Source organism: Falco peregrinus, chromosome 5 (assembly GCF_023634155.1).
Source record: "Falco peregrinus isolate bFalPer1 chromosome 5, bFalPer1.pri, whole genome shotgun sequence".
NCBI classification, from domain to species: Eukaryota; Metazoa; Chordata; class Aves; order Falconiformes; family Falconidae; genus Falco; species Falco peregrinus.
Window position 1 is genome coordinate 11,380,946 of NC_073725.1, and position 144,179 is coordinate 11,525,124.

Here is a 144,179-nt window from a genome sequence, read left to right on the forward strand (position 1 = left end):
CAGCAACATAAGGGTGTGAATGTTTAAACTGGGTCACTTCGTTACCATCACCTTCAAAAAATCAAAGACATGGGAAGGCAATGCTTCCAATTCCAACTCAGTAGGTGGGGCAGGCAGCAGATATCTTCATCATACTGGGCTGTAAAATGAGAATGCCCCTTAGGTAAAATCTTGCCTTCAGACTGGAAAGGTTTTCCTTCTTTTTTTTTGAATTTAGAAGTAATTCTTGCCAATTTGAGAAACAAATCAGCACACTCCCAAAATTGCACGCTGCATTAATTCAGCATGTATATTAAAAAAAATTCCTTTTACAGAGGGCTGGAAAGTTAGGAACGGAATCCTGTAAGGGAAAGGCTGTGTGCCATTGCTTGCTCTGCTTAAAATAAGGCTGACTGCTCAGTATCAAAACACTGGGAAGGACGGGTGAATAGCAGTCCCTGTCATCAGAGGGAAGCAGATTGACTGATCTGTTGGCTCTTTTGCATCTCCTGCTTCTTGAAATCCATAAGGAAAACCTCATGGTGTAATGTTAATATATTTTGCTTCTAACATCCTGACTACAATTGCCATAATCCTGAAGGCCCTTATCCAGTTTAGTTACTCTGGAGAAGGCTTCTGATTTCAGATGGTGATGAGTCCCCTGGTACAAAAGGCCAGTGCTGCTAACACCTTTGTAGTTATGATCTGGCCATGCATGAGTTTATGTTTTTACCTCTGGTCTGCTGGTCATCTACTGCCGGCATTTAGTATCAACACTGCAGTTACAGTCTACTTTCCCAGAGCCCAGCTTTATTAGATTCCCAGCCAAAGGAACTCAGGCCCTTTCTGATCTCTGTACTCTGCTTTTCTCACCTCCTGTGTGGATGTCCTTCCTTCACCTTCACCACAGAGATCTGCAGATAAAAACAGTGGTATTCCAGCCACCTTGGACCTTCAGTCATTTTGGTGTATGGGTGCCAATGCTTAGTGGAGTCTTGCTGCAGTTTTAGAAAATCTTCCTGTTCCTTTTGAATTTCTTGATGGTTTACCTGAACTTACATAACTAGGGGAGAGTTTGACCTATGACACAATCTTTAAATAGAAACTTACCTGTAGCATATTATTTTGGTTTATTAAATGCAAGAAAAAAATATTTTCTGGCAATTCCCAAGCAGTGAAGAATTTGCAGGATGAGACCAAAATTAATTACTATAAGTAATGCAGCCACTGTACACAGTGGTTTTACAAAAACAAGAAATCATCATCAGATTAAGACACTGAGCTCATCCAGAGTTACTGCAGAGAATTCAACAGGGACATTTCTCATGCAGCACAACCATACCCTTTCTGAAAATATAAATCATAACAAATGAACCAGAAAAGGCACAGCACTGACACACAATTACAGAACAGAAGGAATCCCTCTTGTTTTTACTTGTTTGATTAAAAAACCTGAAAGGCAAAGATTTGTTTATCTCATTGTATAGGGACACAGCAAGAGTCATCTGTCAGGTCTTTATGCTCAGGGCTGTTTCATGTGCATGTTTCATGTGCAATGTTTCATGGCACACTAACATTTCACGCACGTTAGCATTTCTAGCAAATACTTATTAGGGACCTCTGTTGTACTCAGGTAAGATTGACACACAATGAACTCAGCAGTGATTAACTTGAAAGGTAAATACCTGGTAGGGAAACCTCAAAAGTCTGTTCCCATCAGCAGCTGACTCAGAGGCTTGCAGGGGGATATTGTAGCTTCTGCAGAAGTCTTGCAGTGTAAGTTTTAAAGCTTTGCTTGGTTCAGGTGACAGTGGTTAGTAGTTCAAAACATGGCTCAAGGCAGCAATTTCATTTCTCTGGATTTCAGCAGGAGAAAAATGTAATAGTTCACATAGTTGTATTTGGCTTGCAATGAAAAAGGACCTCATGTGCTATAAATATATTTCAAATGCCAAGACAAATCAGATGTGTTCTTATAAACAGTCTTGTAAAGGTAGGTAATCTATTCTCAGTTATGCATTACACCCTCCTGGCCTCATAACTCATGAGGTATACTTAGTAGTTTAAAATGTGAACATCCAGAGCTTATGCAGCAGGTATTTACAGGTTGGAACATCTAATTTTTTTATTATATTACATGTTCATTTCTTTGATCTGTTAATATAAAAATACAGCTTGCTCTTTCTTCTCTCTTAATCTAAGAGCCAGATTTTAAAGTAATTCCAGGCGGAAGGGAAACAGTAAAACCTGAAGACCATTAGGCATCTAATGTTGCATGGAGGTGCTCAATGGGATTTCCAAAACACCATGTCTGTTTGATGTCTAATATCCATTACCTCTCAAAGGGAATTAGCCCCAGATCCTGCATAGGCTTTTTTTGCAAATCCTATTTGATGCCTACCTGCATCTTTAAGTATCTAAATGCCTTTGCATAATTTAAACTCTTACATACTATCTCAGAACTTAGTAAAAATGTTAAGGAGAGTTTTGCCTAAGAAAGCATTTCGGTATTCAACCTTAGAATTAATAAGGTGCAAACTGGGAAAGGCTAAGTTCTAGATAATCCTTCAAAAAATTGCTATCTAAACATAGCCTGTGAGTGCTTAGTCCCATATGGCCTAATACAACAAGGCAAGGATATACTATTCATCTTTCAAGAATCTCAGTTGGTTTTTCCTTAAATAAAGGGCAGTAGATGAAAGTCAAAGTGAACTGAGAATCTAGTGTCAGAATTTGTTTAATTGGATCAAAGTTCCTGGCAAGATCTAAATATAAACATACTTAAAAGAGAAATCTTTTTATATTACATTTTTGTTCTGATACTTGAGTCTAAGTTTAATATAGAAATCTTGTACTGCCATCCAATTTGCGAGAAAGTCCTTTGGAAAGATATTTACTTTTTAGGTTTTTTTCTTTGCTTTAAGAAACACTTGAAAACCAACACATCTCAAATGCAAATGAATAGAGATGTAATCTCAGTTGTTTAAATGAGAAAAAAGATCAGCATTCTTCCTGTTTATCTTGCTTCCCCCATAGCATCTACTTTTCTAGTTGATATCAGAAAGAAAATCAACAAAAATACATCCTAGAGTTAAATGAAGAGTGTGAAAGGAATACTGCAATTTGTTAAGACAATAACAACCCCAGACCTCCTTGTCTTTCCAAATGCTTTATTTTCAAAACTACATAGATTAAAAAAGGAAGGTGCCATATGCACACACACACATGCCTTTATGACCTCTTGTTGATTTCTACAGAAACAAATAAAGGTTAGAATGTTCTTTTAATTTATAAGTTATGGAAGAAGTTCCAGACAGATAGTCTGTATATAATATCTACATGTTTAATGACAGAGATATCTAACATTAGCCATCTTGCTCTTCCCTTCAGAGCCCCACATACTTTCTTCCTGTCTGTGACACTTACTCTAGTGTGTAGTCTAAGCTCTTTCAAGGTCGCTAACAAATACCAGGACCCCATGAACAGAAACAGAGAACAAATGAACAGGTCTAAAAATGCTTGTGGTAGTGATAACCTCTAAGTAAAAGTGATTAATAACCCCATTTTACCAACCCCTAAAGGACCCAGGGACAAAAATGAGTATCATCTAAGAAGGCAGGATCCTACCTGTGCTTGGTTAAGTTTTCATGATCACAGTAGGCAACAGGTAGTCACAATGCTGCATGAGTTATTTTCATACACCTTCTTATTTTGTAGCAAACTAACTTGTGAAACAATGGATTTAACTTTCGACTATGAATCTAGCTAAGGAATATTTCAATAGCACAGTTAGTGTTTTAACTGTGTGCAACTGAAATGTCATGTATGTAGCTGGTTGCGCTTATTAAGTCCATTATAGACCAATCCTTCTTACAGATGTAAATCTATATATTTTATCTCACAAATAACATTGACAGTCAGCCAAGACCATGTAATCATACATGTCTACAAGCTAGCTCCTTGCAAGAATGGCTCTCCCCATCACACCAAAAAAATCAAATTAAAGTCTAGGAAGAACAACAGACCCTTGCTAAGAAAATCCAAATCATCACCAATTCAGTTGCACTGGATATGCTAAACTCACACGAAGGAAAGAGTACAGACTTCTGCGGAAAGATGTGCTTTCAATATCTCATCAGTCACTGCAGGAAAGAGTTCTAATGCTTAGCTTCCCTTTGCATGGCATTGCTCTTGCAGAAAGTACTTGTACTCCAGTAGGAGCTCCCTGAAATACAACCACACAATGGCATTTCATAGGAAATAAAAAATTCAGTAGGTTAAATAAAAAACTTTTCTATTTACTGGAACAAAGCCAGAGGCATTTACAGTGTGTAGGATTAAATCAGAGCAGCCTGGAGACTGATCTGTGAGAAATTTGAGAAAGAAACTAAAAATGCGAGTTGATTGGCAGCTGCTTGTCATGATGGGAAGAAAATTTTGGCCATTGTGACGTTTAATCAAAACTAGAGAGGTATTTATAGCAATGATACAACGTGAAAGTGGTTGTTACTTAACTGGTTGTCTGCTAGTATCATGAAAGATAGTTTTCCCTTCCATTGTGGGTACACACCTCTCTTGCTTGGGTTTGTTTTTTCCCCTTCAGGATCTCATAAGACTTACTACTCAATTTTTTAAATCTAAAAAATCTTGTTTGTTTCAGTAGGTATTAATGATCTCATTTTTGATCTTGTTTGCTAACAGACTAGAACTTCCTGCATGTGCCACAACAGAGACAATCTTTTTTCTTCTTCGTGAAACGAGCAACATTAATTCTGATCATTTTCTGAATTAGCAGAGCTTTTCACAGGAGCATTATTTTTAAGTGCTGTTACCAGAATTACTCAGGAGAGCTTAGTTTAAATTAGTGATGTTTAAATTAATTAAAGAGAATGGCCTATGAATTTTCCCATTTGAGTTAAGATTCAAGATCTTATTTGTGTGTAGGGGTTTGCGTGTATGTTACCAGCAACAGCAAATTTGAAGAAAATCTTATTTAAATGTTGTCTGCTGCATAGGCGATTACGTTAACACGTCAATTAAAAATTACAATGCAGACAATTGCTCATTTATTCTGAGGTTCCATGTATCTTAGTCGTGGGTAAATCAACACAGCCCAGCTGCAGTCAGTGACACTGCAGTAACTTGTATGGCCAAGATCCTAGGCCAGATACATTAGGTAGTGAGAAAAGGGCATGGGAAGTTTGGATACCTGCCGCCTTTTCTGAGTACTGCCCTAACTGTGGTGTGCCTTCTTGGGATAGAGCAGTAGGAAATGCACTTCATGGAGCAAATGCGTGAGTGATGACTCATTTTAAAGTGCATGAGCTAATTCAGCTTCCACTGACTTCAGCTTGGATGGACAAAATGCAAGAATGTAAAGTAGTGCATCTATTTTGAAACATTAATTTATTTATTTAGATAAGTTGCCTGCTGTGTCTGGGTACAATAGAGATCATTGTTGTTTCAGTTTCTAACTGGTAAAGGACTTCTAGCTTGGTAGTGAGCAAAGGCTCAGAGTCCCCCCTGCAATGTTGTCCCTGGGTAACAAACACAGTACTGCTTCTTGTCCTTTTTTTATGTTAAGAGAAAATTCTGGTTCCAACAAGAATGGCTACGTAGTCCTCACAGAGGCCAGGATTTGAGAGCAGGCATAATCCCACCAAGCCGTTACCCCTGCTCTTTCTCTCCTTCCTTGATGCTGGTTGTAGCCCAGCCTTGGCTCGGAGCAGCCATGCTCTGCTTAACTCAGGGTATTTACTGGCAGAGTGGGCTCCAGCACGCTCTGCCAGCTTGGACGGTGCTGGCCTGGTTGCAAGGTACACACAGGCTCTCCTCCGAGGAGCGCTGGAGTTAGGGCTGAGCCATGTGAGAGGGAGTTTAAGCTGGGGATGCTGCACAAGAGGAGTTTTCAGCTCAGACACAGGCTCCTCTGGACCAGAACCAGGCTTGTCCAAATCCCCACCTAGAGACCACGGCAGACTACTAGCAAGCTGTTGGAAAGACCAAGTCGTAAGCTGAAAACACATCTCAGAGAAATTGTCTTCCAAAAGCAGTAACTCAAGGGCTTAGAGCGAGCGCCATGCCATGCCCTTTCATAGTAGCGTTTATGTTGCTGGAGAGGCATAAGATCAAATCAGGAGCAGCTGAGGAGGGATATGACTACAGATGAACTATGGATGCTAAGGGAAAGCATACAAAATTTTATGTAAGTATTTCCAAACATGAGCTCATTAAATTAGGTTCTGAAATTTGCAAAATAGCCTTCTGAAAAGAATCATTCCCATGGTGTAGGTCAGGTAAGATGGAGCTAACATTTATTTAAACAGCATGAGTTTCTATCCCTTCTCCCTCCTCCCCCCCCCACCCCTCCCCACCCCCAAATCCATTTGAGAGCAATATTTTGAGGGTTTAAAAAGTTTACCTTAGGGAAACTGTTGGATTGACAAAACTTACCCACTAAAAATAATTTAACAGAGGTTCCAAAGGCTTTTCTGAATGAAACCAATTACAAGCTCTTCCTGAGGAAAGGTGTTAGACCTCTGGCATGGATGTATATGTGTTAAACATTTCAATTTGTAAGAAACCATTCCTCCTGAAGACATTGTTTTTTGCTTGCTGACTGCAACTTAATGATCTTTATTGATATAGGGGGTGCAAACACCTAGAAAGTAATACAGGAATGTTGAAGATGTTTGGATAGGATGATGAACTAGAAATGGAGTGATACTTTTTTACGCAACCCCACTGCTCTTCTGCAAGGCAATTAGATTTCTGATTCCAACCATTTTAATGCTAAGTTTCATTTTTCAAGTTCAGGGGTTTTATGCCCTCTCTCTCTCTCTCAGATAAAAAAACCAGGTGAAGAGGACTTGCTTTACGTAAAATATTATCTGTAGAAGAAAAACAGAAAACCAACCGTTAGAGATGTGCTTATTCCTTTTAAATTTCTGTCAGGGGCTTAGCACCTCCGATGAATAAGAAAGGCAATTTTAACATATATCTCCACCTTTATTTCCTCAGTGCATTCATTTGAGCAGCAATCATTACAATGGGGTTGACGTGTCTGCAAACCTGGGGGGTGTTGTCAGAATCCAGAGGAATGAGCATGCAAGATGAAGTCAGAGCATTTGTTCCTTGACAGCTCAGGCGCCGTGGCAGCCAGATAGTGCTGCAAAAAAAGAGAAGGCACTACAGTTCCTCCTCACTGATCTGAAGCCTGCAAACAGATATCATTTCAGACATAAATACTCTGAGCAGCATGGTTTCCTGGGAGGTTGTTTTAAGAGTGAAGCATACCGATGCCTTCTCTGAAGGTTTGTGTTTCATGTACCTATTCCGATGACTGATTGTTTCTAACAGTCACCCGCTGCAAAGACTCTCACTCAGAGAACCCATTTATATTATGAATGAGAGGGTTTGGGGGGCTTCAAAATGAAATTTATCTCCCTGTTCTTACATCTTGCAAAAAATAAAGTCTAATTCCTGAACTGCTGCTGAATTTTTACATTTTGCGTATATCAAGCAAGATAAAACTCATTTATTATGCTTACTTTTATCAGGTTATTAACATATTTTACTTCATCTCTGTAGGTTTTTTTTACTATCTCTGAAAATATGCCCAATGTTTTACAAAACTTGTACAGGCTTAGCATCACCCATAAATTCTCACAATTCTGAGAGGATGAATATTGGAGGATTTTCCCCGTCAGTTATTATTTCTATAACAGGTGTACGGAAAAAGAAAAAGCACATGATAATTAGGGCAGCCCTGAAAAAACAAATCCCCCAGTCATGTACAGTTAAGATTCAACATTGAATTTTAATTATGAGTGTTGAGTATATATTATGAAATATATTCCACATTTGAGTATATATTATAAAATATACTGTTTAAACATTTTATTGTCCTCAACCTGCTTCTTTTAAAAATAAATGTTTTATGCAATAATTTACTGAACATACAGAACAGAACTGGCAGCCACCAATATTAGGGATGAATATACCTCTCTTCCGTACAGCTTAGTCAAGAATACTGTCAGGCAACTTGCCTTATAGCGGTGTTAAAAAACTCACAATAACATCACCATTGGAAAATAGTGATCTTGAAAGCTTCAGGAAGCCCCACAACTTTTTCCCTCATCCCCTAACCCCCCCCCCTTTTTTTTTTTTTCTAGAAATGCAAGATCAGTGATATTGTGAATATGCAAGCTGTAACATGTTTATGCTTTTTTATACAGCTATTATACCGATATGCACTGAGAGGCATCCATCCTCAGCTGTCTTCTCAGCATTTCCAAGGAAGGCTTGTGCTACAATATGCTACGATTAGTCTGTGGAAAGCAGAGATCCCAATATTCAGTGACAAAAAAATTTCAAAACCTTCTTCCTTCTCTGCTATAAACTTAAAATGGTTGTTCAAGACTGCTCCTTATGTAGTTGGTACCCCAGTATCTGTTCTACTTATGGTGCTATTTGTAAGTAGTAATAGTGTCTTACAGAACCCTACCTTGTTACTGTAACAAGTTACTGTAACAAGTTACTTGTTACTGTAACAAGTAACGCAAGTTACTGTGGAGAAAAGAGTGAGAGAAGGTGCAGATATGATCCCAGGCCACCTGCATCTGCCTAGTTCAGCCAGAACATGTCTTTGCCTATGAAGAGACATATCAAATGGGATAGCGGCCCAGCCAAAAATGGGCAGTTGTGCCTCTGTCATGACTACATGTTATAACGTTGGCTAAGGTGGTTTATTGCTAAACCACAGGCTTCCATCAGTTCAGATTTTGGGAGCAAGTCTGTTCTTTCCACCCCTGGTGGGTCGAGGCCAGTTTGTGGATGCAGTTGGTAGCAAGGAGGCATCAACTGCCTGGAAGCCAGGCACCTTGCCATACAGCTGTCTACGGGCCAGCACAGCTCTCCACAGCATAGATCTCCTGTCAAGTGATTCAGTTTGGACCACTGAGGATAGAGACAAGGAGTCTACTAAATAGCAGCTGTTTTGTTTGGTTTTTTTTTTTCTTCTGCAATCCTCGTTCTTTCTCTTAATCATGCATGGTTATTATTTAGATTCACAGTTTCAAAATACATCTGTACATGTCCAGTTTCAAAAATAGGTCAAAGCACCCATCCCAGTGTCAGTAATAAAAATTCACAGGGTAAGCACAGAAGAAAGCCACCCATAAATGCACAACCTGCAGACCACCCTGCCTTAACTGTGAGGGCAAAAGTGAGTGCAGAGCAGGGTACCTCAGACATTAACAAAGTTCATGGCTGAAAGCAAGATCTAAGCCTACTACAGAGGATTTCAGCCAGCACCTCCCTTTATGAAGAGGGTACACTGAATCTCTGCTGGTCTCCCCAGGGGCACTGGGACATGGAAGTGAAGGGTGTTTCTCAAATTCCAAACTGTTTAGCACACACTAGGTTAAAGCTGACCCCTTTAGTCCCATCATGAAGCTTATCAGAAACCAACACTAGTTTTGGAGCACTATAGTATAATGTATTTTCAATTGCTGCTATATGTAAGATAGGAGCTAAGCACTGCTTCAACTACACTGGCAACCTCTGGCCCTGCTGGTGATGGGTGGCACTAATGACTAATAATAAATGGCTGTTCCAATTGCCATAAGATTAAGAGAAATAATCTTTTTGAACAAGAATTCTATACCCCAGTCTGCTTCTTAATAGCTACTCTTACAATTGGAAGATTACTAGCTAGTATTCCCAGGCATTATATTTAACATTCATTTACTCCCAGACTGGTATAATAACATAATCATAATAAAAATAGATTTATTGGTTTGTTTCTCCTTCTAGCTCAATTAGGTAAAGCTCAGAATTTTATAGGTTATTGAGGACACTGAAGCAGACGCTGAATAATAACAGCTAATCTCTGTTCATTGTGATATATCCCAGAACAGCTGCAAATGATGGCCAAGCTCTGTTATCATCCTGGATAGCATGAAAAATAAGGATTTCTTCCAAGTACTTCCAAGTCTGCATTACAGGCCCATTTTCATTTCCTGTTTAGTCCTCTTCTCTCCTTTGATTGAAATCCCATGAATTTCCACATATGCAAAACAGCTCTTCCTTGTTCTGTGTTCACTTAGAGGGGAAGACTATTGGACTATCCCAACCTATATTTTAACTGGGCCAAAAAGAGTCTTAGGTTGCCACGGGTAGTTCCAAGTGTTCCTTCACTTGTGCTGGTTATACTGGAATGTTGGTTTTGAAAATATTGTATGACAAAAACTATTAATGATCAGCCTACAAGCATTTTTGGCAGTATCTAAAAAAACATGTTTATAATTGCCAACAAGTCCACAGAAAGCACAATAAATTGTGTGTTAAATATGGAGAGTCTCCATCCCTATAGATGAAATAGTCAAAATGCAATAACCCTTGTTAAACTGTGGTACAGTGTCACATTCTTTCAGTGGCTGTTTTGGGCTTCATGTCGTGTAAGACATTATAGTGCAAGGTATTGCTTCCCAGGTCATACAGTTGTCCCTGGGGAGTGTATCACAGAGCTAAAGTTTCTCAAATATTCCATCTTCTGTCCAACAGTGTGTTTTCTTGTCCCACCATTTCCTGGTTTCCCATTCCCAAGAAACTGAACTAAATATAGTTTGAGAAACTAAATTTCACTAGAATCAGTGCCTGGAAAAATCTCATGCATGACACCACCCATCTTACAAGCAGTGAAGTAGTAAGACATGGCAACTCAAGTGCTGTTTTTTAAAGAAAGTGACACATGGTAGTCCTGGTTTTTTGCATTCCTTGCTGCTTTTTGAAGTGTGTTAGACAGCTCTAAAAATAGGTGTGAGTGTAATTGCCATGCATTTGTAAAGGAGCCTGTTTGTGAATGCCAAAGAGGTTTGAATGTAGATACATTTTGAAAAAGTTGAGCTGGAGTAGTTCCTTTTCCTTCATCCCACACTGTTTCAGGGGATGCAAGAGTAGAGCATGTGTCCATGCAAGGTGCAGAAGAGCCCTGCCAGCAATCTGCAGCAAAAGGGACTGTGAGGTATGCAGCCAGTGGAAATCGTGCTGTTTCGTAAAATATATGCCGCCTTTTTTAATACAGAATTTTCCTCTTAAATATAAATGCAGTGGTTTTGTGCATATGTTTCAATGCTTATGAAAGCTAACAGTTGCAGATACTGGTATAGACTCCAATAGCTTTCCTGAAGTCAGTGGAACTAAGTTTTACAGTTCTCTATTTATTCCAGCGAGCAAGAAAATATGTAGCCTTGCCACCTTCTTTTGCTCCAACACGATCCTAATCTTGACAAGTCACCATCATGTTCCAGAAAGACAACTGAAATGCGTCCCTTGTCTCTCTGTGCCTCCTGTCCCTACAGACGAGCAGCCCCTGTGACTTAGGGGCAGCAAGCAACATAAGCATGCTACATACCCGGGTATTAGGGCATAGGGCTGTTCATGGTGGCTGTAGCTCATGTAGACAGAGCCGTTTTAGCTTTAAAGTAGCTAGCTTGGGCACTGATGATGGCATGGGAGCCATGGGAGCTTTGTAGTGCAAAGTCTGCCCAGGAATACTTAGGTAGTTAACACATGTATACTTTGTAGTAGCCACAGATGAAGTACTTTGACAGGTTGCATAAACAAGCAATAGGTCAGCATGGCTTATGAGCAGGTTAACTGGTGTTTTTCACTACCCTGCTTTTGTCGAGACTGGGAAAATGCTTGTGCAACAGGCCCAAGCTGTGATGGCTCACGTGCAATGTGGGGAAGTGGCTACTTGGAGCCCAGGCTGGTGATTGCCCCACAAGGCCTGGCTGGTCACGTGGGGCCCAGGTTGGCGCTGAACAAGCAGTTCACCACCATCGTGGTTAAGGAGTTTATAGCCTATTACCAGTTTTCTGAGTCATCCGATCATTTAATTCAAAGCCTCTAAATTAAAGTTTTCAGTCGCAAGGCTTTTAGCATTACAGCTCCCAATATACTTCATTCGCAGTTCTGAAAATGTAGTGAATAACTACCACCAAAAAAAAAGAAAAAGAAAATGCATTTCCAGTCAAGTGTATGTGGTATATGATGTTTCTTACATATATATTGCAGCAGCTTTCAAACTCCTCTTCCTTGAAATAATTTTAGGCTTAATTAGTACTTTAGAAGATTTGTTTTTTGAAGATCTGCAATGACCAAAAAATGTTTAGTTTGTTACTGAATCATATCTTTCTTAATCAATAACAATTACATGTACTTCAGTGTGAAGCATGAGTTCCCTGACACTTCTCAAAACACCTTACAAGGGAGCACAGCGTGCAGTTCATCGTTATACCCTGCCATGTCAAATGAATCACATTGTTATTGAATCATCAACAGATATTTAAAACCAAATTCCATGGAATTTCAACTGTTTACTGTGCCGTCTCTGAACATTATTTTTATCCAGTGTATGTCAGCCAATATTGTAATATATTTTTCATCTAATTTGGCAAGGCAATTACCTCAAATTGAGAACTCTTACCTTTTTGTGTAGTTAGCTTTTAAAGGCAAAGATGCCTTGTGTGATCTGAATATGGTTTGTAAAATCTGAAAACCTCCACATGCATTTTTGCTTGTCTTTGAGCCTGGCAACAGTTGAGGTACAGAATTTTATTAAACTGTCCAAATAAACCATTACTCTTGTACTGGTGGTGTTGTGTGCCAAATAGTAGCCTGAAGCAGAGCTGCTTGGCTCTGTTAAAACTCTGAACTAATAGGTTCATAATGAAAGCAACAATTCAAACTGAGCTGTAAGAAGCATGGAAGGGCCTATGCATCTCATAAAAACAAATATGTTGTTTCATCACTGTTCTGTGGTAACAGGGGTCATTTTTTGACTCAGCCTTGAAAGTGCACACAATATATGTGCACACAGCCTCTCCACGAGGAGATTCCTCAGCACATTTCGGAAGTGCTGCCCAACCCCTTCTTGTATGTGAATCCAAGGGACAGGAAAAAAGGAATAGGATGAAAGTCACTCTTTGACTTTAGGGTGAAGAAAAGATCAAGTTCTCACTTCAGTTCTATCTTGAAGGCTTAAATGGAAGAAAATTGTATGGGCCTGTGCCAGCCCTCTGCATCAGGGTGGATGCTATTCCAAAATGTAGCGCAGTTTTGCATGCCCAACTGGGAACAGTGGTACGCTGCTTAAAAAATCTGCTTCTTTGCAGGTCACGTACAGATACATGTCTTAGACTAATAAGAACTTCAAATTTAAGGTGGGTTTTTTTTTTTTAGTATATCGTTCCAGATGAATTAAAAGATTTCTTTCCACCCCGTTTTTTATTGAGTCATATTATTCCTGAGATCATGATCCTCTGAATTCATATATGCACAGAGACCTTACCATCCAAATGTTTTCAACCACTCATCTCTCTCAAATTCATTTCTACACTTATTTTCATAATGCTTCTGCATGATCTAGAGAATGATAACTGTCCTAAAATGGAAATTTGAATTACAGCTGACTCTTCCCTTACCTGTTCTCCTTGGCTTTAGAAACTGATCTGTCCTTGGTTTTAGATAAATAATGCTATTTCAGAAATGTCTCATTAGTATAAACAATGATGTAGTTGATGTTTTTCTCCTGACATTGTAGCTAGCATCCGTATACAAGATCCATTGTTATTGTGTTCATGCTGCATTTCTGTAAGCACAAGCAATGCATCATCACGGGACAATAATTTTGCCAGATCAAGGCTGAAACTCTGCCCTCAGAGGGCTGTCTGTAAGCAGATAATACTGTTGAACTAGACAGAAGGATTTACAATGAACCTCTTTTTAATTATCCTGCATAACTCTAGGGAGCTTTTCAAAATGGTCCCTCTTTGAGTAATTTTAATATGTTTCTAAAAGATTTAAAGCGATATAGGTCCAGAGGCAGAATAATATGTATGGCTATTTTAAAATGCTAGTGTAAAACCCCAGCTGCACAGCTTTGTCTGTATTCATATTTTATTAATCAGTCCATTTTAATGTCCTCACTTTTCTCTCTTTCTCATTCTCTTCCTCTAAGTCCCTGCCCAGCTGCTTCCCAGAGACCATTTTAAAATTAATTCTAATGATTTTAGGCACTTCTAATGTGACTATCATCACAAGGTTGTCCTCTTAGTTTACCAGGTTGTTAGCTGGCAGTGGTACTATTTGGGGACCTTGTCTCATTGTTTCCCCCAAGCTGACAAGAGAACAGCCAAATCCTTGGTCTAATCGTGTTTATTTATTTACAATTTAAATTAATTTAAATGAATATGCCATGGGATATTGGCTTCCCTATAATATAATAGCAATGTAAAGAGGTCTAAGCTCCAGCTTTTTTTCAGAGAGGGAGCCAACTGAGACAAACCCTGTGACCAGGCTCATTCCCTGCAACCAGAAAAACCCTGCACCCATGGTGAATTTTCTCTGGCCTGTTGGGCATCTGGGGCAATTACTCCCCTCTGATTAATGATCAGTTTTGACTAGGAGTTTTGGATATTCCGCTGAGCCTGAAGGAATTCTTGGAAGACCACTGATTTTAAGTGGGGTCTAATGTTTATTCGGGTTAAACATTGTCTGGATGACAGCCTTTAGTGCCTTTCAGCACAACAGTTAGCAAGACCTCTAGTCAGAAGTTTTGCACTTAAATAGTTAAACGGGAGCAAAAAAGTCTGATTTTATTGACAGCCAGAAAAGAAGCAGGGAATTATGCTTCAAATGTTTCTTCTTGATCTTGTTCTTTCTTTTTTTACCGTTCTTGTGGATCACTATGTATCTATAAAGAGTCAATAACTTCAGCTTTGGCAGTTTGTCCAAAATCAGTGCCTTGCAACAAGAAATCTCTTTGTGGACTTCTTTGCAGAAAGATTTACTTGTCCCACTTCCTAAAAAACAGAGAGACAGTGTTCATGCTTATTTTCCCAGGACCTCTGGTTCTTTTATGATGCTTCTCCATTCAGGTTGCACTGGCAAAACTTAATTCAATGTGGGGGTTCACACTGGGCTGTCTTCTGTGGAATTCTCCTGAAAAGGACATTGTTGAAGAGTAATTACAACAATCACAGACTACGTTAAATCTCTGTCAGCTTCTCTTCAGAGTTTAACTTGAGGGGGAAAAAAAGTACATCTTCTTAGGGTTTCAATCTTGGTCCTCCCTGATGTCCGGCACCAAACAACAGTAATAACAAAGGGTATCTGATATATGTGAAGAAAAGAAAATCTTCACATGTAGAAGATATATATAAATATATGTTACTACAGGTCATGTAATTTCCCCTGTAATATCTGTTATTACACCACAACTTATTTGTCCATAACATAACATACCTGTTATTACACCATAACATAATTGTCTTGCAAGACAATTTCATGGATGATTAAAGTACTTTTATTCAACAAATTGGCTGCAGGAAAAAAATAAAATAGCAATCTCATAGTAATAACAGGTTTTATACAGCACTTTCCATCTTGTGAGCAAGATTTCCCTTGAAAGTAAATTGCACATACCTTCTCATTTTGTCTAGGTGGAAATTAAAGTGCCTAAGCATGAGGGATCATTTAACCTATATATTTTGTTCTCCCAATGTGTCCATAGGTATTGTTGGAAGTGTCACTCAGCAAAAGACTTAGGCACACAGTTAACTTTAAAGACTTTAAAAGGCTCAGTTGGTCAGTGGCAGTACCCTTGGTGCATAACACTGAGCAGATGTATAAATACCTGCAGGATCAGGACCTTAGGTTGGCAGTTTTTTTGGTGCACATTATACTTCTCATTCTATTAATGTAAAATACCATGTAAATATTTCGCAAAATATGTATGTTCAGTAAACACACACAAAATCCCAGTGAATTTGGCTAACAGTTTCTACATAACAATAACAGACATAATTTTAAAAATCAAACTAGTCAATCAAGTTGATTATTTTGAAAGGCTCAAAATAAAAGAACCTGGGTACCATGTGATTTCTTCCAGGGCAATCAAGTTCTTGTAAGTCCTTGTGATACTGTACATAAAGTAAGAAATATCTTCAATATCATCTGAACAGTGTCTCAGATGTCCAGGTCTCAGACGGCTGGAATGTTATGTTATTGTTAGTTGTTGCTAGATTACTTTTTTACAATCTTTTTCTTCTGTTTCACAAAGATAATAAATCCCCCAAAGTTTCTCATTTTCTGTCCAGACACCCTGCAAACTGCTTCTGAGATAGAGCCGGTTGCTTCTTGTATGTCCCATCAAAAACAATGATTCTTTATGAAAACTATTTATTTTTGCATTTAGCTATGAAAAATGACAGCAAGAATTACGCAATAGAGGATTTCTTTGGAAAACCTCCTTTGCAGTCTATACATACACTCAATGAGACAATCCCATTTCTTAAATAAAACTGGGGTGTAAAAGAAATCTGTGATAAATCTAAACCGAGAAGAGTATCTGGGTGAGCTGAGGCTATAATGTGTCCTTTCCTCCCACCCTGCAGCAACAAAAAGTATCCCAAATTCTGGATGAAAAGCATTATATGAAGCTGTACCTACTATGTTCGTGTAGGCTGCCAGGTGCAAACATTTTGGGGATCTGTAATACCATGGTTTATTCATTTTATTTATGAATAATCTGCAATGTCACACTATTCATTACACTTATATATGATTAACACAACACTCGTTTTAAAATTATATTATTCAGAGGCAATAAGTCATGGAGATGTGCATCTGTGCTGGTATGATACATGTACGTGCTTTCTGTCTTGTTTCATCAGTCTGATGACTCTCTGGGTAAGAGGTTAAAAACAAATTATCACTAGTCATGTTAGTCTACAAAGAGGAACTTATGTTTATTCAGTAATGACTTTCCAGATGGAGCCACTTGGAGCTTGCAACCACACCAAAACATCATGGTGCCTGCCTTTGTGAATGTTTTGCCAGAGAGGGTGTTAAATATCTGAGTTCTCATGCAGGGATGCTGAGCACCCTCACCTGTCACAAGGATGAAACGCCTCATAGCTAAGAGCTGGAAGTCTTCAGAAACCTGCTTTGAACAGGGCTTCTCCATGTCCAAGCTGTCTGGTTGTCCTGCAGTCCTGTCCCATCAGTGTAGGCCGAAAGGGACTACTGATGGTGGATACTGTGAGGCCACCTCTCTTGCTAAAGGTAGACACCTCTGAGAAGTTTTTGAATTCTCCATGAGTTTGTCTCTCTCTGACCAGTGGTACTGGAGATTGTTTGGTGCCTGTGACTCATGTTGTAACCACCTGCATTCCTGGGAGGCCCTGGAAAAGTAGGGGCTGATATTAGGTTGGGACAAGCTTTACATTCCTCACAAGTTAAGGTCAAAAGAGATCATTAGATTGTCTAGTCTGATATCCTGAGGATTGGTGGCTACTAAATGTTGTACGTGTACCTCATAGCTGAGATAGCTATTTCATTAGCCGTGTTTTAGTCCTTGAGAAACCAAACTTATGTGCCCAAAGCAGTACCTGAGATCCTTGCAGTACCTGAGAACTGATTAGGCATGACATGTCCAGACAATCACAGAAACAATACATGCAAAAAAATCAACCTCTTTGCCAATCTGAGCTAGAAAAATCTCTGCTGCTCCTGGACTTGGCTGAATTCAGACCCAAGAATCAGATGTCTAAGATTATTTTCTTCATTGGTTTACTCTCCTCCTGGCTACAGCAAAATAAATAATACATGCTCCGAGGGAAGGCAAAAATCTACTGCAGAATATATGAGGCCAAATATCTTCTGGGAGGAGTGGAGAAGGGAATCCTCCTCCCCGCTGTAGGCAGCCAGCCGGAGCTCTCAAGTGCGGGATTTGATTATACTCATTACCTCAGAGCCAACCTGCAAACGTCTGAGAGGGCAGGGTACAATTCAAAGCACCTTGCTTCAGCCATAATATAAGAAGTCGCACAGATGCATCATTCTAATGGATGCAAGACTAGAGGGATCACCAAGGGATCTAGCCTGACGTGACCCTCCTTCCCTCCCTGTTTGAGGCTGCTCAGTCCATTAGAGGTTCTCCCAGAAGCTGAAGTAAAGCCCATATTTAAGAAAGACAGCCAGTTTTTAGGACAAGATCACACAACGGTGAGTGCACCACCTCCCTTTGTAAGCTTTTACAGAGTTTAATTACCTTTACTGCTAGGAAATTGCATCTGATTTCAAGGTTGATTGCATCTCACCTTAAACTTCCAGTCACTGGATTTAGTTGTGCTTTTGTCAGCAAGAGTGAAAAAGCTCACCACTATCTGTTATCTTTTCCCTGTATCTTCTCATCCTTTTCTTGAGCAAGTGAAATATGTCCAGCTTTTTAGGCCTCCTGTCTCCAAGACTTGTGCTTGATTCTCAAAGTATTTGCATTTTCTCCAGTATTTTCTCCTCTTCTTTAAAGTGCAGGCACCAGAACTGTGCCTGATGATTTTGAAACATGCAAGGACTGTGCAGAGTCCTTTCCACAGCATTGCACTGAGATCTCGTGTTAAGGGTGATTATCTAGAGTAATCACTTTTTATCATTCCCTGAGTCTTTGCTCTCTGAGCTAGTGTCCGTTCCTACAAGCTTTTGGCTCCCAGAGGTATTAATTTGCATTTGACTGTAGTAAAATGAATTTGGTGTGCTGCTTGTTGGACAGTGATCATTTAGCCAAATCAAATCACTGCAGAAGTAATGTGTCTTCTTTATTTACTGTGCTAAAATACATTGCGTCATGTGCAAGCCTTTAAAGCAAAGATTCTATCTCAAGGCCTGGATTGCTGAAACCAATATAAAATAAAGTTAGGTGAAGACTGTTTCCGATTCTGCTTGGGAAAGCTCCCCACATTGAATGAAACCTCCCCATTAAAAGACTACATTTTGAAATTTGTCAGTGAGACACTTCTTAATCCTTGTAATGGGTGACATGTTAGTTCCATGTAATGCAAGACTTGAAATTATGTTATGTAGTATTAAGTCGACTGCCTTCCAGAAATCCAAGTATGTCCTATCAATACAGCTGCTATTCTCATGCAGTCCTGTAATCTTTTATATAAATCTTCTAAATAGCCAAAAATTCCACAAGTGTGTCTGACAAGACCTAACTTCCACTAGCCTGTTTTGACTAGCATTATATATATTTATTCTCCAGTTCTTTTTCTAATATTGAAGTATACCAGAAATGCATGCTGTTTTGTCACAAGCCCCAAACACTAATTTCAAGTAATGGATGGCGCATAGCAGAAAAATATACTTCCCTACTTATATTTTTCTCTAAATCAGAGCTAGGTGGAGTATGAGCTGAACTAGTTGAGCTTATTTACAACCACTGTTTCTCTTTCAGAGATGAATTATTGACTGTCAAAGGATTTTCTGTTATTTAAAACAGAAACTCTCTTCTATAATACCGTGCAACTCTTCACTATGAAGAAAAGGGACTATGTGCAAAACTAGAAAGGTCTTTCAAAATGACAGAACCTGCCAAATACAGGAAAACAGAAGCTACTGGTACTTTTTGAAGAAAGTGGTTAAACCCCAGTCCTCAAACCCTTGTGAGAGTAGCAGTGCTTAGAAATCAAGATGGTTGGCACATTGCTAGCACAGGGCTTAAGCAAGACTAAGAGACACAAAGGATTTGTACTGGCCCTCTGCAAAGATGGCTCTTCTCCATTATTAACCTCCTTGGGGCAAAACCTCATCACCTACACATACAGTGGCAGTACCTATGGGCTGAGAGGACCATGAAGACTCTTGGCACCATCAAGCACAGAGGAACAGCAGAAGCAGGTGTCCAATTTAGGAATACGGCTACAGTGTGAACACTGTAGTTTGTGTGGGGTTTAGTATTTCCAGGATGCAAAAATTCATACTTTTTGCTGCTCTTGTGGCTCAATGCAAACTGCTGCTTCAGGCCCTGTGTGTGTCCTCCCTTTGATCATGGAGTAATCCCAAGGAGGATGACATGTGTTTGCACTGTCTTTACAAAAAAAGTCACGCTCTGGCCCATGAACAGAAGAAATATTCCCTCTAAACTCCTAAGCACATGCTGCTAGAGTAAGACCGTTGCAAGATTTAGTTCTTTAATGTTGGCTCTGAAAATAATTGATCCTCTAGTAAGGTCACTCAATTTATCTCAGCACTGACTTTTATACAAAGTTATTAATATCTGGGAAGCTTAAAGGAATAGATGGTACCAGATGATTCTTTAATTTAGCCATTGAAGTATTTTGTTGATGTTTATAAATTTTTAAGGATCCAATCCTGTAAAGCCTTATTTGTATGAATGACCCTTACTCATAGTCTGTCTGAATTATGTAGGGGGTTTTGCATTAGAAAAAATAATTTGTGTAAAGGTTGTTAGTACTGGGGCCTTTAATATTTATGAACACTTATTAAAATTATTTTATGAGGTAAACTTAAGAACCATCTGGTATCACCTATTTATGCTCCCTAATTTGCAGAACTATGTGTAAAAGTCAGCAAGTATTAGCAGTTGCTTTCTTATTTGAGGGCAGCCAAATGACCTTCTCCTTTAAACTTACACTCCTTCCTAACAAAGGACTAATCCTTTCACTTCTGCTTCTGCAAAATGGACATGTGATGCCAATAAGCTAATAAGCAAATCTGCTAGTGGGTTTGTTCATGGAGCTAAGAAGGTTTTTTTACCTAGAATATATTTTCTACTGCACACACAGCCAGCTGGGGATGGGGGGGGGGGGCATAACATCAGCAGTATTTCAGTTCTTAAAAATCTGTGACATTTTTAACAGCAAGTAGCTATGCATCCCTTCACAGTAATTTTCCCCAGAAAAAACACACCTTTCTTCTCCTTTTCAAAGATACACTAAACACCCATTAATTTCAGCTGAAGTTATAGATGCTTAGCCGCTCTCAGGAGTGAGTCTTTGAATACAAACCTCCAAACCAGCTACTCATGTGCAGCTGGCCAAAAAGTTTTTGGAAGCTGCAATTTCAACAGGAAAAATAAGTATTTCTATCTTTTGTGAGGTTCTTTTTGCCTTAACACAGGCAATCACGCTTAAATCAATAGGATGAGTAACATCACGGCTAATGCGGTAAACTAAGTTATGCAAGCTAAGACCAGCCTTCCCTTATATTGTTATGATATTTAACTATGCAAATGGTTCATTCCACAAAGTAGAACTGGAGGTTCAGTTTTAAAGGGAAATTACCGCTGGAAGCCATCCATTTTTATCTAATCAAATAAACTTTCTTTTTTTCTGTACTGTTGAACCAAATGGAAAGCAGATCTGCTAATCTTCTTTTTCATTAAGAAAATATTTAACAGCAGCAAGTCACTCCAAGGAGGTTTGTGATGCTTGTCTTATTGTGTATTGTGGGTATGAGCAACAAAATGCATCCATCCTGAGTGCTATACCCAGTTGTCAGATGCCTATCTGCTGAACAGTGAAAATACAAACACAAGCTGAATTTGAAGAAATGGTTCCTGCACATTAGATTTTGGGTTCTCAGCAATGATTAATATTTTTCTACTGCCTGAAAATGAATCTGAGTCAGTTTCAGTTAAAGGAATAAAACTCACAAAGCCTGAAAATCATTTCCCACTGCAAATAGTACAGGGCTGGCAGTCCAGTCGTGGCTTCTTCTGGTCACTGACTTGTAACACAACACACTGTCAACAGGAATGCATGCTCATATACTAAATTTTTATTTTTTAACTGATTATGTCTTCAAAGCTGGGTTGAGTCAGTCAGCGTAAGGAATGTGTAAGGAACCGTCAAAAGTGATTTTTATCAAGTTTCTCCATATTTTCTATTTCCTCTTATACTAATAAGAATAGAAAATGATAGGCATACATAAAAGTGTTTGTGAGCCAGTTTGCAAATATTCTTAGGAGGAAAAAAGCAGGTTTTGATGGAATACAAAGACCTGGTCCTACATTATCTTGCCGATGTGACTCAGACATTACTCAGGGACGTTAAGTATTTTCTTGGGTAGAGACTCCCAGGACTGAGGTTTAATGATAGAGAATGGCATTTAGCAGTGTATGTTGCATGTTTTTCCTTCTCCCTGCCTCTCCCCGCTCCCTCAAAAAAAAAAAAAAAAAAAAGACCAGCACACAGCTGGTCTTTCTGACCCAGCAGTTTCTTTTTAACTATGGCCTGTATGGAGACAAAACAGTTTTGTATCGTTAGAGGCCAAAAAAACACCAAGGCAATCCCAGCCAATTCATTTTCTGTTCCACGTAGCACCTTCAGTGGCTTTCACTTTTAATGCAAACCAGCTACCAAGCAAAGGCGAATCTTTCTGAAGCCCATCTACCCAGGTGCTCTCAGCCGGAGACAGGCAACGGAACCCTTGGCTGCACGAGGTAAACAGAGCATTAACTTCACAGAGCCCGAGTAGAAAAGTGCACCAGGGAGCGTATGTTTCATTGGGAGAGCCAACTGACCGCCTGGTGATGTTCCTTCAAGCCTGGCTTCGGCTTTGGCAGTCCGTGCCACTGCTGCAACGTGGCACGTTTCACAGAAGCACTTCTCAGAGCAGAAAGCCACCCCAGCCAGAATCACGGTAGACCCAGAGCAGGGTCTGAGCAACTGGTTCTACGCAACACCAGTGCAAGGGGCTGGTGGGGCTGGGCGCAGGGTGAGCTCCCCTACTGCAGCAAAACCCCTGCAGCAGCAAGTTCGCCAAATCAAGTACTGCGGGCGGCCGGGCGGGCGGGGAGCGCCTCTCATCCCGATCGGCGAAGCCATCGCCCCGCTCCGTGCGCCGCGGGGGCAGCCGGCAGCCGCCGGGCAGCGCCGCGCCGCGGGCAGGGACGGGGCTCCCCGCGGGCACTGACGGGCGCTGCGCGGCACCAGCCGCGGCCGGGGCGGCCCCGACTCTGCCCCGGGGCTGGGGGCGCGGAGCCGACACCGCTCCCGGGGAGGCACGGGCGGCATCGCCGCTCGCGGGGGGCGCCTCCCCGCCGTGCCGCGGGAGCGGGAGGGAAGTCTCCTCCTCCCCTGCTCCCCGCCCCGCTCCCTCCTCCCCGCCCGCCCGCAGCCGCAGCGCAGGGGCAGGAGGCAGCGCGGCGCGGCAGGCACAGCCGCCCGGCCCGCGCCCGGCGCAGGCAGCAGCGCTGGCGGGCGGTGGCTGCGCCCGGGCCCCGCCGCCGGCAGGCTCCGCCCGGCGCTCCCATGGCGCGGCGGCCCCGCGCCAGGTGAGGCTGCGCCGCCTGTTGCGCCGCTGGGGCGCGGGCCGAGCCGAGCCGAGCCGCGCCGAGCCCCAGCGGCGACACGCCGCGAAGTTTTGCGGGAAAGCGCCGCTCCGCGATGTGAGTTGGGGGGCCGGGAGCGCCGGGAGGAAACTCGACGGGGACGGAGGGAGGGAGGGAGGGAGGGAGGTGGGCAGCGCTGCCGCTACCGCCGTGCCGTGCCGTGCCGTGCCGTGCCGTGCCACCTGGCCCAGCACTGATGGGCGAGGGCCAGCCGGGGTACCCCCTCCCCTCCCCCGCGCCGTGCTCCGAAGCCGCCGGCGCCCCGTGAGTGCTGGGGGGTGACGGGGTCGGGGCTGCGCCGAGGCAGCGGCGGGGTGGGGAGGGAATCAAGAGGCAGAGGCTACGGGGGGGGGGGGGCTGCCACCCCCTCGCTTGGGAGCAAACGAGGGATTTGGGACTCGCGCCCCTGATCCCGTACCGGGGCGGCATCAGAAAACGAGGGGGGAAGGAAAGCGCACCCCCATCCGCCCCTGTCTGCCCGGCGGCGGCGCCCCCGGCCGTGTGCGGGGCGGGCTGCCGGGGGTCGCGCTGATGGTGCGGGCGGCGGCCGGGGCGCGGAGGCGGCAGCGGTGGGAAGGCGCCGCGTGCGTTGCGGTGGGATTTTTCCACGTTGACACCTACCAGGGACCAGCTGCTGCGGAGCGGGCGGCGGTGGCTGCCATGGGGAGGAGAGGGCAGCTCGCTCCGAACGCGAGCAACAAATGGCAGCGGCGGCGCCCGCTGCGCCCAGGTGAGCTGCACCGCCTCGGGCCGCCCCGCTGCCCGGTCCGGAGCCGGGCGGGACCGTGGGGGCGGCGCTGGCGCTCGGCGGGGACCGGCGGGGCCCCGGGCAGAGCACGGCCGCCACCGTAGCGCCCGCGGGGGGATGCGGCGGTCGCTCGCAGTGCGCGGGTACCGGGTGCTCTGTGTGCGCAGAAACCGCAGGCTCTTCTCTCGCCTTCCCGGCCATCTGCACCTCCAGAATTTCCCTCTCCAAAAATTTGGGAAATGTCTCTGATGTGCCAGCGGGATTTTGTTTTTTTCTCCTTCTTGGCTTCTGCCTTCAAAATTCAGGAGATTTCAGAGTATCTCTTAGGAAATCGCAAAGTGATTCAGGCGGCAGCTTATCACCCAGTCTCTCGGAATGTCCCTGGACAGCAGAAACGGTGTGAATACAGAATAAAACCAACCAAATAACTTGAAAAACATGAATAAACAAACTACTTAAAGAGTCAGAATGAAAGCCAGGCAAACGGCATTTAGTACTCCTTTCAAAGGCGTCAGCCCGGAGATATTTACATATATGTATATCTCTGAAAATGACAAAACAAGCTAATGCTTTTGAGATTATTGTAATTATTTTTAAAAATAAGGTTTTTGGCAAGGAAAGGAAGATGAGTACTTTTCAAGGCAAAAACTGGATAGCCTTACCTGAATGCTGAAAAATAACTGGCAACAATTTCTTCTTGTGTCAATCTGTCTAATAATTTGTACATTTAAATTGCGAGGTGTGCATCACGCCCTGCTGAAAGCAGTAGCTTGAAGGCTTGGATACAGACCACCACAGTGTTTGTATGACTTACCCGTTGATATTATTCTTAGTAATTTAATTAAAAAGGACAGGCACGCAATGGGCTTCTATTTTGATTTAGAGAGGAAGAAAGTATTTAAGCTGTAGAATGAACTGATTTGTCAGACCTTCACTATGTTCAGAGTCAGATTTTCTAGTTTTGAAATGGTAAAATTGTTTGGAATTTGTCATAAGTGTGATTGCTTAGCTGATTCTGCAGCACTTACTGGTGCGAGTTGCCATGGGTTTCTGTGGGATTACTCCTGCAGGTAACGTTCTGACGACTCAAGATAGCAGGATTGGGCCCGTTGTGAGATAATTCCACTGTACGGCACTATGTGGGGATGTGCCCATTGGCGGTACTGAGAGGTTTTTGATGTCAGTAGGAGAAGAACTTGGGTTTAAGTCCAGATCTCTTCCAGTTTTTCAGCTATTGCTGACAGGAGCTCTGAGCCCTGATCTTGCCTTCCCGGAGGTCTGCTGTAAAATTTGCGCTGAGTTAGTTCAGTCCAGCTAAGATGAACTGCTGTGGGCAACTGTAGTTTTCCATTGCCTTAGGATGAGTTGAAGGAGATCAGGGCCTCAGTAAATGAGAAGGAGGGTTATACCTGCAACTGTCAAGAATCAGCGTGGTTTGCCTCAAATGAGAGATTAATTGAAAAAGAAATATAATTTAATAAGCATATAAGTTCACGCTCTGGATCCGGTCCTGTGCTAATAAAGTTGATGAGAGCTTTGCCACAGATACACTTACAGCAAGGCTTAATTTAAAGACATTTGTGATTTGTCTCTTCCATGTGCTTTACGGGGTCCGTATTTCGAATCTTTTGGGAGTTAGGAAGCTCCTCCTGCTCACACTGAAGCTGCATTAGAGTAACTTCAGAGCAAACGCATACATCAGCTCAAGAAATAACCTCCAAGCAGTAGAACTGAAATTTATAAAATTCAGCCTTACTCAGAAGTGCTAATTTGGGTGTCTAAACCCAGAGAAAATCTATTGCTTCATTGCAAACACACCTTTAGATATTCAGTTAAATAATACGGTACTTCTGAATCTTGCTTTTAAGGATATTTCCTGTCTCTTCGCTAGGAATATTTATGAGGGTAACGCAAGGGATACATGGTTCACTGGCAGGAAGATTTTAAACTTTTTTAATGACATGAATAATTTAAGCAAGCAGGAATAGGTATAGAAATACTTGTTACCGTTTCAGTTAATAAGAAGATGGACTAAGGACGGTACTTTTTCTTGGAGTAGAATATTGCGTTTGTGATGACTTAGAGGATTTATATGTAGCTACTGTCCTTGTCATCTGCATGCGTGGTCTTTGGATCAGGCCTCATGTAAGAATGCAGCTTAAATTAGTGTTCTGTGGCTAGTAAAATAATCTTTACAATTCTACTTCATGCAGTAAAAATTGTTTGTAAATTTAGAGAAAATTCTTATGGAGCTATGAAATTTAGAAACTTGTAATAATGCTAAACAGAACCTTATTTCAAAATTATATTATTGTGAGCCAAGGATAAATTATTTGAGTTCATGGAATATGTAGCATTTACCTTGGCTTGTTTGGCTAAGCTGTTTTAAATATTATTTTATTTACTAAAAGTAACTTCCAGAAAGTGCAGCTTTGGTAGAGCACTTCAGTGCCGGTATGAATCAAACGTCAGTATGTCTACAGAAACTACAAGCAATAAGGATTCAGAAACTTCTCAGCGTATTCAATAAGTATTTTTAAATAGATGTGCCTTCTACTCTTAAATCCAATGTGCAGTGGGTGAAGTAGCATCAAATTTAGAGTTGTTCTGGTGAATGTAAATCTGTGCTTCTAGTTTTAATTCAGCTCTTATAATAAAGAAGTTTCTGTGCTTCCATCGTTCTGGTGCAGTTTGTTAGTCTGGATGTGCAACGGACTTGTGGGTGCATCCCAGAGAAAAAGCAGTGTGATGTGGTATTGATTTTACTCACTGCTTCGTCTGAGCTCACGTTTTAGATAAACAGTTGCCAAACCCACTGTGGAGGAGGATCTCTGTATTTCACAATGGTTAAAGATGTGTGCTCCTGCTTCATGAAGATTTCTGTGGGTAATTGGTGTCTGTGTCCGTACTTGCCATTGATGGCTTGCATTGCTTACCCCTGTAGGCTAAGCGGCATTTGTGGCCGGCGCTGGCTGGTTTTACATTGAGACCTAGTTTGAAGAACAAACACAATGCTTACTGCTACCGAACAAGCAAGTAACTTTTATTCCTCTCCCCCTGGATATTTAAATGATCTATTGAGTTCCTTCAGCAAGCAGGTTTTTATTTTTGTCTAATTAGCTTCTTTCTGCACTGATTTCACCAGTGGATGCGGGAAAAGCCTTTTACCATAAGGATCAGCGTACCTCCAGAGTTCTGCTTTCCATCAGCAAGGAAAAGGTGATGGGAGCTGAATTAAAATGAGGTGTCTCTCTGGAGAAGGTATGAACTTTTATAGGGGTGAAAAAAAGAGAAAGAGGGAAATGGGAACAGATGAGGAAGGACAGATGCCTTCGGAGTAGGGGAAAAGTGAAGGACAGCAAGGAGCAAGATAGTGGCTGAACTGGGTACTTTGACTTCCCAAAGGATGAAGGGGTCGGTGGGGTTGCACCGTAGCCCTCTGGCTCGGCTCCCTGCTGTGCCCCGGGACTTGAGAGAAGATGTTTTTGTTGATTTGAGTGGGACTAGAAGCGTTGCTGAGGGATTGAACTTGGCTTTTTGTATCTCCACTCCACTGACAGAAAGGAGGTAACAAAGTAAACAGGGCTGGTAGAAGCCTTTTCAGAGATACATAGAACTGGGTAATGGGATTTTTTACATAAACAGAGATGAAAATTGCCACTACAGATCTTGATGTATTTGATTAAGGTTTACCTCTACTTTTCAGGGTCAGTTCAGCTATCTAGTGTGTGTTTTGTCCTACATTACTAGCAGTTTCATAAAGCTGCCGACTTACCCTTTGAGAAGAGGAAAAAAGTTGATCTCTGCCTGCCAGATAGTACTATAAAGATACGGCAACAGGAGAAAGTGAAAGGTGGTAGAAGTGACTGATAGCACATAAATAGGATGCTACTCTGGCTTGTAAGCAGGAAAGCAAATGGAGACTGTTTAATTATTTAAGGAACAACAAATGAGAAGTCTGGTTATAAAGTGACAGTAAAAGGAGAGACAAACAATAAAAAAAAAGTTAGGGAAGGGAAACAATGCATAAAGAAAGTAGAAGGTGAACAGGGAGGGATCAGAGGGGCAGGGGATGGATTTAAAATTTCCATGGAGTTTTCAATTGGAAAATATTATCAGTATAAATCCATATATTGCAGTGTTTACATAACAACCTGTATTCTACTCAAATTGTGGAAGCCTGATGCAGGGTGTTTTCCTGAGGGGTCGTTACATGTTCCTGCTTCATCCTTTGGGTGCACAACCTCATTTAATAGGGCATGTGTTTTTAAAGGTGGCATGCCTTAGTGGTAAGCCGTCTTAAGAGATATACTTTGCGGATGGTGTTAGTTTTAATGGCATTATCATTTTCCCTTCTGTCAAAGTTGCAGTGAAAGTTAACTTTTCCTCCAACAAATAATACCATTGATTTTAAAAGGAGTATTTTTTTGCAGTTTATCAAAACTGGTTTTCATACTTTTGCGACTGTAGTAACTAAAGGTATTTTGTATGTAAAATTCGTAAGTATTCAGCATTTCATTAGAGTGCTAGAACAACTTGAGTATTTACTGCGCTTGTACTGGGAGTTAGAGGGACAGGTGAAAAGCATGTGGGGGTTGTTTACCCTCACCTAGATTACAGATGTGTATTGCTTTGGCAGAATTTGCTTCATGCAAAGTATTTTTGTAATACTTACAAAGCATACATACTTATGTGCATGTGAATAATTTGCAGCCAAAGGGTGAAGCCTTTGGTGAACATTCAGATGAATCTATGCTGTTTGCTATTGAAAAGGCATTATAATTAAAAAGAAATAAAAGCACTGGGTGTACAGTGTTGTGTTCCTGCAAGTACTCCTCCTCCTTTAAAAACAAAGTCAAGTACTTCTTCCACTTAGAAGACGAGCTACAACAAAAACATGTGAAGTTGCTTGCTAGGTCATATGTGGTTAAGCAAGCAACGGTGGTTATTTATCTTACTGATGAAACTTCAGCTTATGAACTATAAAACCAAAATAAGTTTTAATTCTTGACTTTTTTACCCATTCTTATTTCTGTTGGGTAATGAAAATTCACACTATCTATTTAGACTTCCATTTAAATTATTTTTAATTCTTCATGTGGCAGGATTTGTGTATTGTTTTCAACGCACTCTTACCTTAAAAAAAACCCAAATAAACACCAAAAACCTTCTCATGTATTTCTAAAAACAGATTCTGTAATGGTTTGTTTAATCTGAAGTTTTATTTTGAAATGGTGATTTCTGTTATACTTTCCTCCATCTAGGCAAAACTGGTATTTGCCCAGAACTAAAGTAATGAATCAATATGTGCAAATGTAGGAGTTCCGGAAGAATGGAAATACTCAAAGGCAGAAGAGCGTTCACAAGGCTGGGAATCAGGAAATCCAGGGGTCAGTCTTTACAGCAGTCTGGCTTTTGGGTTTGGGTTGGGTTTTTTCCCCTGGATGTACTGTAAATGATCTTTAAAATGTATGTTGATTCCTATTTATTATTAAACATAATTTATTGTTATTATTGTTGAAAGAGAGAATTACCCTTGGTTCTTTTCTCCTGAAATGAAGTTAATAGTACAACTGCCACTGCATCCTTTAAGTAGTCTGACAGTATTTCTGAACATCCTTTCTGCCCTTCTTTTCAGCTTTATTGACACCAAGCCATTGAGATGAGAATTGGTGACTTTTGAACAGTCTATTTTTAACAAAATTTGTAATAGAGTATTACTGCTCGTGAATATGTGTCGGTCCCAGTCTTCACAGGCACTAAAAGGGAAGGCGCATATCAGATGGGAACTGCTTTCAAGTACTCATTTTTGGATTTTGTGGTTCCGTGGGTGTGCCTGGACATGTTCTGTAGATAAGAGTATCGATCTTCACTCTGTTGCTGCAAGGATATCTCCTCTTTTTTTAAAGTGGAGAGATTCCAAACTGTTTCAAATAAAATGGTCTACATCACATTATAGAGTGGGATAGGAATGGGAAATTGTTGTTTTCTAGGATCTTCAAACATAGAGCGAAGCAACTCCGAAAACATGGGATCACAGTATTTCTTAGAACTTCACTTGTCACTTCTCGCACGCAGCAAATAACTGAAGCACACCCATTCAAATAGAGTAAGAACATATCAGCTTCAACTTAAAAGCAGCACATGGGTGACAGCATGCAGTAAATGGGTAATCCTTTCCCTGTAAGCGCGTATTGAGGCTGGAAATCTGAGATGTCATGTCCCTACAGACCAGATTTCTGATCCCATTCTTGGGTTTAGGCAGACTGTTGTCATTGAAGGGTTAATAGTTTTTGTTAAGAAAATGTATTGGTCATTCTGTTTCCAGAAGCTGTCACGGTTTTTGCCCTTTGACAGAAGACACTGTATATGTATTCTGCTCATCATTTTCATCAATTACATGGTATGCTTATTGGCAGTTCTCATGCATAGTTATTTTGTTGGAGTAGGAGATGACAGGATTTAGACATGTAAGAAACCTAAATCTCTGGCTCAGATAAAATTCCTGATGGATACAAATGGTATTTCAATAACTTTCGATCCAAAAACTTTTCTTGCAAAGCGACATGACTGTTCTTCTTGCCAGTCACGGCAGGTGCTCCATCTGTACAAATACCGCCTAATTTGAACCAGTCAAGCCTAACATTTTTTTTTTCCCGCTATCTGCCACATTTTCAACAAATTTTCTCAGTTCTTTAAACAAGTGTGAGGCAGCAGTGTGGAACAAAATGGACAGAGGCCAAGCAATTCCTTAATTATAACAGATTTTTTTTTAACACATTGAAGATCAACAGTCAACTGTGCAGTGTCAGTAGCATTGCAACTTCCCTTGGTTTGAGGAAAAAAAAGAATAATTTGCATGAATCTGTTAAAAATTGACTGCATGCTGTTGTATTGTCTAATATCATCTCAGCCCTTCTCATTTTCATGCTGCATGAACAACTATGAACGTATCAGCTGTGTGCTGTTCTTTTGATCTGCTTTGTGCAGCAATAATTGATGTACCCTCTCGCATTCAGTCTTTGTTGTCTGAGGATGGCTGTTTCTTACAAGCTCGCCATAGGGATGTTTGCTATTACACCTTTGCCACTGATTTTGGCTCACAGATGCGTGTTTATATTTTACATTACAAAAAGCTGTTGTGCTGGGGATCTGTCTTGATATGAAATCAGACCGCAGGTCGGATCCAATAAAATATATTTTGCATTAATGTCAAGATTAGTTTATATAAAAATACCATTCTAATCTGGACTTTCTGTGCAGCTGTATCACCGCACCACAAACGTACTTTACAGGCTCTGTCCCTTCACCACAGAAGAACCTGGCCTTCCCTGAGAGAAGCTCTCTCCATGCAGCGTCGGCTTCATGCACTGACATCTTGGTTTTTTTCACTGTGGCATGCACAACTCGGCAAGCAATGCTTTGGTGATGAGTAAATTGCTTTAAAAAGTTTATGGATGTTGGAGTTAGCTGGGAGATCATTAGAAAAACATGAGGTGAATGAGGATGCTGCAGGTTGCACAGGTCCTTTATTTTTTTCCTTTTGCTGTGGAGTTGCAGAGCAGGTAAGCTCTGGTTTTCTGTGGGCTCCCCAAAAGTAGTCTTGTTGACTGGAGTTACTGTGCCTTGGTGGTTGTTTTAGTTTAATGAAGCAATTTTAATCGTGGGCTAAAACTGCTCGTTTTAGATTCTGGTTCTAGAAGCTGTGGAGTGCAGCTTTTGAATCCCGAGTAGTTGCTTGGGCTTCTACAAAGGGAGGCCACAGTGCTGTCAGGGCTGCAGAACGGAGCTGCATCGATGCAAAGCAGGGCGGAGCCGGGGGCTGACTCTGACCACGTGTGTTCTTCCATTCACTTGGCTACTCCAAGTAGCTTTCTCCATTTCCCATGCATCCATAATTACCTCAATTTATTTTTTTAAAAATAATATTATTATTACCTTTCTTCTAAAAATAGTTAAGGCAAGGGGTTAAGAAGACTGTTTAATAAATATACCTTATTATATATATAAATATGTATATAAAAAAATATGTTTTAAAAGTGATCACATTTTTGTGACTGCACATGTGATCAGGAGCTAATGGAGCTCTGAAAACATTTGGTCTCAGCCCTTCTGATGTCACTGTTTCTTCATTTTGAATCAGTCAGTTGCAGGTAAAGGTCACTGTCAGGGTACCTCTTTGGTGACTTAAATACCACAGCTGACAGAGAAAGGTTTAATTTCCAAGGATCAGCTATCAGGGCAGTGCAGTTCACCATTGCCATCTAGAAAAAAAAAAAAAAAAAAAAGCATGTTTGCTTTTGATTACAGATACCGAGCTGCCTGTGGTCACTTGATGTGAGTAGAGGTAGGCTAGCTATAGAGGTGGGGAGTGTGGTAGTGAAAATGGAAGATTGGTGAGCGGTGGACTGCTGGCCAGCATTGACACTGTACTCAGGTTCGCTGTTCTCGCCCATACACCTGACTGTTCTTGGAGTTACCTGGCAGCACCTTGGATAGGAGGGTTGCTCCTGGGAACAGTTCCCTTACGGTCTAAGAAATTAGCTATAAACTTTGTCCTTTCTCCAGTATAACTTAGACTAGATGATTTTATTTGACAGCTTAATAATTGTACCTAAGCTGCCTCTGAAAATATTTTGCACTTGAATTTTATTAGTCTTGAATATATTACTTTTCCAAAAGAATTTTTATAGTTCTTAGTAAATGAAGAATGAACCTGGAAAAAGGAAATTAAAAGCAAGTGCTCTTGTGTCTTCACTTCCAAAACAAATTCAGTATATAAATAAGTGTAATTATATTATCTTTTCTTCATTTTCACACCAGAATGGGGCGGGGGGAAGCCCATCTATGTAAATCTTTTGAAACCTGCTTCCTGTGCCATAGCCTGTGCTTTTCCAGACGAGGGAGGAACGCTGCGTTCCTCAGGTGTGGGAAGGAGAGCATTGCTCTGCAGTGACTGCCTTGAGGAGCAGAGCAAGGCCGGGGCTGGCGGTCAGGTCCCTGCTGCCCGGTGGCAGCGGCGGTGCTGGCGCCTCGATGGCAGTGCTCGGAGGGGAACGGGGGTCTGCAGGCTGCCCGGGAGCCTCGTGCCGCACGGTGCACCTGCGCCCCGCCAGCGCATGGCTCTAGGGCACACCTCTTTACTTCAGGGGCTCTGTGGGACATTGCGGAGTTCACCTGGCATCCCTATGCTGCGTTGCAGTTCCCCTTGTTGGTGAAAGCCTTTGGCTTTTCATTGGGAGGTTTGACCCTGGGTTGATTTGAAGGGGGAAATTGATTTCCTCACCCACCCAGAAAAAAAAAATCCACCCCAAAAGAACCAAACAAGCGCACCAGCCTCTGTAAATTCACCAGGTGTGACAGGTTGGTGTTCCTCAGTTCGGGCTTGCATTCGTTGGGCTCGGGGGCAGCATGGGAGGGAAGTGCTGTCTGTAGGGAACTGGCAGGGAGGTACCAGATAAAACACTTGTGGAAGAAGGCTCATCCGCAGAGATGAGGGGCGGAAAGACCAGGACATGCTGAAACATTTGCTGTAACATTTGTACCTCTGGTGAGCGGTAAAAGATAAAACATCCTGCTTATGCTACAGCGTACCCTCGCTAAATTACTTGGCAGCCCTGGTGGGGGCATTTTGCAGAGAAAACGGGCATTTTGCATGTGCACAGGGCACAGGGATTTGTCAGGGCTGAGACACAGACACTGGTATGAAGGCAAATTCTTGGTGCTCCTTCCTAATCCATCCAGGGAAGCATCTCAGACGGGAGCTCTGTCTTTGGGTGTCTGTGTGAAGGGCTCACAGCTGTCAGTGGTAATGGGCTTCCCTCAGAAGTCATCATCTTAAAAGGCTGTTCAAGAGCTGAGCCCCTCTGCGAAAGAGTTCCTTTGTAGGATGTGTGGCTGGTCCAAGGTGTAAGAGGAATGATGATATGTTTTCAGTACCTGCTGCTGCCAAACTTAGTTACGCTTACTGTGCACAAAAATACCACCATTTGAGTTTTTAACATGAATATTGTCAGTGTGACCCGAGGTTGTTTGTAATTGCCATGGTTTGCAGGAGACCTTCAAGGTTGTGGTTCAGGGCTTCAGGAGGTTTTGTCCAAAACCTTACCGGGAAGAAGTGCTCAGTTCTTTTGCGTTAGTGAGTGACATCGTTTAGGAGAGGGTGGGTAGGTGAGGTTTCAATCTTCTCAGCCGTGGGGGAGTCTCATGTGACATTTTGCAATGTGCATTTAAAATCTCTAACTTCCCAGCCATTTCCTTTTTTTTTTCCCCCCTTCCCCAGAACTCTTAAAACCTTGTTCTAATTTTTATCTGAAGCGAAGTGATGTTTAAAGAACAAAGTCCATTAGAGATGTTGGCACAACAAAGAAAAAGAGTTTCAGAAGATGTGAGTCAGCTTAGGAGGTCTGAAATGGGAAGTGGATAGGTTTTTCCTTTCTCAGGGGAAAATGGTCATTCTAGATAAGAAGGTAAGGTGTTCTCAGGTGACAGACCAGAAAAGTCTTCAAGAGGCTTAAACAAGTACAGCACATCTTCATTTCCCAATCAAAGATGGAGAAATGTTTCACTATAGCATAGCAGCGTAGCAAGTTAATAAAAAGTAAACTGTGTAATTTTCCTGGCAAATATCTGGATAGTAATTAGAATGTTTACAGTTCCTAAACTTTTTACTGTTTTCTTTTTATCTTGCTTTCTTCCCTTTTCATTGCTGCTGCTTTTTGAAACATGTTTTCCCCCTCTCTTAGAGGTGTCGGCTACAGAGGACTCTACCCACATACCAGCTGAACACTTTGCGTGGGCTGAGGGTTACACGGAGCAGGACAGCGAAAGACTTTCAGTGCAGGTGCCTGAAGCTGACAGATGGGTCTTCTGGGGATGGAGCTGGATTCTTAGGAGGAGAAGGAGCCACAGGAATGTGTGTAGGTTCAGACCTGAGACCAGAGTTGTACAGAGGTGTCTCCATTAGCGATTAGGTTGCTGTTTGTTTTGGGAACACCAGTATTGTGGATCTGGTGGGGGTTTTTGGTTTTTGTTTTTTACTTGAGATTCACTCACATATAAAGACTTGAGGTAAACCTGCATAAATCTGAGCTCACTGGAGGTGCTTTGATTAAGGTGTGTATAAGCCACAGTAGATTTACGTCCATAATGCACATACTGTCTCAGTTTATGATAGACTTATGCAAAATCATAATGAAAACACCTTAAAAATGGATGTTATTCATACTGATTTGAACACTGTGTATGTCCAAATGGGAAGTGAAGCATTGTTCCTAACTTGCATTATAGAAATACTTGAAATAACTATTTCTGGGACTTCAGTATTATCTATTGAATTAATATCTACCCTTGTCATCTGACAGGCTACTAAAACAAGATTCTGCTTAAAATGATAGAAGTGACAGTCATACAATGCATTTCATTCCTGCTGAGCTCTGTTACATAGTTAGTTCAGGGAGATTGGGATCTTGCTTCAGTCCTTCAAGGACAGTCATTTGGAAAGGATTTGCAGAATTTATAATTGTACCTATAAATCCCCCGCTCCCTCTTGCAAGTATGGTAAAATTTGTGTTGCAGCCCTACTGTGCTGTGCTGGGGAAAGGGCATTTCTATCTTACTTCTTGCTTGTTCCCTCTTTTTCAAGGGAAACCTTGAAACCAGCGGTTGTGTTGTGCTTGCAGTGAATTCCCTCTGCCACTGCCACAGACCGTGCTTTCCTTCCTCTGCGACGTTGTTATGTAGAATTGCTCCTGTGCTCTGTCAGCGTTTGACCCCTTGCAGCTGGCAGTGAATAGAAGAAATCATATATACAGAGCGCACAACTCTGCCCTTAGCTGCACTTGTGAAAACCTGTGGCATTATACAATTGGCTTGGAAAGACTTAAGGAATCCCGTGAGATCTGCTCTGCTGAAAGTCACTCTGTAAATGTTAGACAGGGCTGTTGTTTTTGCGCTAGTACGTTTTCTTTTCCAGCCATACCTGAACCGCAGTTGATGATACTGTTTCATAACGTTGAAATAGAGGGACAGATTTGGAGTACAAAATGTGCTGTGCTGTCGGTGGAGTCTGCTGTTAAAACTGTCTTAACTAGTCACCGCAGCAGTGTCTGTGCTGCAAGCACAGACGTGCTCTGTGGGCTCCTAGTTCCTGGCAGCGTTCAAACCTCTGGTCACGATGTGACCGTCCTCCTCTGTGGCCTGATCTCTTTTGGGAAGGAACCAGGCCCATCTGCTGGCAGGGCTGGGCAGCAGGAGGTGCCCAGAGTCCGTTGGTGGGCACTGGCCATGTGGCACAGCGAGCCCCAGGCAGCAGAGGACATTGTCCTTTCCAGGTGAAGAAAACTGTGTTTAGGTCTAACACGTTCCTGGCACTATCCAATATGGAGCAGGCACGGGGCTGAGGAATGTATGGGGAAGGTGCTGGCATCCCCTCAGTCTCCAGGCAGTGGGGTGAAGCTCTGGGATCTGGTCCATGGAGGTGTAGCTGACTGCCCTGCCATTTCTGGCTGCAAAACATAGTGCACGTGGAGATGTATGTCACTGTATGGAAAGGCCCGTATGACCTTTTTGTTTCACATTCAGTGCCAACCATAGGAAATAATGTTTAGCCTATCGGCAGATACTGTACTGACTGCAGCATCATTGACTCATACCAATCTATGAGTGTGGAGGATACTTCATACAGCTGGTCCACAAATAACTGAAGAGCTTAAGTAGCAGTATTCTTCTTTAAACAAGTGTTGCAGCAGATCGGAGATTGAGGCAAACTGTCCTGCTCTGAGCCCGTTACTTTTCTTCCTGGTTTCTGCACATTGTGATCCTGCTGAGACAAGAGAGCAAATAATGAGAAGTGAGGAAGTGAAGCAGAAGATACGATGAGTTGTATTATATGCACCTCCAGTACTGTCGTTGGTCGCTTTTACTTACTTCTATTTTGTGGAAAATTTTCAAAAGGAAAAGTTTTGGTTATTTTTTTCAAGACCGAATTGGAAATTTTGCCATTGCTTTGTGTAGAAAGGGAGTCGGAAATACCAAAATTACATGTTAATTAGTTATGTGCTCAGTTTGCTGTTGTGAATGGAGGAGCAAAGATTTTAAAACCTGATAATTACTATGGATTTTATTGTACTGACTATGGTTGTAGCTGCAGGCTGCGTAAGCTCTGGAGGGTAACCTAATGCCCTGCAGTCTACGTGCACGCTTCTGGGAGGGAGGAGGGAATGTGCCAAAATGCTTACTGCTGAGCCGTGAGGTTACATCTGGATGTTTTGTTGTGTTACCAGAGAGGCATGGTGTTTTTCCTTCAAGGCCTGAAGATGAACAGCTTTATTTATGTTTCTTGTGGTGTGTCCAGAACAGAAAAAAGAACAGAACTAAAGTTACCATGCTGTAGTACAGCGTCTTTGCATTTTTTATTCTGTGCTTCCTTATATTCAAGGGATTTCCTAGCAAGAATAGAAGCATCTGCAATAACAACTTCTATTTATGTTAATCTTTTGCAATCAGCATGCAGTCTGAAATAATTACAATGAATGCACCCTCTGCTCCAAACACTCACAACTTGCATTTATTTCAGGCTTTTTTGCCTCGTAAGTCTAAGAACATAATCCCTCATTCTGCAGTGCTTCATCTCCTTTGCATGAATTTATCCAATAGAGCCTTTTGTGAGCTTCATTAACAATGGCCGTGCCATAATAAATTACATAAATCAACAATTAAGAAGTTTTTAATTAAATAAGTTAACAAAAAAATATCAAAGCACAATAAATTTAATTAGGTAACATTTTTTTCTGTAATAAATTTGCACGTGAGGTGCATAATGAAGTAGGCTGGGGTAAAATCTATAATCCCAAGTTTTTTAGCCTTCATAGGTGCAAAAAGATTTATCTTTCTTTTAAAAAAAAAAAAAAAATTTAAATTATATGTCAAACATACCTTGTTGTGCAAAGGATTATGCAAATTTAGCAGAAAAACAGGAGCTACTGACAAAAGAATATGCCTGACCCTATGAAGATGCATCTTATGGTCTTTCCTCCTCTGTTTCTTTTTGAGCTACTGGCCCAAGTCAGGGTTATTTTCTCCAGTTTGGCAGTGGCCCTTCAGCACCATGCAATTTTGGTGCTGGGCAGAATTGGGGGGTATTTTTGGTAGAGTTGGACAATGTATATGGTATAAAGGGCACATTCAGAGCCGAGTCTCCATTCTAGTGCTGTGTGCATTTAGCTGGGCTGCTTGCCCAGGCATGTGGGAAGGAAAAGATCAGCCTTGGCCCATGTGTGCAGTGCCATGGAGCAGCTCAGGTGCTCTGCAGCTACCAGCACTTGCCTTGGCTTTCTCCTTCCTGAACTTACAACCAGAAATATTAAGATTGCAATGTGATTCCCTGCCTCCTAACCTCTTAAATGGCTCAGCCAGGTTGCTTTCACTTGGGCAATGTTCCCATCCAAGGGATTTGGTCCAAAAAGGAGAGCTTTCATATCCCTTTATGTCCAGGATGTGCAGCTTCATGACAGTGAATGGTGCTCTGGTTTTTGATGGTGAGACCATGAGGAGATTGAACAAAAACCAGTGGGAGAGGACACAGAAAGGTAATCTTTACAATTATGAATATTGGTTTGTGTTTTTCTTGACATCTCTGCAGAATCACAGAGATCAAGTGCAAAGGGAGTGTGCTGGTACATTGCATTTGCTGTTTTGTTTTGGTGGTGCAGAGTTGGAATAATGTTTTGTAATTGTCTTTCACAAGTGCAAATGGCTGTGTATTGAAGGCTATGAAAAATACCTTTTTATTTTCCTTCTCTGCAAAGCATCTTTTCCTTCTGGTATTTTAATTTAGGACTGATCTAGAGAGGCAAGATTGATGTCAGCAGCATCAGTTTACTGTTTGGGGTGAATTTCTTGTTTTTGGGGTCTGCTGCCGTTATTCTATGTACCATCAATTTCGGAAACCAGGGAATAAGACATTTGGACATTCTGTGAAAAAACATAGCACCAGGTCATCTGATTTGTGTGTACATACAATTGGAGTTGAAGGGTGAGAAAAAGATGTATGATGAGGGAGATAAGGGAAAGACAGACATGCTGGGTCAGATTGTGACAATGCTGCCTGTGGTGGCATTGACAGTGCTGTGTCTCCATCCCCTCCTAGTCAGCTGTCCCCTCATCTTAGGTCACTGCAGAGGTGGCTCAGTATTATGGGAAACAGTAAAAAAACGTCTGTTGCATTTTAATACTGGCTCTGCCAATAATTCTTCTGCATTCTGCAAGGTGTAAGTAATATTTAACCAGGTGATGCCTGTTGTGAGGGTGAAATGGCAGTTTATCTGAGATGCTGTATAACTCCTAAAATACACCAGAAATGTCAGAAACCTGTGAGCGGGTGGATCTCTTAACAGTTCTCCAACTCACAGACTGCCGTTAATTGTCCACCAGATGACATTATAAAACATTTCAGTATATCCAGATACCTTATCTCTCTCTGTGCCTGCCTTTTTACATCGAAAGAGAAGCAGCTATAATTCTAGAGAAGGTAGGAGCACATAAAGTTTATATAGCAGAAGCACATCGATTTTACAGAAAATGCCCCACTTAAGTTTTAGGGTTCTACCTGAACAAGCGCCAGACAGCACTCCTAGACTTGTAGAGTGTTGCACAGAAATCATTGCTGTAGTCCGCAAAATTTGAGAGAACTTGTAGCATACACGGTAGTCTGGTGGTGAGGAAGAAGAGGGACTCGCAGGTCCAGAGAGCAAAACCAAGGTGAAAGGAAAGAGTGAATGGGAACACAAGAGTTGGGAGAAAAAACTGATGCACAGGAAAACAGGGAGGAAATTGTTCAAGAAAACATAGGAACTAAAATACAAAGCTTTGGCTGAAAAAAGCAGCTCCCTAGTAGCCACTTGCTAGGATGAGAACATGGTACATTGAAGAAAACACTCAAGCAGACCTTCCCCTGGAGGTTTGGGAATTTCCCATGCGAAGGACCTTGGGGTGAGTGGAAAGAAACTCTCCCTCTTAAAATGATACAAATTAGATGACTGAGGCAGAGAAATTTTTAAATTGTATCTGGAAAAGAAGATATTAGAAATTAAGGTCCTGACGACAGGAGTGTGTCAAATTAATGCATTATGTATTTTTGGAATTATACAATGTGTCATAAGCCAATTTCATTCCAGGGAAAATGTGACATCTTCTCCCTTGTGAGTGAGGTTTCCAAAGGGCTGAAAGGCAAGGAAAACGTAAAGCAAAAAGAGAAGTTGTCAAATGGAGAAGAAAGGCATTGACTGTGCTATTTAAACTGTATAAATCAGCAGTGATGTGTCCTACCTCTCAACCCCTTCTTAATAGCTCTGTGTGTTTAGGCTGCGAGATCTGTTTTCCATTTTCAGTCTGTTTCAGTGTGATAGATTTTACCTTGACCTGTAAAGCCAGTCATATCCTTTTACATAGCACTGACTTCCCAGACAGCAGAACCATAAATTTCCACTGTTGCCATGAGGTACATGCTGTGCCTCACAGCAGATCTGGTTTTTAACTGGCAAGAATGTGTGCAAGAGGATTTTGCTGGGCTGCTGAAAATATTTGAGCTGCAGTTTTACATACTGAATTCTTGTTTCTTCTGCTTCCAGAATCTGAATAGTTTCGAAGGGGAATGTAGAGTTAACATCTGCTGTCTGAAATGATCTTCCTTTTCAGACAAATATTGGGTTTGGCATTCCTGTTCAGCAAAAAGAGCTATCCTTTCCAAGACATTCGGTATAGGTATGAAAATGTTCAAAGACCTGGCAATTAATAATTATTATTAACAACTGCTGCTTCTTTGCTTCTAGTACAGTGAACATGTTTTCGGAGTAGAATTAAATCCAAGTCTCTCCAGGGGCTATTGGTATTTAGCTAATGCTAAATTAAGGCATGCCATGTGCGGCGCGCTAGGGGCGGTCAGTAGTGGCTTGACAGAATTTAATTGTGTGTGTGTGGCAGGGGTGCTCTGGGTCACTGCCTGGTAGGCGCGATACAGCTGCGATCTGGTGGGAAAGCAATCTTTCAGAGCCTCTCGTGTTTTCGTGACCAGGAAGGAGACATCCCCAAGCTGCTTTCCATCCTGCCTGTGGGTGAGGTGGTCCAGCTCCTGGAGGGGGTATCCTGCACAGCCAGTTTTTGTTCCTTCTGCTCATCACCTACCCTTTTGCTTTTTCTGCTCCCAAGCTGTAAATACTTAAAATGAAAAATGAATTAATTACAAGCCATGAAACAGAGATGGAAGCTGAGCTACCTTAAAAAAAATCAGTAAGTGAAGAAGCAGGTTCAGGATGGAGAAGAAGGGAAGTTGAAGTAATCTTTATAGCCTTCAAAAGTACCTTCCTGTGAAGCTGTTGAAGCATAGGTTTGGAGGTATCAGTACAAAAATTTAGTAGTATTCCCTCTTTGGGACAGGCAGGTATATGTCAGAAGTCCTTAAATGTCCTATCATCCTCTACCACCCCATTCTGAGAACTTGTCCTCTTAATATGTCTGTGGTGTTACTTTTCTTGGTGAGGTCCTCACCTTTCTGAGCCATACACTTGTGAGCGTGTTCACCCTGCCGGGACTGGCGCAGCCAACGCACAGTGTGGTGCAGCATGTCTGGGCTAAAATAAAGTGTTAGTAGGAGGAGACCCACCAAAATTAAACCTGTGAGTCTCGCATCTGAGCCAGCAGAGTCACTGGGTGGGGAAGTTCCCTGCAGAGCCGAGCTGAAGGCCCTATGTCCAGGCTATCCTTCTTCCCACTCTCTTTTCCATTTCTCACGGAGGGGGCTAAGCCAGCTCGGGCAACCGTGCACTGGCTGTGGATGGGGCTCCCAGGAGAGTGGCAGACGTGGTCTCTGTAGCATGCGGCAGCTAAAGGGGTAATTGGTGGGATGCAATGCTCAGTGAGCTGTAGGTGCAGGTAAAGGTTTGGGTGAAAAGTACCCCGATGTGTACTGTACCCACAGCGGTCCTCAGCGAAGGGCGTGCTGCCTCGGGGCAGGGATGGAGCAGGAGCTGCGGTCATAACTCGGTGCAGGTGCTGTGGCTGGTTAGGTGGTGGTGACAGGGCTGGGTGGGTGGTGGTGACAGGGCAGAAAGTTCAGGAGGAGAGGGAAGCATCTGAAAATACATTGGGCTAGCATTTTGTTAATTTATATAGTAATTTGTGATGGCAGTAGCTGAATATTGAACAGCTTAAATCTAAGCAGCTGGCATTTCATGCTTTGGTGAAAAGAGAGTGGGTGAGTGAAATAGTAGGGGTAAATTGTGAATAGGAGTGAAACCAGTATGTGCAGCTTTCTCTGAACCTGCCCACCTCTTTCTTTGTGTCATATTGAGCAGCTGGGGCTGTGCAATCTCAGCTTATCATCACTAATCAGTCTGTGGATCTCTGGGGACATGTTTTGCTTTCAGTTGCTTTGGTAGAAATCTAAACTTATTACCTAGATTATTTGCATTTAGACCAGCAAAACTGCACACAGAATTTGAGCCTTTTTTGTCAGTGTGGTTGGTGGGAAGTGTTCTCATTTTATGAGAGACTCCTGCCTTTGTGTAGTCAAAGTAGAAACCACTTGAATATAAAATGAGAGAGCATTTGCACTACTGTCTTTTTTTTTTTTTCTTCTGTGAGGAAAATTGTACTCATCTTAGTAGGAGTAAAACTTAACAGAGTTCACTGTAAATTAATTGAATTACTTAGTTTATTTAAGTGACATTTTCCTAATCCATAATATTTATGCCAACCTGTAAGAAGACAGGACACAAGACTTAACCGAGTTAGTTACAGAGGTGTACGCTAGTGTAACTGAATTCCTTCAGCTGTTCCAAACTTTTTTCAGGGAGATTTTCCCTCACTTGATTTCCATGGAGTTTTACTCTTAAGTGGAACACTGGATTTCATGTATGCTTTTTAATGCTAGGCTAAGTAAGTATGTTCATGAATTGCCATCCGAGACTGCTTTGTCCAGAGGTGTAATTTAGATACTGGCGTTTCGTTCATTATTGAGTTTACCTTGGTCTTAATCTATGATTCCATCTGTTGTTCAGCTTGCGACTGATGACTCATTCCTGTGCTTCACTGGATAGCTGCACATGATCTTACCCCATTCTTAGATGCGCTTTGGGAGCAAGCTAACAAGAAATGTTTACAGCATTCGGTGTGGTAAATAGCAATTCCACAGAAAAATCTATTAAAAAAAAAAAAAAAAGAGAGAGAGAGGAAAAAGAACAAAGGTTTGCTGTAACTAAACAATTTTTTAAAAAATCGTTTATCTGTTTTATTACACCTCTGGGCCTCACAGTATATGCAAAGGATGTAGGAAGATGCCCTCTGCCCCTTTCTAGCATGCATGAGAAAAGTCAGGGTGTGCAGAAGCGGAGTGCTGCTTCCATGCAGGAACAAGGTGTAGCAAAATCACCAGAGACATCCATCTCATATCCTGTAGGAATCCATGTAAAGAAAGAAGTCCTAGTGGGATGTCCACTGTATTTGCAGGAGTTTTCTGTACAAGAGCAGCTTCCTGCGTGCCATGTCCCCGCATGACTTAGCAGCATCCCGTAGGTGTGAATGCCTGCCTCTGCAGGGCAGGATATGGAGAACATGAAAAGGTGGGTGGTGGAGGGAGACTGTTCCTGGAGGCGTACCCGCAGCATGGAGGACAGCATTAAGTGCGTCCCGGACAGGCTCCTCACAGTGTGTCATTACTGGGGGATTAAGCTATTTTCTCCATGGATCCTGTACTTGGCAGAAAGCTCCGCAGGAGGGGTTAGTGTGCCTCCTGATTTAAACATATGCAGAAATCAGCACTTGCATAATAGGCTAATTCTTTATTACCCACCAGTTTTTTCTGTTCTGTGACACGGGTTTCAGATACTGCACATGTTGATTTTTCTTCTTGTGCCATGTGGTCCTAACACATGGTGAAGGAAGGACATTCAAACTTGAATTATTTCATCTCCCAGAATCTGTCAGTTTTCCAGTGCTACTTTTTTTTTTTTTTTCCCCTGCTATCTCTTTGGATATTTTTATTTAATTTTTAAGAAAATAGAGCATTGAGTTTAGATTGTTACCTTAATACTAGTTGTTCCTGTTCACTACTAAAAAATATATTCGTGAAATGCAACTAAAAGAATTATCAGGGTGTAATTTTGCCTTTTTGGGGGGTCAGGGTTGGGGTGAATTTGCTGACATTGATCTTTCTGCTTTGCTGGGTCTGTGAAGACCACAAGGTTTAATTTCTCTAGGTAATTCTAACTTGTTGATTTTCCGAGTTTTTATCTGCTAGCTTTGAATGGTAACAGGCAATCGCAGGGAAGACTTTTAATGGGATTTGAAGAGTACCTTTATACTCAGGGTAAATATATAATTGCTTTCTTTATGTAGGTAAAGGTTTAAGCCAGCACTCTTGCTGCTGGTGTCCTTTTGAGCAAACCTGGATTATTGTATTGTGCAGAGTGCAACAACCAAGTGATACCAGGCAATATTTTTGTTGTTACCTGCTTATAAGTGATGCCCTCAGGGTAGTTAAAGGCAGCATAAAGAGTTTACACTGGGCATGCTCAACCTGTCTTGCAAATGCTGTGTTCATACCCCCGCCCTGCTAGCCACGTGGGACCTTTTTTTCACCTCATAAACACTTCTTGTGGCCATTTGGAGGGTCTGCATGACCATAGTCCACAACACCTTTCTTCAGCCTGGCCACCGAGCCATGTTTGCACAGGTTAGAAGCTGGATGGTGAGGCTGAGAACTGAGATTTCTCTAAGGTCAGTTTATTAGGTTCCTTCAGAGCACAGGAAAAACAGCCTTCCATCCAACTGTGTGGTTGAGAATCACTTACAAACAGTGCCCTTCTCTGGTTTATTTAGTGGTCTGGCTGCTGTTGAGCTTTTGCAACTGTGAAGTCAGCTGGATTCTTGTGTACCAGGTTCTGTGGAAAGAATTTTGGCCAGTGGTGACTGATAGGAAAGAGGAGTGTGGACTAATTCTGTTTAACAGCTTGTGCAAAATATATGTAGGAGTGTAAGGAAGAAACTGTCACTACTGAATCTCAGAAGAAGTAAATGTAAGAAAAATGTTCGGCGTTTAGGGAGGAAGGAGAAAATGGTGTGCATGGGTTGAATGTGAAGCATGAAGTCCCTGTTCAAAAAGGGAAGCTATCCAAATGCTGTTTGGGAAATTTGGGTAGTTTTCAGAAAGCATGTTCTGTTGTATCTTGCTACTGATTAACAATTCTGTAAGTGTTTGGTGGGTATCATAGTTTTGCCACATGCCATTACAGCTTGCTGACTAAATCTGGTGAAATTTGTTTCTACTGAGGATGAGTATCCTCATAGGATGTGCACAGAGAAGTGAACTGATTATATTCTTCACCTTTTGAGAGAGCAACAATGTTCATTACAAACAACTTGTAAAAAAGCAAAGAGCATTTCATTGATAGTGTTATTGAACACAAACTTCTTGTGTCATCTTATATGAACCAGACCAAAAAAAACCACGGTAGTTTACAGGCAACAGCTAAAGCAAGGCTTTGAAAAAAACATGGGTTTGGCTTCTATCAGTATAGCAAAATATTTACTTAAATGAGCCCGACTTCCATTTGGTGGTGTAAGGGAAAATATTTTTACATTTCATTTCTTTTCTTTACCATAATGTTGAATCTTGCTTACTTTATGTAGTTGTGCATGGATAAGTAGTATTTTTATGAGTTATCTGGACATTTGAATTTCTTATGCATGGACCTATGAATTAAAGAATGGAACTTGAAAAAATGTTTTCAGATGAGATAAAAAGATCACAGTAACTCAGTATTGCCTCCTTTACATATGTACTCTAACTTTATTTTTTTCCTTAACATACATACGTATATTCCATCTGTTCTTGTAGCTTTCTGATATTAATTCCTCTGGGATTCTTTTCAGCATTAATTTTTGTGTAGACCATTTTTTTCACATATCAAATTAAATTAAAAGATGCCACAAGTGAAATAAACAGAGAAGTAAGTTAACATGTAGAAACACAGAAAACTTGTATAGAAAATAGCTTTTTAAGTGGATTTAATCCAAATGGTCAAATTAATAAGGCTAACAAGAAAAGAATGGATGTTTTTATGCAGAAGGGTGAAAGACATTTTAAGAGAAAGCTGCGAAACCCCAGGGGGAAATACGGGAATGGTGACTTTTGAAACAGTCTAGCCTTACGACCAGAAAGAACTAAACCAAAGTAATTAAAAGAATTAATTGCTTTCTTACCGTCAGCCCTTTCCCACCATGAGAAGCGCCATAACTGGTGGTTACCAGTGCTCAGAAGTAATGACTGTGGGCAAGTATGTGGTGGGCTGCCTTTTGTAGGCATGGTGCCTACAGGAGCTTCTCTTCAGCATAAAACAGAAGTAGAAATTAAACTTGCCTGGAAATGTGAACCCAAGTTGTTTAGGGTATTAAAAGAAAATTGTCTGCTGTAAGTGCTATCGTTCCTTGAATTTTGAAGGTATTTTTGTTACTGTGAACTTGACAATTGAGGTGGTGCTTTTCTTCTGAGGTACAAACTACATGATGCCATGATTTAGCACCTTTGCTTATGTGTGGAGGTTATTTCTACACTTCACTCCCTGTGTGGCTTTGGAAAAAAGCTGGTCAGCAGTAGCACTCCCCTTCTCTCCTGCAGATTATTTGGACCTGTAGAAGTATGGAGCAGAAGTGGTATGCCTTGCTTCTCCAATGACTTGCAGCACTTGAACTTGCCTTCAGAGTCTGGCCTCCTGGGAGCCCCTGGGGTTGCAAGATTAAGCAAATAGCTTGATAGGAAGTTTGGTACCAGGAGATGAAAACAGTTGTGCCGGCTCTGCTGGAAGGTAGTAAGAGAAAGCCACAGAGAATCCCAGAGTGAATGTGAGCAGACCTGGGGGCTCTTGGTTTGGCAAGCTGGAGGCTAGCAGGATAATAGCCTTTTTTCCTTTAAGGCTGCAAAACCCAACAGGAAGCTTCAGGGAACACCTCCATGGCTTGTTCCCCTGGAGTTCTTCTTTTCCGTTGGCATGCATCACGTCCCTGTAAAGGGATGTGAATTGGCCTCAGATCTTCTAAGGCAAGACTGTAAATATAGGATGGGAAGTTGTATTTCTTGTTACAATCCATTTGACTGACTTCTCAAAATTAATAACAAAAGGTGGAGATTTAGAAAGCTTGTACTGCCATGGCTCATTTCAGCTCCCCCTGAAATCATTGGGACAGACTACAAGATGCTTAAGTAGGGACAGTTCAGTGGGTTTGTTTGCTTTGTTTTGATTTTAACTCTTCTAGCTACACTTCACAGGATTTTGTTCTGCAGTTTGGGTGCAGAAAACAGAATGGAAATTTGCCCCTGTTTTCTGGCCCGCTTGAGTGTCATTTTGGTGACTGAAAACACTTTAAAAAGGCTTAAACTTTTTTTTCTCTCTTTCTCTTTTTTTTTTTTTTTTTTTAAAGGCAGCATTCTTAAAACAGCTTGTATGAAAGTAGGCACCCAAGTTAGTGTTTGATGCATTGAAATCAGTTAATCGCTTAATTGGTTCATTTGGTGTACTTATTAATATAATTAGCAAAAGTTTGGCCATGTGTGACTTGCTGTCATTTAAAAATCTTCTCCTTTTAAGAGCTTCCAAATAAGTTTATGCATATTTATTGGGGGTTTTGTCATGGCGTCAATTCAGTAATTCAATTTGCTGACTTCAGTTACGTAAATAATAAGTATTTGCAGGTTTTGTTCTTTGCTTTTAGAAGCTGGTATGAGTTATAAAAGATGAGCACTATTTTGATTTAGAGCATGATGTCACAGAGCAATACAATAATTGTGCATCTTCAATGTTTGTTTGTTAGTATAGCCATTTCTCAGGAAGCACTGTTGTTGTGGAAACCAGCATAATTTTAATTAATGCTTTACACTATGTGCCTTACAATTAATATTTTAAAAATAGAACATCTGTAATTAGACTTTTTTACCCACCCTAGTTGTAGTGGAAACTGTAGTCGGTGGTAAGATGTCTCATAAGCACTAAGTGATAGAAAACATCTACAACTGAATTCTGGTTTGTGTTTGTAAATCCTTGTTGCAATTGAAGCACCCCATGAAGTGCATCTCTTCTTTACGGATAACACAGATTGTACAGCCATGTGTAACACAAACAGGAAATAAAAATGTGCTTCAGTAGGATGCGAATGTTGTGCTGCAAGGCCTGCAGTTACCTCTGTCTTGAGTTACGTTGCTCTCAAGTATTTTTTCTGGAATTACAGTTCTTTCAGGTGTTTTGTTTAACCTGCTTGGAAGTAACCACAGAATGGCTGAGGCTGGAAGGCATCTCTGGAGGCTGCCTAGTCCAACCTTCTGCTCAAAGGAGGCTCACCTGGAGCAGGTTGTCCAGCAGGCTTTTGAGTATCTTCAAGGATGGAGACACAGCCTCTCTGGGTAACCTGTTCCATGTTTGACCACCCTCACAGTAGGTTTATTTTCTTACTTTCAGATGGAATTCTCTCTGTTTCAGATTGTGCCCATTGCCTCTTGTCCTTTTGCTGGGCACCAACTGAGAAGAGTCTGGCTCTGTCTTTGTTATTCCTGTCCATCAGTTATTTATACACATTGACAAGACCTTCCTGAGCCTTCTCCAGGCTCAACAGTCCCATCTCTCTCAGCCTGTCCTCATACATACGGATCGTCCAGTTCCTTAATCATCTTTGTGGCCCTATGCTGGACTTGTTTCAGTCCTTGTTTCTCATGTACCAGGAAGCCCAGAACTAGCCCCCGCTCTGCAGATGTGTCTCACCAGTGCTAAGTAGAGGGGGAGCATCACCTCCCTTAACCTCCCTTTAACCTCCCTTAACCTGCGGGCGACGCTCTTTCTAACGTGGCCCATGATGCTGCTATCTACCCTTGCTGCAAGGGCACATTTCTGGCTTATATTCCATTTGGTGTCTGCCAGGACCCTTAGGTTCTTCTCTGCAAGGCTGCTTTTCAGTCGGTCAGCCTCCAGCATGTAGTGGTGCATGGAGTTATCCATCCCTGGGTACAAGACTTGGAATTCCCCTTTGCTGAGCTCCATGAGGTTCCTGTCAGCCCTCCAGCCTGTCCAGGCCCCTCTGGATGGCAGCACACCCAGCTGGTCTGTCAGCTGCTTCTCCTGGTTTTGTGTCATAAGCCAACTTGCTGTGGACTCTATCCCATCGTATAGGTCATTCATGAAAATGTTAAATGATACTGGCCCCAGAACTGACCCCTGGGATACTGCACTCGTGACTGGCCTCCAGCTGGACTTTGTGCTGCTCTCCACAGCCTTTTGAGCTAAGCAGTTCAGCCAGTTTTCTATCCGCCTCACCATTTACTTATGTAGTCTGTACTTCATCAGCCTGTCAAGGAGGATGTTATGGGAGACAGTGTCAAAACCTTTGCTGAAGTCAACATAAGTAACATCCACTTGTCTCTCATCTCAGTGAGGTGAGCCGGGCATCTCATTACAGAAAGCTATCAGGTTGGTCACATGTGATTTCTGCTTTCTTAAATCCATGCTGACTACTCCCAACCACCTTATTTTACTTCACATGTTAAGAAAATTGTTCCCAGATTTATTTACTCATCACATTCCCAGGGTTGGAGGTGAAGCTGAGCTACATGTGGTTTACTGGATCCTCCTTGAAAATAGGACTTTTGCTTCCTGGCAGTCCTCAGATGCGAGTAGTATCCCATTCACATCAGCCAGCTCCCTCAGCATCCGTGGATACATCACCTCAGGAGCAATGGGCTTGTCTATGTGCAGTTTGTTTAAATGTCCCTTAACTGGATCCTCCTCTGCTGACAGCAAGTCTTCATTGCTCCACACTTTCTCACTGGTTGCAGGGGGCTGCGATTTCTTAGAACAGAAAATTGAAGGAAGAAATAATTGACTGCCTTTTTCCTGGTGGTAGTCTGTCCCTCTGGCTATCAAAGATAACACTTAGCGTGCTTTAAATGCAAACCAGTTCTGGCAGAATGTGTGTATTAAATTTAAAGTCTGTTGATAGACCTTGTTTAAAGATAAACTGTTAATATCTTTCCATGATTGCACTGAAAAAGAATTCTTGTGCACAAAAAAGTATTAATCTACAAAAACTGTGGGAGTTTTTCCTGTGTGCTTCGCTCTTGTGTTGGCCTGGCTGAGGGCCGGCAGTGAAGAGATGTGTAACAGGAATGACTACAGGCAGTGCAGGGATTTCAGAGATGGTTTTCACGTGTCAGAACAACAAGGTGGATTAGTCTGCAGTCGCGTTCACGTTGCCATCGAGAGCTGTCGACTGTGCCTGAGCCATTTTGTTTTAAGCTTGCATGGGTGTAACAGTCCCAATCTACAAGTGTTTCTGTGCAGTCATCAAATAGGGACAAGGAGTGAAGAATAAAAAATGAAGATGCCGTTTCCAACTCAGCAGGAACCTGATGGCCCCTGAGCTCAACAGGACCAGAGCTTTGGGAGCCACTGCCTCCCCAGGGTACAGGTGCAACCATTGGTGCGAGGTAGGATGCTGGTTCTTGGCTTCCGAGCTCCAAGCCCAGGAGCAGCTAGGGAATCCCACCACTTACGGGGCTCGAAAGCACAGAACGTCCCTTTCCTGCTGAGCATGTGCCACCAGCGAGGAGCACAAGTTACATCAGCCCTCCAGATTTCTCCAAAAAGAAATTGGGTATCTGCATTGAATGGAGTCAGAGCTGAGGAGCTGTCCATCTTTGGCAGTGTTCATCTACTCTTCCAGCATGGCTCCAGCAGCTTAAGTTAATAATAACTTTAAAAGGCTTTCAGTTTCTTAAGGTTCCTAAAACAGCCAGCAGTTCTGAGGGGGTTGCACAGTGGTGAGGACTCATCCTAGCACCACGGGGAGGTCTGCCAGGTTCGCTCCTCATCCTGCACACAAGCAAGAATGACTGTCTGGGGACTGTGGCACTGCCTCAAAACTGATGGGCTGCCGCAGGTGCTGCAGTAATTATTCCCAAGAGTAGCTGTGCCATCTTTTGGGCTGCTTTCTGCTGGCACTGTTACACAAAAAGGTCATTTATTTTCCTCAGCGTATCTTCTGTTGTTAATGCATCTTGTTAAGTCAGGGTTGCAATGCATTGTTGAATCTTGTTCATGGTAGACCATTCCTAACATACCCTGTGTTAGGTGTCTTGTTTTACAAACAGGTTGTATGATCTCCAACCACCTGAGCTTCTGCTTCAGGTCATTGCTAAGATCCTGAGTGGAAGCCCAGCCAAGCAGCAAACAGTGGGGCCACTTTGTTCACCTGTTTGTAAGGGGCTGTAACCATTAGTGCAGTGGAGAGGCACCTTCTCCTCATTTTGAAGAGAGCCAGCTGAAAGCTCCGGGTGGAAGAACTGCTGAAGAAAAAAATACCATCTTTTTAGTAAGATGGGAAAATGCCAGTTATTTAAATTTTGTAATTGGATTGAAATTTTTCTGTCATATGATGTTTCATAAAATTGTTTTCTCTTGGGGATTTAAAAGGTTTTTTAAAAGTTTTTAAAAATTAATATTTTATTAAAATGGCTTTCATAAAATTCAGTAAGAAAACATGTATGTTCCAGTAACATTAAAAAAATCCATCAAAGTGTCAATAACACCTTTGACACAAACACTATGAAAAATGCAGCAGAAATAAGAAATTACTTAACTGAAAGAATGCCACCGTAAAGGGAATGATGTGAAATTATTTTTTTCTCTTTTTCTCTTCATCCACCATCAAGCTTTGAGCCATGCCCAATTTTAATGAGTAAAGGTAGGAGGTAGAATTTTGCCTGGGCAATACTTCAATAACTTTAAATAAAATAATTATTGACAGGTTATAGAGTATTTTTTTCTCTCATCTTACTGCTGACATTGATTCTAAGAGAAGGCTAGTATTTCTTTTGTTATAAATAAGCGATTGCCATATTAAAGCAGCTGTTAAAATAATACAAGAATTAAAATCAGTCATTATTGATGAAGTTGTTTGTGCAACCATATAAGTAACTTCATAATACAAAGTGAAGTTCTGATGGGTGAATATTGTAGATAAAGTTTTAAGACACCTGCAGGGCTGGTGGTTGACTTGCCCAGTTCTCCCTGGTTGCAGAGGTGTTTGCATCTGCCAAAGACATTTTAGCGTTTCAGCTTTGGAGAATTTTGGAGCAGTTATTTGCAAGATGGTATTTTTTTGGTGGGAACAGAAAGGAGAAGTATATCCTAATGAAAAGGACAGCAGGTGAAGTGACCCATCATAGTAGCTGTTTAGGGCTTGTTGAGGCTCGTGGCTTGAGTAACCACGTGCTTGCTGTCTCACGGTCTCCTGGCTTGCCATAGCGCAGTCGTGCTGTGGCTGCTGGCACATGCTCCCCATCTCCTCTGTGGTGGCTGGGAAAGCCAGGAGACTACCTTGATTTATCTCTTCGCACTCAGGGTGGTGCGTGTCACTCGCTCTAGCCTTCCTTTCACAAGGTGCCTTGGACACTCTTTCTGACCATCATGGGAAGAAGTAATTTTAACCTCAAAGAGTCTGTTACTGAGGAGTGTTCCTGCTAGAGCTGGGACTGTACACTTGTGTGCCGAAGAGCCTCATCCTTGTGCTTGTTCTTCTCAAAGATAATACCTGCTGCTGTTTGCCAAGGTAGTTTCTTTTTCCTGTCTACAGACAGTGTCTTCAGGTGGTTTGGAAGCAGCAACGTGGCTGGTAGTGAGAAGCTGAGGATTAAACAGGACAGTGCAGACATGGTGCTGAGGTCTGCTGCTGCCCTGCTGATGAGGGCATGTGTCCACAGTGGTGGTGAAGGTATGGGGAGACCATTGAAGCCATGGCTGTGAGTGTCTCCCTTCTGTGCTCTGGGGAGACGCTTCTGAGCACAGAGCACCATGAAAGCCCTGGTGGTGCAGTAACACATGGTTATTGCCACGTAACACTGGCTACTTTCAAATTCTGCTCATCTGGCATGGATCAGCTTGAAAATCGGTTGACAGCACCGGGCTGGCTGAGGTTTAATGCTGGGCTGTTTCTCAGGCTAGCAAAGTTTTCAAGGTTCGAAATGCAGTTTGCAAGGATGGGCTTCTCCTTGCAGCTGGAAGAGATAGAAAATCTGACGTTTTCAGGAAGCATCCTTTTGGGATGCAAGCAAACTTTCCCTGGACCAGAATGAGTGGCACTGAAAGAGTGTATGGCACCACTGTGTTGCAGAAGTTTAGTCTGTTTTATTGTGTGCGAGCTAGTCTGTTATCCTCACTGTTTGGTAAGGAAGGGCAGGGTAGAACTGGGGGGGACCTTTGTCTGACTAAAAGCAAGAAGGGTAGGAGTCGGGAGTGCAGGAGGTTCTCAGGTGTGCCCCAGCTTATGAAGACAGGACCCGCATTACTGCAGCACTGTGGCACTCCGTCTATGGCAACAAAGGGAAAGAGAATGAGTAACAGTTTCCTGCAGTGGGAAGCGTGAGGAAAAACTGAAATGAAAATGCTGCTTTCAAGTGGTGTGGTTCATTTTACTCTTTGTATTGCCATTTTTCATAGTATGTAGACTGGGACTTGCTAATGTTGTTGCACAGACCATTTGAACTTCTTTGGGTGTCCTGGACTGTTGACTTGTATTCAGATGTGGGATTTGAAGGCATAAAAGAAGTAGAGATGCCTTAGAAATTAATTGATTGTTAAAAAGAGAGAAAGGAGAGGGACATTTAGCAGGGTGCATTTCATCGCTCTGTTGCGGTGAAGATGTGTAAATACAGGGTAAGACTACACCACTGTATAGGTTGTTGACCATGTCAGTGCATCTCTCTGTGCATTATTAGTCAGTGGAAAGCTGATGCTGCTGATGGTGGGCCACTTCATGGTTTTTCATGTAGCTCCCAGAAAGATGGTATAATTTGTAGAACTTAATGCCTGGCAATTTCATTGGGCCTCAGCTTGTAAGAAGTTCACAAGCCAATGAGGTCTTCCACATGAAACTCCCATGTCTGGCTTCTCCCTCCATGGTGACAGCACTGACATGGCAGCAGTTTCTGGTTCTCTTTTTAAATCGCTCTTCCTGCAATTCCACAGGCTTTGCTAACAGCCTTGAACATTCCTGTAGGTTTCACCACTCTTCTAGCCTCTGTCTTTATTTCCTTGAGTTAGTAGTCCGGCCAGTGAGATGAAGACTTTGTAGCTGGGCCATCTCTAATAAAGAGCCCCTAAATCCTCATGTTTGTTTCTGACAGATGGGGAAAAAGTGAGTGGCTTTGAATTCATATGCTTTTATTTAGGACAAACAACTCCCAAAAACCAACAACAAAAGATGCAAGTGGGGGAACAAAAAAAACAAAAAACAAAAACCAAAAAAACAGTTTAAAATAAGTCTTGATTTCAAAGAAATGTCTGTAATTTATTTTCTCTGCCATTACATTTCGTTGCTTCTCCATTACTTTTTTTTTTGAAGGAATCATTTCAGGGGAAGAAATAGTAGTCTCACTTTACCTGTCACCACCCAGACTGTTTTAGGGAAGTGTATGGACGCAAGTGACACATACTGGCCATCATAGTTATGCTCAGCACACCTCACCAAGAGTAGCTGTTGTTTCAGGAACCGGAGGATTCCTGAAGAGGATCAAGAAGGGGAGGGAGTGTATGTGTGCCACGCAGCAGGGACAGATTCCCTTTGCTCCGATGTGACTTCTATACATCTTGTTAGAAGCGAGTGGGTTAGTGACAGGGCAGGGATCGCAGGTGACAGAGCGGGGCTTGGCATAGCAAAGACTTGAGGCCACTTGGGCTCTTGTACTGGGTGAAAAAATTCAGCTTTACGGCTCTCCTGGAATCAGACTGAAACAAGACTGGTAGTAAACAACTTCTGTGCTGATAGCAGGGTGCCTGAGCATGCAGGTGGTTTGGAGCAGCAGTGAGCGCCTGTAAGCATTGTTTTATGGCGGTGTGCATTTCAGACTGAAAAATGGCCACAGGCTTTATTACTTTCATATTAACGTTTTTTCATTACTCTCTCCCTCCCCTCTCCTGCAAACTGCTGCATTCATCCACTGTAAAGTGGCTCTTTCTGTTCTCCCCTCGCCTGCCATTTCTCACAGCATGAGGAGGGGGAGGCAGGTGGGTGGCAGGAGGGACAGCTGAGGACATAATGGCACCGCATTCTGTTGCCAAACGAAGCCAAAACCCAGGCTGCCGCCAGATAACCTGTTGAAGTAACTCTCAAAGCCCTCGACGACAAAAGCATCCCTCCTGTCATGGCTGCAGCTTTCTAGTGACCTACGAGGGGAATGCAGCTTTTATGAGAGCTTCTCCCATTAGGGTTTTTTATTTTACCTCTTGCTCCTTGATGGCAAGGGCTTTGCAGCACAGGTGGTGGTATCCATCCCTTCCCAATGCTTGCAGTCGGGTATTTCCACTATGCTTGCCACTGAGGGCTGTGTGCCAGGATGTTTGAAAATTGTGAAACAAGTAGTAGTGATTCACAGGATCGAATTTGCCCTGCTCCCCCCTGCAATTTGGAGGAATGGCCTAAAATAATTTTTTTTCAAAACACTATTCTTACATTCTCTTTCCTTTTCCAAATATATCATGTTTATCTTGGTGCCAGTACCGGCTATAGCCAGAGTTAAATTAGCCCTCCTGTTAGCTCTGCCTGGTTTTCAACAAGCCTTAGTAAAATAAATCATGTCCCACTTGTCTTTAAATTTCATTATCATGACCTAACTTAATTTGCTATAAATTATTTCTACCTGAGCTTCTTCGGCTGTGAACTTTCAGCCTCCAGTGTCTTGCTCGTTGGATCATTGCCCAGCTAATCAAGATTATTTTTTTTTTCCCTTCACAACTCCTGCTTTTTGTATCAGCTAACCCCTCCAAAGTCAACTTGGCTGTGTAACCTCCGTGGGGACACATGAAGAGCTGATGTATTCTTGTCTTTAAAATAAGGATTTTATTGAACTGAGTTTCGGTCTCTTCCTGTCGTGCTCTAGTGCTGCTAATAAAGACCTCTTTTCCCTTAGAATGAATGTGACCTCAACAGTTTGTTCTCATCTTGGAGGCAGCCATTGCAACACTTTCTTTTGGCTCTTCCTTTCTTTTCTACTTGGGAAGAATGACTGACTGGAAAATCTCTGCTCACTCAGTATTGAGCAGCTGTGCCTTGTTTTTGTTTTTTAGCACAGCTAGATTTCATGTCTGATAAAGACTGGTGTTTATTTCCACTGAAAAATGTTGATGTTTCTTTTTTTTTTTTTTTTTTTTTTATCCTTTAGAGCTGTTCCTTTTATTTAGCAATTGTTGATAAACAACTTTTATTTCAGCCCCCTGAACACTGAAGGCTCGCCTCTCACCAAGCTGCTGAGTTGCAACCGGGCTAAATATTTTTGCTGAGTAAGGGTCAGAGAACCCTTAAAGGATTTCAGCCTCCTACATCGAGTTGTAATAACAACTTGCTATGATCATATGTCCTCAGAAGAGAAACTTAAACAGCAAGCTTTTTATGACTTTGGAAAAATACTGCATGGTTTGAAAAGAAAAAAAAAAAAAAAAAGGATTTTACCTGATTTCCTTGGGGATGCTCCAGAGCAGTCATTTCAAAATGAAAACACGCTGATTGTTGCTTAGGTGGAACACATGTAATTTGCAGAGGCCTTTAACGGCATCTGAGGGCCTGATGTAACTCTCCAGCACATTAAAAAATAGCCAGTTTTTCTAATTCTCATTTGGAGACGAGTGGTAACATGCAGCTGTTCGTGATGAGGAGTCTAACATTGTCTTTCAATATAGCCTTTCTTTTGAAAATAGACACTCCTGCTTGGGGTCTTAGATGCTGGTGGAACAGGTATGTCTTCTAGAGTAGTTTAACGGTTGGACTTGATAATGTCAAAGGTTTTTTCCAACCTAAATGATTCTATGATTCTAACTGCTACAGTGGACGTTGATGGAATTGCACTTTCTGGGTGCATTCAGAGGCCGCTGAAGGCATCCTGTTACCTCCTGGTACTGGATGGTGCAGGAACAGCGGGGGCAAAAGGTACTGCCCTGGGCACACAGCAGCGTCCTCGGTTCTGACATGCTTCAGTCTGACCTGAATTACTGGGCTTGAGATGAGGTTTACTGGTAAAATGACACGTCATGTGATAGGCAGGGGGTCAGATTAGATGATCTAATGGCTCCATCTGGCCTTAAACTCTTAATTAGGGAAATGCTGCCAGCACAAGATGGCATTGTAGCTGTCGGCTGCTAGATTTCGCTTGCTTGGGAGATCCTCAGCTGAAGCAGAGCTGCAGAGATTGTACTTGGGCTAGTCTTTTCCTTGGCCTCTGGTACCAGTGGTAGCCAGCAGAGCTCAAAGTGAGTCCTGATGGGAACCTGCTAATCTTGCTTTCATGGAAGTACAAAAGCCCTGTGTCTAACTATTCCAGACTGTCACACGTTCAGCTTTTACAGCTATAATGATATCTAAATACAGAAATAAAATCTGTTATTAGCCCGGTAGTATGGCATTCATTGAAAGAAAAAAGATAAGTAACTGGCATGGTGATGCAAAAGAAATTACAGTTATTTGAAACTGCTCATGGATTAAAATATTAGAAAGTGGGGATGTGGTTTTATTAGTGGGTGGTTTGATACAGTAGAGGTTTATGATACCTTTGCTTGAAACCTTGGGTGCAGAAATGGGAAGTGTAGGTGTGTGCGTTGTTGTCGATGTGTACTTTGCTGTCTCAGCTATGCAAGTGGCAGTGTGCAGGTTTAATAACCATTGACACTGCAAAACCAGCATCACTAATCAACTGGTTTCTTTGGCAGGCCCGAATGTCTTGTAGTTAACTCAGTGTGTCGCTTGGTTCCAGAAGGTCACTTGAACTCCTTCTTAAAGTTGCTTAATTTCTTACTGATCTCATAATTACTCCAGACTTGTTGTCTCTTTTGCTTTTTTCTGAAATGCATTGATACGTCACAATTTTAATTTCTTCAATAGAAGATTGTGGTTTTGTGGTGTTGGGCATTCACTTTTAAGTTCAGAGCTTTTAACTGGGAATTGCAGACTTCATTGGTTTCTTTTATATACAAATGTAACATATTTTATTTTTCTTGCATTTTTCTAAATCATATACTCTACTTTGGTGTGCCATTGAAAGGTCCTGTTATTATACAACTAGCATATTTCAAAGTACAGGGAGCTGAATTAATAACTGCTGAGCTACTCTGTTCTGAAGTGCTGGCCCCTACTGCAGTTTAGCTTGTGGTTCCCCCCGTCCCCTTTCAGATATTTTCATACAGAGTAATTGCTCTGGAAGTATATTCTTTCTCTTTGTGGTCTCATTTTGTGGATATTTATGAGATTGTTTCATTTCGGTAGTAGCTTCTACTGCCCTGGCTTCTTTCCTTGCAAATTCCTTGTGCCATAGGCTCTGTGTTTATGTCAGTGAGCAGTTGTGCGTGGAGAGAAACAGCCATGGTTTCCTGTGGTTTAACACAGCAGAGTAATCTAGATCCCAATTAAAAGCAAGAATATGTGAAACTGGGTGTTAAACTGCCACTGCAGCACTGCCTCTGCTCGCTTCTGTATTTCTGAGGTGTCTAACCCAAGGGATGGTCTCCTCTGCGGTACCCATCATGGCTTCTGGGAACCTGCTCTGTGGCAGAGGTTCAGCTGGAAGAAGCAGCTTTCAGCTGTGCTCTGCCTCATTCTCCTCGTCCCTTCCCTGACTGACTTTGGAGTCTGTAACACATCTTATTTCTTCTAGGACTCCCTAGTGCCCAGGTATGTGCTGCCAGCAGCTGTCTTGCTGGCTGCTTCGTGCAACTGTTGTCAACTTTACAAAGCTGCTAGCGTGTTCCTTGCTGAATGGTCCCTTCAGGTTTGCATGCTTATTTCTGCCTTGCTGACTTTATTATCAGCACAGCTTCCTCAGACTAATTACAACTTCTCTCTTCCCACTGCCTACTAAGTTGTGGGAATATTTGGATGAACCTCAAATGAGCCTGAAGATGGATAGCAGTATGCAGAACCAACTAAGTGCCCTTTAAAGGTGGAAGAAAGGTCTCTAGATGGTCTGAAGCTTGCTTATCTTCCAAAGCAGTACCTTAAAGGCCTATTAGTTTCTGGTAACACAGTTTTTGTTACTGGGGGTTTTACTTACACTTTGCAAAACAAGAATGAGATTTTTCAGTTGGACAAAGACACCATCTGCAGTCACCAGATGTGGTTATCAAGATTAAATTACTAGACTTGTCACTGATTGTGCTGGTAATCATTGAGGTGATCAGTGTAATTATCTTGAGATCAAGACGACATTTTCTCTGATATGGTACTGCAGAATTAAGTTGAAGAAGCATTTATCATTAGCTACTGCGTAGAGTCAGGGTATGGTTCCAACTAAGCACTTGTCTTTTTCACATTGATCACATTGTCGTAAGAGAAAAATAGATCAGCAAATATTGTGAAATTGACCTTTTGTGTTGAAAACATCTTCCACTGAGTTCTGTCAGATTTATTGAAAACCTACTGCGTTGCCTAATCATGAAAGGCTCCTAGGCATTCAGTTCATAAACCATAACTTTAAACTTTAGTCTGGATCTCTTTACCCAAGGAAGACAAAGTATTTCCACTTCAGTCTATTTTAAGCTTTCAGAGTATTTTTTTTTCTGGTATAGATCATATGGAGGATTGACTCAGCTGCTGCTGGAAAGGGTTTTCTTGCCAAACAGAGTGGTTGTTGATGTTGTCTCAGAAAATGTGACTAAGACTCAGTAGAATGTAATGTATGAATATATATATATATAAATAGAATATATATATGACTAAAAATGTTTTTGATTCTAATGCACACTAATAATTAATCTATAAACAAATGCTATAGCTTTGGAGAACTCTTCACAGACAGTCATTTGTTTGTGTTGGAGCATTTCCCTTTAGCGTATGTAACGTGGTTCTTCATGTTCTTATGTAGTGGTAAAAAATACATTTTGCAGATATGTTTGCTGAGCAGTAACTGACGTATCTTGAGCCTTTGTTCATTCTTCAATAGATTGTCAAGCTAATTTCTTGCAAGTACCGTGATAAACGATGTTGAAGAGATGATGGTATTTATCTTACATCTTATGCCTTCATTTTTAACTTACTTCATGATGCCACTATATATGCACTGTAAGTGCATGTAATGTTTTGTTTCCTTTTTCAGATGCCATAGATATGCATACAAAATGTTGTTTATGTTTCCCAACAGGCTATATTGCTCAGGAGAGGGATGGGAGCCTTTTGTAGTCTTAAGGCATACAAAGAGGATGCAGGAGATAACTGGGAAAAGTAGGCGGCACGGAACATCTTCTAAAAATCAAGTGATTCAGTCTTAGGGCTTGAAAGAAAGAGGTCTAAGAGCACCCCCGACAGCTGTTTCTTTAATTTCCATCGAGCATATCAAATTTCATTCCAAGAAATGTATTGCCACAGAACACTTCCAAGAGCAAAGCATCATAGGAAAGCTAGGAGATAATTGGTGATGTTGTTTTCTGTCAGTGGTTTGTTATTATTATCTGCTAAGCTTCACACAATTATATGTCAGCTGAGAGTTATAAAATAATTCCTGACTTGACATGAAAAGGGAGAAAAGTCAAATACATTTTTTAACATGAACCCAACCCATCAGTCTTAAAGTGCTGATTCATTTGCCCACACAGTATAATTAAGATGTTAATCTGTAATAAGGAGTGATACATTCAGTGATCTCACAATCAGAAAGTAATTATAGCTTTAAATGTTCATTTGGCTCTCCTCAACCATTTTATTACTCCGTGACTGTTAAGAGAGGGTATTTGTACCTTAGGATCTGTAAACATCTGCACCCACAGTTTGCTTCTGCAACTGGACGTGGTTTGCCATGAGCAGTTGTTGGAGGGATGTCTATACTGGAAGGTTTATGGGAACAAAATGTCAACTGGCATTCGGAGTCCTGTCTTAGGGGAGAATATTATAGTTTGAGTACATTTGGCATTTCATTAGATAATGAATCCATTATGTAATTAGCGTTCAGGCTCACACCGATAAATCATGACATTTCAATTATTCATTGAATCAATGATCTTTTGCGCCCCTTTTTTTCCCCACCTCATTTGCTGTTGGCTTCTGTTAATTTCTCTTCATACTGCTTTAGGGTTTCATCTTGCCATGTTCTGAAATCCTAAAAATCTTCCATTGCCAGAGACTTGCATCTGGGAATTTAAATCACCTGGCACCTTGCAGGCAATTCTTGGCATCTCTCTGGTTTGGTGCTTCATAGCATTTTAACTGCCTGCCTTCAAGGTGAAGCTGTGAAGCAGCCAGGCAGCTGCCCCGCATCTGAGGAGTGCCAGGGAGAGAGGCGTGAAAGACAGAGGTTGTCCCGAGACTGGAGACCAGATTCTTTTTTTCATCTGCTAGGCTGAATTTCATGACAGTGTCCTGGAGCTACAGAGAGGGTTGAGTTGCCCAACTCAGTCTGCCTGTGCAGCTGGTGAGATTGCCCTTAGCTGTGGCATGCCACGGTGCCTTCCCCGCTGACAGTACACAGGCAGTGTTGTTTTAAAGAATTGTGTTGTTTGTCTGGAGGAATTCACTTGGTACCCATGAAATCCGTTGTTCCGTAGTGCGCAGACAGCACAGAGACCAGAAGTGGCTGCTGTGTGCTCCTTCAGGCCCTGCTGCTCCCGCTCAGCTCCAGCACGCAGGTATCATCATTTTCCAGCTCAGTACCCACTCAGTCACATTGTCATGGTGTAGTTTTATCATATGTCCATAGGGAAGTAAGCAAAAATCCCTTTTTCTTCTTTTTTTCCTTTTTTTTTTTTGTGTTTGTTTTTTTTTTTATAATTACGGTTGTTTTGATACTGTACTTTTGAACCATCGTCTGAATCCTGGGACAGATGTAGAATAAGATGTAGAAGAAGGACGCTCACCATTTCTTCATCAGTCTTCTTGCATTTTTAAACAGTTGTGGTCAGCTTCAGCCCATGTGTTTGAGGAGCCAGGCAGGATTTCATGGAGATTTTTGCCCCGCTGTGCACAGACTGTGTTGGCCCCAGAGGCTCAGCTGCTCTCAAACACGGCAGGCAGATGCACAGGGCAACCCCATGGGTGGCTTAGTGCAAAGTCTGTACTAGCTGGTAGTATAAGACTGAGGATAGGATGTATAGAAAACAGTCTTTCCTTTGATATCTTCTCTGATTTGATTCTTCATAAATATGCCGTCTGGACTGTGGGAGTAGTGGGGACAAATCTCTTTCTTTGGTTCAGGTAAAATTGTCCTGTCCTCAGTCCTTCAGGAAACAGGACTTTTTGGTTGGGCTAATGGCCTGTGAATTTTCTCCCTTAGCCAACTTACAGCTGTCTTGTCAATACTAATTACAAGGTCGTATTTTTAGAGATAAACTAGTATATGGCATTTTATGACCAAAAAAAAAGGGGGGGTACAAAGACATAAAATATAGCTCTTTATGGATGTAGAGAGTAAGGCAGGCCTGTGTGTGTGCTGTAACAAACAGACTGGCATTACAGGAAGAAGAGTGCAAGGAAAACAGTCCATTAGAGAGAGAGAGAGGAGTATTTTTGGTTTCAGTGGGTAATTTGCTAAACCTGATTTAAAATAGAAGTATTCAATATGGCAAATTTAAGATCTATTTTAGTAGAGAATAGGAGACTAGATTTATCAACGTGCATGTTTTCTATATACCAACATAATCAATATCTTAAGGAGGGGGGAAAAAGAAGTTATAATAACATCAGGTCTTTCAAATCTATAAAACAACTTACTGATTATCTGGAAGTCAGATAAAACAATAATCTTTTTACAGTGTTCCTTTTTAATGGATTTTTAGTCATAAAAGTTTAATATTTATTCAAAGTGAAAGTTTGCTTTAAAGGATGTCTATAAAAAGAGCCCTGTAGGAGTCTATTTCCTCGGCTTTTCTAATTCTGTATCAAACTTCCAATGCTGGCACCCAAGAAGGTTGTTACTCTGAAGGGTAGGAGTTTACTTATCTAGGCTTGAAAAACCGAGCTGTTTTTTTTAGGGATCTCTTGAAGACTTATGGGGAGCTGAGGGTTTCATTTGAAGGTGGTAGGGCTGCACACATACACATACACAGAGCGGTTTACAGGTTCCTCTGTGAGTCGTATGGGCTGTACATGAGGAGAACGGGAGGCACCTTGACAAGTGCCGTGCATCTCTGATGTGGAGGGCAAGCAGCTGCTCACAGGGACGCCTTTGGTATTAACTGAAAAACACAGTGACGTTTGTGGTGGTCACTGTGATCCCAAGGAGTGTGGAGCTCTGTTGTGCCATTTGGGATCTGTTTTCAGTGAGGGCTTCTCCAGGTACTGTGCCTAAAGTTAGTAGCAAGGTCATCCAAGTTTTCCACCTGTACATCATCAGAAGTGTGGTATGGCTGGGCAGGTGAATTGTGCACTAGACCCTACGAGCCACACTCTTGGGAAGCTGGGTTGTACCTAAATTCTTCCATTTTTTCTGGTGGTCAAAAAGTGACAGACCAGACAGATTGAGTGCAATCATGACATGGCCCACAGGTCACCCCCTGTGGCTGGTCTTCTGGCTTCTCCCATTCTCGCTCATTTGGGTGCATAAGCCACAGTAGCAAGAAATTCCTGTCTGATCATGGCACCTTCAGTAATCACGAATACAAACTGTGTGTGCAGATGCCAAGCATCTCTAGTTAGCTGTGACCCCTGTGACATTGCTGGAGTAACAGATGCAATCTTTTTCATCAAGGGGTCCAGCTTTGAAGACAAGAAGAGACATTATTTCAGTACCTTACATTACTGGTAGGGAAAATGGAGTTGCTATCACTGATTTCTTCACAGTGAGACATGTGTGCCATGCAGCTCTCTTTGCACATGGCAAGAGGCTAGTGTAGTTGCTCAAATTCCAGTGAAGGCATATCTTACGGCATCTGCACAGATGATCATGCATGAGATGGAAATACCACTTTGCATAAGAGAAATGAAATGAAAACATTTTGTAGCCAGACTTGACCCTAGAAGCCACATAAAAATCTGTAGGTGGCTAACAGCTATGCTCTTACTTCCATGCTGTGCCCCCAGACTTGACTTCACAAGCATGCCTTCCTGCTGTGCCCTTGCTGCTTCTCCCAGCATCCCAGTGCTCCTGCAGCTGCCTTTACCATCGTTCATGCTTTTGGAACACTGCTACAGTCCCCCTTTACCTGCTGGGCACCTTGAATACCTCTGCCTTTGTTTTTTTGCAACTCGTTTTGTGCCATGGCTTTACAGTCCCATGCAATCTCTGAACCTAGAGGGATAAAAATTTCTTGTACTGCTGGGACTGTACCCATTGACAGTGCTGTGCTCTCCAGTTCTCGGGGTTGGGCTTTGAGCGGTCATACGCAGCTGACTGACCTGATCAGATGCTGAAGGGAAGAGAGAGGGAACACTGCGTAGTTAAGTAGGGGCAGGAACTTGATAGGAAGAAGCATGCCTCTTGATGGACCCTGGGCTCAAAAGATGATGCTTCAGCTGCAGCTTGATGCCATACCACCTGCAGTCTTTTTTTCTCTGCATGCCATGACATCAGATTCAAAAGAAAGAGCATCTTCCAAAATACCTGTTTTATCCAATATTTATCCAATTGTTACTGCTAGAAAAGTGCATTCTGCACAGTGTCTGTGCTGGTTGGCTTAGGGAACTAGAATGGTTTTTTAGGATCATATCTTTCTCCATTTTGCCACTTCTGCTTGTTTGTAAATAATAACAACAACAATAAAAATTAAAAGTCCTCCTCTGTCTCTTGTCAGTGATGACTCCTTACAATTTGCGATCCAGTGAAGAAATATGTGGTATTGACTGCAGAGAGCTGCTGCTGATTCTTCTCATTAGTGTTTGACCACAAGCAAGAGGAGTAATTCTGTGTGTGAGTCCGGGGGTCTTACACTGGCATGGGCCTATGTGATCCTGTTTACAGACTTCATTTTCGGCCCTCATTTCTGTAATTTAGGACAGGAATCATGTAAAAAAGACATTTATATTAAATACATTGGATCATGATTTTGTCTTTATTATGCGAGATCTTGCTTGATGAATAATCATCAGGAAGAGGGTGGTGGTCTTGATCTCTCCTCAACAGAAATGTTTGGGAACTCACCTGAAAATGTATGAGAATTCAGGTGAAATTCCAAGTAGAAGCATTGTGATACTGGAGCAACTCGAGCAAAGATTATTGGCTGTCACAGGTAATTTTTGTAGTGCTAGAAAGTAATTTTTGAAGCATCCTACTGAAGTCTAGATGCACAATGTAGGAAGAAGGCATCTCCTGAACAAGCCGAGAGTAAATATCAGCCTCTCCCATTTGAAAGATACAAATTTCCAGGAACAGTTTCATCAACAAGTGGATCTGCTGACTTCACCTTGGTGGAGATGCAAGATCCTGATGGTTGAGGGGAAGGGTGCATGTGCATTTAAAACACTATGGGCAGAATACTTCTTAAGGCTGATTTTAGTCTCTAATTTTGAGTCTTTTGAGAGCAGTGGCTGGCCTTCAAGTACAAGGAACTGGCAGCTGCTCCACACTCACTTTTTATAGGGGCAGAGGCTGTGTAAAGGACCAGTATGGAGCTACTCACACGTGTGTGAGCGCATGGGTAATGAAGAGCTGCCATGTGGACTCTGAAAGTCTCTACATCACAGTAGAAACCACTTGTACTTCCCTTTGCCCTTCCCTTTCTCTTCTGTGAAGTCAGACATCTTTAACTATATATATGATTTTTTTTTATATATGTTGCTTTGGTTTTTTAGCATTGTCCTAAACAGTAAGAGGTCTCAGACTGTCATTTTTATACTGTGCCATGTGATGGTTATAGGATTTGCTATCCTTCTATATCTTGCTCTGAAGACGCAAAAGTATAATATTGCACGTAGTCTTGTCATGCATTTCTGTGACTTGGCTAAGCCTGCAGGCCTTTTTTTCCAGGTTGGTCCAGGTGGGTAGTTGGAGGCACTAATGCTTCTTTACATCACTGATTTCTTGTGGGGAGGAGTAATCAATCAAATACCTAATGCCGTAGTATTGCGTTCAGGTGCTAAGACACAGTCTCTGCACCTTGCTTGCTGGAAGGGCAAGCATCTGCAAGTGCCTGACACCTGAAGCTCGGTGGAAATATCAATGTGTATTAAAAGCAAATATGCTTTCCTTGAGGGTTTCAGGATTTGTACGTTTTTCCTATGCTGTCGGATGTTTGTACTGAGTGAATGGTCTTAGGGGAGCATGAGAAAAGGAAAGATTGAAAACCAGTTTAAATTGCAAGATGGTAAAGAATTCTTTTGTGCGATCTTCACTGTCTTTTATTGCCTTGCAATATTTGACTTGTATGTTAGTTTTTCTATGTTTGTACTTGAATTTTAGAAATGTACACAAAAGGTCTTTTTGTACATGATGCCGTTACCGGTGTTTGTAGTATTGCTGTCATTTCCCTGTGCCTTTATTTACTTTTTAATTTATTTTTCTTTTTTTCTTTATTTGGAGATTTCTAATTAATTCATATACTTATTTTTATTCTATTTCTGCCATCCTTTTTTTAGTGTTTCTGACTGGTTTATCTCTTGTCTTTATTCCAGCTTTGTTACCTTCTTTATTTATTGTGTTCCAAGCAGAGAAAAATTAGATGGAGTTGAAAATCTTCCTTCTGGCATTACAAATGTGCAGATGCTAGTTCTCTTTTCTCTTGTTGCCGTCACTAGCTTGCCTGTGAGTCAAGCAAGTCCTTGCTGTAAGTTTGTTGGTGAAACCCAAACCTCAGATCAGATATCCCTTGGATCAGATATTCTGATTATGGAAGTAAACAAAGCTCCGTTTCCCCTGACTGATGCTCAGTCCTGATGAGTTGCTTCCAGTTAATTTACTGAGAATTTGTTGAACTTTACTCCTGCTCAGCTAAGCTTTGTTGACTTGTATTGATAATTATGGGTTTAAACTTGTGTTTGCTCTTTCTAAGGACTTAAAGCACTGGGAGTTTTCCATTTACTTAGTTATCTCTTTTGAAGAGGAATTTCCTGCTTAGTCTGTAAAGATCCTACTGCTTCCACTCAAAACACATCAATACACTATAAAGAAAAAGAGCTTCATTTTTCTTCAGTGGGATGAAAATGTTCCACATTGTCTTTGGTGCCTGGGGCCTTTTTGATACATGATCTTTGGTGGCGTAGGTGTGCTGTGGAGGACTCAGCAGGGTCCATAGTGTGATTCCAGGTTGGCAGGTTTTTTTTAGTCTGTAGTGAAGCAAATATGATATTTAATTGTCTCATCTCTGCTAAGAACAGTGTGGGGTTTATGCTTCCCTCAGAATTAAGCATCCGAAACTACTTTAGGCCTTTGCTCTTCCACCCCAGTCCATTCCTGCAGTAGGACTCCAGTATCGTCGGTGGGAAGTCACTGTATACAAGCAGTAGGTGATGAGGTGATGCTCATTCTGTGGTGATGAACTGGACCACTCATCTCCTCTTTTGGTGCAGCCAGTAGTGAGACACATCAACATGAAGGGAAAGGAAAATAGGCGGCTGTTTTTCCAGGGGATGGGCCTTTTTGCCACAGCACCCAGGGCTGCTGGAGGGAGGAGCAGGTTGCCACCTCAGAGCTGCTGGGGCGGGGGGAGCAGCTGCCAGCTCCAGCTTGGCCTCCGAATGGGATGCACATTTTAGCAAGTACTTAGCACTTTTGGGCAGGCTGGGAAAGAACAACTTCTGGAGCTTGTCTGCTTCTGTAGCAGATTTCTATCTGACCTGAAGACCAGGCACTGCAGTGACCAAAGAGCAGCAGGGAGAAATGGCAGGGATGCTCCCTGTGCAATGGGCTTTTTTCACGTAAAACCTGTTTCTTCCACGGAGGTCCTGCAGGACTCCATGGTGGAGGTGCTACCTCACCTTGCTGTCCTCAAAGGGAGCTTTTCATGCTCTGCTTACTTCCCTTCTTAATGGTTTCACATTTCCAGGGTTGACTTGACAATTTTTCATTGCTAACAGTTTCCCTTCTTTTTAATTTTAGAGTAGGAGTTTTTTGGAGTCCAAGTGTAAAACTTCTGTTTAGGTTCTTGCGCAATCTCTTGATCAGTAAATGAGTTGAAGAGCAGTGGTGTTACGCTACTCTCTGCAGTAGTTGCAGTGAGAGTGGGCTGAGCTTTTGCTGTTCCCAAGCCATAGCAGAGGAGTAATCACACATGACATAGATGCTATTAGGATGGGTTTGGGTGGTTTTAGTGTTTTTCTGTGTGGTTACTTGACGTAGTAAGCCTCAGCAAAAGGGTTAAATAGGGCTCGAGCTATGGATTTGAAATTCTGCGTGATACATCTGATCCGTATTACTGTGATGTGCCAGAAACTGCAGTGATTGTGTGAGTTCTGCGAGCAAAAATGATTGCAATGCAATTTCTTCTTTTTCCTGTAAGATCGCATGTATCCTCCCTGCAGGGATTTTATTGTTCAGTGGACTACGGTGTGGGTTTGGAAAAAAGTAAAATCATTTGTATGTAAATACAACCTGAAGGCTGCAAATATCCAAGCTGCTACAAAGACAGAGGATGTGTACATGAAAATAAATGGACCTGTTGAGGTTAGAAATTCATAGTTTACCGTAACAGGGGAAAAAATAAATGAGGTTGTCTTTGAAACCTTATAGGTCAGCATTTCAGACTTCTGTATTTGTGCTCCAATTAAAGGAGAAAATGGAAAAGCTTCTGGATATTTACTATTTTCAAGCCAACTTGAGAAGGGAGAAGCAGAAACAATATTTTTCATATGTTCTATTACCAAATTACATGCCATGAATAAGATGGTTGTTGTTTGGCTCGTACATAGGTTTGTGTGAATTTTATTTGGTTTGGAGTCAGGCTGTGTGAGGTTTTTTGCAATTGTTACATTTCTTTTTTTTTTTTTTCCTTTATGTTAAATGAAAAGAAAATCTTCAAGAAAACTGGAAGTAGAAACGATTTCTGTGGGTCTCACAATATGCTGGGAGGTACAGGAAACCCAGCGTTCAAAAGCAGAAGAGAAGGAGAGGGAGACAAGAAAGGAGATGCTGGATGTGTCTTACAGCAGCATTTGGTTTACTTGATTTTTATTTCTTGATACAGTAAAAATATTTCCTTGCTGAAGTACTTTGATTTGGACTTAAAATAGCATATATTCTTTTGAAATAAGTTCACATTAACCCCCACAAATCCCTCACTTACCTGTCCAACTCTCAGCTCCTGTTAATGCATATTCTGCTTTCAGCAAGGGAAAATGTAATTTAGTTTTATAGCTGCTTTAGAAAAGTCTGTGATAAAAACAAACCAGTGCCGCCTCTAATGAGTATTAAAGCCCAAACCTGTGCACTTTCTAATAGGTGTAGTCTTTCCTCTTAAAAATGTCCTGGGGTTTTATGTACTAAACTCAGATTAATGCTAATGGGAGTTACCTAAATAAATCCTCTGGTGCACTGATAGTATAATAGAACATTTATTTAGTGTTGCATTTCACTTTGACTTCATTTTGTTTCTATTTTTTTAATGAAAACAAAATTTTCTTTCCTTCCTCTCCGTAGGTGTGCTTCTAAGAAGAGTATTGACCATGAGGAAGCCCACGTGTTAGTCAGTTTGTACTAATCCCACTGAAGAAAATGAAGCCACGTTTCAGCTTTGCCGACCCTTTTCCCACCACTGTTGGCTGAATGAGAAATGGTCGCGTGATTATGCTGACACCCCAGCATGCATTTGGTAGACCTGTGGTTAACACGTTCCCTCTCCATGTGTCTGCTCTTACAAAGTTTTGTCCTCATGATACTGTGCTTTCATTCTGCCAGTATGTGCCCGAAAGGCTGCCTCTGTTCTCACTCTGGAGGTCTGAACGTCAGCTGTAGCAATGCAAACCTCAAGGAAATTCCCAGAGATCTTCCTCCAGAAACAGTCTTACTGTATTTGGACTCCAATCAGATAACCTCTATCCCTAATGAAATTTTTAAGGACTTGCACCAACTGAGAGTCCTCAATTTATCAAAAAACGGGATTGAGTTTATAGATGAACATGCCTTTAAAGGGGTGGCAGAAACCTTGCAGACTCTGGATTTGTCCGACAACCGGATTCAAAGCGTGCACAAAAACGCTTTCAACAACTTAAAGGCCAGAGCCAGAATTGCAAACAATCCCTGGCACTGTGACTGCACACTGCAGCAGGTGTTGAGGAGCATGGCCTCCAACCATGAGACTGCCAATAACGTCATCTGCAAGACTTCTGTGCTGGATGAACACGCGGGGAGACCGTTCCTCAATGCTGCCAACGATGCTGACCTCTGCAACCTTCCTAAAAAGACTACCGATTATGCCATGCTGGTCACCATGTTTGGCTGGTTCACCATGGTGATCTCGTATGTGGTTTATTATGTCCGGCAAAATCAGGAGGATGCGAGGAGGCACCTTGAGTACTTGAAATCCCTGCCAAGCAGGCAAAAGAAACCAGATGAAGCTGATGACATTAGCACTGTGGTATAGTATTCTGAATACAATGACTGCCTTTGTGATGGAGACTGGATTTGGATGACGTGAAACCCAGAGGTTTACTTCTAACGTTCATTGTAACATTAACACTTTGGGGTTGGGGTTTTTTTTCCTGTTTAACTGAATTACACCACTGTTGAGCTTTCTAACAGAAAGTTTTGTCCGGGTGGTATACTTTAATTATTTCTCTGGTGGTATCCTAAAGCAAGTGAACTAATATGTAAACATTAGTTTAGACCCATTCCACTATTTAATAACGAAATTTATTTTTTTAATTTAAAAACCAAATAAAAGCTTAAATTTGAACCATGTAAAACAGAGTAATTTATTGATCACAAACCTATCCAGTACCAGGGCACACTTGGTTTGATCAGTGCTCGCAAGGTAGAAGAGAGGAACGATGACGAAGTGGGCTGTGAGAGGTCCTGGAGCCGAGGCTCCCTGAAGGACATTTCTCTCCCTGGGGTGCGAGGTGAAGAGCTGGTGAATGGTAGCCCATTTTTGGGGCTGCTGACCGTGATGGGAGAAGGGTGTGGAGAGAGCACAGTGCCCTGATTCTGGGTGTAATGGACCCGTGCTTGGGTAGGACCCCGGGAGGCGTTTTGGCGGCACTGGGGAGGAGCCAACATGAAGGAACTTCATTGCAGGACATGAAAGAGAGGTAAGTGGCAAAATGCGGTGGTGTTTCATCTTATACCTGCTTACTGCCTCCCATGAGCTTCAGGCAGGGGTCCCCAGCAATGGGGAGGACAGCGAGAAGGCAAGCACAAACTTAGTATACTGTTTAAACTAGAGTAGTGATGGTGATGACAGATTTTAAAATTTAAAAAAGCAAATTAGTCTTTTTAATCTGTGTATTGGTTCATAACTAAAAGTGGCTTTATTTTTTAGAGTGCATCCTTTTTTAAAAAACTGAATTAAGTAAGTGTATATTTAGGCTGGGCATATTCTGTTGTGTGTTAGAAAATATTTTGGTATGATTTTATGGGCAAGGCTTAGGAAGTCCATGTACTTAAATTCGGCCTTGGATACAAAATGGATATTTTAAAACCATGTCTTTGAAAACATGGTAGTGTTCTCTTGTCATAGATGAGGTTTTCAAAGGGAACAGATTCACAAGAATGTGTACCTCTTGTCCTTCATTACCATAATAAAATAATACTTGTCTCTGGGTCCCTATAGGTCCAGTCTAACTGACATTAGACTATGGATTGCTGAAGGATGGATTAAAAAATGTATAAAATGCTACTTTGCCAAAAAAGCGTTAACAGCCTTAACTCAGAAAACTCCAGTCATATCTTCCATTAGATTGTCTGTTATTTCTGTTACAATTATACTCTTACGGTTTAGAAGGCACAAGCCTGTTTATCTTCTTTCAGAACATCGTTAAAAGAGTATCTAAAATCTGTTTCAAAGCAAGTGAGAGAACAGGAAAAAAAGAAGTCTTAAAAAAAATTTGCATAGAGTCAACTTTTTATGTCATCTTTGTGGGCTGACTCCTGTCTAAGTAGCTGTTCTTGTGACCAACTTAGCTATTTGCATTGCTTTATCTCGATTAACAATTTGTGGCCTTTTAAGAGAATGTTCATGTTTGTAAAGGGCAGAGTTTATCCAAAAAAGATCTGTGCTCTGATATTTCTACCTCCCCCCTTTGCCCCCCTATTACGTTAAAAAAAATACATATTTTCTAAGAGGAGGATGCTGTTGATTACACACCCTGCTTAGCTTGCATTTTATACCTTCCTTTTCTTCAAGCTCTATCTTGCTGAACTTTCCAGCATTGCCAAAGTCCCCAGCCCCCCCAGTGCTGTGGGGCCTCCTGCAGGTGCTGAAAGCAGTGGGACTAAATACACATGTGACTCTGAAGAGAGCAGATAAAATGTTATATTGTACTGGTGATATAACAAACCCTACTGAACGGGACGTGTAGTGCCTCTGCATAGGCTGAGCCAAGCTAATTCCTGATATAATTCTCCTAACTTCTCTAAAATCTCCTTCAGGGTAAAATTTATCTTGTTTCTTTCACTCTGTTCCCCAAGCGATATTTCTGATGCAGGGGGGGACTAGTTAAAAGGGACTGAGCTGGAGATACTAACTTAAATCAAGAATTCAGTGCTGTGTATTCATAATTAAATGGAGGAATTTCTCCACAAAATTTAAAACAAAATTTGGACAAAAATATTTTAAACAGCAATAGTTACAAATCCAGACAGTTTTAAAACACTTAAAGATACCTGCAGGTTTTTTAAATTAGCTTTTAAGCAGCGTTTAAAACAAAACAAAACAACACCAAAAAAACCCCTTAACACATCTCTCCCCAAAACTGACTGACAAAACTATAAATAATTTATCTTTAGTTTTTCCATGTTACTGCTTGATCCGTAAGAATTGTTCTGGAGCGGGTACGGTTTTCCCCCAGCTGAGCTTCTGACTCTGTGTGTTTAAATCCTGGCCAAAAAACGATTTAAACCAAGTTAAGCAGTACTCTGTAGAAAGGCTCTGGAGGGATGGTTTCATATCAGTTCTCCAGGTCTACTGATTTTCTTTCATTGATTCACAAGACTTTTCCTTTCTTCTTTTAAAGACAGTACTGAAAACTGTTTAAAATCTGAGAATCAAGGCAATGCTCTGACAACAAATAGATGCAAATATGTCCAGCTGAATTTAGCTGACGAGGAAAATGAATTAAATCACTGTTCCTCAGCAGACTTGATGGCGCTAGTATTCCTGTCAACTCAAATATTTGAGATACATCTCTTTGTTTCATTAAACAGAAAGATAAAAACCTTTAGCCTAAGAAGATACTTGGTTTTATTGTGTTTACTGTACACCTTTGTGTCCCAAACTGCTGTCTGTAGACCTGCATGCTGCCCTTTGAAGTCAACGGCACCAACTTTTAAACTTTGATTGCATAACGCTTCAAGAAGTTATTTACAAAAACAGTTTTGTTCAAAAATAAGTAAATTGGTGTATTTTTAGCTGTGTTACCTTAGCATATAAATACAGATGAGAGGAAATGGATGTTTCCGTATTCACAGGAGATAGCATGTGACAGAAAATAAGGAGGGCAATGCATAACACGGTGATTCTTAATTTTTTTTTAATTACGATGCTTCAGGAAAAGTAGAGCTAGGGTTCAGAAACTTAAATGTGATTTATTTCTCTAGCCTGATTTTTTTAAAAACCTTTGCTAGATTTTCTTTCTAAAGCATAAAGGATATCTCTCTGAACATTATTTTTTTCCTTAAAACTAATGCTGATTTTTCTCTGCTAATTTTCTAGTGTAACTATGCTCTGTGGGTGAGATACGTGATGGTGCATTTGGGCTGTGTGTATTTAGGCTCAGACTTTATACTTCTATTCTCAGTTTTGTGCACAATTAGATACAGATATCTTCACCATTAATGTACGTTGGTTTTAAGTCTTCAATAACAAGGTTGCACACTGTGATTGCCATAACTTTGAGGGGGCTGAGTATGAACAGGGTGTGTTGTGGTGCAGGTTTTGGTCTTCCCAGGGAGGAAAGAGGAGAATCTTGGTTTAGCAAAGAGTTGCCATACAGAAAATCCACCACAATATTTTTTAGTTTGAAAGGGGCAGGTTGTAAGCATTAGGAAACAAGCCAAAAAAAAAAAAAAAAAAAAAAAAAAAAAGTAAAAGGAGCAGCTGGAGGCTAAAATGCTTGAAGGTGTTATAGAGTCTTGAAGCATGTTTAGATGTGCAGCGGGGTCTCAGACTGAATCTAAATGAATTTTAAGAAGAGCGTCCCTGTACTCCCACGCCTGGGAAAAAAGCTAGCATTGTCCCAAAAGCGTCCCGAAGATCTCAGAATGGGACAAATGCTATACAGTGTATTTCTGGGTGATGTGGAAAAGCCAGCTAGTGAGCTGATAATATTTGTGAATGATAAACAGTTATTGAGGACAGCCCAACCTACAGCTAACTGTGAAGAAATACAGAAGGTTCTCACATTTCCAGGTTAGCAGAAGATGATAAAATGAAGGTTGGGTTTTGTTTGAATAATTGCAAAGTACTGCAGATGGCACATCCTTAGTTATGAACACAAGGACATTCTCTAAATTGGCTATAATCAATGGAAAAAACATCTTGGAAGCACAGTGGGAAGGTCTTCAACTATAAACACCAGAAATTATTAGGAGGGAAATAGTCAAACAGCATGGTGGAATGACATGATAAACCACTGAAAGAAATCTGTGATGAAGCCACATCTGGAACATTGCATTCAGCTCAGATTCTCTTTGTCTCCAAACTGCTGAAGATGTAGAGAATGGCAGTAAGATAATCAAGGATATGAAGTTGTTTCTATAGGAGAAGACATCAAACATTCCCAAGCATGGGGTTGAGATGCCAGAAGAAGACACGGTAACAACTGGAGTGGTACGCAAAAGGTAACTTGAGAAAGACTGATCTCTTTTTCTTGCAACAGAAAATAGAACAGTTCTGATTAAACAATACCAGGCACTAGGTGCTGTATCTTGAGGGGGGGGTGGTGTGTGTGTTAATATTTTTTGTTAGCATGCATTGAAATGATAAAGTATGGGATACTATAGAGTAGAAAACACATATGGAAAGGTAGGACACCACAAGTTCATGGAAGTCAAGGTTGCCGGAGGTTACTTAACACTGTTAACATTCATGCAGATACAGTTCTCAAGAAGGAAAGCCCCTGCTCATCCTGTGAAGCAGGGATGTTTTCCTAGGAAAAGCTCACAAGTCTGTGCTTCTCTTAGTCTCTCTGAGGTACTGCTGTGGGTGTTTTTTGAAGAAGGGAAGGTGGACATGATTTTATGGCACTGATGATGGCACTGGATTGCATCCAGTGGGGTGCAAGCCATGCTGCACTGCCCTCCCTGTGAGGCAGGAGGGGACATTTGTTGTGCGGACAATGAGGTTTCACATGCATGGAGTGGGAACGAAGCCTGGGAAAAGCAAAATCACATTTAATTGCTGGTGTCTCCTCGTTGTGAATTGCAGTGATAACTTCCAGGCAGGGTTCAGGCTCTCCATGCTGAGTTGTGCCAAGACTTTTTTAGCTAAAGGAATGACAGCTTTTCATTGGGGACCTTTGGGAAATCTATTCAGAGATTTTCCCTGGCACATTGAGATGCTTTGATACTACTCTTACAGCTCACCCGGTGGTCCATCTAAAAAGGATGGGGATTTTCCTGTAGGTTCTTCATTAAAACAAGGCTGAAGCCTTATTTTCCACAAAGAAATCCCTTCATTGTGGTCTGCTTCTTCAAGTGAAGGCTGTTCTGATGACTTAATGAAAGTATGAGTACTTCACAGTGCCACTTATGACAGGGAAATACCCTGGCTTCTTTAGTTTTGGTTTGCCCAAGTCAATTAATTTGAGAAATGAAACCAACCAACAAGCATTAAACAGAGTATACATGCTGTACCATGGCAATCTATGAAGTAGGTGTTTTTTGCAAGCCAATACATACATGAGTAAGTATGTGTGCAAGTCATCCTCTGTCTTTCAAATTCACTCATATTTCCCTGTGGTTAGTCGCGTGCATGAGTGTGTCAGATACGTGTATGTACACATGCAGGTGGGTAAAACAGGAACTCCTTTGGATGCTTTCATTTCCCCTATTTAATCATGAAACAGGTTGCTTTGAAACCATGAGTCATGCTGCATCCAAGCCAAGTACACCTCCGTCCTCAGCCTTTCATGATGTCCCCCGGGTCCCAGCACCAGCTGCACGCAACATGAAAGAAAATGGGGTGACACTGGCACATCTCATCCTCTTTCTGAGATCCTTACTCAGATCCATTGGTTACTATACAAAGCTGTTACAGACCTTTGTGAACAACCTTTTGTTTTCCTTCTGGCTCACAGAAAACAATTTTCTAGAAAGAAAAATGGTTAGGTGGATGATGTAATGCCTTTTAGCTCATAAGGAACAGTCCTGTTTGTAAAAACTGGAGAGTGCAAATGTGGCTAGTGTCCCTGGGTCTGTTCTCCTCTTCCGCACTTGTTAATGAGTAGGTTCTTGGCATTCTGGTGTGTTTGGCTGTGTTTTTCTCTTAGGAGATAGCTATGCCCCTTGGTGGAGATTTCTTAAGATGGTTGTGAGTCTGAATACAGCTGCTAAATCCAACAACAGCTCCGGAATGAAAAATGAGATGGTTTCAAGCTTTCCCTACTGCAGAGAAACTTGAGAAGCAGTTAAGTATTTGGGAATTCAAACATCTGTATTATTCTTAATGCTGCTGTGAAACTTCAAATGCACATTGCGAGCATCCCACTGGTTTGGTGGGGCAGTCTGCAAGAAGATTTCATGAAGACGCAAGAACCTCCAAAACCTGTTAGTGGTAAACTGGGCATTTGGTGGGGGGAAACAACATAGGAAGTCCATATGTTGAACAGTCAGTTTACATATCTTTATCTTCACAATTACTAGTCTCAGCCTCATAATCAAAGAGTTTGTGATCATTAGTCTTTTTAATAGCTCCATCTTAATTTGGAAAAATAGGTCTTTTTAAACACAACTGCCCTAACACTGGTACTATCTGACCTGGCAGTGCTAGTATTTAAAAGGTGACTGAAGTTCAACGTATTAGTTAAGCTTCATCTGCATCTGTTTGTATGCCTGTCTGCACACTACAAAAAAGTATTTATGTATATATTAAAAATTACACATTTTCCTTACATAGGTGTGGCTGTAAGACCATACTCTTTCCAATAGGCTCTGAAAGATTTTAATGTAAAAAAGCAAGGAAAATATTAGAAAGGAAAAACAAACTCAAGAACTTTCAGGTCTTCTTTGTAAGTCAGAGCTGGATGAAGGGAGGAATAAAAAAAAAGCCATAGCAAAACTTATGCTTGTTTCTTCCTTGGAGGATTAGTTTTGTGCTCAATGCTGCATTTCATGGCTTACTTATTCTTTATTTCTGTACTTAAGCCAGATTAACATCCACTTTCAGCTAAGTCTCTTATAAACAGAGATCTCGGCAACAGAAAATACTGAAGCATATCAAGTTGGCTGAAAAAAAAAAGTGACTGCAACAAATAAGCTCTCTAGACAATATTTCTATACCCTGTTAATTAAATTTAGTGGTGAAGGAAAAGAGTTGTTGAATTAAGGTAATGCTAGAGAGATTTCAGGTTCTCAAGTAGATGCTGGCTTTTGTATTCTTAATGTGGCTGTATGTGGGGCAGCCAGCCTTCTTGCTACCCTATTTCAGAACCCACAGGTCTGGTGGCTATTACAGAACACAAAACCTTTTATCTCTTCGTGTAGTCACTAAGGACGAGAGCTTTGGGAAAGTCTGTACCTGGGAAATGCCACCCTGAGAGCAGTTTGCTCAGTGTCCTGCCGCAGCACTGGCAGCGCGTTGTTTTAGGCCATTTCTGAAAGAAGGGAAACTGCTGTTTGGATGACATCTGTGAACCCTCTTGAAGTGGCTCAGTTACCACTGGCAGCAGATACACTACGGCTCAGAATCCCAGAAAGCTTGTCCCTTAAAACCATAGAGCACTTATTTATTTAATTTTTTATGACATGTGGAAGAAGCCATATGATCTCGTTAAGCCAGTTTCATTGCTGCTTTGGTACAGAATGACACAAGTTAGTTTTGGGACATCAGACTTTCCAGTACTACAAACTGAAAACCACCAGCACAGCCAGTTGGATTTTCAAGAAAAGGGTGTCTAACCACATCACAGCCATACTAAAAATGTTAGAAATGTTTTCCCTCTCCTTTGTTGTTTAATACTAACCTTTGTGGTTGAGTAACCTTCATAGCTCTTCATATTGAATCTTCAGCAAGCTTGTTTTCACTTATCGAAAATTATTTTCTATTGCTATTAATGGTAGACCTCACTGGGAAATACATGCATGGGTGGGCATAGATTTGGTCTATTCTCATTTTATTTGCAAGATTCATGAACTGATTAAAATATTAGGGGTTTTTTACAAAGTAAATGAGATATGATGCATATACACAAGTTTAAAAAAAATGATTAATAAATGAACAAAGTGAAATTCACTGTATTTTATTCTGAAGTTCTGCAGTAAAGAAAGAAAATCTGTTTAGAAGAGCTGGGTGATATATAAAGATATTCTTTCAAAAGACAAGCTTTGCAGTACCTTGAAACACTTACTTCTCTTCAAAACCTGTGGCAGCCCTGAATCTGTAGTTGCATCGCACTAGATGCAAATTGCAATGCTGAAAATAATATATTTTTAGATAATAAAAATAATCAATCTCTATCTTGGGTTCTCACATTGTGATATACCAAAATTCTTTGCTGAACTTGAGTTTGTGCTTTCTTTGTTAGCAGACTTCCTTCCCAAGTCCAGGAATGCGCTTTGGGCTGTATTTGCCATTGCCTTCAGTGGAATCAGCATTTCTGCAATAAATGTGTTATTGATGTGGGGTGAACTGATTGATTGTTCTGGCAATTGCTTTTGTACTGACGGGGTTAGTGTGGGTTTAATCTATAAAAAATGGCATCACACAGCTCGGCAGTGGCACACCCTCAGACTTCTGGAGTGGCAGTGAAGGACTAGCTTTTCCTTATGCTGGTGGCAAAAGCGATGGCAATTGTCTTTAACTTCATATTGTTTATATGATAGAAGACAGATGGTGTCTTTTATTTGGCTGTACATAGACCTCTCTGGAATCTGTAAGTGTGTGTGTATGAGGGCAGGCCTTTCCAGTGTAAAAAAAAATGGTTTGTTATTTTTTACCCAAAACCTGGTTGACTGCATGTTACTAGCTTCCAATAATGGGTCACAGTTCAGACAGCACCACCCACAAAGTTGCTTTATAGCAAAACTGCTGGAGTCAGCAGGCTTCTGGAAAATAACCACTGTTATTTTTTAAATGCTTGTACTCTGGTAGTTTTCCACAATTACAGCTGTACTGTTGTGCCCTCTGTGAACACCACTGTGGAGGTAGGCAGAAAGTTGTCTTGGAAGGAACAAGCTCTATATTTTGAAACTCTCCTGAAGGCATGGAAAAAGGGTCTTTCATGGAAAATACCCCAATTAAAACACAACAGTACATAATTGAGGACCTGAGGAGACCTGACACACATTTTATGCCTGGCCTCTGACTGCCTGAGTAAATTGATGCCATACTTAGCACAGGGAACAAGTGGTTTGGGCTGAGAAGGGCGAGTCATTCAGAATGGAGCTGCTTTTCCTGAAAACCCACAGAAATGCAATGATTAAGTAGTCTTTGCTTTGGAAAATCCTGCAGGTAAGTCTTCAGTCAGTGTTGAAATGTGTTTCCTTCTGATGCGGGTAGATTTATTTTGACGCAGCATGGAGATGACTGTAGGTATGGCAGTCAGTTTTAGCTGACAGAGGCGCATGGGTGATGGCTGCTCCCGTTACATGAGCACAGTACTGGGTGTCTGACGAGTGTGCTCCTTCTGCCGCAGGTGTTGGGTTGAGCGCAACAGAGAACCAACTTCTCTGCACAAGCTGAGAAGATGCCAGTGAAAGGCCCTGTGTGGTCTGGCTGAAGATTTGAAGAGTGAGCAGATGGCACCCTTCACTGCAGGCCTGATGAAGCTGTTTCTCATGAACTTGGTTTGAAACAACAGTTCTCATCCCTTGTGGAAAACCACATTGGTTCATGACACACGGACTTCGGCTGTTCCAGCCTCCTGTCCCCATGCACGTGTGTGTGCACTTGCACGTTTGACTCAAGTAGGTCTTGCTGGTAGGAAAGTGGGAATTTATGTGCCCAACATCGTGAGTTAGTGGATTTACAGGTGATGGGCTTGGGTGGCAGCAGTATCCTGGAGAAGCTGTTCACAGGCTTGTTGGAAGGTGGGTGGGAGAGGGTTAGAGGGTGCTTGCCACGGTCATGTGCTATTCCAGCATTGATATAAAAGGTTTGTAATTATTTTGTCTTCTGTTCTCTTACTGGCCTAGTAGTAGAACTTCTTCTGTAAAAATGAAGGCAGGGTAATTAAATTATTACTTATCACTGCCATAATGAAGAAGTACTTAATTACTGCATGCTATATGTCACGTCAGAGCCTGCCAGGTTGCTTTTGTCTGAGGCTACTTCCCCAGGGCAAGGAGTCAGCCAAGTTCTTCGTGCGTCCCCACCTGATGGCGGGGCACCTGCCTCTGAGCAAACATACCTTGTTCACCTGACAGCTGTGCTTGCGGGGGAGGGGGGCTCTCCGCGTCCTTCAGTGGCAAACTATCTGCCTGTCTCTCAGACGTTGTGCATTTCCACATAGAAACTTAATTTCCTATCAGAGATAAGACGTCAGGCTGAGGGGCAGGGTGAGAGGTGGTGGGAATCTGCTCCTTGTGCTCCCAGGGACAAAGGAGTAGCTGGGGTGGATGAAGGAGGGCCTGATCCGAAGCAAGGGGTTACGGGAATGCATGGAAACGACAGTAAGCCCCAGAAACCTGGTAGTCTGTATATGGCAGAAGCCCTTAGCTCTCTGTGGAGAGGGAAGGAAGGGATGGGAGAGGCTGAGATGAGGTGACAACCCAGAGAGGATGCTTTGCATGGGGATGTGCATTCATTTGGGCAGCTGCTGGGGAGGGAGAGGGGGATGCAGAGGGAATTCCCCCATGGTTAAGTCACTGTGACCCTTGCTGACACCGTGACTTGTTTTCCACCTCCCATAACACCATTGATGCTGCTCCCTGCTCCAGAAAGGCCATTTGGGGTAAAGCTGAGCTGGGAGAGGAAGGGTTAGGATGCTTATGCTTCTGACAAGGAGACCAGTTCCCCAGTCCCATCCAGCCTGGCCAGAGTGTTTCTCCCTTCCCACCTGCAGCCTCTGAGACCTCTGTGGCATGGTGAGCGGGGTCAGTAGGAGGCATCCCACCACGGGCCTTGTTCCTGCTGTGAGGCTGGCTCCCGCTGAGCCGGGCGGGGGAAAAAAGGTGCCAGCTGCTGCAGTGGCTGCTGAGTTATCAGTCACTGCCACATTGCCACGCCACAGCTTGCCTGAAGACCCAAGGTCTTCCTGCCCAGCCCTCATCAACTCTGAAGAGGAAAGATATATTTCTTTTCAGGCAGTGAATTGTAAATAATGTCCATGCTCTGTTCTCCCACAGAAAGGTGTTAAACCAGCTGTATGTGTCTTTTGAAATGCAGGGAAGATGTAGTGAAAAAGGGTGCAGGCTGTATAAATCAAGTCATCCCTTACATGCTTCTTGCTGCTGTGTCTGTCCTTTTAAAAATTCATAAGCTGAGAGACCATCTCCCCACAGTACTGCCTGAAATCCAAAAGTGTAGAGGGTCAGATCCCTACCTGAAGTGGTGTAATGTGATTCCATTAAAATCAAAGGGGCTGTTCTCTATCACAGTGGAGGTCCTCTTGCAGAAAGCATTTTTAGTTGCCAGCATCCTTACTGAGCATACAGGAAGTAAATTCATGGTAATTTTGGGAGAATATTTAGCCTGTCTAGTTTAAAGGCGCTTGTTGTTGCTATTTCAGTTGTGCCTAAGGGTTCCTAGCAGAGAAAAAGATACTGATACAAGGGTTTGGGTTGGCACGAGTTTACTTCAGCGCTGACTTAAGCTGTCAGGGCTAAGTAGATCAAGAGGAATAGCGCTCAAATGATTAGAGCTTCAAGGCTTTGTAGGTAACAAAGAGAATCTAATTTTAATTATGATCTTCATTGAATCTTGAAAAGGTCATATTCTTTCATCAGTGAGTAGAAGGATAAGGAGAATCTACATGAACTTCTCTCAATGTTACTTTTTATTTTTTCCCTAGAATTATCTGGTACAATATAAAATATGTCACTGCTGCACTGCAAAGGCAGTAAAGCAGGGCTAAGAAAGAGCAGTTATAGTCTAACTCAAAAGTACTAGGGACAGGTGAAGACCTGTGTCTCTGCTCCTTCTTGTAAGAGCATGGTAGTATGCTCTAAGGACATAGAGGCAGAAGTGAGAAGCCTGTGTGTTCAGAAGGCCTATTATGATCATGTTAGCTTTGCTATGTATTTATCCTTTGGAAAGTTGATACTGGAGCATTTAGTCCACCCAAATATACATATATATATATATACAAAATTGTCTCTGTGTGCACATGCACATACATGGCAGGGTGAGTGGTGTCTTGCGAGTGCAAAATGGCCTGTACAGAACCATATTTTCTGATTTTTTTTTCTCCAAGTTTCTTACCCTAGCACCAGTTCCTAACATGTTGTTGTAGCTAAGCCTTCCCTGAACTTTGTTTTCATATCATAGTAATTGTTTGCCAGTGAACAGGGTCTGATTAGCAAGTTTCTAAAAATGAACTTGTGAGATGCTGTACCTTTTTTTGCCAAGATGCAAAAATGTTCCTTGGTTGACTCAAGACATACCTCCCTCCCAGTTTGGAGGTACCTCCCTCACCCAACAAGATTTTAATAATTTAAACAACCTTTAAAATAATAGTCTCAGGCTTTCTCTTAACTTAAAAATTGTACTTTTGAACCAGAGGTTAATTAACCAGTGGTTATAGGGCTAGTGTTATGTCCCTTGCTTCTCTGAGGAATTTACAGAGAATCGTTTGCAAGCAGGCATCCTGCATTTAAAAATAACCTTGTTCTGCAGGCATATATAACTTGTTTAAGTTACAGTTGCTGTCTCTACCTAAGATCCTTATCATTGCCAAGGAAATGAGAATTTCTCTGGGACTGTTATCGCTACAATTCCATGAAATATAGTTGAGTACCGTAAATGTAAACCCTTGCTGTCTGCTGCCAGCCTTTTCTAGAACCTCATCATTCTTAGATGTGAATGGTATGGATGGCAGACCTGTCTGCTGGGGTGCTTGATATCAACAAAGGCTGAGAAACTCCAGGTGAAATACAGGACTGTTGCTCAACTTTTAAACAAATATACCTTGGTAAAGGTCACCTGTGAAGGAAAAGATGTATGGAGGATGCCTGGAAAGGTGTTCATAAAATAGATGGTTTGGTTTTATTTTTTTCTCCTGTGCTTGTTTTTCACTTCTGAAATTGAACTCCTACCGGGACTGTAAAGTTGTACAGTGACTGGAGAAATAGCAAAGTGGTGAATTGCCACAGCCAAATGAGATGATGTTTAATAAGAGACAGGATTATTTTTTTTAAATTCAGACTACCTCAAACTCTCTGAGCATGTAATTTTTTTTTGTGGCTAATTAACATCAGATAAAAGAGAACTTAAAATCCTTAATAACAATTTTGCTTCTTCATGGAGATGGAAGAACTCAAACATCCTTGGCGCATCCTTTATCAAGGCTTGGAAAGTTTGAAAGACTAAACTCAAGATATTTCAGATAGGTCGAAAAGTAAAACTAAAAGAAAATCAAGAAGGTTTTAGCTTTATTTCTTCATCTGTCATTTACCCAGCAGCTGTAATTTAGCCACCAAAACAGATGGGGAAGACGAGGTCCATGCAAAATGTATACATTCTCTCTTGTCAGCTACAATGGCAGGAATATTTGGTGTACAGGTTTTATCTGCTGCTTTAATTTCTTTTAATTCCCCAAAGCTTCAAGCTGATCTGTGTTCCAGCTCTAAGTACCTGTATTAGGACCAGATTTACAAAACCTCAAGCAAAAGTCTGATTGAGATTTTATAAATCTGGCCTTAATGAGGGGACTTGAAGCTGGATTATTCAAATTGTTTTGGAAGTAGAGTGGATTAAAAACTTGTCTTAAAGAACAAGGCTCCTTCAGCATATTCTTAATGAAGACCCTAAGTTTAGAAATGCCTGTTTAGGAAGAAGGTAAAAGATAGAAATCAAAGCATCTTTCTTTAAAATAATAAAAACAATTCCTCATTTCAAAAGTGCAGGGCAGCCTGGGAGAGTGAAGCCAAGCCCAGGACCCCTTCTTGTTGTGCCAAACTACAGTGCTTGCAGATGCGAGTAGGATCTATGGGGATACTGCTGCCAGAGGGGTGGGAATCAAGCACATAGGAGCTGCTTTTTCTAGCTCCAGCTGGGGCCACAGCACGGCGTGGGCTGGGCTCTCTCTGGGTTGTCGACCTGGTCAGCAGCAAGATTTGGTGCTGCTGCTGCCTCCGTGCCCTGAACCTTCCCCACCATGCACGGGGCTGGTATGGTGCTCACCCATTTAATTCTCTCAGGTCACCCCCAGGTGTGAGGGTGTTTGTGACAATGTTTCTTCCCTTTTCATTTTGGTTTGTTTCTTCCTGCCAGTTGCTGAAGGCAAGATTCAGTCCTCTGGATCGATACAGAACAATGACAAGCCCCAGTAGCGTCTAAGGGCTGGGGGGTGCTCTGCAGATACATGCAAATCCAAGCTCTGCAAAACAGTTTGTCTTCCCGATGCATGCCAGATCCATAATGAGAAGAAGTGTGTTTGGAAAAGGAGTTGCATGTTTTGAGGACATTGTTTTCTAAATGCGGTATGTTAACTATACCTCTTGTGCCTGTGGTTAGAGGGGCTCTAGCATTGTGAGAAAAAGACCTAAAGAACTCCTCTAAAAACCATGCAGCTTGCTAATGTCCTCTTTTAAAGAGAGAACATTGCATTTATGTCGTATTTTCTAGGACCATCTGCAGGGGAATACTATATTTACTTCGGCAACTCGAATGAGGATCAAGGGCTCAGATTTTCTGAATCCTTGGCCACTAATTACAACTAAAGGTCTCGGTGTCAGACATCACATCCTAATGGAGTATGTATTAACCAGGTGGCCAGGAAAGTCTAGCTTTAGAAATATGTGACATACTGAAGTGCTTCCATTTTTCTCATCCGATTCAGCATGAAAATCAATTTGTGCATCTGCAAGCTCTTCAAAAGTAGCTGACAACTGAATGGCTTGTTTGCTCAGAGGCAAACTTCTGCTGCTTGTTACATGGTGTTTGACTCTCTGAGTTCACCCTCCCCTCTTGTTTTTGCAGTTATCCTGGGAAAAGGGGTTGAGGAAACAACAGAAAACCTTAAGACAGACTAGGATGAAAAAACAGACTCTGTGGCAGAATTTTAGGGTCAAGATAAACTGTGTTTTACGTGGTCCTCTAATGTATCCAGCTGTCTAAACTATTTTCTTTCACCTAAGATCTGTCAGCGTTGGGAACATCTACTAAGAAGTTCCACTGCTGGTTACAGGTATGCCACTGAGCAAAGCAAGTACAAAACTTTATATAAAGGGGAATGCAGTATGCTTTTCCTGATCATCTCTATCTACCAAAAGAACACTGAAGTTCACACAAGGATTTCTGTCTGGTTGGTTGGTTTTGAATTAAGTTATCAAAGATTTTGCATTTCTCTAAGTCCTCAAGCACATTTGCACTTTCTCTCCCTTCCCCTGTTAATGTGCCTGTTATAAAGTGAAAAGGTACTGTGTTTTCTTAGACTTGTGGATATAGCTGAGAAAAAAGGGGGTGGCAGGAACCCAACAGACAAGCTCTTGCAAACTGCAGAAACTGCAAAAAATACTTGCTTGTTTGTTTTCCTCCCAGTTATGTCAGGTGGCCTACAAAAACATGTCAACTCCTCCCACGTACCTCGCCAGAAGCCTTATATTATGACAGCTAAAACAATGCTGTGGCTGTTTAAATGAATGCGGTGTTTTCAACTTCTGAGAACAAATAGTATTCATCATCCTCCCAATACTGTTGTCTGCAGAGAACACTGGTTACTAATCAGCTGCTTGTTTTAAGAGCTTGTCTCAAAACATCCCCAACTCCACTGGCCACTTTGATAGATAATCTTGTTCTAGTCCAATGTCAACATTTAAGATGGGGCTTTCTGTCAACATGGAGAGCACACAGGCTGGTAAATATCTAATAAGTGGGTTTTCAAACAATCCAATTGTAATGTTTTTCACTAAATGGTCAGAAGGAGTTTGCTTATTATTAACCAAAGAAGTTTGCACAGATTAAGGATAAAGGGTGGATTTAGATGAGATATTAGGAAGAAATTCTTTACTGTGAGGCTGGTGAGGCACTGGAACAGGCTGCCCAGAGAAGTTGTGGATGCCCCATCCCTGGAAGTGTTCAAGGCTGGCTTGGATGGGGCTTTGAGCAACCTGGTCTGGTGGAAGGTGTCCCTGCCCTTGGCTCGGTCATCTTTAAGGTCCCTTCCAAACCATTGTATGATTCTATGACTTGCTAATCAGATCTTGCATTGCTGCAGACTGGATCTGCAAATTTGTATTATTGCAGAGCCTCAGACACCCTTGTCTCTGCTGGGAGAGTATAAACACATGGTAAGACTGCCTTAGTGTTTCTCTGCCCCTGCACAATCCTGAGCACATTTCTTATGACCACTTGTGAAACTGATAGCAGAGTTTCCAGTGGGGAACAAGACTCTTGTGCGCAGAAGGCAGAGTATGCTCATATATCTATGTACAGGCTCACTTTAGAAAAGACTTGGACAAAGTCTGCATTAATAGGATGTAATAAAATAGAAGGGGTGACACAGTGTGTGACTAGTTGCATGGTTTCAGATGTTTCTAAAATTATTAAATACAAATAATCAAGCTATCAATACATTTTTGCTATTTGTGAGACTTTTTAGTAGCACTTTGCACCATCCTGTGAGCTTTGCAGTGACAGCTGATGAGACGTTTGTTGGAGGGTAAGGTAGCTGGTTCACAGATCGGATCAGCAACAGATCAGTATTTAAGGCAAAAAGGAAATAATGAAAAAAATTCTGGGCAAAACAAAGGGGGAAATATTAAGACAAAAAGAATGGTTGTTATATTATCCTACTGCACTGTGTTTCATGATGTTGCAGCACAGAATTCAAGCTGGTGCCAACGCTCTGCTTGGCTCAAAAGCGATTTCTAAGCATTTGAGGAGAGCTGGTTCAAAATTATGTGAAAAAATTTACTTTTTTTTTTTTCTGGAGAAGTTGTTCATGTTTTGCAAACAGCTCCAAGTAGTGTTGACAATTTCCAGCTTTTTTTGTTGTTGCTGTTCCTCTGGAGAGAGCTGTGTGTGTTACTTTACTGTTTTGTTGAAAAATTACCTTGTAACCTTGAGGCATTTATATTAGTTTTATTTCATTTTAGCCTATTCTGCTGCAAAACAAGCATAGTGAATCAAAGCTGTTGATTGAGCTGGTTTAAATTTTTTGTCTTCCATTTAAAGCCAATAACCATAAGGCTTCCATAACGCTGGCTGCGCTAGTTCTCAAAGAACATACTCATATAGCTTTTGTTGATCTCTGAGAAGGCTGGAACTCTACTTTGTGAATAAACATATTTTCAAAGCTATTAAAAAATGTCAGTTAAACAGTGTGATTTTTGTGCTAGCAAATTATTCCTTAGCCTTACTGAAACAGAGAATAGAGCACTTTTTACCATTTACCATTACTTCACTGTATTAAAGTATGCCATTCTGAAATGGTTCATACAAAGCTGCTCATCTATGGATGTGCAGAATGGATGCAATGACCCAACCATGCATCTGAGAAGCTGGCTCCACCACAGGCCTTTGCATTTAGCGACTGTGGGAAGGAACACTTCTGGATGCATTTATCCTGGTGCCGCATGAAGCCGTGGCAGTCAAATGGTCCTGCTTAAGTAGGAGTCACAGTCTCACTAGGCTTAAGTCTGTGCAGTACTGTGAAAGTTCATGGTGCTATGCTGATTTACAACAACAAGGGTATCGCACTTGATCTTTATGAGTGTGGCAGTGGTAATGCTGAGCTTGGCTTCAGCAACATCGTAAGGAAACAGTCTGGTGCCAGCTCTCCAGGAATGAAGTTGCTCCTTCAGAGGATAGGAACAGTTAAGCTCCAATGCACAAAACATATGTTGCTTGCATGAGGTATATTTTGGGTGAAAACTCTGCTTTTAATTATAGACGGTTGCATAAAATGTCAGTGATTAAAGCACAGATTTAACAGTATTCTTGGCCTGCATCATACCAGCCATTCTCCTCCTGTTTACTCTTGGAGCAGAATTTCTCCAACTTTATGAAAGTTTTTTATTCAAGTGAAAAAATATCAGCCAAAGAGAAAAGTAGCATTTCCTCATCTATTTTGTCTCTCAAGGTTTCTCAACAGTGAAATTGCTCAGGATGGGATCCAGAACAAGCTGAGCAGGGCTGTTTTGAAACAGGGGAAAATGGAGACCTAGTATCTCACTTCAAAGGCAGAAAGCTAAAATTCAGGTTTAGGTTGTCCAAGGCAATCTTAGCCTTTGGTGTCCCTTTGTCCACAGACTGATGGGGAATGCCCATCCTTTAAAATCACCAGTTGCCTCTGATAAGTAAAATTCCATCAGTAATTCTCCAGAGCCTGAGATAATTATATCCAGGGCAGAACTGGCAAGGTTTGAAATCTGATCAGATACATATCCAGCTGAGCATGATCCACTTAAGTATTTGTTCTGATTTAGCCATTGTCATTCCAAAAATACTGTCATGGAGGAAAATATAAACATGATCCCTTCTTTTTTAGGATTGTTACCATCTGTATCATAGCTACCAAATGCTTCTTGCTTAACATGTATTTAAAATTAACCTAGTCTATGCATCGCCTGCCTTTACTGTAAGCATAATATAGTAATCACAGCTCTGTTCAGAGAACGTGGTCTACTTCGACAAGCATTTTTCTTTAGCTTTGAATAATGTTTTCTGACAAGTGCTATTTTTGCCACTTCTTCTATAAATATGTAAGTTCTCATTCTGCTGTAGTGATTCACTTTGTACTCATTTCTGTGGAAGTACGTTGAATTACACCAGCTGAGGTTATGGCCTCTACTGTGCTTTTCAGAATGTTTTCTTTTAGTCTCTTCTATTTTTAGGTCAATTACTGAGTCCCCATAGCATTACATGACTGAAGATAGCACCTGTCCTTTTATTTATATCCTCATATTTTCTGAGTTCCTGTTGCTGCTTTTTTTGACCTCCCTTCCCCATGTAACTGCTTCTCGTTATACTATTTCCTGATTTAACCTAGATTACACAATATCTGTGTAGATTCAATAATCCTTTTGAAAGAACTAATTGAGCAGAAAATGCTAGCGGGAGACCTATGGGTTAACCCCAGCCAAGGCAAAATCCTCAAGCACATAAGTAGAGTACTTTACTTTTTAAATGAGGTGATTAATGTTAAGATGCTATCTTACTCTGAATGCTGTGCACACAAGTGTGACAGCAAAACCATGTTTAAAAGAATATTTTCTGGAACTCCAGGTTCTGCCTGACTCCAGGAGGGATCCTTAGCATGAGGAGGAGACACAAAATGCTGCCTTCGCTTCCTAATGTCCAGCTTCTGCATTTCTTGAAAGGGCTGACAGAAGTTACTTGATTCGCAAGGTGGCTGCCAGCTAAGCATGACCAGATGTGGAGGAGCAGGGAAGAGCCAGGGATGTGGCTCTGGTCTCTGTCTGCTGTAGGGTTGGCTGCTTGTGACAGAAGTGGGAAGGGAACCAAAGCACCAATCACCTGACCCTCAAAAAGCACTCACCTTAAGTTACCAAGTTTATACTGTCAAGTGTAATGGCCAAAAGCCAGGCTTTTCTGCGTGAAGTACCCAATAAATAACTTAATGGGTATTCGGAGGTTTTGGCATATGTTCGGGTTTTGTTATCATCTGACCTTTTCCAATCTAGTTTATTATATGTCATATGTGACTTTATTTGTGCAGTGTATTTTTTTCTCTAATAATTACAGTTTATCCTTAAAAATAAGCATTACTGATATATCTGTGTCAGTGTAAAACTAGAATCACTCACAAGTGTGGTTGGTTTTAAATATATTTCCAATATGATTTATAGGGGTAACTTCATAGGCACAAAGGAACTTTAGATTTCAAGTAACAGAAGCTTTTCCCAGAAATCTGCTATTGTACTGGCAAGAACTGCAACACACTTTAGGTAATTTCAGGCTATTAAAGAATTTGTGTTTTCTGCATCATATTACCATGATCAAAATAAGGCTATCAGCTTCTTGTATCTTTGGTTCTGCCTCACTTTACGTATAATTGTCATTCCTTTGGGTTTTGGGCTGAAATTGGAGCTGTGCCAGGCTTAGCATGACTTCTTGGATCCCACAATGAAACAAATATCTAATACCCCAATAAAGAGCAATGAGGAAAATAGGAATAAAGTAGTAAGTAATGGGTATAAAATTTTGCTAGTGAGAGCTGAAACCTTCTTCCCAAATATGGCACTGATTTTGGCATGTTAGAAACATTGCATCTAATTACCTATTTCTCAGCAACAATGTCATACAATTACAATTTTGATTGTGAAGGTGTGTGTCCAAGATTAAGAGTTGAGAATAAGGTTGGAGGGGCAAGGGTAAATGGTTCACTTTTTGAGTTTCTGAAGAAGCAGTGCACTGTTGTCATTTTCCAGCCAGTCTGAGTAAAGAAAGCACCTGAAGAACTTTTTCTGGTCTTTTAAGCTCCCATCTCTGATGTTGCTGTTACTGCTGCTAATTACCCATTTGGGTTTCTTCTAGTGCTAATTCATGGTCCTGGTAGACTGACTCACTGTAAATTGACTGAGAAAGAAACCTTTCTTTGTCCTCAGCAAATCTGAATAATTAATTTTTTTTAAGATTATGCTTCTTAGCCAACATTCTCTTTGTGAAAGAAAGAAAGGGGAATGTTTAATTAAAACAAGAAAGTGCTGAAGTTAAACAACATTTCAGTCACACCGGTAGTTGAATAACATGCTATTTTTTTCATGGTAGCATGCTTGCCTGCTCAGCACTATTTACTACTAATGCTTCCAAAGCCTGGTTTTGCAGCAAAAGTCCTCCAAAAGCTAAATAATTTCCAATTAGCAGAGAGTTTTATAGAGAAATATCTATATTAATTCATTGAGGACTTAGGCCTGGGAAGTGCCAGGCAGCCTCTGCTCCATTGACCTGCCATCCCCAGCCTCGCACGCAAAATGGAGGCCGCGGGGAGGCCCAGGTGCTGGCGGCAGCACAGTGCCCTGGGCAGCCAGCTTCCCCGTGCAGGTGCTCTGGGTGCAGGAGGACCTGAAATCTCACGTTCAATGAGGCGGTGCTTTCTGAACATACATTATCAGCACCTCATTAGCTGCTCCACTGCAAGGGAGCCGCAGTAATTGTGTGGGTGTTATGACCAGTGGCAAACATGAGGTAGGTTGTAGCGGCTTCAGGCTGAGTGAACAAGGTGTGGGGAGGGGATTCATCGTGCTGATATGAGTGTGTATCTTTTTTTCTTCCTACTTGGAATTTCATTGGTTTCTAACAGTTTGGCCTTCATGGCTAAGAGAATCATAGAAACAGAATCACTTAGGTTGGAAAAGACCTTTAAGATCAAGTCCAACTGTAAACCTAGCACTAGCCAAGTCCACGACTAAACCATGTCCCTAAGTGCCATTTAGATACCTCCAGTGATGGTGACTCAACCACCTTCCTGGGCAGCCTGTTCCAGTGCTTGATAACTCTTTCAGTGACAAATTTTTCCCTAATATCCAGTCTAAACTAATCCTCCCCTGGTGCAACTCAAGGCCATTCCCTCTCATCCTGTCGCTTGTTACCTGGGAAAAGAGACTGACACTCACCTTGCTACAACCTCCTTTCAGGTAGTTGTAGGGAGCAATAAGGTCCCCCCTCAGCCTCCTTTTGTCCAGACTAAATAACCCCAGTTCCCTCAGCTGCCTCTCCCAGGACTTGTTCTATAGACCCTTCACCAGCTTTGTTGCTCTTCTTTGGATGCACTCCTACTTCTTGCCTTTACTGAAGATATAACAAACGCTAATTTAATCTGTACTGGCTCTTCATGCTTAGTCTCAGATTTATCTAAATCTTTTCAGAAAACACAAGGAAAGGTCTCCTGCTTCCCAAGATGTCTGCTTCAAGAGCAAAACCTGAAGTGAATGAAGAAAGCATTAAAATGGTTAAGTTAAGCATTAGACTACGTGGTTTCAAAGTTTCAATGTACACTTGAGTATTTCTGCACTTAGAAAAAAAGAAAATCACCATGTGACTTGGGCATAAAAGCGGTATTTAAAACGTCTGTCCTGAAATAGCATGTTCCCATGACTGGGTTCATGTGAACAAAACATTCTGGCTTTCCTTTGTACAGGTCAAAATCACCAGATGTGTTGCAAAATCAGCTAAACACTTCTTTCCAATGCCTAGCATATGTATGGTTATGTTTCCAGCATGGATAACTGCTATAATGTTCATCACTGTCATCACAAAAATTACCAAACTAGAAACTGATCCCTTTGGGCAGGTCCCCCAGCTTATGCAAGCAATGGGCATAGCAGCATACTGTTTTCAGGGTGGCATCCTTCCAACCAGCAATGGTAATGTGCTTTCTCCAGTTCTGGGGGGAAGGAGTGGTATGTACAAAATTCACATTGGTGCCAACATTAGATCCTTCTCTGCTTACCAGCTGGGTAGTTAGAATGGCTGAGAGATTCATCTGTGCTAGGAGTAACAAGATTAGGATGGGCAGTGAGCTTAGGGACTCGCCTAGAGCAGAAGTGCAGGGTGCATAATGATCTCTGTCAGTGGCCAGACAAGCCTTACTTGGGTAGGGACATTAGCATGACTGACAGGTTGAAAGACTCTTGAAAACCTTCAGGACTCCAAATCAGGAAACCGAATTATGTGGCTGAACTTAAAGAAAAAGTAATGATGGCAGCGAAACTGCAGCTTTTCTTTGCAGCGTTCCATCTGAACTGCAAAAACAGATCTTAAAAGGGATGGAGGGAGGGATCAATGTAATAAATGCTAGCACACATTTCATTAGGCTTGAGCCAGGAAGCGGGATGTACTGTAGTAGTGATTCCCTTTTAGATTGGCAGCAAGGGTGCTAAGAGCTGTATTTTCACCTCTTACCAGTAGAAATACTCCTATTCCACAAGTAAGACAATAAAAAAGACTATTAGCCTCTTGTCCAGATCTCTTTTCTAACCCTAACCCAAATTCTGAAACAAGCAAGGAAAATCCTGTCTTGATATGACCTGCCCAGATTTTACATCAAATCCAAATGTAAATCCAAATCAAATGCAAAAAAGCAAATGTGGAGGAGGAAGACTCTGAAAGGATCCTTTGACCAAATGGAGTTATCTCCCAAGTGGAAGGAAAAGAGATGCTTCAGAGCATGATTCCTCCTCTACTGAAGGTAATGCCTAAGCGACAGGTAGGCCATGCCTATCTCATTCCGTTGACTGGAGGGAGACTACAGTGAGTTACTTATTATAGATGTCTATGCTTCAAGTGTCTAAAACTGGGCAAGACGAGCCTACTTGGTGAGTACCTAATAAACATGATCAGTGAAGCTTCCTCTATAACACCAGGGTGAAGAGCCCACTACATATGCTTTGGTATGTTTATGCATGAACACATACATTGCATTGATGCTTCTGTGCACTAAAGTCTATTGGAAGAATTCTAATTAGTTCCTAAGAACTGGCCTGATGCTTTTAAAATTACATCCTCTACTTTTTGCTGTTCAATTTCAATGCCTTAAATTTTTCAGTTGAGATAAACAGGAATTTATACTCCTAAAAATTCAGTGAAAAAATTATGTAGTCATAAAATTTCTACTTACAACCAGGGGAAATTGAAGTAAATGGATTTGTGTTTGTTTGAATACCTACCACTTTCCCATGAAGATAAAATCCATGATAGATTTTCTGATAACCTATACATCAACATTTTTTTCAGACTTAATTTTTAAATGGGCTTTATCAGCCTCACTCATGCCTCTGAATTAATTTATAATGATGTTTCCGAGGCACCATAATGTGAATAAATTTGATAGAATTTCCCCACCTACCTCAAAAGCACATAATTTTATCTTTTCATTGAAAGTTCAATGTTCTAAAGCATTCCACCCACACCAAATTAAGGGCCTGGGTTGAAAATCTGACTTTACCATCTGCTTTGTGCATGGAGTTCAAACAAAAGCCTTCAGAAATGAAACTGTGTCCATCAAAGGGTAGAATCTGTCTTCTAATACAGAAACTTGGCCCACAGACTGGCACATCAGATCAAACAGGATTCAAAGCTTATTTGTGATCCAGGCATACTCACTTGGAAGTAATAGATTGAAGTATACAAGAGTGCATTTCTCTAAGGCTAACATGTGCTCTGATTTCTGTCTTGTACTTATCATGGACCTTAGTGAGGCTTCACAAGCAAACTATGTGCAAGTACAGAATTTGTTGCTTTGCATTCAAACCTGTACTTTCACTACAGTTTCTGAGAAAGTGAGAAAACAATTAAGGAAGCAGTTGTTTGGGCTGGTGAAAAATGAAGAAAATGATAGTGACAAACTAAATGCTCAGATAGTCTCACCTGAATGTACTTAAAGAGCAGGCAGAGATCATTACAGAGGCATTATCAATCATTTTTGACACCTCATTAAGAGCAGATGAATTTCCAGTGGACTGAAGGACAGAAGAGCCAAGGTACAGCCAGTAGTTAAGTAGGTAATAAATAGGAGAGAAAGATGAGGCAAGCTTCAATACCCAAAGAAATAGTGAAAGGGTTTATTCCTACACGTTATTGCTATGGCCTCTAAATGTGCAGGTTTTGGGGCCTGTGGGAGCGAATGCTCTCAGGTCCAAGGAGAGGCAATCAGATGGGCAGGAACATATCAAGCTAGTAGTTTCTGATTGAGAAATACGACAACCCCTACTCTCCACCCGATTCATCTGTCCCCGCCAAACACAGCATTTTATATTTAGAATATAGTTGGAGAGAATACCAAAAAAAGAAATAGTTATGATCAATAGAAGAACCCAAGTAAAGGGTTAGACACATGCTTACTCTGTGATGGTTAATCTAATTTAAGCAGTCCCATAGCCTTTTCATACTGGGGAGTGATTTTGAATACTATTACTGGATTTCATTTAGTACATAAAGGCATGCATGCATACAGCCTAGGGGTACAAGAACGGGCAGGCACATCCTGGCAGAGATAAAATAAACCATGCCCTGAATCTTCATTTTCCTTGCAAATAAATCCCAGGCTGAGTTACCCAAATTGTTTCTGGAGCCTTTGAATACCAATATGATACACCTTTCCACTATGGGGTTGTTTTGGTTCATTGGTTTAAGACAGCTCTTTTGGTGATTTCTTTGTTAGAATACATATGACTGTCCATTAAAAAAGAACAGTAACAGAACCATTAATATGCTGGGGCAGGTGCTTAATTAATGTAAAGGCAATGATGCTATTCTGATATATGCAAGCTAAAGACCTGTCCTCTTGACTATCCAGAGAACATTCTTGCCAGCCATATTATCTATGTTTCATTGCCTTGTTTTCTGTATGCCCAAGGAAAGCCAATGGAAAAATAATTCTTTCTTATACCGCTCATAGCCAGGAAAGGATCTGTCATCATCAATCATGAAAACACTTGAAATATGGATGCAGTGCCTTCACTGGTATGGTCTTCCCCGTCTAGCTTGTTACCTTGCTTTAGAGGACATAGTTTTTTTTCCAGTGCATGGGTTTCTGATATTTACGTCAGTGGAGATGGGTGGGGTGGTGGAGGGGGGTATGTATTTTACTGCAATCTCTTCTTTGTTTTTGAAGTTTATTTAATTTAACTTCATTTTTTAAGGTACTTGTTTTTTGTATATGTATGTCTCACTATTATGCATAGACGATTAATCTGTTTAGTCATTCATAATGTTTTCTGACAACTTTTTGTAGCTATTTTAGTGTTAAGACTTATAGTGCTAGAGTTCCTTAGAAATGTTTGGATATGACATCACTTGGCACTTGCCAAGTGACCCTGGTACTTTTTTTCATCAGCCAGTAGAAGACCAGGTCTGTGGTGTCTGACATCGCTTTTAGTTAGGACTGCTTTAGGGCTTTATTTTATTACAGATGTAGCTACTGTTTTCATTTTGTATCTAGGATGGGCATTAAATTAAAAAGTGCAGCTGCTTTCAATTACCGTCTGATGTTCAGTTTTGAGATGACTTTCATTTTTCGTGGCATTGCTCAGTTGCCTTGCCCCCTTCCCTGCTCACTTCTGCTCAGAACTTCTAAGCACTTGGGCATTACGCAGGGATTGAAATTAACAGATGTCATTCATTGCCCACCTTTTCTGTTTTGGTTGTAAAACCAATTCACTTAAATTGTGAAAATAGTGAAAAAAATTATGTTCTACAAGCCAACTAAAAATTTCTGTCCATGGGGAAATGCTGCGAGATGCTGCTAAATGAATAGAATGCTGTTAGGGAAATGCCACAGATAAACCCTTTGTAGGCATAGTCCTCCCTTCTCCTTCTGTATCTCTCAGCCTGGGACTGGGGGTTACTGGGAGATGGGGGCATTTGCTGGTGAGATGGAGGAAGAGCAGAAGGCACAAACTGCACCTGTAAGGATAGCATTCTTACGTGAAGAAGAAGGGTGTCCCAACCCTATGAAGTCAGTACTAGCAGGAGTCATGAAGACCCATGTTAGGAGGGAGCAATTGGGACCTCAGCAGCTGTGTCAGTAGCCTGACAGACACTGAGGGATCCCCATGATGTCATGGCTAATGCCAGGTTGAGCTCGCCACTGGTGTGGGCAGGCTGAGCAGCCCTGGGGTGAGACACCACTGCTGAGGCAGCAGGGGAACAACATGGACTGGGAATGGCTGCTGGAGCTGCAGGGTAGCACCCCTTCATGGAAAGCAGAAGACAGCCTTTCCCATCCACCCTCCAGTGAAGATGAACACTGGCTGTGCTTATTTGATGCTGGGGGTTTGGTAGCCTCCAACAAACTGAGTTGAGAGAAATAAAGAGCAACATGCGAAAGGCATGTTGGTTCCTTGGGTGGTTATCCAGGACGTAGAGGCGAAGAACCACTGGCAAGGGCAGTGGGGGTGGGCATAGTGCTCCTCAGCCTCATGCTACTCACTCTTCATTGTTTCCTCAAATTAGTTAGACATTTCTTATGGTCTTAATGAAGTCAACTCAGTAGGGGCTCAGTGCTTGCAAGTAGGGAAGAACCTGCTATGGAAAAAAAAGGGGGGAGTGGGGGGTGGAGTTTGAACTTTCCTGCCTTTCTGCATATGGGCTCAAAATGTTTTATTTTGGAGATCCCCAGGTAATGAACTAAGTCTTTGCTGTCCAGTTAAAGACTAGAGAGGAAAAGTAAACTTCCTTCTAAAGGCTAGCTAATTTCTCAGAGTGTACCACAAATCATCCATCTTTCATGCAGGTCACAAATACCAGAAAATGCAAATGCTTCTAAGTCCACCTTGAATTCTGCCGTCCGTGCTGTGGCAGATGTGGCACACTTACTGACACCAAAAATCCAAAGCTGATTTTCTAGGCTGGGGTAGAAGAGCTTAGCTCCCACTAAAGAAAAGGGGGTGTCACTTCTCCCCATGCACACACACAAGGGAACAAGACGCTTGCGATTTTAATGTGTAACTCTCTTTTATGCACGTGAAGAAAATACTGGGAAATCTTTCCTCTTTGTTAACAGAATTTTTAAAGAGAGAGCAGCCTGCTCCCATGCTAAGCAGCCACATGAGCAAACACACACACTTCTGGCAGATCAGGAGGTTGCCCTCTTCCTTTGCAGATGAAAAATGGAATCTGATGTATGAAATACCTCTTGTAATTAATCAGCTGGCTTGTTCGTGCCTCCTAATCTCAAATTTGAAAGTTGTCTGGAAACCTGAAGTACCTTGAGGATAAAATAATGGGCATTAGGCTTATTTTCTAGCAAACCAGGCTTTGGGATCCTGCCAGCATTAGTCAGGCTTATTGGACCATACCTAATCGAAGCAGGGAAAGGCATGAGCTTCTGAAGCCTTTGACTACCTGAAAGTTTGGAGAGTGACGAGCAAGAGTGACCTCTCCCAAGCTGTGAGATAAATAATAAATGGCCAAAAAAAGACACAGAAACCTAAAAATAAAGCCCAGCTACACTGTGAAACCCTGTAGGATCAGCGAGGATCATTTCACATTTCAGCATTTTCTCCATTTTATTTCAGGGGAAAATTTGTTCACAGAGCACCTCACTAAGCAAGGTTTTTGCCCCTTGCTACTTAACTCCCAGCCCCCTGTAATGGATGATTCAGCATGCAAGTGGATCTGGGAGGGGAATCTGCACACCTTGGCTGCAAGCCATATGATCTCCAGGAGCACAGTTGTCCCCTCACGTCCACACTGAAAAATGCCACCGGCTCTGAGGAAGCTGCTGCTAGCGAGGGCCGCAGTATTAGGAACTAAAAGGATACTTGGGGCTTCTACTTTTTAGAAGGATAAAAGAGGTTTCTTCAATGAGAAATAGACTGAAGAAGGTGTCAAAATGGTTTATTTGACTCATGCTAACAAACGCTTTGGTGAAACAAATGGGGTTTAAACGGAGGAGCAGGAGAGACAGCCCAGCTGACCTAAGAGAAACCACAGGCTAGGGGTGGGTCTGCAGTAAAACCTGGCACTTTCTGGAGTCTCATGGTGGAAAGAGAGAGATGTGGGGGAAGGATGGTGAATCCTTGGACAGCTGCATCCAAGCTCTTACTTCAACGGGAATGGACACGCACTTACCATCAGGCTTAAGGCATTTGCTGCATTTGACCAGGATAGAGAACATACATTTTCCAGATCAAGGCACAGATGACTTTGGTGGCTGAGGGAAAGGTGATAGCAATGTTAATTCTCTCCAAGCCCCAGGGTCCAAAGGTGGGCTGAGAAACAAGGATCTCACCTCAAACTACAAAAGAAGAATTGACATAAAAGAGAAGAAAACTTTAGACACAGAGCTATTGCTTTTTAGAGTAATAGGACAGTAGTAAGATGGAGCTGTCTCCCTTGCTATATGCTGAGTGACAGCTTTGAAGGTACCTTCAGTCAAGGAGCAGGGGGAGATGGAAGATGCAGCTTACATTCAGCAGACAACTGAGACTGAGCAGCAAGGAGCTGTGGCAGGAACTGAAAAACAGGAACAAGTCAGAGTCAACATGCAGAGATGACGGTCTCTTCACAAACCCTCCTTCATGTGAGAATTTCCTGTGACTGGCAGTCAGGAAGATAAACCAGACAGGATAATATCGGGTATGATCACAGTGGGAATCTCACAGCAATAACACTGCAAAAGTTGGGAAGAGAGAAGAATAAACTAAGGGCAAATGGCAGAGGAGCAAATCACACAGAGCAGGGCTTTGGGAACATAGAATCTTAGAATTGTTTAGGCTGGAAAAGACCTTTAAGATCATAAAGTCCAACCGTTAACCTAGCACTGAACTAAAAGTAAACCAATTCCCAGGGAAAAAGGTCTTACCTTTTTTCCTACTGACATGTAAGCAGCATCTTGGCTCTAGCAAATGCATTTGGGAATAAACTCAAATAGTAAAGGCCATGGAACTGAGTGGCATTAGCAATTTCCACAGTTTACAACAGTGCAATTTTGATTGATCAGTTGTGCTTGCATGTGACAAGGCCCGGTCCAATATCTACTTCCACTGGAATAGATCCTGCACGTCACTGCTGACTTGCCTGTGTGTACCCTCCATCGCCTGCTGCCTGGGTCTCACTTTACAGAGTGTGGGTCAAAGGGGCCTGTTTCACATTTCTGTTAGACATACTGTATTGTCATATATAGTCATCCCCTTTTATTCGATACCACCAACAGGATACTTCCCTCTAGTAGGACTGCTGCAGGTTTTATTTCACTACAGGAACAATGCATCTGCTTAGGTCATTTCTATCATGCATCTTCTGTACCTAGTCTCAGTAGATGGACATTTTTAAGCATAGTGCTCATTCAGCATCTCCTTGTCCATGTGGCATGTGACAACAGAAAAGGCTATTTACAACTCACTCTTAATTTGGTTTTAGCCAAGAGGTGAAAGCAAGAATCACTATGGAAGGTGGAAGGTGTAGGTTAGAAAGAGAAAAATATATATTTTTGGCCATGTGTTACTTCTGTACTAGGAAACTAAGGTCCTCTTTCATGTAGAAATTCGTTAGTGTTCTGTTTTTCTTTGAAGTTTCTCAAAGAACGGCTTCTGATGTCACCAGCAGTGCCATTATTTACATGGCAACTCATTTGTTAGCCCATTTCAAGCACTGTTGTCATTTTAAGAGGCAGTTTATCATTCATTTGAACTGCGTAAATCTGCAAGTCCCAGGCTTTGCTTTGGTATCAGATTATGCTCTGTTAGTCAAGTGCAAATTCCCCTCCCCTTTTCCATCACATTGTAACTACAGTCTTCAATTTGCAAAGGAATAGTCTCATACAAATAAAATTTTATCCAACTCCTACAAATGCCAGGAATCTTGGATTAATCTTGGCTTCTGTTATACCGCTTCACAGTCCATCTCTGATGGAGAGGGTATTTTTTCCCAATGAATGAAATGAGGTGCTTTCAAGACACTTGACTAGTTTTATGGCTTTCAAAAATAGCACTGCATCTCACAAAGCACAGATAGTACCAGAGCTTTGTGTGAATTTTCCAGTAATGCCGTTGTCACCTCCTGGCACTGAGCTGCAATAGGACCCAGCCCATTGCTCCTCCTTCAGCCATCTGATAATGCGGCTGGTGACACTTTGGTTCTGGCAATGTAGCAGCCCTCCCTTAATTTTACAATGCAGTCTATAATCAGGAAGCACAGAGAAACCATACCACCATATTATCCATGTGCCTCTGGTGCAAAGTTCAAACTGGCTTTCTTGGTTTGCCCTCACTTAATAAGTGGAATGAGCCTGTTGCCTTATGTATCAATGCTAGATCAATCCTCATTTGTAATCAGCAGGGGAAAAAATCAGAAATTACTTTCACTCACTTACAAGTGGTGTCCAAAGATTGCTAACAAAGGCTGGATGATCAGAGCCTGGACTGCCTCCCTGCACTGCTTGCACTAAGTGCTCATCAGCCAGTGTGAACGTGCGTTTTGTGCATGTGGAAGACAATGAAATCACATCTGCTTCTTTTCATGGCACACAATGAGTGTGACTGTGGCCCATCAGGACCTTTTCCCAGCACTGACAGATGGCAGAAATTGAGTTGGTTGTAAGACCCCAAAAAGCTAATGAAAGCAGACATCTGCAGCACAGTAGCCTGTAGTTAAGCTACTTAGCAAACTCCCCATACAAACAGAGAGAGAAAGAGGCACTTTCAGGGAGCACACCCCTGCCTTATTTTAGAAGTCTATTTTAGGGTAGGCTGAGCTCTATCCACTATTGGTCAGTCACCAGGCAGCCCAGGTGACCTACATTTAGGTAGATGACTCCCATCCCCATTTTATTCAGGCAGATGAAGTGCCACTCCAAAAATGCACTTCAGCTGAGTAACAGCTGTAGTGGTGCTGGCTCTGCCTGCCCTCTTGTAAATATGTCCCCTTGAGAGGTTATTTTGGAGCACCTGGGAACAGTTTAAATTTGCTGTCCCCAGTCTGAAACAGTCTTTCCTGGCTGGCCTAGAGGTTCATCAGCTGTTGCTACTGGAAATGCAGTTTGCATCCCGCTGCATCAATAAAGGTAAGTCAAGTACAGTAAGTGTAGCTCTAAAGGCTCATTTTATTTATGTTTGTTGTTATTTGGTACATACATAACTTTCCTGTCAGCTGGACGTGGCTGCAAGAAGGCCTGTCTCAGTAATACAAACAGGGATCCTTCCAGGGAGAAAATGCAGTGGCTCATACCTCTTTCCCTAATTGTTTCTTTCAGCTTCCAGAAAACAAATTTCTATTTGCAGGATATTTTCCTGGTGGCTTTTCCCTATACAAAGGAGACCCTGGGAACAGACACACGTGCCTCTCTTAATTTCAGAAAGGGACTGTGATAACCACACAGCGTGCAGCAAAAAGGATGAATATGACCAGTGTTGCTAGAACACAGCCAGCCTCACAGCTGGGTCTAAACCCTATAGGCAGTTAAACCAAAAACATAATCACAAGCATTAAATTACCCGTATAAGCCCATCCACTGGACACGTCCAAGAGATGTAAGGGGTAATAGAAGGGACAATCACAGAGTAGCTCTTCTCTGTTTAATTAACTTTAATGCTTAAAGGAGTCTTCCCTCTACCACAACAAGTGACCTCTGGCTTACTAAAACCTGTTTTTCAAAGTATTTCCTTCTTTCCAGAGATGAAGATCTAGAAACAGATTCACCTCTATCCCTTCTTGTAATTTCTTTGACAGATTGATACCACCACTGTTAAAAAAAAAAAAAAAATGCATCTTCTATTACAGCTTTTTCTAGCTTCCATCATTTGAGCTTGCTCACCCCCTGTTCTTGTTTCTTGTTGAACTCTTCTCACTAGATTAAGGTATCTGTGTGCCCTACCTTCTCTTTTTCCCTACTTCAGCTGCTATAAAGCCACTTCACAATAAATAGATTAAGTCCTCTCAGAATAAAACATTTTCTCAGACTCCTCAGGCTTCAAATAATCTCTGCACCTTTTTTATTTTCCAACATCTAGTTCAAGATGCCAGCATCAGAATTTCATGCAATATTCCAGTTCCAGTGAAATTGCTTCCCTGCTCCTACTTGTTTTTCTCACGTTTATGTAGCTAGGCATTAGGTTTGCTTGTATTGCCAGAACATCACAGTGGGACTCTGTTTGCACTGTGGCAGCCCCGAGACTCTGCTCAGCATCGCTGCTTCCCCAACTCTGCAGATATAGCCTACAGTCTATGCTTGTGTGACCCAGCCGTATTAAAAAGCTTTATTTGATTAGACTACATACGCTCAATCACAATTTCATATAGTTGTCATGTCCTCATTATTTCTATTCCACTAGCATATGTGATATTCACAGATTTGTTTTAAATCAACAGGATTATGAGGGAATTGGTTGGTCAACATTGGTTTTAGTACATACCACCACCATGGGATGCCACTAGAAACAGACTCATTCAGAGAACATTTTACGTTAGCAACAGCTTTGCAATCTGCCATTTAGCAAGTTCTAAATTCATCTTATCCAAGCTTTATTGACACTAATTGCTCATTTTTGCAACCTTGCCATGCAGTTGCTCATTTTTTAAAAACTCAGATTATCCTATGGCAGCAAACAGAACACATTAAACCACAGAAATCTTTTATGTCTACACAACACTGTGTATCAGCCAAACATGTAATTCCCAATAAAATCAGGCTGTTCTGACAAGACTTTTTTTTTTAATAGCATAATATTGACTGTCATGAAATTATATTCACACATTTTATATCTATTTACGTCTTTATTAATTAAACCTTGTTTCAGTTTTTCCATTATTTTGCAAGGGTAGCATCAGGCTAGCAAGGTGATTGCCTATATTAACCCATTTTTCCTTTTTACTGTACCATCACCAGAAGATTGAAGTAATTGTCTGTATCTCTTGATGCAAGTTACCCAGGTTTGGTGCTTTATAAACAATAATCTTAAAGAAATGGTAGCACCTTCCCTGCTTTCTAATGGACTGGAAAACATTTAAGGTGGCATAGGCATATCACCTCCTTTTCTCTGAGTACAGAACAGAAGTATCTACTGACATCTTTTCTCGGTTGCAGTTATGAACGGTCCTGTTTTCACCTTGCAAAAGCAGTCTTTTATTTAAATTTCTTTTGTTTGTACTATGGCTTAAATAGTCCTTCTTGTCCTAAACCTGACAGACGTATTTTCTGTAATTTCTTTACCTTCGTGTGTACTTAAATTCTAACTGATAGCTGTTTTTTTCCCCTCTTTAACACTGATACATAGCACTAACTCTGTGGCTTAGATTTACTTCTGTATTACGTTAGGAGGTTTAAAGCAGGTAACGATTATATCTGTATAATAAGAGCAAGCCAGAGGGGGTAAAAAGGTTAACGAAATCTCCTCTGTCACAATGTGAGAAAAAAAGGCATCTCAGACCACTCCTGGCACTCCAATCTTTGGCTTTGCTGGCCCATCCAAGCCATGTAGAGCACCTGACACCAATCTACCCTTAAGAGGACCAACACCTTCAGAGCAGGAGGTTTCAGGCTTGGTATACCACAAGTAAGGAGGACTTCTGGGTTGAAACCATTGTTTCAAGCTCTCTGCAGCCCTAAACTGCTGTGACTCTACTGAAGACAGTGAGGTCATCTTTCCAAGGTTTGCCTCATAAGAAAAGAACAAAAATATTGCAAGGATCCTAGAGACTGGAGGCTTGAATAAGTTGCCTGTTGAGGTTAGGCATTAGAGTAGTGGCTGCAAAATCTGGGTGATGACTGAGATGACCTGTGCAGAGCTGCCATTACATCTAGCATGATGGGGCAACTGGTAATGAGGATGACAGAGTAGCTTGTGTGGGAAGGATCAGCAGGTCTCTAGTCCAAGCCCTTGCTCAAAGCAAGGTCACCTTTCAACCCGGACCAGGCTGCTTGAGGATTTATCTTGTTGGGTCTTGAAAAGCCTCCCAGGATGGAGATTGACTGAACAACCTCTCTGGGCATCCTATTCTGCTGCCTGACTGTCCTTGCAGTGAATCTTTTTTTCCTTTATATCTAGTTGGAAACTGACTGTCTATCATCCAGCTGCCATGCCCCACTATCACAGCCTAGCTCCATCTTTCCAGTGACCTCCTTATAGGCATCAGACATCTGCTGTTAAGTCTCTCCAAAGCCATCACATCTTCTGTTGGAGGAAGCCCCTCTCTCAGCCTCTCCTCACCGGGCAAGTGCTCCTGCTCTGATCATCTTGCAAGCCCTCTACTGGACTCATCACTAGTGCCTTTCTTGTATTTGGGGGGGGGGGGGGGGGGAATGACAGTTGGACTCAGTACTTCAGATGGGATCTCACAAGTGCTGAGTAAATGCTTCCTTCAGCTAACTGCTGTCGTTCAGCCACAACCCTTTTTCTCCACAGCTTCTCCAGGTCCCTTAAGTGCTTGTACCCTGCCTCCTTTTTCTGTGTCATTGCCACTTCAGTACAAAATTTGTCGCCCTGCTTTTGAAACTCACACAGCTCTGCCTTGTAGTCTGCCTGAGTAATCAGCATTCAGAAATAATAGCGATATTTTGAACAGATGAGAACGGGTCTGGTTTTGCTAATGCTGACTGCTGTGGCAGACTATACAGCAGAAACCAAAGAATATCAAAAAGCTCTTCCATCCTTTCCCAGAACAGAGAGCAACAACAGTGGATCAGTTTCCTACAGCAGCAGCCGTGGGGGCCTTTTGTGTGCTAAGAAAATATGCCTTCTCTTCCCAACCTACAGCAATTTGTATCAAGGAAAGCCTCTCAGCACTGCCTCGTTATTTATTCTGCTTGCATGGTCCCTTGGTGCAGTGGCTGCCGCCAAAGGCAGACTCAGCATGAGGCATCGCCAGAGAATGTTAAAAGCAGGAAAAGTCCCAGAAGCCACACAAACAGATGCAAAAATGTACATTCTCTTCCCACTCCAGAAAAGCACTGACTGTTAGTTGCTCACAGACTTCACGGAGCATTTAGGCTAAGGAGCCCTGGAAAGTCAGGGGAATAATTCTAGATGTTGTGAAAATGGGTATGATTCCACACATAGAATACTCAGCGTTTCATTTTATGGTGTTTGCCTGCATCGCTCGCTACAACAGCCAAATAGCCCTCTTTGAGACCAGACTTGCCTATTAGGCAAGGAGCAAACCTCCTGTCATGGTCTCCATTTTGGTGAGCTCTGAAACATATGCACCAGTAAGTGTGCCCAGTGTGGCATAAAAAGAGGAATTGGGTACCCCTGCGAGCTCATGGAGAGAACAGGATGTATAATGTTGAACTACTAAAATCAGGCAAACCTCTATGGCTTTTCAAACTTCTGTTTGTTCTTATAATTTCACTACCTTCTTCCACCTGCTCTGTCGTGCTCCTTTCTCAGTCCTGCACAAGCCTTCTCTGTCCTTCCCAACTGGTGATCCTGGATGTCACCTTGCTTTGCCAAGGCCTTTTAAATTCTTCCTGGTAGGGTCCATCTTGGGCCTTTCTGCCTATGTGCTCTGAATCCAGCCGCACAGCAGACAGGGTTGAAATTCAGCAAGCCTGTGGGAAATCATGCGAAGGCAGAGGTTTTTGTGTTCTTTGGCAATGTAATTTTGAATAGGGAAGAGGAAAGGATTCCAGGAGGGAATTGGTGATCAATTATAAGACTTAACAGCGAGAGGCAAATCTTGACTGTGTCAGGGTACATGTGGGATAGGTTCAATAAAGACAGGAAAATTAACCTTTTGATCAGAATTGTTTGGTGAGCAACTAAAAGGACAAGCAAAAGCTGAGGGAACTTATTTATCATGAGCGTTTTTCCTGTCCTACAGCTGAACCTGTTGCAGTTGCTCTCCCCAGCATTTCATACTGAGGTCACCAGGCCCAAATACCCAAATAACTCATTTAATAATTTTGCAAAACTGACACCATACATTCTGTGATCTGTAATACTCAATGAAAGAAAACACATACACACACACACACACAAAAAAAAAGAGAAGCTGGTGACGCTGTGGCTGGAGTGCTCCATTTTAAAGCAAGGCAGTTGTGCACTTTTAATACAATGATTAAGGACAAGAGCCCTTTCTTGCATACGGGTTTGTTGACATAAATCTGAATTTTCCTCCTCTAAAGGAGGAAAAGCTGGGAAGAATCAGTCGCTGAAAACAGTATGTAAATCTGGTCAGTACACTACCAGCCTAGGAATGTATTTCATTTTAGTCACTGAAACACAAATATTGACGGTTGTAGGAACAGACTGAAAGTTCATCAAGTCCTCTTCTAAACTGGGAACACGGAGGCTAATTTAGACCTGATTCTCAATTGCTTACACTGGTAATGATGTACTTCAAGGAAATACATTGTCATGGACACAGTGAGGTGAAACAGTCTGCTCAAACGAAACAATGGTTTTTTGTTATAAGAGCTTACAGGTCTATTCCACACAATCCAGTGCATGTGGAAGATCTTTCTAACTAAGGGAGATATTGCTCCTCAGATGCTACTGATTTCTGGATTACAGCAGTGTGCATCGGTTGTGCCAGCTGCTGGAAAGAAATACCTGCCCCAGACATGGATGGTTTGAATACATGAGACAGATGATAAACAGTGGGAGACTGACCCTCATATTACAGTGGCTGGCCCAGAGAGGTTGAGTGAATGCACTTGCCAGAGGTGATGACTGGAATTAGCAGCAGGACCAGGAGCTGACTTATTAGGCTAGTTTATTCTCCTTGAAACAATCAGTCACTGAATGGACTACTTTCTCTCTAGTGATTTCTTTCTGAGCGTGCTTTGCTTTTTAGAAGGTGGTGAAACGTAACCAAATAACATGTTCATTACTGATGTTTGTCCAGGAAGTTTCTAGTAGCATCAAGCTCTTTTAGTCTGTACAATGCCAGTTTCAACAATCCATTTGCATCACATTGGGGAAGTCCTATTCATGCATCATTTGCAATATGAAACATCTGTTTTACCTAAAACAAAGATAACAGACAATGCAGTCTCAACACTGAAGGGATTAATTTTTTAATCTTTGTGCACATTTGTTAAAATAATTTACCTTTTAATTTCAAGCTTTAAAAACCTGTCAGACCAAACACTAGCCTGCAAAGATCATGGTGATTTAATTAAAAATGTATAAAATGTCAAAGCTGGCTTAGCACTCGTGTGGAAAGGAAATACTGCCAAGTTTCCACCCCTGTCTTGAGAATGTATTGGTTTATATGAATTGCACTGGAATGAAAACAATCTTTTCAGTCAGAATTATAAATTAAAATGAATCAAAGTATATTCACCTTTGATGGCAACAATGGCACATACAAAAACATATACAATCTCTAGTGAAATACTTACTTACTGAAACTGTTTTATGGCCCATTCTCAAGATTTCATGTCAGAGGGATCAATAGGTTTCTTTTCAGCTTTGGTAGTGTATTTGTATATTCACATCTACAATAGTTACTCTGTCTCAGCAGAGAAGTAGCCCATTTTACCCTAACTAAAGCCTCGTTATGCCATCTTAATACTAACACATAGCTCTCAAACTCAAAACACTTGCTAAGTTTTAACAGTGTCCAAGGCCACCCCATAAATTGGGAGTAGCAGTACAATTAGTCCTGGAGATTTCTTGGCTCTTAGGTCTACATTCAACTGTTAAGCCATCTCTGTCTGTCTCTCTTTCCTGCACCCACTCCCACCCCCCTTTTTTGGTCTACATAAAGCTTTGTAGGTCATAAATACGTGTAATGTCAAATCAGATACCCCTTATCACAGCCTGCCCACTCACTCAACAGGAAAAATATAGAGAAAAGAAAATGAACGTATGTTCCTTGTCAAGGAATAAACCATTGTTTATTCACCAAGAGGGAGAATATTTTTCACTTATCCCTTGAGGGTTCATGAGCTCTTTTCTTCCCTTTTCCGGCAATACGTTCCTTATGCTATTCTGCCAACACAAAATTGCCAAAACCAATGAGCTAGTTTTTTTTTTTACAAAGGTACCATATTTCTATTTAATGTCCAAGCAACATCTTCATAGATAGAGTTGAAATGTAAAGCAAGCTGTTTCCTAACAGCAGTGGAGGCACCTCCCAGTGATATTAAAGTGATAGCTTCATGAACATAAGGGTGTCCCTGGTTAACCTGTCACACAGTATAGCAAGATGGCTGAATCCCTCTTACCATGTTGGTACCAGACAGTAGGACAAGGGGTGCAAAGAACCACTTGTGTCTTCTCTCTTTGTACCCAAACAGGCACAACCAGACAGATATATTCAGTGGTATTAACTCCTGAGGCGTTCTCTCCTTACGTTTCTTTGCAACATCCGTTTCTACATTTTCTAAGGAACTATTTAACACATCAGTGTCGTATACCAGGTTTGGTACTTCTCTTGATGTCTAACCTAAATCTTTCCCTTTTCTATTTCCAGCTGTGACTGTGAATTTCTTCATGTTAACCCCTCCCTACTCCAGTTCTACAGCAAAATAAACTTTCCTTAGGTATTGAAATGCTCTTCTTCACAATAAATATCCTTGCATAGAAATATTATTCTAAATTAGAATCATAGAATCACCCAGGTTGGAAGGGACCTCAGAAGTTCATCTGGTCCAACCTTTCATGGGAAAGGGACCCTAGATGAGATTATCTAGCACCCTGTCCAATCACATTTTGAAAACCTCCAGCGATGATGACTCTACCACGTTCCTGAGGAGGTTGGTACAGTGAATAATTGTTCTTACTGGGGGAAAAAAAAAAAAAAATCATATGTTGAGATGAAACCTCTCCCAGTGCAACTCGTACCTGTTGCCCCTTGTCTTCTCCACGTGGCTCCTTGTGAAGAGGGAACCTGTGTTCTCTTTGTAGCCACCCTTCAAGTACTGGAATATTATGATGGTGATGAGGTCCCCCCTCGGCCTTCTCTTCTGTAGGGTCCTTTGGACCCTCTCCAGTTTGTCCATGTCTGTCTTGAACTGGAGGGACCAGAACTGGACACAGGACTCCAGGAGCAGCCTGAGAAGCATGAAATAGAGTGGGATAATCACATTTCTATCTCTGCTAGTAATGTCCCTGCAGACACAGCCCAAGATCCTATTTGCCTTGAGCACAACGCTGACTCATGTTCAGCTGCTTGTCCACCAGGAACCCCACAGGAGAACCTCTACTGCTGCACCGATTAACGCTTCCTAGCATTGTGTTGTGAGTCCAGCTACCTGACCTGACCGTAATAATATGCAAATCTTCTTGTAGTCCCATCTTCAAACAATTTTAGGTGCTGTTCCTCAGCCTCACTTTCAGTAGGCAAATGCTTATTTTTCAGTCCATTTCATATCAAATAAAACCACGTCAGCATCTCACTTCTGACAACTCAGTCAAAGCTGTGGTTTCTTTGACTACTACGTTTCATCTTGTCCAACAGTCTGTCCTTTTCTGTATGTTTCTTGCCAAAAGCCTTGGTGAATTCCAGGGGAGGAAATACTCTTGTCATCTGCACTGGTTTTTTGTACGACATCGAAACAAACAACTGTTCTCTCATGTGCAGTGACACATTAATGCCAAATTTCTCTGCTTCACCTCCACAGATCTAAATGACCCATAATCTGTGAAGCAGGAAGAAAGGGGCTGAAAGCCTTGAAACACCAAGCCTTTTCTGAACCCTATAGATTGCAGTGTCCTGCTTGTGTAATCTGAAGCTGTCACTGGTGCATGGATAAAAGCAGCTTAGTTTAGAAGTTAGCGTGTAGAAATGTTCAACTCATCAGATTTAACAGGCCTTCAACTGCCCTCCAGATGTGGTTCAAAGAGTTGGCCTGAATCAGTGTGTTGATAACTGATCCAACATTCAAATTTTTTACTGAACTAGATATTATTTTAAGTAAAAAAAAAAATAAATCTTCTTTTTTGGTTGTTGTTCCCAGAGACACAGATAAGAGACAGAATCTCACCTGCTTTCTGGCTCTTTTCATTCTTTTGTTTGGGGTTGTGGGTTTTTGGTGGGTTGTTTTTTTTTTCTCAGGGAGTGGGGTGGGCGGTGGGGGGTGTTCTTCTTTACCCATTTGGATGGGTTTAAGAAAGATGTGTTTTCACACAGGGAGAAACTTTTTCCTCCTCTAGTTTACAACTGAAGAAGTGTTCTACCTTCTATGTTGCTTTCTCTCAGTTCAACAAAAAAAAATTCCTAAAATATGACATAAAAAGCTTATGGTTATCTCATATTGAAAGTAGCCTGGCATTTTTTCAGACTGAGCTAAATGACTGGGAAGAGGTAGAAAGGAATGGGCAGAGAGCTCAGATTTATGCCACAGACCTGAAAAAAGTTTAGTCTTTTGACTGAAGTTAAATCGCCATTTTTCTACAGGGCTGCCTTAAGCATAACCATCATAAAGAGCTTAAATCATGTTGTAGCTTATGGGTATTTCTGTACTGTTGTCAGAATAAAGGTAACCCTGATGTCATGAAATGCCAGTAACGCTATGTCCAACATCATATAGATAAGCTAAAAGCAATGTAACCTTTACAAAAAATAAGGCTGCTGTTTAGCTATTGCACATATTGGCTATCCAGCACCCCAGGCTAGAAAACTGGATGACGTGAATGTCTAACCTTTAGTGCGAATGTACTTGTATGTGTATTCAAGCTTCGGGACCTGTGACTTCCTAACCAAACTCATCTTCTAGAGCAGAAAAACACGAGATGAGACGTTTTTCAAATTACAGGGAGGAAAAAAGAAAAGGTTTTGGCTAGAGAATGGAAGACACAGATGAACTATCTAGCAGGGGATAAGAAGAGTGATTCAGTCACTGCCAAATTAAAATGGGAGACATGCAAGGGGCTGATACAAAGCATGACAGTAAGAAATAGAAGGGAAAATAAGTTATGTCACTTCAGACCTAGTCAGGCACCATGGACCCGGTGCTTCTAAACAGCCCGTGAGTCCACATCCCCCTTTCTAATGCCCAGTCAGCTTTAAGTGTAAGATTGTAGGTTAAATGGATTCAATTGTAAATGACAGCATTTATCTCTCTAATTACCTGCTGGTCCCTGTAATTTATTGGACCTGCAAGTCTATCTCCAGGAAGGTGGGAACAATTCAATTACTCCTCAAGCAAAGGGAAACTTGGCAGGCACAGATCTGTAGCTACAGGTGCTGAAAGTGATCTCAAGCATAATATAGAAGGTGTTTCATTCAGGTAACACCTGACTGGGGGTTCTTGGTTGGATTCTCAGCTGGAATTATGATGTACTGCTCTGCTTCATATTCACAGACAGAACATATGCTTACTTCAGCTTTTAAAAGTAACCTTTTAACCACAAAAGCATACATGACACTGCACGCTTGTTTCACTTGAATATTTATGCTCACTACTCTTTCTGAGTCTGAGCAGAAGGCAACAGCCTATAATTAGTACAGCCTGACAAGAGATCCATAAATTATGTTAAGTATTCTTTTTGTTTTCTGGGTGATTGTGTGACTTCGGGTTTTCTTTAGCAGGAGAACAGCACATGATTCTACTAAAGAATATTAATGACAGACTCGGCCCTGCTCTCCACTGGCGAGAGATATTCCCCCTAAGACAAGGTAGGGTAAATAGGAAAGGCACACAACTATGCCCAAGTGAGGTTGTGATTGTCTATGGCAAGTCAATCGTCTTTGGGTTTTAATGTGTTTACCGGAGTGAAAAGCTGAAAATATGAAAATAGAAAGTCTCTGCAGCCCAGTGGAGTGTGGGCAATGGCTGTTGTGCAACTCATTTAGTGCCTGCAGCTGCCTTCCAGATCCTTTCTTGCCAGCACAGTGAGGAGTTTATAGGGGAAAGGAAGCTAATTCCCACAGTGGCACATAGAGGTGTGGAACAGCGCTACACACACTTAACTGCATTATATACTACTTTCCTGAGGTGATAACCCTCATGCTATGCATGTACATAGATAGGCATTTGTTTTTAGCGCAGCCTACTTCTCAGAAAAATGTTTGGAACCTCCTTTCAAATAATATTCTTATCAGCAATTTCTTTTCTTTTGATAAAATGATGAAAGTTCATGCAAATACAATGCAAGCCAAATGGGGAAATCTCTCCAGGATTAGAGTTGCTGAATGGCCAGCCTAGGAGTAATACCAACACATCCCTAAGCGGAAGGACAGCACCCAGCAACGCACGCACATATCATACGATAATCATAAACTGCAGATTACCACCTTCTACTCCACCTTTATTGACTACATATCATACGATAATGATAAACTGCAGATTACCACCTTCTACTCCATCTTTATTGACTATGTATACATTGGTAGCTTTCCCAAAGAAGCTTGAAGCAACCTGAGACTCAGATTAGGAAGGCACCGTCTTCATTACAAACCTCCATTTCAGACGTACTCAATCTGCAAGGCTTGTCCTTCTGTCTGTCACTGTAGTAAAACACTTGAGATAAAAACCAGGGGAGTCTTCCAAGACCTTCTGTCTTAAACTGTTCATAGTATATTGGACAATAGTTTGGAAAAACTTTATTGACACATCTTAAAACAATTAGTTATTTACAAGTTTTAAGTAGTCCATTCTCCCGTGCCTTTGTTATTAACTCTTTCTTTCATATAATTCCCTCACACAACTTTGGTTACCTTTGGTAAGATGACCAGCTGATAGCAGTTCAAGATTTTCTCTGTAATTCATGAGAAGAAATACAGATTTCACTATCCACACACAAATCCCTGTGGAGGAGCTCAGGCACGTAGCAGAGAGAGGTAAAGATGTTGCATCTATCCTGCCACAAGGCACGAGGGCCAGAAGCCCTGAGGACGGGGTGCCTGCAAACACCCCCCCCCCCGCCCTTCCCTGCCCGTGCTTTCAAAGCCTGCCTGGGATGGGCACCAGCTGCACTCCCTGGCACTTGGGATGGAACAGTGTCACTGGGGCAGCCACGATGGAGTGCCCAGTTCCAGCTTGTGGTGGGGTGACAACAGCTGCACCCAGACACAGCCCTCTCCTCCCAGCCTGCCCAGTGCCTGGCTCTAACTGGTTAGAGTGTATTTCCTAGCTTGGGTCCTAGAAGGACCTAGAAGGAGATGTTGGCTTTGTGCATTCCCATGACAGATAAACTCAGTGTGGTTTTGGTTTTTCTTCCTCTTCCAAGATGCTGTGTAGATTTCCTGTGTGCTGTAGCAGTCTGTTGTGGTGCCTGAATTGCGCTCTAGGTCTTGTGCAGTGCCGATATTGGAGGGGGGCATGAAGCTTCAGTGAAGTCAGTGGAAATGTGATGTGTGTATGCTTGCAAAAAGGCCAGTCAATTAAAAGATATCATACTATAGCTCGGGTAGGATGACTGTATACTGTTACCATGGCTGAAGACCTTTTGTCCCTTGCTCCCAGTGATAAGCACCTGCCAGCGTCACTGGGAATGCAGGACTGTCATGGAAGTGAGAAAGATGCAGCAAAAAAAGCCATTTGAAGGAAGTTAGAGTAAGAAAGGAACACAGGTACACAGGTATCTCTCTGCATAAACACATGCAGCTGATAGTACCAGCTGTTTGCACGCAGACCGCACTGCACTGGCTGCTCCCTGACCCAGTGCGGGTCTGACCACCTCCTCCCACTGGCGTTGGCTGCTGGCACCTGGTAAAGTGGTGAATCTGACATCAAGAAACAGCAGTGACCGACCAGTGTTTGTGCTTGGGATGCTTACAGCCATGCCAAGCCACCTGTTTTCTGCCCGTCTCTGCTATTTGCTCTCTCCAGCTCATTAGCTGATGGTCAACATGGACAGCAGTGGTACAGGGCACAGCTCCATGTGACCACTGTGCTGGTCTCATGTCTCACCTGCTGCAGCTGTAGAAAGCATCTGTTACCCCCCCCCTTGTCCCCTGCTACCACCCCTGCTCATGAGGGAGCCATCCTGCCGCTTCTTAGCTCCTGGGTGATGGGGAGGGACCGGTAGTGTGCAGCCCAGGGAGCCAGGGCAGAGGCATTCCTCTCCCTGTCTGCTGGAGGCTAGATAAGCTTACCGCTAACCTGAGACTTTACACTAAGGACACCAGGAGCTGCACAGCAAGGTTTAGTTACATGCAGATAAGGAAGAAGTCACATTAAATTGTGCATGAAATAAAAACTGACCCCAAAGTGGAGGTGGTGGGGTCAGATGGCTGACCCAGCCTCACTGAGGCTCTTTAGCTGCATCCTAATGGCACTGCAATTTCCACAGCCTCCAGCTCCACAATCCCTCCTTTGATGTGACTCAGTGATCTTTTCAGGCAGTTTATTCCACAACCTGATCTGCTTTAGCACTGAGGAAGGTTTATACCTGACCCGAATCTCTGCTTCTTTACACAAAGCTGATGAGGCCTTCCTTTCAACCCTCACAGTTTTGGGTAAGCAAAACTGGTTTTCTCTTGCTTTTCACATTTCAGATGTTTGTACAGCATTATTATCTTCCTTCAGATTTTAACTTTTTATTGAAGCGATATGAGAGAGGGGAAGAGAGGGCATACCAAGACAGGGATAGATAAAGATTTCCATGGTAAGTTATGGGAAAAACTGAGAATGTTATATATATATGCACATATATAGTGTGTGTATAGGTCTATGTCTAGGTAAATACCTGTGGGAGGATGCTTATGTTTATTTTCACAACAAAATATACAAACATACACAAGCAAAAGTTAATTTACGTCATAAAAATGTTTAATTAGTTGCTCTTTTAAATGCTACACAAAAACTCTTCCCCTGGAAAAAAAAAATCTGTATAGTCTCTAAACGCAGCCAAGCTTCAAGCAGAGCAGAGTCTCTATGAGAGGGGAGATAGGAAGGATTTTATTCCCTTACGTGCCACTTACTGAGCTTTGTGAGCTTTTTTTTTTCAGAGCAGCTGGTCCTAGAGCAGGGTACTGGTGCAGATGCCTCAGGAACCTGATGCTGTATGTCAGACTTTATCTCTCCATTTCTAATCGAATTTATACATCCTCAAGAATACAATATTACCTGAATGCACAGTAAAGGAGTCACAGAGCACAGCAATATGGGCTGGTGCATGAGCAGAAGCCCTATAATCTCCATTGCCCATATGTCATAATTTCTTTAGCTCATCCATGTGCTTCCGCAGCCTGTAATGCTGGGTCTCTCTAGAGGCACCCTACCAGACATCAGGCACCCAGTGCTTCCCACAAGCACGGGATAGGTGATGACAGCTTAGGCTGCTGCTCATGTCCTGGTAACACAGAGGTAGGGGCTGGCGCAGTCCTGGGCTTTATGCCTCCTGTCCCTGTATCTCTGCACAGCACGGAGGACTTGCACCCAGGTACTTCATAAGGGGTGATTACAGCTCAGACCTGCACTTGAAATATGGCTCAGGAGTACACAGGACACTCACTGTGCTGCTGTGTTGGGCTTATGCAGGCTACAAATTTTGTGTAGCCAGGCAGGGCTTTGGGTTGCAGGTACCCAAAAAATCCTATGTCTCCCTTTAGGGACAACTGCTGACCCGTGAGACCTATGACCACCTTCCCTCCCCCTTGCAGAGCTTACCTTCAGAGCTCCTCTCCCAGGCAATTTGTGTCTGTGTTCTTAGCTGAGCTCCTCAGCTTCTGCACTGAAAAAAAGGTCACGGGCACACCATTCTCTGTGTATGAAGAAAGGCTCAGTGGTTTTCTTTCTATGAAGCCTGAAACACATTTCAGATCTTGAAAACTGTTACAAAACCAGCAACTCTCCCCATGATTTAATTTGCAAAGGCACTGACTTAATTCCCAGAAGGCAGTGGTAATGCTGGCTGTAATCAACAGGGCTGTGCCTAAGAGGAATAGAATTCCCCTCCAAGTAATTTTTACTGCCTGGGTACGTAAGAGCAGAAATCCCCGCAGAGCGCAGATAGAAATGCCCCCAGTATGACTGGGTCTGCCCTAGTGGGACAGGTTGGTGACGGCTTCCCACCAGCTTTACCTCAGTGTAAATGTGCTGACAAAAAGAGCTGGTGTCTCCAGTCTCAATAAGCTTAATTAACCTGTACCTTCAGCAGCTAGTTACTGTTTAAACACTATGATGCTTACCAGTTTCCTTTAACCCTAAATGGCAAAATGATCAGAGGGGAAACCTGGAGGAACAGTAATGATTTGCAGCCATTCAGAGCCCCCGTTCTGAGGGAATCATTTGCCATGTTTGAAGCCGTGGCAGGGAAATACATGAGAGATGGCATTTCCAATCATCGGCTTCTGAAAGGCAATCTGAGTGCAGCCTGCCTGTTAAAATCTGGTGAGAACTGAATTATGCAGAGAAGAAAGGAAGACTGTATCATTTGCACAGCATGCTATGTATTCTCTCTTCCTCTCTCTCTGTTATCTTTCTGCCTCAGCAGCCTTCTCTAGCAAAATACTGAAATACAATCCTTCCTTCTGAGAACACAGTGAATAATTCTTTTCTAGACAAATTCAATCCCAGGAAAACCACTGATCTTAATGGCATAGTAGCTGGTTGAACAAAGTCCCAATTAACTTTATGGTGTAGTAATCTGAAATCTACTATTAAAATTTTAATTAAAAGAGGCTGGAAGAGAAAGACAGACATTTTATAACAATCATTGCATGAGACAATTTCCTTAAAAACGTGCTTTTTAGTAACCGGGATGCTTCTCTGGCGGGTTGGAGCTTGCATATCACTGCAACTGCCCTTCATGTTTGCACTTCAGTAAGATCAAGCTGCTGCCAGAGCGTGGGCCAGCCAGGAGCGTGGTGTGCAGCACAGACGGCTGGGGTTGTCAGCCGTCTCCAACCCCTCTCCCACAGGAAATGTCAAATACAGGAGAACTGGGAAACAGATTTGACTAACTTACAAAACTATTCCCATTCGCCTTCTGTGAAGCTTGTCTGTATTTATTTACTTTCTCTGCCTTCCGTTCCCTCTCCACATCAAGAAGAAAGGTAACTTTTCAGGCCTGAACTGAGACCACACCTAATTTATTACCTGTTTTTTTTTCATTGAGAAACATATCTGGGTTAGTGCATTTTACATACTGGTTCTCCACTATGTATCTATGCTAATCGGTGTTTTCCTTTAAATTGTAAACTTATCTATATTAAATATTTCTTTGTCTTAAGGTTGATAGATTCCCTTATGATTTTATCATCTTATCTGCATTTCTGTTGTTTGTTCAACAATAAAAGTTGTCAGGACTGAAGGAAGAGTTTGGCTGCTTAAGGAATGGCTTCAGTATTAAGAGAGCTGCTGAGAAACAAGTTCATATTTGATGATTCCATATTAACAGAGGTTGACCTTATCTGAGGGCAGCCTTAAAAGGAAAGTCTGTTCAGTCCCAGGCTTGAGAGTAAACAGACAAGTGGTTCTTATGTAAGTAATAATAAGTGTTTACAACATTGCTCGGATATCTTCATTGTTCTTAGTTGTACTTTTGCAATACTTTTGTTTGTTTAATTTCCTTTCTCTACTGTAATCTTAATGTAGTCATAATGGATTTGATTATATGTTGTTGCTCTTTCTTGGCTTATTACAAACTGCTGGCAAACAATTCAGAGCTCAAATGTGCTCCTGCAAAATCAGCTGTTTAATAACACCAAATAACAAACATGCTCTTGGTGAAGAATCTGTAAAGCGAACAAAGGGACGTTTCTCTGCAGTATGCTAAATAAGCATGCTGCCTGCAGTTAGCAGCACAAACGACAGATGAAGAAAAAGGGCAGTCATAGAGACGACTGCTTTCTGAAGCTTACACAAAATACGTTTTTCTACAAAGCATGCATCACAATGTATCAGAAATGTTGTGGAGAAGTGTACAGGATGTGTGAAAACTTGTTTGGGATGACCTGGATGTCTGATGTCAACTTCTCTTAGGAATAACACTCTTGTCCCAAATTTGTAACAGTACAAAACCTCACAGCCTGTCTCTGCTTTTCTGTTCCTGGGAAGCAACAGTTTCAATGGAAGACCTTCAGTCAGGTCTTTGAATCCTTCTGTTGGTTCCTACTTCAGTATCAGATCAAACAGGCTGCTTATTTTCAATACGAAGGCCCTCAGCGCCTTGCCGTAGGGATAAGGATTCTCTCTGTGTATGTAAATATATTTTTGTTTAGCTGTTTAGGGGCTGTTTAGCTGTCAATACCAGGTATGGCAGAGTGAAAGGGGGAGCTGAGAGCCCCCAGCTCTTACCAGAAACAAGCCAGGAAGATGCCTATTTGTGAGCCAGTGGGTAAGAGAGATGCCAGCACTGGGATATGTAGCAGCTTTATGAAAAATCCAGCTCTTCAGTGCCTTTGCATCTTTTGCAGGCACCTGCAACAAGCTGTCATTTGGGGCCAGATGTAATACTGTGTTCAATCCTGAGATATTTTTTTTTTTTCTAATAGCAAAAGAGAAATAAAGCTTTTACTTTCTAGTTTCACTGCTGAAACAACTTTGACACCTCCATCACATTGCTATCCCTTGGCTTGTAAGCTCTTTTTGCCACAGGCAGTTTCCCTCTGCAGTGTTCCTGATTGCCACAGTAATAAGACAAGAAGATAGTAATTATAATCTGCTGGGGTTTGTTCATAATAATAAATAGATGCTGCATGTTTCCTCAAGTGAGCAAACCCACTGTGTCTCACTTTTTAAATTTTTAGATTTGAACTGATCACTCATGGAGTCATTTTATGTGCATATACATCATTTAGACTTGCATCCCTGTGGAGGACATCTTGCACAGACTGAAGTTTATTTGGTAAAACATGAGCACATGCACTCCTAGAGCTGAACTGGGCCTTCAGGGAGCAAGGGGTGGCTGCCCAGTCGCAGCTGGGTGACTGTACTGATTAAATTGAGGGGTATTAATGCTGTTTCCCTAATCTGCTCTCATTCAGACTGAGTCTGAGCAATGGTCTGAACAACACGACTGCACGCCTTCGAGCAGAGAACCCCTTGCTAAAGGAACTGGGATCATAGGTCCAAGGAGGGATTTCTTCAGCCCTACCTGCCTGACCCAGCCAACACAAAATCACACATGACAAAATCTCAACACATTATTTTTACAGACACTGACATGTTTTCCAAACAAATCCATGCAACCATTTCAATTTTCCCCAACACTGGTCTTGACCTGGGCTGCATTGTGGTGGGCGTAAATAGCATAAAGTGTAAATATTAAAAAGCCACCTCACAGCAGGCAGAACTGTGTAAGACACAACTGTCTTACATCAGTGAGACACACATGTAGAAGGTCAAAAGACCCCGAAGGTTTCTTACTTTCTTACTGTTTAAAATACTTTTGGAATAGAGGTCAGGCATATAGTCACTCTGAAGAGAAAATTGTCCAGATCCTAGGGTCTGAGCAGACCAGCCACTTCTGTATAATGCTGGCACAAACAAACACTGGTATGTCCCTATAAACCCTAGAAAATCCTTAACGCAGAAACAGCAAATGTACCATGACCAACTTTATTCTGCAGCATTTTCAGTACCTGATGCCTTTGTCACCACCGCCTGGTATTTTCCTATCAAGGCTGTCTCTGAAATCTGCAGAAGCTGTCTTCACCTGCTCACTGAGGAGATCTGGCGGCACAGTACGAGCAATGCCTGCTCTGCAAAATGCTGCATTAGGTTCCCGTTTTCTCCCAGGTGAAGTTCAGACTTGGTTTTTGACCTGCTACGCCAGATGGGACATTGGCTCTTGTTTGTGGCCAGAGGAGCTGAAAACAGCAGAGAACTTTGCTTAATTGGGCTCTTGCAAGAACGAGCATTGGAAAGGGGGGGGGGGGGGGGGGGGGGGGGGGGGGGGGGCGGGAAAGAACCTTTTCTTCTTACAGAGATGCTGGAGGCCCACTTGCAATAGGGGGCTTACCTTTGGAGATATGACTATCCAGACAGTGTACTACGTCCTCTCTATGCATGGTCTTGTTCATCACTTCATCAAGGGTAGATGATGCATTTGGCTGATCTTTGCCCAGGTGAGGCCAGAGCAGATCATGGTTCTTCAGCCTGCGTGGGGTAAAATTCTACTCCTTGACACTCAGCAGAGAAATAGAAGTTTGTTTCAATGAGATTGGTACTCCTTCAATGTGTTTCCTAGAATCACAACCAAGAAATTGTACATGCAGCTCTATGAATATACAGCAATGCCTACAAAAATGCAGTACCGCAAAACTGAAGAGCGTCTGTCTCAGAAAATTTTGTGCAAATCTTGCCTGTTCTATTCTTTTCACTGTCATTTGATCAAAAGTACAGCTTTACAGACTAAAATATATAGAATTGAAGGAAGACAGCATAAGCTATTTTAGTGAGTATATTATCTAAAGTAGGCCTTCTATCTTTTTCAGACCTAATTATTACATCATCTTCATGTAGCTCAATTTACGAGTGAATTAAATGCTTGTGTGAGTGCTTCATACAATGTGAAACACAGCTGTGTCAATTGTAGAGACAGAACAGGGCAACATGTTCTAGACACTGAATTTCATTTTTCTACTGTGTTTACAAAAATATTCTTTTGTAGCAAATATTTTTCCCACTCCCTTAGTAATACACAATTGTATTTGGAAGAACCATAGAGCATCCACTCAGATTGCCATAAAATACTGAATATTTTTATCTGTCAAAGAAAAGACTGTGAGTTTAGTGATCAAAACAGCAGTCTCTATTAAAAGCATTCAGCTGGTTCTTCGTAACCTAGCTGTTGCCAAACAAAGACAGATTAAGATTAATTGCAGTAATTAAACAAAGGGACAGGCTACAGCATTAGTAGCAGCAATGTATCACATTCGTTGTTCCCAGATACTTTATTCAACAGGAAAACAGAAAATCACGAGCTCTAGTTCGTTATGCACATTTTCTATAAGAATTAACTCTTAGGTTGTTACTCAGCTACAAGGCATGTGCACATATAGTTTGCCAAAACATATATTACTTTAAAAATCCCTTTAGCTAGTAAAAACAAGGCAGATTTAGAACATATTTCTTGATTAGATTATAATTCTCTAAAATAATGAGAGCAATTTTTTAAACTACCAATTTCAGTCTTGGGTTTCAAAATTTGTCTGACAAGTTGTAGTGAAAGGAAAGGTGGAATATAGATTAGAGTCTAGCAAAAGGTCTTGTTTCAAACAGAATCAGGAATCATCATCATCTTCTCACTTTTCCCCAATGCATTTTTTTTTACGTGCTTTTGGGTTGGTTTTGCTTTTCCTTTTTGTTTGTGTGTTTGCTTTAAAAGACATGCCCTCTGCCTGAAGCCAGTTTTTGGTCACATTACAGGTTCAGGTTACAGTGTCACTAAGCTCTCAGCAGGACACTGCAAATTAACTGTATTGCATTTATGAGACTTGGCTGTGTACCTATTCTGAAAGTCAAGATATTGGTGGCTGTTCCATCAGAATGGAAAACAAAGGATTGGTGCGTCTCCCAGAAACACACCCTGCATGGGTAGAAGGCTAGATTTAAAAATCATGCTCATATTTAGGACAGTCCAAGGCACATGAATTGTCTTTGGCCAACAGTTTATGGGCTCAGCAAAAATTCTGTCTGCCTCCAAAGCTTCTGTTCTCCCAGGACATTTCTTCCCGTACCTCTTGTCCCCATACAGCTGGTCACAAGAGCAGTCTTTGCTTAGCAAGACATGATCAGAGATTATTTCAATTAAAAAAAAAAAAAATTCCTCTTGTGTCCACTTCAGTGTGGCATAGACACACTGTTTCACCAACATTGGCACAGCTTAAGGTGTAGTCATTAGAAGAGAAATATACAGGCTAAGAAATCGATAGGCAGTTCCACAGGCAGAAAGGTAGCAGAAAATAAACAGAGTTGCACTCTAGGAAGCAAACATGTATTTTTCTCATTTAAGCTTTGAACTGGAGAATGAACCTGATCAGCATCATCAGCAGGAGGAAAACATGAAGCACAACTGGGAAGGGGGGGAATGTGTCCCTTGCAAATAACTTCCCATGAATAGCTGCCTGGTCTGACATCTTCTGATTGAGCTATTTCTAGAGCTGACCCTCTGCTTGTAAATACTGATGCTAATCTTGTTTCAGAAATGTTTCGTCTTGGTAAGGCATTAATAAACACTGTACCAGAAAATGCCTGGAGTCCAGCCATGCACAAGGCCTTGCTGTAATAGATCAATCAACAGTGGAGGTAGGCAAAGACTAGGAGAAGGATGTTCAGATGCCTTGGTGGCATCTCAGATACATTTCGTTCCAGTCAAGCCCTGGTTTGGCTTTCCATAAACATTTGCACAAGAAAAATGTAGCTTGTGTCAATGCTCCCAGAAAAGAAATGCTAGTTCACAGGCTGAAGTTTGCTTGATGAGAAAAGAAAATCTGATTCAGTGGAGAGAACAAGCCCCCTGTAACAGCAGAGTCATCCAGCAGGAACGCACAAGTAGAAGGAAGGGGATACCTGCTCACACTCCTGGGCTACAAATCACAGGAATATCCATTACAAACTATTCACTAAGCACTTACAGAAAGGAAGTCCGCTGTACAGGCCAAAAGTGATTTGTGATTACAGACTTTAAGTGTCCTGAAAGGAGTCTGATTTTCAGGAACCAAGGCCTTCAAGGCTCTCTCATTCTTCACCTTCTTTTGAAAGCCATAACCTCTATGTCCCAGTCTGTTGAATAACAAGGAAATTACACAAAGTCATCACTTATTGCAATTAATTATTATTAGTAGTAGATGATTGTTGATAAAGATCAGCAGCCTGAGCTAAGCAACCCGAGATAGGTCCCCTCATTGTAGGAAGTTTTGTACAAATGCAAAATATTTTCTACAAAAATGGCAAATCAAGCTCTAAGTAACTTCCAATCTCGATGATGCATTAACAGGAGAGAAATGTTACTTTTCCTTATGCAGTGCATAGTCGTCAATGAACTTTCACCATTTATCTGAGGCTGAAGAAAGGCTTTCTCATACTTTATGCCAGATGAAAAGTATTAATAGCAACAAGTGTCATTGGAGGGAAGCCGAGAGTGGGTCTTTGGTACAGCCTGTTGTTGATAAGAGTCTGATCCCCCATCCAGCTGAAGAGTGAGACTACAGCTGCCAAACAAAGTGCTTTTGTTTGATCTTGTTGCTGCAACCATGTAGGGAAAGGTGCCAAGCATGGTTTTGAAGTAGCCTTTTAATAGCAGAGAGCTAAAATGAGAGGTTGCTCTGAGTGGAAACACAGCACACACCAGGGGAGACAGTTTTGCCTGATGTGGGAAGGCTTGCTGTTTATACAAGATGATGCATATGGCATTACATAATTGAGGAAAACCTTGGATGCTTTTTTGGCTCAGGAGGCAACTGAATTGTCACCTCATCATTTGTATGTGACATCCTGCAGCCCTGACTAACAAAACAAAACGAAAAAGGTTTGAAATTGTACAAAGATATATAAAAATCTCCAACAGAATCTAGCAGGGACCGTGTTCACCTTATTTTTCCATTGCTTTTCCTTAGACTCCTACAACCAGCAGGATGTTTATGGCAATATATTTAGAGGTAAATTATTAACAATGCAGACAGTAATATTATGACTCTGTTTCATTCCAAATAAACCAGAAATGTACTTTAGGATAAAAGTCAACAACTCATTACACAAGTCACCATCTAGTGGCACATAAGAACATGTACTGATGCTCTTTAAGTTTAGAGGTTAAATAAACCTGTGGTTTTAGGGACTTAAAATAGTGCCTTCAGTGCTGCTCAGAATGAACTTGTGAATATATATATATTGCATATGTGAATATATATATGGTACATATGTGTTGTGTATTTTATATGCGTGTATTAATATATTTGTACAGAGAGAGATTTTAAGAAAATTTGGTGTTACTCTACGCAACATTTAGTTCAAATAAAGTTTGGTTTCATGTATTTAAAATGATGGAGAAAAACAGTTTGTAGACTATCTGGGATTTACCCTTTTTCTCCCCTCTGTATTCATTTATATTTGTTGCTTCTGTTTATGCGAATCTATAGCTATATATATATATGTCTGTAACTTATGCTCCACAGCTTACCATCAAAGGTGTCTGTATTTCTAACTACCTAGCTCATCTGCAGAGAGAAAGTTGCAGAGAGAAACCTGTGGTTAACTAGTGCTCCCTGTAACTGCTGGAACAAGTGACAACTCCCCTACTGCAGCTATCTGTTCAGAAGGAAAGCTATTAGGACTGACAGAGAAGCTCATTCTTGCTCATTATATTCCAAGCCCTTACAGATGAGGCAATTTTTCACACAGTTGTGATAAAAACTGAGGACAAATACAGCATTATATTCTATTCAGCCTGTGTCTAAAAATGTTCTGAACATATTTATCCCTGAAGAAAAGTTGTATGCAAGCCAGCTTTTCCCCCCCTGGTCTACCTTTCCTATTTGCATTTATATTTAGCATCTTCACTCGTGGCCAAATCTTTGAGACCTTATTTGACGTTTTCCCAATATTTCCTCCTGCATTAGTCACCATAAGAGATCGGTCTGACAAAGAACTAAATCAAAACTTCACAGAAAGGATGTGCACTAGAACTTCCTGATGGGAAATTAAAAAAACCCCAAACACATGGCAAACAAGACATGACATAAGATTACAAAGGTGCAAAGGTACACCGATGGCAAGCCGTGACATGTCTGCTCCTGGGCTTCCAAAACACCAGAGGGTACATGGGGTAGAGCTGGAGGCAGAGAAATGAGATAGGCATGGTGAGAAAAAGGCTGGTTTGCAAATAAGCAGCTATTGTTACTCGGCCACTCCCATGGGAAGAGCAGTATCATCTCTTAGAGAGGCTAATACAAGGTGCTAAGAAAGGCTGACTTACCCTTTTCACCACAGGGTTTCTAAGAGCAAGAACTCGACCCCTTCATGCTATCACCTACTTTTGGGAGACATTCATTAGAGAAAAGACAAGGCATTGTAGTGGAAGATCTTTCCATGGGTGAGTGCTGCAGTGGTTGAGCCAGACTTCATTAAGGGAAAGAGCACAAAGGAATGCAATGAAATTATCTTAAAAAAATAAATAAATAAAATGCCTGGCAAGCTCTGGGGATGAATCTTTGGAAAACCTAGTCCACGAAGCAGAGACTTTTAAACACTATCACCAGCTTTCAATTCCAGCCTCCCTGCACTGAAGCTGGAAGAGGGAGAAGAGAAAGTACTCTCTGTGTGGACTCACATTGGATTTGGTGCCCTTGGTGGCAAGATACCATGTCAGCTTAGGCACAGGGCTTGCCCTTACTGTTTATACTGGTTTAAATGCAAAGGAAATATTTTACCTTAAATTCCTCCATTTAGCTACTACATTTTAGTTCACATTTATAATAGGTTAAGAGCAAGCACATGGCTGCTTGCTGCAGTTCAGCTCAAGAGAACTAACTTCTTAGGTCTTACTTGTCTGCTTGAATATTTAAAGTCTGCCTGTGTGATCCTCTGTGGAGTCTGGGAAGGAGAAGAAAGCTGAAAGAACAGTGTCTCTGACTCACTAATATCCCTGCCTTGGATGTCCTGAGAGCCCTGATGCCAGTGGGAGGAATGCAGATTCATACTTCCCCAGATTATGTATTACCCTTAAAAATTCAATTCCGTTCTCTCCTGAATGAATTTCCCGGCTTCCTGTATTATTTTCTTTTTTAAAGGCATGCAACCTTAGAAGTGGCCAAAGGCACCTCTTGCCTGACCTCTCCTTTCAACCTGTGCTCTTAAAAAATTGCTTTTTGCACATGGGGTCTAAAAGGCAAAAGAGAGCACTTACAGGTGAGGCTCTATAGCACAAGCACAGAGGAAACAGAAACAGAAATGCTTTAGAAGGAAAAGACAAGCACCAAGAAACACTCTAAAAGAAAGAAAATGGATTTAGGCAATGCTGAGGCTCTACTGGATTTCCTAGAACAACACTGGAAAGATGAGTAGCAAGAATAAGCCAGATCTGCAGGTGGTGTGAATTAGCGTTACTGAGGTAGTCAGGGGCACCACACCGATTTACACCAACAGGGACTGAGGACTGTTACTGAGGAGGAATGTGTAACAGCCCTAGGATGCACAGATTTTATTTTCTGTGGAGAATATTGTTTCAGTCCCTCCTACGGTTTGTCAGTGACTGCTCCCTGGTGAGAACATGAAGAAGTTGTCAGGACTATTAACCTTAACAAATGTAAATATGAATCCAAAATGTGGGAAAATGCTTGGATCTGAAATGAATTTCATTCTAACAAACTGCTGAGTTAAACAGTCACTTACGCAGCCAACACAGCAACATCAGCCTCTAAGAAAGAAAATTGTTCACCTCATTCTTTTTAGGTTGTCCTTCTTGCCCGTTTCTTGGTTCAGTGGCACCTCATGTAAACAGCTGCACTGAAGGAAGCTGGAGTCACTTTTGTGATTTATCCCAAACAATTTACCTCATAAATGCAGGCCTTTCTTCTCCAGTCAAGACTACTGTTCACAATTTTTCAATACATCTGCAAACAAATGTTACCCACCGACTCATGAAGCTGCTGCTAGGAGCAAGCCATATACTCGGGTCTTGTAGCATCTGGAGCCAGGAGCCATAATCTCTTATTTCTGTTCCCTGAAGGAATGGCATGTCCTCTGTCCCACAGGGAAAGGGGAGTCCTTTTGCCTCTTAGTACTTATTCTAGAACATGGGGAATTGCATGCTAATAGACTGAGACCAAAACTGAGAGACAGTTTGGAGTGTGACTTAGTTTGGGATAGAGTCCATAATGTCTGCATTTCCCATGAACACTCTTGCAATAAAAACAAGTAATTAGAAAGAGGTTTAGCCCACATTTCCATTGATGGACCAAAACAAGAGGGCCTGAGGGATCCTACTGCACTGGGGTTGGGATGCCAGGAGCTGTGTCAAGTGGCATATTTCTCCTTGCGAAAAAGCTTTTCCAAAATTGCTCCCTGTAAGGACTGTTACCCTGGAAGGGTTGGGATGGGGCTAGAGGGAGGATTGGACTAGGGAATTATTCACTTGGCAGATCCTTTGCATTTCCTGCCAACATACACAAACATGCCTGCAAGAAATGCTGGCAAAGGTCCCACCAAGATTCAGTTTGTGCTTTGGGCTGGGCAGTACTTGGCAAAGCGACTCTGGAGCCCCTCTGCAGCTTACGGAAGAGAGAAGCCAGTGTTTGGCTAATGCTCACAGATTCATTTCTCTGAAATCCAGATTCATACAGAGACTGAGCACTGCACGCTGTAACATTAAAGAAGTCAAGAGGCTGGGCTCTACTTGTGTTCCCAAGGCCGAGTTATGTGCTGAATGGGAGGACTGTCGTGCTCAGGTCCATGGGCTGCAGAAGCAGAAGGTGTTACAGCCCAGGACTGTCCACTTTGCATCTCCACCTGCACTTCTGCTGCCTCCCGGCCACATCAGAAATATGGCTCATACACCTGCATCTCAGCAGCTTCAGAGCCACCCTGGTGTCCTGGCTTAAACTGCCAGGGAAAGGGGGATTGACTTCAGCTGAGGAACTGGGCAGTTGTGCTGCTGCTGTGTGCCCACCTGTCAGCTGTTAGAGTGGCAACAGTCTCCAGCCAGGGGGATGCATATTGGAAGCAGCCCACCACAGTTTGTCTGTCAGATCCTCTGAGTGCTGGGGCTGCAGCTAAGAACTGGGAGTCCAAACCTGGAGATAGGAGATGCTGAGAGCAGAGCAGGGGAGTGAGACTCAAATTTTATCTATCCCTTGGCCTGATCATCAGTTACCTGTGAAGGTGGGTTTCAGCCTCCAAGATCTCATTGAGGGCTCAGGCACTGGTACTGTGCATTCAGGCACTGGCAAGTACACCGCTTTCTCATACCGCAGGGCAGCAAGAGAAGGTGGAGAATTCCCTTTGCTTAACAACCAAGAGTACTAGGATACTTGCCCAGACACCCAGCTCTGAACTTCTGAGTAAGGCAGAAAAAGAAAAAAAAAAAAAAGAAAAAAAAAAAAGGAATTCAGAAGCAATAGGAAAGCCGCTTCTTTATATGCAAGAATATTTATGAATTATTTCCCTGCTTTAATAGCACAATCTGCTCGATGGGACAAAGGGACAGAAGAATTTTAAAGGATACATGGACATCAGGTACCTCTAGCTGCACTTGCATTTGGATCCAAAGAACTATAGTTTTTACTGTTCTTCAGTTAAAAAGAAGCCATTTAAATGTCAATGGAGATTTGCTTTCATTTTTGAGCTTTCTTCTGTTTTTTTGGTTTCCATGTCAGTGGTAAAATGGATAGCCCTTCATTTTATTTAGCGTGAAATGAATTATAAGAAAGTGGGTCCTCTAGAAATAAAAAGTCTTCAGTTTGTATGTTCATGTAAGTGTAAAATGTACTGCAAGGCAGAGTGCTTCTTCAATTTCGCTACAGATTTGTAATAATAAAAAAGTGGACTCCGAGGAGAAGTGAGCCATGAGCTGTGTGATTTGAACAGTTATGTTAACACGCAATAAAAAGGTGCAAAGGTTCATGACAGTTCTCTCTTAATAGAAAAAAATGCAGAACGCAGAGATGCATGAAAAGGCAGTAAATAAAAGATTGGATGACATAATAAATGGAAATCTACACTGATTTTCGTTTGAAAACAAATAAAGGATCCTGGTCACAACTAGAGCAGAAGAAGGGAGGCAGGAACAAATGAGCAGACGAAGGAAGGAAGGAGTGATCATATATACATTGCAACATACAGTTAGTGGTCCTTGGCTAAAATACAGTGTTTGAATGAACGGGAACTGATACCAAGATGATAATTTACAATAAAGAGATACATAGAACATTCTGTTGGTGTTTGGTAGGAGAGAAAACTAATGCCTGAGTCATTCAGAAAGTGCTGACAATCTGTTTATAATACCCACATCTGTCACACCACATTCTATTGTAATTACACTCCCCTTGATGGGAAAGGAGAAGATGATGTACGTCCCCAGGGAAGGATGTACTCATATGAATCTGCAAGCAACATTCAAAGAACAATCCACACAGAACTTACCTAATTCAAGAAGCAATAGAGCATACAGTATAGAGCATACAGTGCCAGTAAACCACATCCCATACATAGTAAAGGTTAAAAAAAAAAAGGAGGGACATACTCATCACTGAACAGACCTTTCCTAAAAAGTAAAAAAAAAAAAGAGCTGGAGACTGGGTGAAAATACCTAACTAATACCTAAATAACTCCTTCCAGGCTGCATACAGATAACCAAGTCTGGGTCTTAAAGATCGTGAATTTTGGCTTTGAGTGCAATTTTGAACAAATGTAAAGCATAGGACTGTTGATACTGCAAAGCTTTGTTTGGGGATGGGATAGTAAGAAACTTGGTGTTTCACTTGGTTGCACTTGAATGGATAATTTAGTCTAGGTTTGCTCAAAACTTGGCCACCTTTTGAACTTGGCCCAAAGTGGCAGTATAAGGCTTTGAACCCTCGGTCTAGGTAGAGATTTCTAACTCCAATCTTATAGAGTGAGGGTAGTTTTGCTTTTAAAATTAACATTTCACATAATTTTCATCTCATTTTTCCTTTGTACAACAGTCTGCACAATAGCTCAAAGGGCTTAACAAGGGACAGAATAGAATAAAATACCTTAGAAGTCTTGCTTGTTGAATAACTAGGAGAAAAAAAACCCACCAACTGTATGGCTCTAACTTCCACTTGAAAAGCACCTATCAGAAAATGCCTATCCTTGATGGAGAAAAAAATAATTGTTAACATTCAAACACACTGAACCTTAAGACTCAAACATATTTGTGACTATTGCCTGCTATTTACTCTACTTTGAGGCAAACTGCACCAAAACCAAGCTATAGTATCTTCAGTTTAAACTCAGTGTTAAATGATTATTATAGGCTGTTCATGCAGCTCAGCCTTGGAAAAAAAGATAGGGAGAATCAATAGGATTCTATGCTAATGACGAATCTGTAACAGCTCAGAGTAGCTTGTGCTCTTCCACTGATAGCATCAGTGTAAGGGTAGTGCCAAGGAAATGACAAAGATTGGAACCTTTGCGAGATAATGATCACACTGACTCCTGTTCAGAAAAGAAAAAAAAAAAAAGAAAAGAAAAAAAAAAAAGAAAAGAAAAAAGAAAAAAAAAGATTAAGGCCACATGATTTTAGCAGTACAAGCAAACCGGCCTGTTACAAAAGCTCTATACCAAGGAAAAAAGGAAACAAAAGAAAGGAATACAACCGGAAACATATTACTGCTGGACTAAAACCTCTGTATAGACTTTGGATATTTGTGAATCAGTTACTTGAGTCTCATCCCCCCTCTCCTACATTTCCTGTAGTGACATTTCCAAAAGACAGCTTAGAGGTGCAGGTACAGTGTATTCACATTTTTCTGTTTCAAGAAGACAACCAGCTACTCTCACTTCTGCTGTTCCACCTTTGCTGCCTGTCTGTGGGGGCAAAAAAACCCACCACACACTAGAAACTGCCAGCACAGCTCCCCAGACCAGACAGAGGAACTGTGTGTGTGCAGAGGCACTGCTGGAAATCAGTATTTTCCCCTAGACAAAGGTGGTGTTACCAGCTCTGCAGGGTGTTGTTAGTTTATGAGTTGAGCCCTCGAGATAAGCCACATTACGTTCCCTGTGGTAAAGCACCAAGCTGTTTCCTACACACCAGGTGAACACCTAGAAATTAAGGAACTGGCCAAGAAAATGGGTTTATGCAGATAGGCACCTGCCACATGTGCCTTCTGTACTATAGATGTATAAATGCCAGTACAATATTCTACAGCATTGTTTTTAATGTTCATCTCCGACAACCAGCATCCCATACGGAAAGGATTCCTTGTAATTAGAGAGCACTCCAGCTGTTTTCATGCTGCAGCTTTGTGGATTTGCTCTGGTTTATGCATATTGCATCCAAATTTATGTACACTTAAGCTAATAGGGGATCTCATGTGTAAAGCATCATAGAGAAGCTCATACGCTCTCCTCTCACCCTGGGACTATAGTCTATTTATTTACATCCCACAGCCTGTTTATTTTAGACCTACCTGCACAGGATCTTTACTTCTCTCAGGCTTCTGTTTGCATTGTGGTCTTTATCGTTCCTCTTCCCTCTTTTAGCTTGCAACAGAGAGCTGTGGCATCTTTTATATTTTGTGTTGTGCCTGTAAGATCTGTGGCAGTGCACCATGTTTAGAGAGTTTGAGCTGAGAGGGTATCTTCAGCTGGTCAGCTACTGCCCTTCAAACTGTCCTCTGCGTAACTTGTAGCTGGAAAAAAGACACATCATCAGAGAACATGCCCACTCTGGAACACATTGAAAGATGGAGAATCCATCGCTTTGCCTGATAGTTTGTTTCAATCACTCCTACCAGAACAACATGTGTCTTGTTTTTAGTTTGAATTTGCTGGTCTTTAGTTTCACGTTCATAGTTCTTTCCGTGCCCTTGCTTGCTAGATCAGATAGATGATTCCCTCCCAGTACTTCCTCTCTGGGATGTGAATATAAGGTAACCAACGAGTTTCTTTTCTTATGGATTCATTCTGTAGTGCACAGCACCAAATGCATGTTCAGCCTTTATACACTGCTATATGGGACACTGTTCCTTGGAGAGAAACAAGTTAGATCACTTCTAACCTCTTTTATTTATACAATTAAACATGTTTATCACCCCAAAAATTTAATAAATTGCTTCCTGGTTAAGTGTCCTCCTTGACTGCTTTTTAGAGTTTCACCGAACAGTGTGCTTCTACCTGGAACAATATGCCAGTGCTGCATCTCTCTTCAAGTATTAACTAAAAAGAGACACTGAATAATGTAAAAGTATTCATGATTCCAGCTACTATCAAAGAGAAGTCTGGACTGCGGTTACCCGCCCTGGTGCACAGACCTTTTCAGAAAAGTTTCAATAGATAGTGACACCCTGCAGGGCATTTTCAGTACTGACACCGAGTGACATGCTCACTGAGATGGCTTAGTCTAAAAATTGTCTAAGGCACGTTTTTTCACTTTGGGCATATAAGCATTTCAGTGCTGGCAAACAGGTGGAAACATGCTTTCCCTGAAGCCACCTATGTGACCCTCTTAGGTTTCCCTGTAAAAGCCATCAGACAGACACAGCTTCAGAGCAGTTCTCATTTACTTGTCAAAGCCCAAAGGTGTGCCAGCTGCTTTCTCCATCACTGGAGCTCCGGGGACACTGGTCTATGCTGAAATTTCTCTCTCAGATCAGCCCTCTGCCTTGCCAGGTGCCTGCAGGCAGGTCTAGCTCGGGAGGGCAAGGTTGCCTTTCCCCCAGAGAGCGTTTGCAGATTGGGTTTTTTTGAACCAGCTTCATTGCATTGATCCTACATACAGGGCAGGTCACTACCACAGTTACATCACGAAAATGGAAAGGGCAGAGAACTGGAAGTGAGAATGTGGGAGCTGGTGGGAGTGTCTTTAAAAAAATCATTAAGTTATGCTAGACAACACACAGCTGACTGCAACAAGTGCTCAGGTTTATCAGCCGTACCATACGCCACTTTCAACACCAGAAGAGCTCAAATGCAAAGATACTATGAGTTCATTCTAGCCAGACAAAAGGTTTCATTGCTGATTATAATGTTGAAAGCAAGAGTGTATAAACAAACACAACACAAAGTCATCCTGAGTAGCACTTAACGTTTGGTTTCTTTCTAACTGCTGCTTGGGCTCTTTAGAAGATATTACATGGACGTCCAGAATTGCTAGTTCTTAGATTTAAATGCTAGTTTAGAGCCTTACAAAGTTAGTCCTAGTCCCAGGGACAACCACCTGAAAAATAAAGAACAGTAAGGAACATTTATGAAAACACTGTTTTTCATAGCATGTACATAGCCATGTAGTTTTCTTCAATGTACATTCAATACCCTCATCTAAACAATTCCATTGTCATAAAAGTATTTTTTTTATTTTAATTGTCACTTATAACTTCTAATCCTTTTCTTTTTGAAATATTTCCAATAAAATCTCTGTGTGCAACTGAAACTAGCTTTTATTTGAAGTGTTGCCTTAAGACAATCAATATTCAGCACTTTTTTTGTAAAATGTTCAAGTTTGTTCACAAAAAGAAAATTCTCTTTCTAGTGATGCATTTGAGGTTAGATTGTGAAAAAATAAACTTCACAGATATGAAAGAAGTATGACGGGAAGGCACAATGTTAGTCTATTCCAGAATAAAGGTTTGCATACAGGCCACTGAAGCGATCACACATTGTTCCATATGCAAGCAATTTGCATACAGAAAGCTTCTGTATTTCATCAACTAAAGCATTACAAGCTTTCATTTTTCTAATTTTAAGACACCATAAAAAGCTGTCATTGTGAAAGATAAGTAAAGAATGAAGTACCAGTTATTCAAAATACATTTTTATCACCTCTGTCTTAGTCAAATAAGTAATTGTAGCCTAAAATACAAAAATAGCTTATAATGTAAGATCAACATTTTCAAACTCCTTCATTTGCATGGTTTTGCAAATAACCACCTTGCAGATAAATCCCTCAACTTTTCCACGCACTCAAGGATGACAAAATGAAATCTGCCTTGTAATTCAAAAAAGTATTTGGCAAAAAATGGAACAGGAATTGAAATTTTTATTGTACACATTCAAGGCCATATTATGACTCGTATACAGCTTCCCCTTTTGTATTATGCAGTATGTGGACTAGGAGATTATTTAGAATGATTTAGAATGAGAGTTTTCATACTACATTAATACATAGATGGTTTTCTCTATATATATTAGTATTTGCATGGTCTTTGTATGGACATTAGTATTTGCATGGCACTGCATGGACAATTTACTTTTGTCAAAATTTGCACTACTTTATGGTTAAACATTTTTTCTATCTTCCAATATCCCTGATGCAATTTCATGTTGCCTTAAACAGAAGCAAGCAGACAACTAATGGACTATCCACCTACCCATACACTTAGGAACAACTACTGGAACATTTTAATATCTCTGTGTATTGGGATATCAGGGGCCTTTTTAATAATAAAATAAATTTAAAAAAAAACCAACCAAAAAACAACAACAACAAAAAACTTTTGCACTTACCAATAACAACCTAGTTCTAAGTGGACCTTGGAAATCATTATTCATATTGCTATCTTGATGAAGTGACTTGGCATTCTGCACTTCTTGCTTCTGAAGCAATCACTTCACTTTCTGCACTCGTATTTTTTAGCAACAGGAAAGTTGTTCTTTTAAACTGTGCTACAGTTTAAAATATAATGTTTATTATAGACTCCACTTTCAAACTGTCTTACTTCTGATAGTCTATCATGAGAGACTGAGGTTCTTTGCATAAACTGCAATAAGCTCCATAACAATTATTGCTATCTTTACTGATCCTGCAAAATTATTTTTCCATTTGTTCGGGAAATTGCAAAGCTCTTTCTGTTTAGGGAGTATATTGTGATTTACTGAAGAAATTACTATTGCTATCGCTGCCAAAATTACGATCCCTATAAGGATGTAGCTCAGCCAATGAAAAATGCTATGGTAGTTAAGACTTAATCTGCCCACTCTGTACTGAGCCAGACATTAGATACTGTATTCTACACAAACATTATTTAGTTATAATAAATATATGTGTGATAAAATGCTCTTTATTGACTGAGAGCTTGAATACATAGGCTTAATTCTAGCAGTAATTCCTCAAGGTAGACTTCATCTACACTGAAAATACTTCACATACTTTCTTTTTTTGTGAGGGTTGAAATTCTCTTCATATAAAATCTATAAAGAAATAGAGGATTCTGCAGTTTAAAAATCTCTACACAGCTGTAAAAATGTTATTTTGATGGGGATCACACACCAGAGCTTTCTGGGGAGAAATGAAGTTTCATCAAAGGCAGGTTTGACTCAGTAATTCAGAAGTCCCCCCACATCGGAGTCCTCTGCTGTGCCTGGGGGACAGTTTGCAGTGAAGTTTGCAACAAGCCCTGCTATGATACCTGCCTAGAAACTTCTAAGGTCTGTCTGAAGAATCTGTGTTTCATAGCCCTGTTACACACACGGTAGGTACTGAAATTTAGCAATAAATTACACTGCTGTCTCTTTGTGTCATGTATTTCGTTTTTACACAGCTATTAACCGCGCTTCCCAAAAGAGAGCTATTTTTCTTCATGTGAACTGAGCCTCAGCTGGGTTACAAGTAGAAGAAACAGCAAAAGTCATCACGCTGAGCTGTACCTGTGATTTTACTTCAAGGCAGTCTTGGGAGAATAAAAAAAAAAAGTAGTATCTCTGTTTTATGACCTTTCTGAATAGTTTTTGTTAAAAGATCAGATTTTTGTAGGCTGAATTCTACAATGCAAACGTGGCTTCACTGACAAGTTAATTCCTTAGTGTAGTTCTGCAGAGGTTTGGTAGACTGGCTTCAAGACTTCAGCTTGTACCTGTAACAGAAGGTTCACATAGAAGATGGGTCTTTTGATCTAAGGGATCAAGCCTTGGAAACACCACCTGGTACGACCTTTCTCTCTTTTGTTCAAGACTTCCCTTTCCTCGTCTTTCTTGGCTCCTTACTACAATAACAAGGGGGCTTTGATAATAGGGAACTCTTTATTAAATGTGGCTTTAAATAATTAACATCCTACCCCTGCTATTACCTCACTTTCTAGAATTGGACTATGAAGTATCAAATGCAAAATGCCTCCTTCCCCTCCCTGGGAATGTCCTGAATTCATAGTCTAGGCATGTTCTTGAATTAGCATGTTCTTTCTGCTTAAGATGGCCTTCCTGGGTGTCAAAACCATTCTAAGATAATTTCAACATACATTTCCACAATGTTTCATAAAGTAGGTATCATAAATTGCGTTCACTGTATGTATACCTTACCTAATGCATAATACTTTGTTCTCCCTGAGCACTCTCTGGAGACGTGGTGCATTAATAATTGCAGGTGACAGAGCACTTTGTCAAAACTACCTTTCCTCTCTCTTTCATCTATTTAAAAAGTTCACAGCATCGTGGTGACCAAAACTGAAAGATTCAGATTTTTTTCCTCATAGGACACATGAAATCCTGTGGGTCTTGTCTAGATAAGTCTGTTATTCTGTTTTCATTGCTTTTTCTTTGTTTTGGGAGAAGAAATGCTTTTCTACCACACATAAGGAATTTATATCAGAGGTGTTTTCTTCTCAAAGCTGAGGTCTGCTTCCCTCAAGAGGATTTCCTCTGAGTAACTGTCAAACTACTGGTCACTGAGCTGTAATTACTCCAGATGAAACCAATTGTCATCATTGCTTAGAGTGCAAAGTGCACACACACTCCAAAACGCATTCCCATTAGTTGTATCTCCAGCACAACCTGCACATTTTTTCTGCTGAAAACAGATATTGATTTGACACAGTGTTGAGATGATATGATGTATAACTGATTGTAGAATTCAGTACAGTATTGGATTAAACTAATGCAGCCAGGTTTTCAATCCAATTACCTCTACCCAGCTGATGGAAAGAGTTGTACCCTGTGCAATTGCCTTGGCAATTGCCAATAGCACTTTATGATAATCTACTTAAACTGAAAGAATCCTAGCAAACCAGGCTGGGTTTCTTCCAGAACTACTCTGATATTGCTTCTACTTTTAAAGGAACACTAGGGTTTTCTGAATTGGTAAATAAACATCTGAATCCTACAGATCCTACTTATGCAAAAATCGCAGAAGAAAACAGTCAACATTTCCACAATCTTTGAAAGAGTGTTTGTCTCACATTGGCTGTCTAACATTGTACCGTGAATGCGCTCTGGCATGGCTTGGTCTTGGCAATATATGATGATAAATACTTGAATTGTGCAGCTGGTCTTGTATCTAGACCCAAGACTTCCTCTAGTGTAAAATCAGCTAATGCATCTCTCCTTAAGTCCTGGACAGTACCTGTTTGTCACATTCAGTCTTCTAAAGATTGTCCTGAAAACTAGATGGGAAACATTAATATCCATCTGGATGAAGACAGGAATTAAAGCTCACAAAAGGAGCAGGAGACAGAAAGTACAGCTAGTCTTTGGTCATGAATAGCTCCAGTTTTAAGAAGCAAAGAACTGCCAAACCTCACCCCCTACCCACACACCTACCCCGAATAATTTTTTTGATGTTTTCTATTATCCACTGCTTGTCATGGAAATTCAAGTCCCACCACTTTGCTCTCCTAGTTCTTGGCAAAAGGACAATAATACAGCCCAAAGCATGTCAGGAGAAACAGGCTCACTGGAGAGTCTTCTGGGTCCATGAATGATCAGGATATAGAAAGAGTGCTCAGAGGCAATGAGGTGATTGCCAAGAAGATAAACATCACCTTTGTATCAATACACAAACCAGAAAAAATGGGCACAATTCCCCTGCTCAGGCTCTTCTTTGTGGGAGAACTCATTACAGAATGTTTGAAACTGAAGTGACTGTAAAATAAGTGAGGTTATTTTTGTCCTTGAGGAAATGGAGAAAAGGAGCAAATTGTCAGGATGAAGATGGTGTTCACCCAGCAGCTCTGGAAGACCTTCACAATGAAACAGTTTGATTACTAAAAGTGGTGCATAATGTGCTTAAAACAGGACTTGAAGGTGTCAGATGTGATACTGTCCAAAAAAAACAGTTTCAGGTAGAACCATGGAAGTCCAGATATGGAATCCTGATGCCTGGCCTTGGCATTGATAGCATATTAATATTGCAAAGAACAGACACCTGGATAAGCACGATCCATTAGGGAAGAGTCCACATGTGGGTTTTTTTAAGAGGATGCTTTACCTTGCAGGCTTCAAGCAGAGTTATTTGAAGAAGTCAACAGGGAGTTGAATAAGGGTGATCTGGCTGTCATAGTGTATCTGTACTTCTAAACAGCCTTCAGCAGATTTCCTCACATTTAATTTCCTTAGTACTTCTAAAAAAAAACCACAAAAAACCCAGAGAGTAGGAGTGAGCAACCATAATGGCGGGCAGAAACTAGTGCAAGTCTACAGTGCCATGGTCAGGAGCCTGTTCTGGTTAGCATATTCACAAACAAATTGACTGTGAAGAACTGCATGACATACAGGACTGAGTGCTTGGGTAGATCACAGCAGCTGGTAACTTTTAGTACAGATAAATGTAAAGTGATGAGCACTGGACAAAAGTAGCTCTAATGTCACACCTTAAATGACGGACTCTGAGCCCAGCACTAATACTCAGAAGTGAGATTGTTCCATGGACACATCAGTGTATTGCTCCATAGCAGTCAGGAAAAAATAAAGTTAAAAAAAAAAAAAAAAAGTTGGGCATTAGTAAGAAAAACAGGGCGCAGAATAGACAACATTATTGTACCACTGTATGAATCTATGGTTTGCCTACACCTTGAAAAATATGCAGTTTTAATCCCCCTGTGTCAGAAAAATTATATTAGAATTAGAAAAGATCCCAAGAAAAGCAAAATAATCTGAAATCGGAAACATCTTCTATATAAGAAGCGATTGAGCAGGCTATGATTTCTGAGTTTGGAAAAATGATCATTTTGATGGGATAATGATCTTTAAAAATCATGATTGGCATGGGGATGGTAAACTGCAAGATGTGCTTTCCACTGCAAGAACTGTGGAGCTTGGAATGAAGCTTGTGGGAGCCAGATTTAGAACAAGCAACAAAGGAAATGATTCTTTGTGCACCAGTTACATGATAAGTTGAAATCTTTGCCAAAGGATGCCGTGGGATTATGGAGCATTTCTATGATCTCCTTTCATTCAGCCAGCACCTAGTAAGTGAGAATGTGATCTTGGGTCATGAAAATCATATGAATCCATATGTCCAGACCTGCTTTTCAGCGATTATAGATTTGGTGGGTTGGTAAGGACCTGGAAAAAGGAAACCCAAAGCAATAGCAAAATGGCTGGGGAGAAAGAAATAATGCTGCAGATAAATCATGCACATACATTATTAAATATTTTTTAATGCCATATTTTCTGAAGAGGCAGGAGTCCTATTGTCACACCTGACTCTCACAGGTGCTAAGACAATCAGCACCAGAGGGCTGTGTGTCAGGGCAGGAACCTGCTGGCTGGAAGCCAGTGAACCACTGATGTCATGTTCCAGGTGTTTTAAAGTGGCAGAGTAGGAAGTTCAGGCCTCTGGAGAATTGGTACAACCAACGGCCCTGATGTGCAGTAAATCAGGGAAAATAGCTTGCAATTAACCAGGACTGTTGCAGGGCTTGTCAATATATTCTATTTTACTGCTTATCAGAAAGGCCCAAAACATCTGGGCCAGATTCAGATGTAAGTCCTAATCAATTTAAGTTAGAGTTTTAAAGTTGCAGAATTGAGTAAAAAATAAATCCTATTACAAAGGGAAAAACAATCACAAAACCTGACCAAAAGGGACAAATCCTCCTTTACCTCTCCTGACTGCCAGCTTCACAGCCAGAAAACCCCCATCCAGTGAAACAGTCATTGATTAGACAGTAATCTGCTCTACTGTCTTGCATCCATCATTTTCACCAGATAAATAAATAAAATCTTTTACCTTTATGTCATCACATCCAAGAACTGGGACCTCATCTAAAACCCCTTGAAGTCAGTACAGACTGTCATTGACTTTAGCTGGCATTTGAACAGACTCAGAATGTAAATCTACAGCCTGCTAGCAAATAAAGATCTGGGCTCGGTTCAAGTTGGACATAGATAAATTTAACAGTATTGACATCAGTAAAGTTATACAAGTCTGCAAGCAGACTAGCCTTCATTCTGTTTGTTGCTGTTCAGCCGACTTCAGTAATTCACTGCATGAGGTAACAGAACAAAATGGCACTTGATAATGATGTTAAGTACCAGTGGAGGAATGAGGCAGAAGATTAAATAGAAATAAAGGTTTCCAAGGGCTAACAATACTATTTTACAAATGGGAAAGACTGCTTTGCACTGTTTATGCCATATGCAGGGTTTCAAAAATCAATCACTCTCTCAAGACAGCATGAAAACTAGCCATATTTAAAAAATGGTGCATTTATTAGGATTTCAAGAAAAAGTGTTCTTGCTATTATCTCTGGGATGAGATAGATCGTGCAAGAATGACATAAAAATATTCTTGCCTCCAGAGTTTCATTGGCATAATCTTTCTGCAACACCTACAGAATATGATACTGTGTTGCAGAAATGTGGAATCAGTCTTTTTTAGCAGGAAATATTTGGAACATCTTGAAATATGTCATTGTCATATATGTGTCTGTGCAGATGATAGAAAATAAATTGTGTTGCTGGTCTCTTGAGATAAATTTTCTTGCACATAGAAATACTAATTACAGTCTTCATCATAGCATAGACACATAGCCTACTGTGGTCTCTGGACTATGGAGAAGCCGAGTGAAAGTTAAACAGAAAGAAAAAAAGATATCTTGTAAGTATTTTTGTCATCTGAATAATTGTTGTGAAAAGAAGAAACCAGGACCTGCTGACAAGTTTCTATTCAAATCTTTTCCATTGCTATAGAACAAGGGCCACAAATTCACACAATTTACCAATGCATTATGCCAAGTCACTCCCATTCTGGATGAATAGTCCTCTTGGCCAGATATTGCTGACACAAGCACTGTCAGATGAAGAACCCTCCCTTAAAGAACCCTCCCTTAGAGGGGGCACAGAGCTGAGGTCATTTAGATAAAGGGAGAGGAGAGAGGAAGTCAACAGCTGAGGTGTAAGAATAGAGAAGTACTGGGATGTGGAGCCAGGCGAGAGAAGGAGCAAAAGCAGGTGAGGGTGAGGGGCAAGAGTTCACAGGACTCTTTGGTGCCTGAGGAAGGGAGGGCTGATGGAGATTCAGAAGCTAAGGGATGGTGGGGTTGAATGGAGAGGGGAGAAGCACCGACAGCTGCACTGTCAGAGGAATGCCACCACAGCAGAACAGCCCCTATAGGGCAGCCACAGTGTCACAGTTTAACCCTGGCCAGGAACTCAGCCCCACACAGCCACTCGCTCGCTCCCTCTCCCAGTGGGATGGGGGAGGGAATACAAAGAGTAACGGTGAGAAAACTTGTGGGCTGGCAAAGCAAAAAGCTGCACGCACAAGCAAAGCAAAACAAGGAATTCATTCACCGCTTCCCATGGGCAGGCAGGTGTTCAGCCATCTCCAGGAAAGCCGGGCTCCATCATGCATAACATACTTGGGAAGAGCAACACCATCAATCCGAACATCCCCTGCTTCCTTCTTATTCCCCCACTTTATATGCTGAGCGTGATGCTCTATGGTATGGAATATCCCCTTGGCTAGTTGGGTCAGCTGTCCTGGCTCTGCTCCCTCCCAGCTTCTTGCGCACCTGCTTACTGGCAGAGCACGGGAAACTGGAAAAGTCCTTGATTTCGAGTATGCACTGCTTAGCAACAACTGAAACATCACTGTGGTATCAACATTATTTTCATACCAAATCCAAAACACAGCATTGCACCAGCTACTGAGAAGAAAACTAACTCTATCCCAGCCAAAAGCAGGACACAAGCATTCTTGCAAGAGCATCTTCTACTGGATCAAGCTAGGATACTACAGTCTGTTCTGATGATTTCTTACAGTCCAGCTGGTCTGTGGTCCTACACGATCACTACAGTACAGGAATGATCCATTCCTATTTATTATCTTAAACTATGCACAAAATATCTTCTAGCTTTCACACTATGTACAAAGAGTGTCCTACCTACAACCACAGAATTAGAGAATAATTCAGGTTGGAAGGGACCTATGAAGGTCATCTAATCCAACCTGCTGCTTCCCTCCCTCTTAATTAGCTCAGGTGGCTTAGATAGTTGCCTAGTTAAATCTTGAACACCTCCAAAGACATTTCTGCATCTGCATTCTGCAGACTATTTAAAACTATCCACATACAGTTTTGGCTGGTTCCCTCACCTACTGCAGGAACTGGGGGTATCACTGCGACTGCTCAGGATTCCTCTGCCCTGCGAGTAGGGTACTACCAACACACTGAAGCATACAAATAGCGCCTATCAAGTGGTCTAGGCACAACAGGCAGTTGTCTGAAATTCCCACCTGGATAGCTGTAGCAATCAGTCAGTTGCTCTGCTGTGAAGCAGCGAAGAGATCAGTCTATCACCTTGTCTCAAGTCAGTCTGTTGCTACATCTACACAGAGGCCATCTGGGGACTTCCAGGATCACCCAGGGAGCTGAAGACAAAATGCATTGGGTATGTGCACAGATACAGTGCCAGTACCCATCTACATCACAGACCTGGATTTAATCATTTTATCACAGTTACAGTTTAAATTAAAGCTTGCCACAAGTGCTTCATTCTTGGGTTTAGCCAGGCCTACCACTTCACTGAATGTAATATGAACACACACATAATTATTGGCTAAGAGAAATTTTTCCCACTTCAGCACTTCCATGCATTCAACCATGTGATACTCCCATATTTATGAAACATGATTCTATTTATACGTTCAAGCACCTGTCATGGCAGCCTCAGCATCAAATAGCTGCTCTGCTGGTGTGAGCAGATAGCTGCTAATGGGAAATATTACAGAGCTCTTGTGAATGGAAATGGCCAAACCTCATGCTACGCAATATTGCTGCTTACTGTAGGAGTAAAATTAGAACAATTTTGCGTCTTTAAAAATATGACCCTACAGAAAATGGATGGTTTTAGCTCAGGGTGGTGCCACCAGGGAATTATCTGTATACATGTGCTTCAGCGAGCCATTTTAGAGAAATCATTAGGAACAGATGCCCGTCTTGGACATGCAGCTACCTCACGGTTTTAACTCTGGGTTAAACTAACTAACGTAACAGTTCTGACAGAGCACAAGCATCATCTTCTGGTTCACCCCAAGACATACTGGCAACTACTTCATTAACAAAGAAAATGAAATGTGAGACTGCTAAATCACATAAACTAATCAAGAATGGATGTGTCTCCCCCATATTTCCATTTACATGTAAGCCTCACATACCAACACAGCAATTCTTGGTACTCCAAAAATCCCGTCATCATTTCCACCAGTTTTGTGTTACTGAGCAGAATACAGTGATAAGAAACTGTGCTTAGGCATTCCTCCTACACACCTCAGAGGAGGGACCATTTTATGGATTTCACAGGATGTGTTTTTTCTTTATTGTTTTATGTAACATGATGACTTTTCAAAAGAATGTAGTTTCATTCCTGCTAGTGATATTTTATTGAAAACTACTGCCTGCCACAATCTTATAATTGATTCAGGACAGAACAGTGTTTTGAACACTTATTCTTTTCAATGGGAAGAGTTTGTTATCTTAAGGCAAGCAGACCTGCCCTGTCCCATGCATAGTCCACAACTGCAATAATAATAAAATAATCCTTTAATATCCAAGATATTAACAAGGTTCAAACCAAATCTGTGAGGTTACAAGTTCATCTGCAATAGAAATTCCAGTTATTTCCCTTGACTGAGGGAAGAGTTTCTGCAGCTGCCCAGGCAGGACAGCCCAAGGAAAAGAGAGGTGAGCATGGCGGCAGTCCAAGTGGAAAAGCACCAGTTAATAGCTTAGACCGGTATACCATTTTCCTAGGAGATCTGGGTGCACAGAAAAC

General features: G+C 41.6%; 1 protein-coding gene and 1 long non-coding RNA gene across 4 annotated transcripts; one reads left to right on the forward strand and one right to left on the reverse strand.

Annotated features, from left to right (window-relative positions):
* Positions 1-22,943: 22,943 nt before the first annotated feature.
* On the forward strand, positions 22,944-70,757 carry LRRC3B (leucine rich repeat containing 3B). 3 transcript variants are annotated; one of them, XM_055806853.1, is made up of 2 exons: positions 22,944-23,239; positions 69,493-70,757. In XM_055806853.1, exon 2 carries the CDS (start codon positions 69,656-69,658, stop codon positions 70,433-70,435), a length of 780 nt encoding a protein of 259 aa, XP_055662828.1. In that variant the 5' UTR covers positions 22,944-23,239; positions 69,493-69,655; the 3' UTR covers positions 70,436-70,757. The 3 variants fall into 3 exon arrangements, with proteins under 3 accessions (XP_055662828.1, XP_055662829.1, XP_055662830.1); XM_055806854.1 differs by having other exon boundaries at positions 22,944-23,125; XM_055806855.1 differs by lacking the exon at positions 22,944-23,239 and adding an exon at positions 23,770-23,912.
* A 27,867-nt stretch (positions 70,758-98,624) lies between these two features.
* On the reverse strand, positions 98,625-116,458 carry LOC114011387 (uncharacterized). The gene is made up of 3 exons (XR_008747424.1): positions 116,235-116,458; positions 99,161-99,247; positions 98,625-99,029 (listed from the first exon to the last, which is right to left on the reverse strand). It is a non-coding gene; the product is annotated as an uncharacterized LOC114011387 (long non-coding RNA).
* Positions 116,459-144,179: the final 27,721 nt, after the last annotated feature.

Bases quoted from the DNA above. Each gene is read 5' to 3' on its own strand.
- LRRC3B (XM_055806853.1), top strand. From the start codon at position 69,656: ATGCATTTGGTAGACCTGTGGTTAACACGTTCCCTCTCCATGTGTCTG.